We start from the raw sequence: 121740 nt of genomic DNA, 5'->3' as shown, positions 1-121740 counted from the left end.
TGTCTTCTTTTACAATAGCTCTGTTCCACGAGCTACTCGTAGTAACTTTGAGTAACACTGTGTATACAGAAGCGCATTCCACCAGTAAATTTTCGAGTTGAAACTGAAAAATGCTGCACATACTTAAAGGCTCAGTTAGACGGTAGGTAACGTAAGAAATTAATTTAAAGCGAAATGCACAACCAACCAAACCTGCGTAATTGATAAGAGCGAAATAAACAAAAACGGTGTACTTTGTTTATTTCGTTCCTATCAAATACGAAGGTTTGGTTGGTTGTGCATTTCGCTTTGAATTAATTTCTTACGTTATCTACCGTCTAACTAAGCCTTTACTCGTACATTTTATTTCAAGTAAAAATTGTGTTGATGTAAAAATCAGCTGTTTTGGTTTGAATTTAAATTTTTGTATTGTTTATTTGCGCAGCACTAGTGTTCTCAATAGACTATACACAAAGCTGTTCCATGAAAATCTGTGTAAAGAGCGTAATATGGCACTTTATTTGTGTTACGCTCTCAGTTTGTACTTCACTTGTTTCTTAAGGCTCAGTTAGACAATACGTAACGTAATAAATTAATTCAATGCGAAATACACAACCAACTAAACCTGCGTAGTTGATAGGAACGAAATAAACACAGTTCACAGTTTTTAGTTATTTCGTTCTCATAGGAACACACAAGTTTGAGTGGTTGCGCACTTCGCTTTGAATTAATTTCTTGCGTTACCCACCGTCGAAAGGCTCAGTTAGACTGTAGGTAACGTAAGAAATTAATTCAAAGCGAAATGCACAACTAACTAAACATGCGTATTTGATTGATTGTGCATTTCGCTTTGAATTAATTTCTTGCTTTAATTTTTGAGTCGTTACTTCGAAAATGTTTAAATGCGGTTATTTTTATTTTTAAAATATACTAACTTTTATTTCGAAAGTTTTTTTGTGTATCTCTACACGTGTTTCGGCAAATTCGCTTTTGCCTTCATCAGGAGAATTCCTAATATTAGGAATTCAAAGTAAACTTTCATAATATTTATATTACTTGGCATCTACGCTAATTAGACTTTGATAAATTTGTTTAATTTGGAATACAAGTACAAATTATTTTCAAACATTTTGTGCACACATAAAGTTATAGACGTTAGGGTTTTCAAAAAACTTGCCAACGTTTAACCAGTGTATACGAAGTGTTAAATTAGGTCTGTTTCACGAGCTACTTAAGTTGTAAAACTCAAGTAAAGGCTAAGTTAGACGGTGGGTAACGCAAGAAATTAAATGCGGTTATTTTTGTTTTTTAAAATATACTAACTTTTATTTCGAAAGTTTTTTTGTGTATTTCTACACGTGTTTCGGCAAATTCGCTTTTGCCTTCATCAGGAGAATTCCTTGAAAACAAATTTATCAAAATCTAATTAGCGTAGATGCCAAGTAATATAAATATTATGAAAGTTTACTTTGAAAACTATAAGAGTCTATAATCTTGCAAAGTTTAACTAGTGTAAACGCTGTTAAATGTGATCGTAACACTTTTTTTAATATTGTATCAACTAAAAATGCAAAATATTAAATTTATTATTATTTAAAATTTATTATTATTTTAAATAGATTCAATAAATATACTAATTTATTTCGTTTTATGCTCATATATTTTGTATATTACCATATTATTGCATTACAATTATACGCACATTTATTTTATATTTAATTTAAATAATTTTTAATTTTAGAAATAAATTTTTAATTTAAATATTAGCGTGAAATTATTCTGACGGCAAATTTTTTACAATATTTTTTTTTGTGTATGTTTTGATTTTTATTATGGTTTTTTATTTTTGAATATTATTTTTTTTTTTAGAAAAAAAAACTATTTAATCAATTTTAAGATGTTTAAATTTTTTAAAAAAATACGGTTTTTTTTAAATTTTTTTTTTTTTTTGTTATTTGGATTTGTGATTTTTATATTTTATTTTCATATATATTTGAAAAGAAGCACTTGCAAGACATAAATATTATTTTATTACATATATTTATTTATATTTATATTTTGTAAGCTGACTTATTGTTATGTGTTACAATTTGCATGTAACATTGTTACATGATTTGTTTAGGTAATGAGTTAGACTTTATTAAGGCACTAGTTACACGTTATTTTTAGCTATTGAATTTTGAATTTGTAAACTTAGGGAATGTTTCCGACTTTATATTGAAGCGACATATAGTATATAGAATTAACCTATGAAAAGTTTTAGGTTCGGAATCAATAGCTCACTGTCTGACAGTTTCGTTTCCCTCATTAACGTGTAACTACTGACTATATGCGTACATATATGTTTAAAAAATAGTTATTTTAAAAATATATATTCATATATATAAATATATGTATATATATATGTATATCTAAATCTTTTTTTGATTTTTATTATATACTTTATTTTTATACTATATATATTTAACTGAGTGTTTGTGAGTGTGATTATTTAAAGCTTAATTTAGCGTATTTTTTTGTTAATTTATCAGGATTTTAGCTTTTGCACATCTTAAGGGTAATTAGTTAATTTACTAAGACAGTAAAGCATTATTAGCAATACTAAACATACTTAAATTAAATGAATTATTACTTTAACTTAAAACTAATAAACTTTCTTATATATTTGCTTAATTTGCTTAATTAAATATTTTTTAATATTCCACAGAAATTTAGAAGTAGACAATTAATTACTGGCTCACGTATGAATTTATATATTTTATTTTAGAATTATGATCCAGCGTTTTAAGCAATAAATGCTCCAATTTAAATTTTAAAATAAATAATATAATAAAAAAAGTTTATTTTAAAATTATTCAACTATTTTCTAAGCATATTGGCGGAGCTCTATTACATTTTTAATTATTGTTTTAGAAATAAATTTTTCAACTTAGAACTTTATAAAAATATAGAAATTATTATATATAAAATTTAAAAAGCTGGTTTAAGTTATAGAAGTAACTATAGTTGCTAGAGAATTATTCATTGCAATTTGTTTGGTAGAGCAGTAATAATTGTGGCATAATTTTTCACAATAGATGGCGCTTCAAAATTTTAATATTTTAATGGCAGTATAGTTGTTCAGTAATATAAACTCCACATTAGAAAAAGTTTTTAAAATTAAAGACTATATCTTTCGTTCTGTTTATAATTTTTTTCTATTGTATTCAAGCTCTTCTCTAACTGTCTACTTCCGATATCGGTGGCTCTGTTAACAGTACTCATTAAAGCTACGAATGGTCTTTATTATATTAAATACTGCTCTGTTGGTGCCGGATTCATCTTAACTTGTGTGTGTATATTGGTTTTTATGTTAACTGAAGTGTGTGCATAGAATTTTTAAAAAAATTTTTTTTTAAATAGGATATAAAATTAAAAAAATAATAACACAAATTTTATTTAAAAAATTATTAAGATAATAATAATAAAGATATATGTTCACAAAAAAAAAACTAGTTTTTGGGCAACTATATAGATGATTTTTTGGTTTCATTTAACCAAAAAAACAGCATGATGTCCCAAAAAAATTATTTGATTATAAATATAAATTTTAGTAGTCATACATACTATATTTTCTTATTATTTTGCACAAAGCATGACAATATCCAACGCACGATTTTGTCCAACTTACTTCAGTAGTCCAATTCCGGAACCACTGCATATTATTGACAATAGTTGGTATCTTCTATATTCTATAGAAATTTACTACAATAAAAGTCAACAGACACTTCATTGAGTGATTGTGGTTTAATAGTGTGTTTGATATTAAGTTATAGTCAGTGGCTACAGTAACTGACAACCTTTACAGTAGGTTGGGTACTAAGTTATAGTCACTAGCTTCAGTATCTGCTAACTTTTACTATAGTCAATGATTTTTGTAGCTACTTTAATCAGCTTCTGCAGTTAAATCGTGCATTGGAATATAATTTATAATTTAATTCAAATATAATTTAACGAATTTAGAAATATTTAATTTAAGCGGTGACATAACAAATATTTTTGTTTATAAAACATTAAATTTTTTTATATAAATATTTTTATGTATGAACTTAGACAATTATCTTTATTAATTTTAGTTTTTAACAAAATAAAATAAAATTTATATAAATAGAAGATAATCAAATAAGCAACCCAAGTAATTGTTATATAAATTTAATAATTTTACTAAGCAGTTGTTAATTTATTATTTTATAATGTAAAAAAATAAAACTCATATATATATTTTAATAAACATCTCGAAGGATAGTATTATTTCAACTACATTAAATTAACAAAAAAATTATAAATATTCTGTAGCTATTTATTTATATAATAATTAAAAATAATAATAAATTATAAAATTTTAAACCAAACAGAATTTAAATATACTGTTTATGTTTATTAATTATTAAATCGTATTAAAAAATTAAAACTCTTATCATAGTGTTAAAATCATATTAAAATGTTAAATTGGTTTACTATAAATTAATTTAATAACTAAATACTAATTTATTTAGTGTGATTATTTGACAATAAACTAAATTAGTTGTCATAGGATTAAAATAATTTTTAAATAAAGTGAAGATTTATTTTTAATTTATTTTAATAATTTATTTAAATAAACTCAATAGCTGAAAATTTATTTATTAAATACAATTATTTTATAATAAACGTTTGGAAAATGTTTAGGATTAATAAAATAAATTCTTTAATAAGAATAATTATTTCTTAGGTCGTTAATTTTACACAAAAAAATTAAAAATGTTTTCTTAATTAAAAAATAACATTAATTTGTGTTAAATATTTAATTATATTTTTATTTCTATAAAAAATTATTTATATTACAAATATTATCGTCTACTTCGTTGACGATTTTCAGATTGTACAATCCAATCTAATGTAATATTTATTTAAAAAAAAACATTTTTAAGTTTTATGTGTTAAATTAACGATCTAAGCCCAGTAATAATTAAAAAAATGACAAAAAGTGAAATAAGAAATTAATTAATGGATTATACTAATATACAAAAATTTTAATCAAATTATTCAATTTTATTATTTAACTTAGCAGGGTTTGATAGCGGTTATTTAATAATTAAAAATGATCAGAATTAATAAAATAATTGAAAATTCCTTCAATTAAAATCGTTAAAATTTTAGTACATATAAACTAAAAGTGTGATAAGAAATCAGTTAATTGAATATTGTAAATACACAAAAAATTTAATTAAATTAATGAATTTAATTATTTCATTTAATAGAGTTTTAAATCCATTATTTAACAATAAAAAATTAATAAATAAAAACGCAACTATTTCAATTGAATTACTGTAAACCCAGTTAAATTAAGTAATAATGTTTTAGAATTAAATACGGCTATGTAAATTTAATAACTTTAAATCCGGTTAAATTAAGAAATAATAATAAATTTAAAAAATCAACATTTATATTTTTTATAATTAACATTTTCATAACATATTTTTAAATTAATTTATTGATGTGATATTAAACCAGTTAGTGAATTATTTTTAAATATATGTATCTTGAGTTTTCAATTAAAATTACTTATAATTAATTATATTAAAGTATTTCAAATTTCGAACTGGTATTTTTAAAGTTCGAAATTTAAAAAAAATACACATATAAGGAATTTTGTTTTGTCATCATTGACTTTTAAAATTGAATTTCATAATCGTAATTTTAATTTGTTTTGCATTTTTTTCTTTTAATATGAAAATATTTAATATTATGTAATTAAATTAATTTTTATTTCTTTTAAATGTTAACTTCAATAAATTTAAAAGTAGGCCAAAAGCTCATAATATTGTAAAAATAATTTTGTATATTTGCCTAAGTAAAATTCTTTATAAAATCGCACAATTAAAATGACATAAAAATTAATTAAAAATTTATTATAGGTTAACTAATAATTTTAGGCAGCACTTTTGTTTATTATATGAAATTAATTTTAATATTAATTTAAAAATCTTATCATAAAAATGATCAAATAATAAAATAGTTATTTAAAATAATATGTTTTAATAATAACAATATACTTTGCAATTTACTTGGAATTAGTGCAAAAAAAAAAAATAAAATAAAACATTTTCATTTTAGTTATAAAAATTAATTAAATAAATAAAAATATTAAATATAAATAAAAAGTTGAGATTTTATTTTAATGTGTACTATTTGGATTAATTTTGTCATGTTTGTATTATTTATCTGATCTTAGGGAACTATTTGCACCAACTTATATTGAATTACTTGATATTCAAGCATTTAGCTATATATAAAATAAATAATTTTCTAATAATATTTATGTAATTGTTTGCATAGAGAGTTAATTTACACACACACATCTTATAGATCTTCGGTTACATAAGTGAGTGAGTAGTGTAGTTCGTAGGTTGCTAGTTAATGCCTAACCTATAAATACAATATATTATATAATAAATTTTATCATATATAGACTTGCATTTTGATTTCATATTTTTTTTTGTGTTTTTTAATTTTATAATTGTAATGTATTGCTTACAAATTCTCTTTGTATATATATATATATGTTTATATATATATACATATATATGGGTATATATATATATATATACTGATATATTATGTATATGATGTCTTGAGAATGAATTCAATTGGGAAATTATGCAACTATATTGGAAACTACAAATAATTGGAACCAGTGCACTTGGGCCTCAACTGTATAAATTTAACTAATTATTTCTATTTAATAAAGTTTGGAAAATTCACTACATAAGTGTAAATCCATATATATCTATAAATGTTTCACTTTGTATGCTTTTATGTAAATGTATATGACTTGTGATATTGATATATGATGCATTTAATGTTTTATATTTAAAACTATGACTTTATTGTTTTTGGTATTAATGATATTAATGATACAATGATGTAGTGATTGATCTCATCATTTTTATATCATTTAAAGAATAGAAATTTTGTTAAGTAGTTTACGGCAGTTTTTAATTTAATATATATAAATTTTTAAAATTTTGTATATATAACATTTTATTTGTGAAAATTTTACACACATGGTCAATGAACACAAATCGCAAAGGAAGTTTATCACTGTACAAGTATTGAGTATATATCCTCATGCATTTAATACATTTTTAAATGATTTGTTTTAATTAATTTATTTTTTTTTTGTTTTTTGTCTTTATATTTAAAATTAATATTTAAACTTAATTTATTCGGGCGTATTTAATTAAGAGAGAGTTACTTTTTATCTTAGGTTGTGTCAATGTGATGTTTTAAAATTTTGATATATCGATTAAATAATAAAAAATAATACAAAAAGAGATTTAATCGTATATAAAAGAGTTTACGTAAAATTAAATTGAAAATAATTAAATAAATTTTATATAAAAAAAATTTTTGTACAATTAAAACTAATTGGAATGTAAACAAATTCGTAAAATACAAATTGCTACTAAACAGGGTGTGTCATTTAAAATTTAAAAGACACTTTTTTGCTAAAGAACTTGCACCATCACACAAAGTTACAAATCTTAAATATATAAATAATATATATATGTTTATGTATATTTAACTAGTTTAACACACCCTGTAGTTTGCAAATTAATTTACACATGAATATATAAAAGTTAAAATAATACAATTATGATAAAAAATTTAACGTAATTACAAACAAACATAAATTAAGTTAAAAGTATTAAGGCAAGGCAATTACTAATTAAATTCATATTTTGTATATAAGAAGAGAGAGTAGTAAGTGATTATTTTATAAATAGTTGAACATACAAAGATAGTATGTATATATTTATATATTCAATAAACGTTGTGATTGTGGCTGTGGCGATGGTTTTGGCGATAGCAATTGCGATGTGGTGGCTGTGGATTTTGTTTTATGAAATTGTAGTGGTCTTAAAATTTCGTTCAATTTTTACATAATTTGGTACTTTAGTATAGAAACTTTGCTATTGCTAACATAAATATGTTTGCTAACAGTATGTAGATGTTTTCTTGTATCTGATAGCTACCTCCGATACCTCCAACAACAACATCCTTTTCCTCAAGTAATGGATAATCTATAACATGTATAATTCCATTTGTGCATTCCACATCTGGTCGGTAAACGTTTATCTTTTTATAGTTCCAAATGATCACATAGCCTGTAAAAATTTAAATATATTTATAGTAAAATTCTTATTAAGAAAAATATTCTATCAGGTCTAAAATTTCTCTACTAAAACTATTGTGAAATTAAAAGATTTGTGAACACAAAATTTTGAATTGCTGTTCTTAAATAACTTAAATGATAGGTTTTAATGCTTATGATATATGTAGGTATATAAGTGTGATTTGTGATGAATTCGAATTTCAAACGAACGAATCACTCACCGGTCCATTCATGTGAAGCATATTCATCATGAAGATCTTAGCATAATGAAAATTAAAGCAAAAATAATATAATTTGTCAGTAATTTACATAAAACGTTTAACAGTTTGCACTATAAGTGACTGATAATAATTATTAATATTAATATTTTTCCTTTAAAACAATATTAAAGAATGACACAATTCGGATGAAGACATATATTTTGAAGAACTCGTTTCAAAACCCCATATGTCATTATAACTTTGTTTTTGAAACACAAGAAGTTTTTACTTACAGTCAACTTTAAAGAACTGAATATTGATTATGTACATTATAATAATAAAATAGTAATAAATAAATAATAAAATAATAATAAATAATGAAATAATAATTTTTTTTTTTTGTTTTTTTAAATTTATTTTCTTATATTGCGATCTGTCAATTCGGAATAGACAATAAACAATATTTAAAGTGACTAAATACTTAAAATTTTTGTGAGCTTGAAGGGACTGTGCTCAGTAGTACATCCGTCTGTTGGTAACATAATAATAAAAAAATAAAATAATAATAAAATAATATTATATAATAAAATAATATAAAAGATAAATAAAAATAAAATAAAAATAATAAATAATAATAAAATTATATTAAAAAGTTTTAAATTTTCATAAATGTAAGAGTTTTCAATAAAGTATTTAGAATAACATCGATTAACATGGGGTTATAGATTATAGAAGGATAAAATGATATTCTTCTGCAGTAAAAGCAGACACACCTAAACATCTGTTGTGTTACTGTTAAGGGCTAAGCATATGGTTGATCTATTCTTTAACACGCTCTATAATATCAACATAGTACACAATTAAATACTTGTGCTCGGTTGGTTGTAACGACTTTCTCCACTATTTTTTTTATTTTTAAAATTATAAAAAATATTGACTCAAAAAAGCATAATCGCTAACTGAAAAAACTTCTTTTCATATTATCTACCTATCTATAATAAAAATTTAAATTTATACCTAATATTAATATCAGTCACTTAATTACTGTACATGCTGTGATTTTTTATAACAAAATCAATTTTTACTACAATTTCCTATTTAATATTGAGCTAGTCATTCTCATGCAATCGGCAAACTGCTATTAAATATCTGACTATATACTTAAACTCAAATATTGTATTTAACACTTACGACCCGCTTCCTCTTCAACTTTAACTTTAAGAGAATCTCTAAATGTTGGCAGCACAATAGAATCACTCTCAGCGGTCATTGCAACTAAGTCTTTCATAGTAAATGCCCGATCCGCAATTACAAGGTGACGTTCCAATATGGACTTGGACTGTAAAAAGAAATATTTTTTTACCATAATTAAAAAAATAAAAATAAATAACTGTATATATAAAGTCTTACATGATAAGCAAAATCTTTCATAAATAGTTTCTTATGTGCAGATGGTAAATCGATTTCAGTCTTCTGCCAGCCCTTATCACGTGGCACGAAGTAAGTAAATCTGCGCTGAGTATTGTTCAACTGTTCGTTAAAGTTTGAAAACTGGCCGAGCTTAAAGGTATCACTACAAAATTAGAAGGGATATAGAAAATCATTTATTTTAAATATAAAGAAAAAAAATAATTCAATTTAAAATTTATTGGTGTTTTTCGAATTCGAATTTTTCGAATGCGTTAGGAATTAAACATATTTTTTTCGAACATTGTTCGAACATTGTTCGAACATTTTCGAATGACTCGCTCTGTTAAAGTTATGTGCTCCAGCATATTCGAACAATTAAATGATCGTAACTTCAAACAGTTTGAAAATCATTGGTAGCTTTGATTAATATACATAAAACGAATGACTGTAAGTGCCTACCTCAACATTGGATCACTTTCGATTTTACCAAACACAGTGGTATAGGGTACTCCCAGCACTTTGTCTATGATATGAACATAGCCATTGGTTTGTGTTACATCGGCTTGCACTAAAGTAGCATTAACTCCACCGCCTTCAACAGTTATCGTTTGATTTGAGCCCTCACCGTTTATGTTGAAATACAAAAATGTTTTGTTGTCTACAGTAGGTACTTGTGCAATCTAAACATAAATAATTAATAATAAATATTGTATATAATTATGGTTCATGGTAGTATGAGTACAAACCATATTTTGATTCTTTTGGCGTATCTTCTCCACATTCAAACGTTCTTTAATGATGTGCATATTTATAATTTGTCGCATTTTCTCACGATTCCTGAGAAAAAAATAAAAAATACTTTTTTAAAATATAATATATTTAATTTTAAAAGTATTTAATTAATAATTTAATTTACTGATATCAAAAAAAAAACTTGTATTCTTGTGGAGTAACGTTAGCATGATTTTCTCAGTATTACGTTCCTAGATTAGGTTCTACACATAAGAAAGAATATATAAATCATGCAACAAATAATGCCTCTACAAACGGAATAGTATTGAAATTTAACAACTAAAAAATAAAAATATAATTAATTAATTCAATTATTCTACAGCTGGTTTATGATTTCGTTCTAATATAAATACAGCAAGAAAATTTGTTAATAAAACTTTCGCAGCAAAGTAACAAAACTCCAGAAAAATGTGCGAACATAAAAGTCAAGTACGGCTTTGGGTCAGTTGATTAAAGTGCGCTGACTCTGAGCTTCAAATTTGACAGCACCCGAGTTCGATTCCTGTTACTTGCGGTCTCAAAAAATTATTTACGAATAATTAAATACAAGATCATGATGGGTATTTATGATCAGCCAAAAATTCAATTAATTAAAATAATATAAAAATAAATTTTTGTTGTTGTATTTCACCACTGTTCGAAAAAAACTCTTTAAAAAAACAATATTAAAAAAAATATTTAATTACCTTATAATATTGTTAAGAGAGGATGCGTTCCAGGCATCATTGCTAGGTGCTAGTATTGTAACTTCTCCCATATTATTAATATCATCCAAAACCTCACCGCCGATGTCCATGATGACCTCATAGAATTTGCGTAAAGCACCATTTTCGTTGTCCTAATCGAAAATCGAGAATATTTCATCAAAAAAATGATAATTATAAAAAACAATCAAAAAGCTTATAAGCATAAGAACAAAACCTCAAAACGAGCATAAAATAATTATAATAATTTTAATAATAAAATATTTTTATGCAAATTTTTTACATTTGTGCATACACAGCGAAACATAAAAGTGTGGCGAAATGAGGACGAAATGTACTTTCCGAATTATTGCCAAATAAAAAATGTTAAGTTAGTTTTTGTTTTTTTTGGTGAGGTGATGTTTGTTCTAGAAGTGGTGGACGCGTCTATGATCAAATGTTTTGCGTGATTATGTTTGTTTGTTGCTGTTTCATAGGCTGCCCTTAATAAAATATAAGTTCATAATTTTGCTATCTAGTGAGTCCAATTATTTTAAAAAGCCGCATTTAAGCCCGGTTTAAGTTCGGTTAATTATAATAATCGGTAAATATATATGTATCCCAAAAAATAATATTTCTAATTTGATGCAATAGTATGTACGTATATACTTATATAAAATATAGTAATTTGTGATTATTAATCAATTATCAATCAAGCAAGAAGTAACATTATAGGTATGTCGTGAAAGATACTTACGTCCATTAACTAAAATTTTTGTTGTCGAGTGTTTAACAAATGCGAATTTCAAATGTTAGAAACAGCAAAGTCGTTAAATTCCATCGAGAAGAGTTTTTGTTGCCATGTTAAAAATAATCAATGGAAAATGTTTTAGTGTCGAACATTTTCTATTTTAGGTTAAGATATCGTTATATTGTATTTGGATTAAAATTTATGTGAATGATAGCCAATATGGTTCAAATCTATTTGTACTTTCATTTTATACAAAGAGTAATGAATGCAGAATTTTAGTTTATTTATTCTTTTAAGGTACAAGCTCTTCTCAAAGTTAACTTTATGCCTTCAACAAAAGCGAGGAATGTGAAAAGAAACTATTTAATGAGGAAATGGATTAATGTTAGTATCTATGAGAAAACTAATCACTACTGCAGAAAGGGTGCAAAACCTAACCATTTTCTTATTATTTAAACGGCAATAATGGTCTCAAAAGTTACGATATGAAAATAGTTAATAAAAAATAAATTAAATTAGTTTGATTCATAGGGTCTATAACCTCTCGAGGTCTAAAACCGATCTACATTAAACTTTATTTAACTTGGTCTATGACCTTTCTAGGTCTAAAACCTATCTAGGTTTTAAGTTAAAGCATAGAGTCATTCTTAAGTAAAGGATAGATCAGTTTTATAATAAAGTAGTTGAAGCGGTTCTTTTGTAAAAGCAAAGTGGCTTTTTTAACAAAAGACATTAAGCCTTTCTTAGGTAATATACATAAAGTTTTCTATTAGTAAAGAAATATGCCTTTTCGCAATAAATGTGTATAGTTGACTTCAAGACTTTCTTAAGGAAACATATTTAGCATTTCTTAACAAAACACTTTTACCTTATTTTAAATAAAGTCATAGAGCCTTTCTTAAGAAAAAGGATAGAGCCTTGCTTATTTCATGACGTTCAGTCGTTCTTGAGGCATAGAGACTTTCTCGCTATATTCCTAAGGCATAGAGACACTTAAAAGTTTTTCTTAAGTGAAGTCATGGAGCCTTTCTTAAGTATAGAGTATAGAGCAGGTCTTCAGTGAGGGTATATAGCCTTTCCTAAATGATGACATAAATCGTTTCTAAAGTAAAAGTATATAATCTTTCTTAAGTAAATGCATATAGCCTTTCTTAACTAATGGCATACAGCCTTTTATAGGTAAAGGCTTAGAAACAATGTTGAGTGAAAATATAAATTTATTAAAGTAAAAGCACTACTATAATTGTTTATGTTTTAAATATTATATATATATATATATATATATAGATATTGCTACTATTTATTTTTTTTATTACCGGTTGTAAAGTACATATATAACATATATAAGATAATCTGTATATATATGGATGTAGTATATATATAGATATATTGCTACTATTTATTTTTTTTATTACTGGTTGTAAAGTACATATATAAAATAATCTGTATGGATGTAGTATATATATTGTGTAGAAATTATGTGGAATTATTAGTTAAAACATTAAAAAATCAAAAATAAATTCTATTTATTTGTCCCTCTTAAAGTAGACCTATCTTCCATATATTTTCGTTGGCTTATCGAGGTATAGTTGTTATCACCTTCAGCGAATTTTCTTTTATGGTCGTAACTGACCCAAAATGTCATTATCAAGGTGGTGATTTTTATTTGAGGTACAAAAAATGTATTGGCGCTACGTCACGCCTCTTGTAACAAAGAATTGCCACTACTTCTACTACTACATCACTACATGCAGAACGCTTTGTGGCATTTCTCAATTACCACAACGCGTTCTCAATCGGATATGAGTTTTCTCAATTTTTCATAAAGCTGTACTCTTATTTCAATAAGAGTTTAGTACAGAATGTACAAATTTTATACATATCAGTTAAGAATTAAATATAGTTGCCATATAATCTGCCAATTCGGTTCAATGTTTTTATTTGATTCGCTTTTGTCTAAAAACAAATTTTTAAACTTAATAAAACCAATGTAATAAAATTGGAGTTTATTAATTTAGATCTAGATATAGTTAGCATAGAAACTGGCGATTTAGGAATATGTTTTTCTTAGAAAAAGTTTCGTTTGAAAACAACTTAGTGCAACCTGTGCAATAAATATGGATCTGGTTGATTTAGATCTAGATTTCAATAGTTCATATACATATAAACCGCCGATTTAAATATGCTTCTCTTGAAAAATTTTTCAATTGTTCAATGTATTTCCTTTTTATTTAGAATTTAGAGAATATTCCTGGTAAGAGTGGTAGCGATCTGTTCAGATGCGGATATAGTTGCCTTACAAACTTATATCTCTGATTCATTTCATTGTATATTATGTGCCCTTCCATCCAAAAGCTCTTTCAACAAGAACAAAAAATTTATAGTAGCTCTTATAAATATTATTATATATTATATTATAAACATGTTATTACATATTATATTATATGTATATATTATTATAAAATGTGGTCTTTATTAATATTACTTTATATTGCATTATAAACAAGTTATTTAATATTATTATATATTATATTATAAACATGTTATTACATATTATATTATATGTATATGGTATATTATTATAAAATGAGATCTTTATTAATATTTCTATATACTGTATTATAAAAAAGTTGTTATATGTAATATTATATATAACATCAGATCTTTATTAATATTATTATATATTATTTAATATAAACATGTTGTTACATATCATATTATACAAATATTATCATAAAATGAGCAAAGCCAACGTTTTTTTACATTATGTATACAATTTTAATATGTTTAATAATAGATATCTAGATCTAGGATGGATTTAGTTTTTATCTCTTTGAGTTTTTTGTGAGGAATATGACAGTACCGATACAAATCATCGGTAATTAAGGGAAGTGGAAGAATATCTGCTAACTTATCATTGCAATTAACCATTAATTAATCATTTAGTAAATTTTAAGTTTAATGCATTATCCTCAGAATTATTTTTAAAAGTTTATTTAAAAAAATTAACTTCATGTTAAATTTGATATGTTGTCTTCGAAAAGTGAAATACATTTTTCATGCGCATTTTTTAGAGTTGAAATAAGTTTTTATTAATTTATAATTAAATGATGCTAATAAGCTATATTATTTTCATATTTCATGCAAATTTTTTCGACGATAAATAAAAAGGTACGGGTAGACGGGTAGTGGTGGCATGAGTAGATCGAATAGAAGAAATGAAATTTTTACTTTTATTTGGGAAGGATATGCCTAAGACGGTGGTCTGAACATGCTTTGAGAGTTCGATTTTATTAGCTAGAAAAAGTATTTTAAGTGAAATTTTGAATGTAGAAAGTGTGTAAATATTTGTTGTCATATATTTTAATTACCTTAAACGACTACATAATTTATACAAAAATTATAGTTGTTGAAAAGTCCAGTTCGCATTCGTACAAAACATTTATGAAAAATTACATAAAGAGAATTATGTCAATCATTAAATCGCAACAATGATTTATGTATGAAAAGCAATATATGATATGAATATGAGCTAATGTTTATCTAATGAATTAATCCAAAAAACTATAATTAAGCAAAATTGATAGGCAAATTAAAAAAATTGTGGCCAATTGAAGCCGAATTCGGTTTGTCCAATATTTGATTGATCTGTGTAACGTACTAAAGTGAAAAAAAATATTTTCAATAAAATATAATTAATTATAAAAATAATAGATAATGTGTTCGTTTACCCACTTTGTGCCAAGTACAAATTTTAGGTTTCCCCAAAACATAAAACGGAACTCAAATTATTTTTGCATAATTTTTGAAAAACGTCAGAATAATTGTTAAACTTTTTATGTGCTGTATGCGATGCAGTTTTTCAAGGCGCACAGTTCAAAGCCTTTGGACTTATATAGATAATTTAATTTGGAATTTTCTATAATTTTGAAAATACGAGTATTTTGCATGTAATTCGAATAGGTTGACTCGAATTGGTTGTTTAACGAATTATTCTCTAAGTGCAGATTGTTTGCCATTGGCTTGAACTGTTTCAAATGAGAACTATGATTTTAAAAAAGAACATTCAACTTTTAACAATTACAACGTTTAATTGTTTAATTAATACTTACATTACACCCAAAATTTTTTTAAAATAAAATTTATATTTTAAAATTTATTTTAAAATAAAACTTTGCTTTTGATTTTACATTGAACTGAATTTAATAATATCAACGATTTTTGAATTCAGCTCAAGTTAAAATCAGTCTTCGGGTTTTTATTTAATTTAATTTTTTTTTGTCTTCTAACTTCTGTTACATGTGGAATTTTTTATTTGTGGAAAAGCAATTATTTTTAGAAAATTAAACAATAAAATTAATGCTAAACAATAATAGTAAAATTGGTGCTGGGTTATATATATTTTTGTATATTAGATAATTCCTGCTTTGACCATATGAGAATACTTTTGCAAGTTAATGATTCTGAGCTACGCAAAATGCTTCAATAAATTCAGATAGAGTCAAAGCATTTCTCCTTTAGTCTTTAGTGTCTATGTGTAAACCATAACCGCTTTGTATTTACATAAAAATAATAGTTAATTATTAAAATTAATATATATTTAATTATACATTTATTTAATAAAATAAAAATATATTTATACGCCCTGCCTTGAAGTAAAGGGATTTACTATGAGATATAGCAAAAGATTAAAACTTTAACTTTAATAAAGGACTCGATATAAAACATATATATACTCGATATATTACCAATAACTAATAAAGTTTTCTATTTATACAAGTTTCAGTTCATATCTATAAATCCTGAAACAAAAATATCTGCACTTCAGTACTTAATTATTAAGAAATTATAATATTTTAAGCTTATAATTATTAGACTTGTCAGCTAAATTGTAATAAATTAATCAAAAATTTTTGTATATGTTGTTCCTCTATTACTATTCGAACCCTTCTAGTTTTCTTTTCGTCATTAGAGGCATTACATTCGACAAAAGAAATCTAACTTATAATATTTTAATTTTAAAATAAAGTTTGTATAATTAAAATATTTATATATTAGAAGTAATACTTAGTTCACTTTTTTAATTCTTTATAATTAATAAAATGCTAAAGTGAAAAATAAAATAATATGTTATGGATTAATATTTATATATTAATTTAATATTCATAGATTTTATTTTAAAATAATTTTTATATATTAATTAAATAAAAATATAAACAATTGTTATAATTTTACTAACTTAATTGATTCTTATATTTTTGAATACTAAAATGAAACTTAAAATAATATTAAAATGTAATTTATTTTCAAAAAAATAATTCATTTACAGTGAAAACTCCTATAATGGACAATACTCTTGATTATTTAATCTATTATGCACCTGAGTTTGATATACTATTGTTATAAAACTACGATACTTTTTAGAAGCAGAATTTTGAAAAAATATACTACCTTTTATATATCTATATTCCGAAGAAAATGTTTAATGTTATATAATAACGTAATAGTTTTCTCTAGTACAGAAGTCATGCCTATGAATTTTCCTATAGACATATGTTGACTTATTAAAGGTATTTAATAATTAATTTATTTTAAATCATATTAAAAAAATAAAGGGAAAAATTAATTGAATATATATTGAATTTGTTTAATATTATTAAAAATAATCTATAAACAAAAATTGGCGTTCTTTTCGCCAACAACCAGCAGAGTTCGTCGATTGAATTAAATTAATTAAAGTATAAATATAAAATATATTATTAAAATTAACACACTGAAGATGATCTGCGAGGTACATTAAAATATTTGTTTAAAATTATTTATAATTAAAATAAAAACAAATCAATACATATAAAAAAAATTTTTCACATTACTTTTCAATAAAAAAAAAAATTTATTTTCAGCCTGGTAAAAGAAATTATATATAAAAAAATATTAAAATAAATTCCAAATATAAATAAATTTTACATTATTTTTTTTTTCAAACTTAAAAAAAAAAAATAAAGAGAAAATACGTATAAAATACTACTTAAGCGTCTCTTATTCCAAATAATAAAAAAAATATACATAAAATACTTATAAAAAATATATCATATAATATTTATATTGTAAATCAACATAGCATATATGAAATAAAAATAAAAGACAAAAGCTATTTACATAAAAATTTGTTTAATTAATTTCTAAAAAAAATTGCGAGCACAAAAGCTTATAAAACTTAGAAGCTTACACATCACCTTAACATTTCTAGCCCAACAATATTAAAGTTACTTAATAGAATAAAAAATAAAAATGTGAAATTTAAATCCTGAATTTTATATATATATTATTTTAACATATATATATATACATTAATAATTTAAAATTTTTTTTTTAAATTTTACTTTAAAGCGGCGGCTTATTTATTCTACAGCATTTGAACTAAATATGATTTATAAAATATTGCATAAAAAATTAATTAGTGTAATTGTTTTAGTATATATTGTGCTTCAGAAAAAATAAAAAGAAATAAAAAAAATTATAAAATAAACTTTAAATATTGTTGGTGTAAACGCTGCACACATGTTTCATTCTGTGACTAAATTAGTTAACTTGTTTGCTCTCTAAATAACTATATATCGGATTTAAACAATATTCTTTACCTGTAAGAACTGAGCTACGGTAGTGTCAATAACCATAAGTGGACGATGTATCAAATGTACAACGCCATTCCGTACTGGTATATTAGCTTTCACTATTTCAGCCAAAACAACACCGGAAGCATGTTTTCCATCACCGATTATTGTATTCGATTTAGCATAAACTAGAATTAATATATAAATTTTATAAAAACTGTTAAGTAAATTATATATAACATATTCTGTGTAAAAAATATCCAGACTCGTTCAATATACAAAAAAAAATAAACAATTTCAATCAACAAATTTATTTTATCGCCTTTAAGTTAGATCTAATCAGGTGCAATATAACTACAACAGAGGATCAACTACAGGTTCCAAGAACGGTCAGGTCTATGACCAAGTCAATACCCCCTAAAGGGATTTTACAAGCGAGTTACAACAACAACAACATCAACTATATTATTGAATATATTTATCAATTCCCCATACACTTTTAGTAAGCTGACTCAAGTATCACCCTCAATTCCCTCCATTAAATCTTTTATAGCCGCAAAAGACTTTACATGTGATTCTCGGAATTTTTATTTTAGCTTTAATAACCTAAAAAAGGCACCGAACTATTCTATATATAGTATAGTGCTTGGGTGTTGTTAATAGAAAAGAAGTTGTGTTGGATAGGAAAAAGATGAAAGTGGGGGTGTTTGCCAATTGAAACTAGTCTGCACCAAAGTGAAGGAAATTAATACAGATTTTTTTTTGTATAACTACACATCGTCTTTTATTCCTACAAATTTTAGGTAAAGGCATGTTAAGAACATTGTTAGATGGCAGTTAACTTTCGTTTATTTCAAACCTAACTGATATTGGCTCCGTAATAAGTATAATAGTGTCAATGTGTTCATATACAAAGAAAGTATATATTTACACACTTCCCACCCCTTTCGAAATCCATTATTGATCACAAATAATCCGCTACTCTTTCACACCCTATTTTTTTAATCATATCCTAACCCATGTATGGGTATTTGTAATTCCTTTCATGTTATATTAGATATGTTGTTGTTGTAAATAGTGGAGATCTGGTGGCACTTGGTGGTGTTCGAAGTTGACAAGTGGCTCCGGGACGTAGAACTGTCCGCTGTTCGACCTTTATGTGTTGTGTAGATATCTCCTGCGAAACAACAACAACATCTCAACACACTGAGAAACTGATCACGTACAAATTGTTATTGTATTATTATAGTATTACTAAAAACTTATATAAAACCAATTTGCAGTGGTATTGTTACTTTTTACGGTTACTTTTTACACAGAATGTACTAAAGTATAGTGTACCTTTGCCATTGGATTCATAAAAACTGACGGTTACTTTAAGATTATCCTCAAAAGCGGCAGTGGTTTGTGGAGTTTCCATTTGGGCAGCAGATGTAAAAATCACATTATTAAGTATGACATGTCCATCGATAACCTTATTATCCACTAAACTGCTACGTGTGGTTTGCTGTAAATTTAGATATTCAGTATTATTAAAATATAATATGCTCTATGCTCTTATTAAGAGCGTTGTCTTTACCCAATGTATTGTAGATAAATACATTGTAAATAAAGCAAGGAAATAATAATAATATTAAAATATGACACATCTTGAAGGTGATTACCTTAAATCCTTCATCGACAGGTATTAGAAAAGTGTGATAACCTGGTGATTGATATAAGCTTTCCTTACGCATAACAGTGACTTGAGAACGATAGGTTCTATAATTAAATAAAAATTGTATGTAAGAAATTAATTATTTATAACAATAAGGTATTATGCGTATACCTTAAACGATTCTCTCCAATGTTCAGCAAATCGGCTTGTTGCAAAAATTGAAAAGCATCCGGATTGATGATATCTGTTTTGGTTGTTGATAGCGTAGTCAATGGTACCAAGACCTCATCAATTACATGCATAACCTAGAATTAAGAAAATTTTGTAGATCAGATTCGTTTTGAAAGAAAAAAGTAAATTAATGATTAAAGACCACCTCTTAAGAGGTTGCATTTTGTTCAATACTAACCTGACGTTTTCCGGCTGCATTTGAGAGCACCACACTCAAGGAAGGAATTATGCGTGCATTATTGATATAAACATCACCATTACGATTTTTTGTAACGTACAATGGAGGATTACCGTCCATATCTGTAATAATTGTCTTACTCAGCTGGTCCTGACTCATGGCGACCGTTGCTAAAATAATTTAATTAAAAATATTTAATTTTAGGATTAAAATGAAAGCAGCTTATGGCACATATGGACTGTAGTTGGGAGGGACATATGTTAAATTTTTTTTATTTTTATTTAATTAGTTTCATATCTTACCTATATGATATAACACATGTGTGTTGCCATGATGCCTTTGAAATGCTTCATTTGTGGGCACGAATAAAGTGCAAGAACGTAACGATAATGTATAGTTTGCCACTACATTTTGCTCCAATAAACTGTAAAACTGTAATGAAGAGGGAAATAATATAATTAGTATTACACATTACGAATATATTTGCAAGCAATTTTTCAATACATAAAAATGCTGCGAAATAAATTATTAAATTCGAATAAAATTTTTTTTAATAAATATGAATGAAATTAATTCATTTAAATAAAGTGTATTTATTGTTTATTATGAAAAATAAAAAAATTAATTTTTTTTGCCAAAATAATTGCTTTCATATATATATACTATATATATATAACAAAAAAAGGTCACGTCTGTTGAAACAATGATCAGCGTATCTCCTTTATTCGGAACGTTACGTTAATTAGCACATATTTTTGAGATACAAGTATTTGTCATATTTTCATATTTTTATTTAAACTCAAATGGTTGATTCATTTTTGTAGGACAATATTCACATATGTATAAATATCTACTACTCGTATATAATACGATAAAAATAAATTATTAAATAGTAACATATGTCAAAAATTGCTTGGCTTATGAAAGAATTTTCATAATCTACTTCACAATCAGACAGAATGCTAGTATCTCTGGTACCCCACGTAAATGCATTGCTTACTAAGCACTTAAATGATTTCGTTTGAGGGATGCGACAAATGAAAGATAAGTGAATTTTATGCCAAAATGGACTACTGCATATTGCCCTTTTGGAAAAGCAGCTTACTTAAAAAAAAAAAAAGAAGTACATATTTTTCATGGAACTATTCAATTTCAATAAGAGAAAGAAGAACAAATTCTTGATAAAATTTAAATGAAATAAATTCATGAAAATATATAGTATTTTATGTAACCCCTTTCCGTTTTTCTGGTTATGCATAATCCTAAGATTAAATACCATAAGATTTTGTAAAGTTTTCTGATTATCAGAATTTAATTTTCCATAACTAAGTGATAATTCCTTAAAAGGAGTATAAAAAAATTTTTAAATATAAAATTATCTTTTCAATTTCGCTGATTAAATAAAGATTTATGTGGTTAGATAAGCGAAACATAGAAGACCACCTTCCACAGATCAAACGAATTAACTTCTACTACGATTCTGGTCCAAGTTAAAATACACATTTATCTAGATGTGGTGAATTTAATAAAAGAAGGATTTTAATATACGATAAAAACGTTTTCAGTAGTTTTTTAGTATATAATTTGTTGCTATACAGTGGAAATGGAATGAAATAGACAGTGGAATACAAAAGACTATCCCACTATACCTATGTGAATGAAATACTCTTTCGAGTCAAAAAGGAATATATACCAATAGGTAAGTCACGTAGGTATATAACAAAACTATGCTTTGAATCCACAAGAGAATAGTTAAACCAATTCTACTATATGGAACCGAAATTTGTCGAAAAGCTGACAAGAAACTTAAAAAAATTACAGTGATATATGTAAAATGCTTAATCGAAAAACTAGGTGGGATAGAATAAGAAACGGTTATAATAATTTTAATTGCGGCAAATGTGATTGTCTTTTTTTGATTTTTATTAGATAGCTGCTGAAAATGGAAATAGATGTAAATACTCCAAGTACTGGTTCAATAAGGTCATAAGAAACGTCAAGTCTCAGCACATAAGAACTGTGTGGTCGATTAGTAGTTTAGGTAAGCTTATTATTAATAATCAATTAGATTGATCAACTGACGTAGATCCAACGGGAAATAAGTTGAAATTATTTAAGAAAATATTGGTTGTTATATATAAGACACTGGAATACAGGATGACAAGAAGCCACAGTGACCTTGTGAGCCGAAATTCTTTTAAATAGTGTTAACGGCGCTCGCAGTAAAAACACGAACATCTGTTATATTCTTGTTTAGGCTTATCCATATCCAGGTTTAAAGTTTATGGGCGCTCTATTCTTCAATTTTCTCAGCGATAACTTGCATTCATCAATGCGTCCAATTGATTCAGATATGCACAGCCTTCTACCAAAAATTACGAAGAATGTGAAATCAAAATAGTTTTAAAAAGCTAATTGAGTATTCGATATTCCTACTACTTTACCTACTTATATGAACCCAACGGTTCTACCTTAAAACGGGACCTTAATTTCTTGTTAGTTAGGAAATTATTTTCTACCCAAAGAAATGGCACAAAGTGTTTAATCTTGACACTGAAAACTTCCATAAAAAAGTAAATTAAGTAAGGAAACTAAAGACATAAAAAGCTCATTTTGATTCTAGCTAGTGTTGGGAAGCTGCAAAAGAATTGTTTGAGTATATCTTTTTCCTTTTTAGCCGTATAAATTCTACAATATTTATAACAGCGATTTCTAAATCTTTTCATGAGCGTGTCTGTTTAGTCAGGATCTTGATGTCAGCTTTTATTTCACTAAATAAGTTGGGCTAGGTTATACTGGCGATCCTTAGGGCATTCACATAGGCCTATTGGCCAATTGTGTTACCGTATATAGAGGAAAACTCAGGTTTTAAAACTAAATAGAACCTTTGACAAAGATCAAAGTTATTTAGTGGCAGGTCTTCTAATTGAACAAGATCCTCAAGGGGTTCCTAAAGTGTTGAATCACCGCCGTGCATGTGCTGGGCAAAGACAGAGCAGATAAGAGGAACTCTAATCTTTCACCCAGCTGCGACAGGTATGAGTGAAGGGTACATTCAATCTTCTAGCATGGTGCCCTAGTAGTTCATTAAATAAGTTCCTTTTCTCCTATCAGTCAGTAAGAAATCGAATTCAAGAGAAATAAAAACAAAAATAAGCAAGGAAAACGACAAACAGTTACCGATAGAGAAAAGTGTTTGTAGAATATTTCTAAAAGCACTGGTCTTATGCTTATAAATAATATGTCTACTATTCCTTCTGATAATAAATGTAAAAACTATTTAAGAGCAATAAGAATACAAAGTTGAAGAAGGGAGTCGATGAATGAAAACCGAATGGAGAGAAGTGATTGGAAAAGCATTCTAACAAAGAAGATGCCTATGGATGGCTATTGCCATCCTTTTAAAAAAGGAAAAACATTAGATTATAGGTTGTCTTTTTTTATATTTCAAGTTATTTTAGTGTATGACAACATTAACTGTCGATTACGGTATTATATTAGTAAGACTTTGATTTAGTCAATAGATAAATATATTTAATTATTTTTATTCTATGCATATAAACTGCATATAAATTTATTTTTATTGTGTTTGTTTTAATTCTATATCAATACAGTATAAAAGAAATCAAGCTATGTATTTATGTATGTTTAGAAAGTATTTTAATTAGTTTACAGTACATTGAGTCACTATTTACTATGGAGGAAACCATTGTAAGCGTACGCCACTGCCTTTGACACAAAAAATTTGCAAAGAGGGTTGAGGTGTTATGAAACTAGTAAGAAACTAAAATGTTTCATTTATTGAATAAATAAAAAGTGGCTTTTAAGAATCACCAACAAATATGCAAATTGCTATAGTAACAGACAACAAAAGAACATAGAAACAACAGCTATCAGCTACCAGCTACCAACTACCAACTAATAGCTAACAGCCAAGAACCAAGTATTTCATATTCTGTTCGATTTTTGAGTTTATTGAACTAAAAATTACATAATGCAGAAATAAGAGCAAACAATTTTTACACAGTTTTGCTTTCAACGAATGTTTTGAATGAATTCCAGTCGTACTTGCACCAACAAAACTTTCGACTGAATCACACCCAATACTGAGTACAGTACAAACAAAAATCGTTAATTATATAAATTGATATGTATTAAGCATTTATCAGGACGTTTTATCTTGGTCGACACATGTGCGATGCATTATAAAGTGCAACCGAAAGTTGTCCTTTACTATAAGTCCATGTATTTCATTTTTTTCCGACCCACCCTAACCCACACACACCTGTATTTATTTACTTTTCTTACGACTGTCAATAAAAACGTTCGAAATTGCACCCCCGTTTTTGCTATCAATGGTCTTGGATCACATAAACTGTACTTTTTTACCTAAATTGCATTGTTTTTTTGTATCAATTAAGCAAACCATTGAATGGACTCTGTCTCCGAATCCGAGTAAGGGTAATTTTATTCGTATGATAGGGGCTACGTACGGACGGATATGCGCCCGGTAACAATGAGTCATGCCAACTCGCATTAGATAATAAAACTAGTGAAACCACAAATTGGTATGATTATTTTTAGAAAATCAAGAAACGTTAAAATAGAAGAGAAAGTTGTCAGGACATTGTTTGTGCCAAGTCACGAGACAGATTTGCTGTGAAATGCATTCAGTTTTTATTACATTGATGTGTTAAGTTAATATAAGCAATAATCTTCTTTATTTACATTTTGATATCATTTATTTATAAACTTTTCATTGCTATTAAAGAAGATTACTATATACAGGGTGTTGTTTTAAAATAAAACAGCTAAAACTTTTTTTTAGATTTATTTAAGGCATATATGTGCAAATTTGAACACCGTTTTTCTTGTAGACAACTGGATCTCTATTAATAACAATACAGGGTCATGTTTTCATAGGTTGTTTTTAAATATAACGGCACCGAAACAGTTGAGATCACTGTGCAACAAAAAAGAAGTTTCATTTTCTTTTTTCCGATCCTACAACCTTTAATTTGAGGCTACTAGGTTCAAATCTATTCTTCTACACTCTGAGTCTTTGTCAATAACTGGTACTTTTCAAATATTTTAAGGGATTCAAAATAAAACAAATAATTTATTTAATTTAAGAGTTAAGAAATGCATGTCTTTTTGCTATAAATAAAATAGATAAGAATCTTTAACTTACCATAATTCTTCTTTTTCCCTCTCGAAAAGAGAGAGTGTCAAAAAAACTATGTGAAGAATTTTTTTTCTTCTGAGAGAAGAAGAATAATTTGAAAGGAATTTGTCTAATATAAAATGTTTATTTTTTTTAAGAAGTTTATTGAATATACGTAATTTGTCTCTTGGAATAAAAAATTTTCTGTCAATCCTTTGACATATCAAATTTTGAGGCCTTGCTTGCTATTGCCAGATATCAGGATGTCTTTGAAAAGAACAGTCTACAAATTTGAGATAATTAGTCTTAAAATAATCTACAATAAAAGCGTTAAGAAATAAAAAAAGATTTGGTATCATACTGTGTAATTAATCTGAAATCTTACACTATCTTTTTAAGACATAATTTTGGCAAGGTTTAAAATAATATTTAGTGAAAAATGTTTATAATGCAGCACACTGTTCGGACATATGTTTTTGCAAGATGATTCACCAAAATTAGTTCTTATGCTATCAGCATATATAAATAAAGAACTAAAGCCGGTCTATCAACTACCAATGCACCCTCCAAAAAGCACAGTTTAATGGTACGTTCTATGGTTCTGTGACATTATTGGATCAAACTTATTAGAAATTAAGAAAATGATAATGCATTGAATGAATTTTGTTATATTATAGGAGAAATTATCGATGGTATTAAGATAGAGCTGTGTGATTTATCGCTGGTAAATTACGAGTATTTGTCCACGTATTTGATCAATAAAGCAAATCAAAAACAACTCCGAGATGTAAGATGTAGCCATAAATATTTAAAAAATTTGAGAAAAATTTAAGTTCCAGATAGTCGTTTTTGAAACGTTTCAGTAATCCAAACCATTTTTGGTTATAACTGCTATAAAATTGTCTCTCGAATGAAAAAGTATTTGACCCATTTGTTAAAATTGTTTTAATTTTTTTCGATTTAAAATTTTACAGCTCTCAAAATATAGAGTATATATATATATATCTCAATATATATAGAGTATAGTACATAGTAATATTGAGTAATTTATAGCTATAGCAATATTTCTTCTTCTAGGACGTTCTGATGAAGCATTTATTGTTGAAGAAAATATATTATAATCGTTATTTTATTAATAAAATGGAAAGTCAGCCATTTAAAGGATCACTTAATTATAATTATACTACTTATTGCATTATATGTATATATAGTATTAAATATTATTAATGTGTAATAATTTCTTTTCTAAGTCTGATAACAAAAATTTGTTTTCTTCGGACAATGCATCCATTTCATCGTCTTCATCAGTATGGTTTTTCAAAAATTCTCTCTGCGATGCTTCATTGAGTATCTCAAAAAATTGAATTCACTATATATAATACTTAATATAATATAAATACCTATGTACACACGTTAATTTTATTATCATTTTTATTACTAATTAGTAAAAATGTTAGTTTAAATTTTAAAAATAACCGTTTCAATAAATCAGCATTATATATTATATAATCTATATATACTTTAAAAAAATCCATTTAATAAAAAAATAATATCAAATAATTTCAGAATTAATATTTAATATTTAAAAAAAACAATCAAAAAAGAAACTTCTAGAGATAACAAATTTTGTTGTTAAAATTAAATATATAATAAATTAACATAAAAATTATTCACAATATTTTCGATATATTGACGTAATAACCTAAATAGGAACCATTATCTTTAAAAACTGAGACATTTTTCTAAAACATATAAAATTAATAATGAGAATGTAGTTTTATATAAAAGATATTAAAACGATGAATTTTCGTTAATCTAGGTTAAGTTTGTTAGGTTGAAGTGACAACATTGTGCACCAAAACACACTTCAGCAGAAATAATGGCCCATTAGGATATCATGGAACCGACAGTTGAACTTCTAGCTAATTTAATAAATAATTAAATACCTCATCTTTTTTCATACTTAAAAATCTTGTATAAATTAAAATTAAATAAAAAAAATATAGACTTTAAAATCGTTTGATTTATTTGGACAGTAGTGTTGCCTTATATTAATTTACAGATGAAAGATTATATATAATTTTTTTAATGTGTATTCTTCCTTTATAGTGTAGCAAGACCCTCACAATTTCTTTCCATATCCAATCTTTTGGCTTCATCGTAATTTTCAACTGTACCCAACTAGTGATCACTCGTTCGAATCCATATTGCTGTGCTTTTGTGAATTTCTTTAACGCGTTTTTATTATTTATACATATAACGTTAGTATGTTCGGTGGGAATGGATAGATATAATATATATATTTTATAGTTTTGTCTCTTGTACTATTATATTTTTAACAAAATTAGGTATTTTATTGATTTTAATAGAAGCGATGATGAGTTGTACATAGTTTGTAATGGCAAATTAGTCTAAAGCATATAGGGAATAAAATTTTAAGAATTTTAACACAAATAATTTTAGTGATGTTAAAAAGCACTAATGTGCTCATGGAAATACATTAATATATTCGATCATATATAAAGGACTTTAAACACTTAAATGGTTTGACCTCTTATTGCCATTAATGTTAATATAATTCATTGGATTTAGTTAGTATTTGTGAAGCGTCATTTAAATCGCCGTTAATATACTAGTTGCCCCATTTATGTGTCCAACTGTACTTATTTTAGATAAAAACTATAATAGACTATTATTACAGTTATAACCATAATTTAAATAGAAAAATCGAATGGACTTTTAACGCCGATATTGAAAGCACCAAACTATTATTTATGTTAAAGTTAACTTTGGTGTACAAGTCTATCATGTTATCGCTAGATGTTGGGACTACTCTTTGGAGGGTAAAAACTATTAAGCCTGATGTCAGAAAAACCAAGCTATTATTTATGTTACAGTTATTCCTGGTGTACTAGGTTGCCATACTAACCCAACTTAACCTACAGCTTGATGGCGTGAATACTGTCTGAACCAGTGGTTCCCAACCGGTGGTCCGTGAGATGGTTAAAAATGGTCTGTGAATCACAGGTGTGGATACATAGCTTGTAGTTTGTTTATTGACACCTCACTTATTAGAAACTAAGCATAAAAAATGTCCTAGTATTTATATACCTATTAGCCTATATAATATACCAATACACATATACTATATACTATATTAATTTCAAATTAAAAAAAAGATTTTGGGAATATGATTCTTATTCTACAAGGTACAAAAATGGAGAGTTTGGCTATTCCTTAAACAGAGAAATTAGCAAATCGCTATACATTTGCTAAAAGTAGTGTATGTTTTCAAATTTTTTTCCATTTATAAAGTTAAAATTATGTAAAAATAACATACACCTCTCAATTTCACTGTTTACACCTTCGATTTTGCACGAACGCATAAAATTTAAACAAAATATTTTGTTTAATCAAATGTTCGTATGAGAAAGACAAGACGTCGCGCGAATAGTTTTAAGCAACTGTAACCACTCACTTAGGATTACATACATTTGCTTTGTTCGTGCGAACACGCAAGACAAAATTCGTATGCAATGTAACCGCAGTCTTAGCTACTTAACTGCAATAAATGCAACGAATACGATATATGACTGCTAATGACTTTTAATAAGTCTATAATTTCAAGCTCTAATTTTAAATTTTTTAAATAAACATATTGTTGTTTTTATATATTTATTATTTTTTATGAAATAAACTTGCAAGGAACTAAGTATAAAAATAATATAAATAATACTTGAGCATTGAAAGTTTGTGCAGCCTTGACTTCTTATGGAAAAACTCGATTAGTCATCGCTTCTTATTTGACAGGCACGACTTCTAAGCCTGGCACTTGCAGTCCAAAAAAATTATATACGGACTACAAACTAATTAAAAAAAATTCGAATATCCTAAGACCAGTGATGATGAGCACTTGGCAATACTCGAAACATCGTCGTATGGTAAGCCAAATTTCAATAAATTAACTAAATTTTTGTTCTTGTCTTTTCTTTACTATTCCAATCCGCTTAACTTTTTAATAGTTTCTTTTCGTCATAAAGGCGCATCACTCTCGGCAAGAAAAAATTAACATTTAAATAAATTTTTTTTGTAAAAGAAAATATTTATAGCATTAAAGATACTGTGCTATAAAAGAGATATTTTCATAATTGCATTTATAATATGGTGCAATTTTGATAGCCATTGTCTATGAAATTCTTACAATCATAAAACAGGTATATAATTCCAATATAGATAATAGTTTAGTTGAGTATTGGTCATATAATTGGGAAAGGTTAATATAAAATCACTTATGAAAGTCAATTAAAACTTTTATACTCGTATTTAGCCGCCAATAAAAATCGTCTGGAAATTATTTTTGAACTGGAAACAAAACTAATTTTGAATATTAAAACAAAATCAATATTTTAAGTGTATCTATCCATTTGGCTGAGAACGTTCCTAAGTGCAAAAGTTGTTTACCGTTTTTAATTATTGTTGACACGTACGACTTCAGTTGGCTGTTGGCTGAAATTGAAGTGGAAACGCAGCCGGTCAGACTGGTGCCATGTGCCTTAAAACAGTGCATAAAAAAGTTTTCGTCAAACAATAAAAGTGTCCATTTCGTGGACTTGACATAAGCTGCCGAATGCATTGGTTGGAATGCTAAGGGTGGTTGGCTTTAAAAATTATTTTTACCGCATATTAACCACATTGGTCTGTCAAATTGGTACGCAGCAATACCTTTTATATGGAAATTGTTACTTATTTTAAATTAACTTAATTGCACCCCACAATATATAAATATGAACTGAAAGTATATATTTTTCAAATAAAAATGAAAAAAAAATTCTCACATTTCAACTGAAAACTGTACATACAAAAGTGTATATACAAACTAACGATAACGAGAAACGATATCTTACCCTAACAGGTATGACACGCCTGAGAGATGAAGCCTGAAAGAAAAGAGGCGATAAAACACGGTTTTTAAATATGGGAGTACCCAAAGAGAACCAAATAACCATATTTCAAATATACTTGATATATGAACATGTATTTATGTATATATGGTATGCGTTTCTGTTTGTTTAATGGACTTTGTGCAGCTACGATAGTTATAATCTAATTACTTTAATTACAAGTATCTATGAGGCAAATATTAATTATAAAATCAACTTAAAAAAATTAAAAATATGAAGCCAAATAGCAATGTTTCAAAAATAAAAGATTAGAATTTTAAATAAAATGATTTTGAGAGAAACGTCACTGCAAATATTTAATAAGATATTTTACAACAATATTAATCATTTAAGTTCTTCCAAATATTACTACTTACTAAACATGTAAATTCTAAGTAAGAACAATTTTTTAAAAAAAATTCTGATAAATAAATTAATGGAAGATTAGTAGGATTAGATAGGTAGGAGGTCTACTTATAGCGTTTTCGATTGGTATATCTGAGGTAGTTTTTTCAATCGAGATGCTGTTTTAATGCACTATTATTACAATTTTCATTTTCGATTGGTAAATCTGGGGTAAAATTTATAACACTTGAGTATAATTTATAACACTATAGATATATTGCCAGAGAAGTAAGTTTGCCCTGAAATTGGCAGATGTTTTACATGACTTGGAACGCAAAGTGTGATTTAATTCGACAAATGTATGTGTGAGAAATATAAATGTGTACTAACGCGAGTATGTTTTAATATGTTCTAACACTACTACACTACTACTGTTCGATTAGGTAACAAAATTTGACAGATCGGGAGTAAATCTAAATACAATCAAAATTTACCAATTGAAAACGTCATTATATTATGATCAGAACTCATATTTCTTTAACATTATCATGAATGCCATAGATATTAAGGGAAGTAATTGTCACTTTCATTTCACTTTCATTTTTTAATATTATTAATAATATTTCAAAAAACAATCCTGAAAATTATTAGCTGTATTTTATATTATTAATTTTATTATTCAATGGCCGACTTTAATTCTTTCTAAAAAAATGAAGGACAATTATCGCACTATGCTTAAATTTTTATATATAAAATTCTTAACTAGTTTAAGTTCAAGGAAACTCTGCACTATAGTGTATAACAATAGAAAGATGGCTGGCTAGCTTAGTTATTGAAGTTCATTCTAAACAGTCGAAAACGGTATCCTTTCCTTAGTAGCCATTAAAAACGTGCATTAAATAAGTTTGGAGGGTAACTAATTGTTGAATACAAATCAGCGAATTTGCTGAGGTTGTGGACAATCGCACAACCATTAGCACTGCTAAAGCAAATTAAGAGATATCATTATAATCTGAAGACTGGAGACGAATCCAAACAACGAATATTTTGAAGACCAACAACAAATCAGGAGCATTCTACATAAAGCATATCTCAATGTGGGCTGTTAAACTTTTTGAATTCACCCTGAACGTACGCTAATTTTTAGCACTTTTCGGATGTTCTTTACCTTGTCTACTCCAATAATACTGCACAACAATAATATTTTAAATATTAAATATTCAATTATTTTTTATTAAGCTATGGTATGAGTAGTTCGTAATAACTCTTCTCTTACTCCAATAAAAGTACGAAGCATATTCGATTGAAAATAAAATATTATTTCTGTATTTAAAATTATTTTGATTTTGTTATTTATGTATGTGCATTCATTAAACCCATTTCCTGATGTTTGTACTTCTTTCAATCTATTGGACAATTAGACCAATAGATGCTTCAAAATATCATTGATGAAGGATATTTGGAGGTATCCGAAACAGTTGATCAACCCGAAAACTTAATTAGAATCAAAGCATTTTTTATATTTGAAAATTTGATTTAATCTCAGCACTGCAAACTCGCTTAATTTATTATTATTCTTTAATAAAAAGAAAATAACAGAAATAAGTAAATGTAAAAACATATGCAGGCACCAAAATTATTCAACGAAGTTTTTTTACATAAAATTTGGTTAATTTGGTTAAGTAAATATGTATTATATCATAGATGTTGTGGGGACCTTTCCATTAATCATCTATTTAAAATGATATATTAGCTTTTTTGTAATAGTTTTTTTAAAGCGATCCAAGCGAATTAATTTATTACAATTTGTTTGCAATATAACGACATTGTAGTATATTTATAATTCACAAGTAGTTTAATTTTATATTTCTATAAATACAGCCACACTTCTGTTACGCAATTGATTAGTTTAATATAAAAAATATGTAGGAAGCGTAACAGTTATCATCGAAATAATTGATGTCATCTAAGTGTTACAATTTGCAGTTTAAAATAAAGCTCAAAAAATAATTAAATTTGCTTTATATTATATTCATTAAAAATAATTATCGTGTGCCTTTTTATTTTAAAACGCACAAATATGTAAATTTTATTATTGCTTTTTAATATATGATAGAATACTGATTTATAAACGATGCCAACATTAATGGTATAAAATCTATTTCCTAAATTGAAAAATTAGTTTAATGCGAAATGTAAATATATTGGTTTAACTATAATCACGGTTGCCACTTGAAAATTTTTTTCTGTACCAAAATTGGTTTAAAAAGGTACCATTTCTGTAAAAAAAGGTCCAAAATTTTTTTGGACCTTTTTGCTTTCTCGTTCTGTGTTTTTCATAGTGTTATAAATGAACAAAATATAAAATAATGCAAAGTTGCATTTATAAAAAAAATTAATTGGAAATATCCACAATAAAGTTGGGTCGTCAAAACTGTACCTTTTTTTGAACATGAGTACCAAACGAAAAAAAAAAAAAAAAAGTACCAATTTTGGTACTAAAGTACCATAAGTGGCAACCGTGACTATAATCAGAAAGTATAAATAAATTCAGTATAGGTAATTAACTACTATATGGACGAGCTATTCGCATTCATATGCTAAGTTATAGAAAATTACCTCAAAAAGACCCAGTAGTATAAAGCCACTTAATATACTAATTTTAATCGCAAGTACATTTTATACTTGTTGACTCTCGGTACCATAATATCGATAACCCTAGAGTAAACCCTATCTTAAAATTATTGTAATGTTAAGCATGTAAAGTATATTCCAATGAGTAATTGTGGTTTAGTATTTAACCACAGAATATAATACATGTGCTAGTATTATTTCTAAGAATATATTTTATTGCCATAACTAAATGGAGAAAGGAATAGATGAGTAGCTCCATCTGTTCTTGGAATACTTTACTAAATTTTATTTTAGAAATGTCGGTTTAAATATTAAATATTATTAATGTCGTATACTCTTTAGACAAATTTATAAAATTTGACATCTAAAATCTCTATACTTACCATATATTACTAACAAATAATCAAGAAAAATTATTCCATTATTTATAAAATTTATTCAGCGAGGTTTCGAGAAGTAGTGAACTACAACAACAAAAATTCTTTTTATATTATTTTAATTAATTGAATTTTTGGCTCACCATACAGCTGTTTCGAGTATTGTCAAATACCAAAAAAGTTTATCATTCAGTGCCAATCAGAACTGTACGTTTGATGATCCATTAATTCGACAAAATATTTGCTACAAAATCACAGTCGACTGCTATTTAGTTTTGGGCTTATATGCATAGAGACATGATTTAACTAGGGGAATTTATAGATCTCTTTTCACCAATCGACTTCAGTATTTTTTTGAGCTTTCGTGAAACTACGCGGAAACCAACAAGAATAAAATATTATTTATGATTTATGTATTCTTTTTCCACTAATGTGTAAGGGTGCCTAAATTTCATATTATTTAGAATATCTTACATATCTCACAGCATCAATGTTTTTAGTGTAATTGATTTTAAATTACGAACTTTGTTATAAAATCGATTCATAGTCGTTACCAACAGGATTCCTTGCCTAAATTTAATTGGTGAATTATTTTCTTAATAACCCATATCGAACATTTCTGCGATCGGACTTCTGAGTCTGATTGCACATGTCTGAAATGTAAACCAAATGACAGGTCGCGGCGGTAGAGAAAATTATAATGACGCTTTGCACCTAAGAAAGAAAATGGGCGTCGGAACTTATAAGATTTAAACATAAATAAACAATATATAAAAATTATATTTATAATATTTACTAATAAATATATATTATTATTATAATATAAAATAAAACATTTAACGCTAAAACACTCAGATAACGGCCTCTTGACGAAAAATTCAAGGGTGATTTCAGGAGAGTAAACCATCTGGATGAGAGGATCTTTTAAAGGACTTAAGTTTTTTTATTGACTAAGGCTTTAGATGCTTATGTAACCTATTCGAAAAAATAGAATTTTCTCTCTTAAACACACTCTTTCAAATTTTCTCTCTATTTGAATCACTCTTTCTAAATTTTTCTCCTTCTTTCAAATACAACCTCTCACGCTCTCTCTCTTTCTCTCTCTCTCTTTCTCTCTCTCACACACCACACACTCTCTTTTTTCACTTTACTGCATATGGGTTTGCAGTAAAATTATATTGTGTATCTCGTTTCTTAATTATATCTTAATAATTTTCTAAAAGAACAGAGTGCGAAGAAAAAATTTTTCACGATAAATTATTTAGATATCGTCAATTGTCTTATACAACTTAATTAAGTGTTGTTATATTGTTCTAATAATTTATTTCTTTAATCATTTGAAATAAGAAAACCGTAGAAATTGAGAGATAGTTGGTTATATTCGAACATTAAATTGAAATGAATTAATTTAATTTTATAGATGATAGATAGATATTTGTTTATTAAAGAGTGTGCAATTTATTTGTGCTTTAGCAGCCTTCTGCATCAAGCTTAGTTTTTTTTTTTTTTTTTTTTTTGGTGTCGGACCTGGGGGAAAAATCTTCAAAAGATACCCGCCCGATAAAGATACCATTTGCATGCCCGATTCATGCACGACTCAAATTGAGTCATACATGCCTACGGACTAAAAAGTCCCCTACATTCTCAACTCAAAATCCTGAAAATCCCTGCAGTACGACCAATTAAGGTATTCCTTCACAGGGCAGGTTAGAAGAGCACTTAGCGTGCATTCACTCCGATTGTGTACTAAGTATTTCGTCCGCTCTAACAGTATTTATTGTTCTAGAGATTATGCTCTTGTAAAAGCTCCATTCTTCGATGCTTGCCAACATCTACATTACCATAGTAGAAGGGCTGGATTCCCCAATTAGTGTCTCTAGATTTTGTCTAGTATCTACGAATCTTATACAGTCTCTAATTATGTGGTCAGGACTCTCAATTTTATCTGGACAGGACTGGCAGTACGGGTTACTTGCTAGCCTAAACCGGTATAAGTATTCACGGAAGCAGCCATGCCCCGTAAGAAACTGAGTTAATTGAAATCCCAAGTCTCCAGATCCTCGGTTAATCCAAACTCTTATATTTGGAATTAACGAATGCGTCCATCTTGATTTTTGGGAATGGTCCCACCTATGTTGCCATTCATTAAGGTATTTGTCTCTTATATCTAGATAAGACTCTGCCAGAGATTGCCCAGTTTCAGTCGTTCGCCGACGAGAGCGCTGTAAGAAATTGTCTCTGGCCAAGAACGCTTCAAGGTCTATTGGCATGCGTCCAGCCAATACTCCCGCAGCATCGTCCGATACTGTACGGTAAGCACGGCAGATGCGTAGGTTTGACAATCTATGTGCACTTTTCATTACACGTGAATACGACTTAATGGTTGTAGCATGTGCCCACACCGGAGCAGCATAAAGCATCACCGACTTGGAGACTGATGCTAAAAGAACTCTAGCGGTGTCCTTGGGACCTCCTATGTTTGGCATTAATCGAGATAATGCGTTGCAGACACGTGATGCTTTATCTCCCGATTGTTTTAGGTGAGTTTTGAAACTCAACCTACTATCTAAGGTTACACCAAGATATGTAAGTTGGGGGCTAGATTGTATATCTACTCCACCCACTTTAATTGAGAGTTGTTCAATCTTTTTCCTACTTGTGATTAATAGCACCTCAGTTTTATGTTCAGCAAGCTCTAATCCGCTGTATTGCAGCCACGATTTAGCTGCCGCAATAGTAGCGCTGCAATTCCTAGCCACTTCGTCTAGAGTTTTTGCAACCACTACTATTGCAATATCATCTGCATACCCAACTACGTGCACTCCGTCCGGCTTTTCAATTCGAAGGATACCATCGTACATGATATTCCAAAGAATTGGCCCTAGAACTGATCCCTGGGGGACCCCTCCCGTAATCCTATATATTTTGGGTCCGGATTCTGTATCATATAAGAGTACTCTGTCTTTAAAATATGATGTTATAATTTTCAAAAGATATTCTGGGACTCTCATTTTCATCAGTGCATTTAAGATGCTACTCCACTCAGCAGTGTTGAAAGCATTTTTAACGTCTAAGGTCACTACCGCGCAGTACTTTTTAGTACCACCTAGCCACCTTACGCCCTTAGTAGCTTCCTTTGCAATGTTGCATACATGTAGTACAGCATCAACAGTACAGCGTTTAGGTCTAAAGCCAAATTGGTTATTTGATAGACCCTGACTTGCCTCTGTGAATTTTTCTAATCTAGAACTTATAATTCTTTCAAGGACCTTACCTGCAGTGTCTAATAAGCATAAAGGTCTATAAGATGATGGCAGTTCTGGGGACTTATTACCTTTAGGAATAAGCACCAATCTTTGCTTTTTCCAACACGAAGGGAAGATTCCTTCCTGTAGGCAGCTGTTGTAAACATCCGTAAATATAGAAGCTTGTTTTTGTATTGCCTTCTTCTGTACAGTATTGGGGATTCCATCCAAACCAGGAGATTTATTGGGCTTAACTCTGGAAGAAGCGGCTATGACTTCAGAATTTGTAACCGGAGGTATCTCATTTAAATCGGTGTTTATCGGTATTAAAATTCTAAGTTCTCCCTTTTTTGGGAACAAATGTTTCACGATATTCGCCATTATTTTAGGACATGAAGGTACCGAGCCTCTTAACCTCTTAAATTTACGCATTACTATTTTGTAGCCATCGCCCCAGACATTTTGGTCTACATCATTGATCAGAGTTTGAAAAGCTTGATTCTTACTCCTAATAATTGCCTTTTTAAGTTTAGATCTGTTCTCTCGGAATTTTTGTAGAAGCCTTTCCGCATCTACTCCCGATCTGTGACGTTGGAATTGCCTACGGGAGGCAAAGCACTGAGATCTTAGTAAAGCTATTTCTTCCGTCCACCAATAGTTTGATGGGCGCCCATTACCTCTGCCTTTTCTTGGCATTGATGCATCACAGACGTTGCATAATTCCTTCATAAGGTGATTTGATTTTTCAAAAGCATCCCCGACTCCGAAACTCATGTTTTCGGTCATGAATTCCATTATCTCTGTGTCAAGATACTTAGTTTTCCAGCCTATTTGCTGTGCTTTTCTCTGCGATTTTTTCAAAACAAACTTCTCTTTTAGCGATAAGGAAAAAAGAATTGCATGATGGTCGCATCAAGCTTAGTAAAATATAATATTTGTATCTTTAAGTGACTTGCACACTTCATGATCGTACGATAGATTTCTGAATTTCTAAATTTAAAAGTTTATTTGTACTCGTAATTTATTTGACTGATAAGTATATGTTTGCTTTTTTAATTATTTTATTTAAAATTTTAATTAATGTGTCGAAAGCAACAACTTCCTTGCAGTATTGGAGGTTCGCTATCTGCCACATGAAATTTTTGAGACTCGAGAATAAAAACTGCAAGCATGAAAAAAGCTTTATTAATTTAAACGAGCATAAAAAGTCTAATTTCCAATTAACGATTCTTGAGCGATTGAAGTGTGCACATCTGTGTACCATTCGTACTCATAGGCTACGAGTATCTAAGAGTTTAATGAGAATTCAGTTTATGTAAGTGTGATAAACGCCCTCGCAACTGCAAGTGGGTAAAATGTTAATGAACACAGTCGTGATGATAATGATGCCTTGCCGGCTTTTTACAATGTACGCTACAGCGGTTCCATTAAGGTCAACGTCACTTTGTGATGGTTTAAATCTTAATTAAGTTTAATTGAAATACTCGTAGATGATAGAACCTCAAGTTGACGTGTCACAACGTACAAGTACATATGTTATATACGAGTATATATACAAAAAAAACATGAAATCAAGTAAAAATCTTACTAAATTCCATCGACCCACAAATGCGCATTGTCAACAAGTCCATAATGTTGTTGCTGTTGTTGTAGTTGATTTGTGAGCATAAAACTTTTATTTTATAAAATTTTCTTTATAATGAATTGAAATTTTTAATGAAATCCACGAGAAAATTTATGCAAAGCCACTGCATTGATGCACTGATGGCTTAACATTGCGAACTGATGGAAGTTCAGTCTCTAAAGTAGAAATGTACGAAGGAAAAGGTTAAGCCAGAGATACTAGGAAGAAGCATAAGCAGGAAGTCAGGTCAATCTTGTTAAATTGAAAAGGTCAATTATTAAATAAATCCAAGAGAGCAAGTATTACTTGAGCTACATAGCTGCTTGCTCAACTTTTAAGTTCATATTGACAATGACAATTATCATGTTCATAATTAAGTTATTACTTGTGTAGGATTGTACTATATTGTTTGTTTAAATATTTTTATTAATATTTTTTTAAGATTCTAAATGTCTATTTGTTACTTAAGAAATTACGAAATGACAGAGTAATTGAGAGAGATAGTTTTTTAGAAGCAATAAACGAGAACAATTAATAATTTATTATTAAAATAATACTTAGATATGTGGACTACTATGTTTGGGTATATGAGTATATGGTAACTTATAATAATAATAAAAATATTATTAACAATAGAAATAGCTATTGTTATAGCTATTAAATAATAACAAATAATATTTATGAATAGAACGTTTTTTTAATAGTAATTACAAAAAAATGTTTAAATAAATTTAAATATTTATTGTTTTATTATAAAATATATGCTATATCTTACTAATAACTGCTATTTTTTGATAACAAACTGATATTTTCCCCAGAAAGATTTTTTTGTCACTTTATTCAGTGCAATCACCAACAGATATGAGAAGGCGTTAGGTTTAACATTAACATCCTAATAGGGAAACATTCTTAGGAAAATCTATGATGGCGATGAGTATCGATTTAGATGGAACAGTGAGCTATATGTTCTATACCGCACGGTCGTGCGAATGGAAGAAAGTGCTCCAGCTAAAAAGGTGTTTGATTCGGTACTCGCAGGTAAAATATGAGGTAGAGGACGTCTGCATCATCGGTGGAAGGACCAGGTGACCAACGATTTGGGGGTGACCCGTATTATAAACTGGTGACTGCAGGTCACTGACCGGGCCGACTGGCAGAGGCTTCTCGAACACAGCTATATCCTTTGCAATTGTTAGTTTAATCACAAAATTTGTTCGCCTAAGACAGAAATTCGTTAAGGTGGTCACAACTCATGAGTTATACCAGCACATTACTTACTTAGTTACTTAGAAATATAATGACGATGAAGAAATATAAATAAATCTATATACACGCCCAAAGACGTGTGTAAAATTTTGATAAATGATGCTTATGAAGCTGAAACTTAATAGCTTAAGCAGTAAAGCTGTTATAAAACGAATTAAAGCCAATACTATTTACTAGCACTAAACGCATTTTGAAAGAAATGTTCAACGGGTCATTTTTCGAAAAAAAACTGATCATATGATACTAGCATTGATCAAATGATCTAAGCATTTACAATTTAATCTAGATAAAATTAGATTTAGAAATAGTCCTTTCTAGATGGAACCGCATTCTTTATTCCCTATAAGTATTTGCAGAAATAAGAAAGGACTAACCGCAGAGAAAAACAGCAATGCAAGGTCTCACATGTTCGCTCGAAAAACTGACACTCAAAAACTCAAATTAAATGGCCATCCTTCGTGCAAAGAAAATTTCGATTGCACATCGTTCTGTTCCTATATAATCATACTTTTTATCTAGTAATTTTTTTGTTTTCCGCACATCAAAGACGATTTTTGTAAGCTGAATAAGCAGATTATAATTGAAGTATCGGAAAAGCTTTAAACGAACTTGAAAAGATTAGTGCTAACTGAAATAAAAATGTACGGAATATAAAGGAGCAAATTTAGAAATTTTGAAGGATTAATTACTGTGACCTCTGTATTCTTTAAAACTATTTTACACCCAATAATTAAAATAAAATTTCAACAATCGTATTGCAAAAATAAAGCTTGTTTGAATGTCCATTATGTGTGTTATTTAAGATATTCATAAAATAAATATAAACAAATCTTGTGTTAGAAATAATGAATAATGAATAGCATAACCGAAAGAATGCCAAAATTCTAATAGAAGAACACAACATATCGGTCGATATGTCCGTAGAATAACAAATAAATCAAAATCTTTTTTGCAAAATTCGACTTTATTCATTAACATAGTCTCCTTTAATACTAATGCAATTCATTCTAGTAATTCTGTAATATTAAGATACCTCTATTGTAAAATGATTCATCTTTGACCTTGAAATAAGCCTCAGTTATGGTGATTTATTACATTCCCGAATTTAATATTTTTCTAACTTTTTAAAATATCACGTATTAGAGTTTAGAATTGAGCTTTAAGTTAATTATATTGTCATTCTATGAGCTTTTTAGATGATTATGAATATGACTAATATATTATGGGTGTGTGTATAGATTTTTATAACTAAATAATTTTAAAAATCAGATAATGCATTCAAAATGAGTTATTTGTAATTAAATAAATAATTTTAAAGCCAGCAAAATAATTAGTTGGTTACCCAATTACTTAACCAAATGATAATTATCAAATGACAAAATAAATAAATTAAATAATTAAAATAAAGATTTGTAATTATTAATTTTATCAAACAATGATTTTCGTAGAAATTTTTAATATAATTTGTTTAAAACAGCTTTCCAACAAGTTCATTTTATTTATAAATTAAAAAAATTTCATTCATCTGTAACTTTTCATAAATTAATAATTCTGTTAAGAATACAAGTCATCAATAAAATTTCATTCTAACAGGCTTTAGTCATCAATCGAACGAAATTTCTTTATTATATTTTAATACATTTAAATTACTCATAACTTAATTAAAACTTCATAGATTGATTTTATGAATCAGGGTTTGATAATATATTTCCGGTATTCATCAGAAGTTAAGTCTGGTACTGTGTTTTTTCGCGCGAAAAATACACTATTAACTGATTTTATGAATCAGGATTTAATATATTTCCGGTATTATTCAGAAGGTAAGTCTACTTCCTGTGTTTTTTACACTGTGTTTTTTCTTTTACTCTGGAACAACAAGACAACAGACCACAAAATGAAAGAACAAATAACATTAAGAATATGTTCATCCCATATAAATATGAGATATATCTAAAATATTTCGATTATAATTTTATTTTCATTTTCAAGACTCGAGTTTGTAAAAAAAGGTGTCGTTTTCTTATAAAAACTATTATTATTTTTTCGACAAAGTTCTTAAAAAATTTTTCGTATACTATATTACAGTATTATGCCTGAGAGAAAAATGATTAAAATGATAAGAATTTATTTTGACTGTGATGTTAAGTATAATGCGAAACCTATTTCAAACTATCATATTTATTATCTATAATATTACAAGCAACTCGTATTTAAAAATATCATGCTAAAATAGCACATAAGAATAAATTCTAGCAAAATTCCCCAAAAAAAAAAAGAATTATACATTATATATAGCTATACATAATAATATGAGTAAAATTATGAAAAATATTATACATAAAAATTGAAATTGAGTTTCTCATAAGTCAGAAATACTACTTTCCTTATACATTCTTTGTTGTTATATAGAGTTATAGATAAAAAAAAAGTAGAAAGAGGGAAGGAACAGTTTTGCCCAAATCTGGCGAAGTCATCATAAAAAACATAAAAATAGAATAATCTCGAAAAAATTGGACATGAGCTACTTCACATATTTTGGTTAATTTATTTCATATTTCTTAACATTGTAGCTTAGATCTGCACGTACAATATTTATGAATAATTTAATAACTCTGACGTGCTCAAAAATAATAATAATAGAATCATAACATCTAGTGCAACTGCTTTCACTTTAACATTTAACATAAGACTTTATGAAACAATATAACTTACTGGGAGTGCTGCGAACTTCAACATAATTATTAGATTAGATTATTTAGTATTGTACTGAGAAAACGTTAACCTACAAAACTAGAATATTTTACATTTATTTCATTTTAATAAATCAGTTCGTTAAAATTAAAATAAGGAATAAACTCACGATATGTTAATAACAGCTGCATTATTGGTTTCACAGAGCTGTAACAGGTGTTTAACAGATAATGATAATGAACGTATATTAAATTATCGTAAATAAATATTAATTACATTTTTTGAAGTGCTGCTTAATAATAATTTTGCAAAAATTAATAACCATGAAAATTTTAAAATATATTTTTGTTTTAAAGCTATATAAGGTAAAAATTTTCAATAATTATTAGTTATTTTTATTTATGCTAGGATGTAAAGTTATCAATTAGAAGACTAGAATGTTTAGTAGCAGTAGGTTTTATGATGCATTGCAATAATTTACTAAAAGTAAATTTAAAATAGTTTTTTGTAAACTAAATTAAATGCTTTTAAATTATTATTCTTATTATTTTTGTTATTATTATTTAATTTATTTTAATGTGAACAAGCTTTAAAATTATATTAATTAATAATGCAATTAATAATATTAATTAATAATGCAATGAGCCGGTCATTGTGAACATTGTAATAACTTAATATTATTTTTGTTAGGTATTTATGATAATAATTTATAAGGTAATAAATAAAACAATTTTAGCCGAAATATAATAAAACCAAAACCAATACATTAATTGATTTCGATTTTTCTTTTATGTAGAATTTAACTTAAAGACATTCAAAAAAATTATTATATATAGATACTCGTCCTATAAACACTTCTTCATTTTTCAATAACATAAATTAATTAATTTTCTTTCACGTAGTACATAGTTTTATAATAATTATATTGATTTAATATGATGAAGAATTGAGGATGGATTTGAAAGAATAGTGACGAGCTGTCGGAATGCACATAAAACCGCCGGAAAGGATGATTGACTATTAGTAAACTTTGTACCAATCAATATAATACCTATACATTCAGCTGATATCACTGAAACTAATGTTCGGTCATAAGTTTTAACAAATAAATTATATACATTTAGTATATCATTTATATATACAAAAGTATTAAAATTATTTAAATATATTTTACATAAATATGTACATAAATAAGTACAAAAATATATCCATAATAAAATTGTATATATAATTGTATATATATATATAAAAACACATATTTAAATATTTATTTATATATGTTATATTTATATATGTTATATTTATATATGTTATATAAATATATTTTATTTATATATCCTTAACTATATTATATACATTTATGGTATATATACTTTATATTAAAATATATATTTAAAAATTTTTAAGTTAATTTAAATATGTGTACTTGTACTTAAAAGTAGTTAATATAATGTAAAGAACACCTTGATAGAAGTTTTTACTAATACTGTCATAAAAATCTTCATATATCAAACATTTATAAAAATACTGTACAAAAAATTAAATTTCGTAGTAAGAGCCGTAATACGAATGTAAGAGGTTTTTATGGTATATATTCCTCATTAGTCTAAAGTGATGCTATATTTGTTGATATTTAGGATGGGTTATTTAACATACGTATACAGTTTGTTATTGCTCACGTCTGCACAATGGGCCATTATTTGAGGATAAGTAGATTTGGATACAAATCTAACCTAGCCTAATTTTTTGCTGACATCTATCAATCTATGTTCCAGTAAACTGGAAGTCGTGTTCAGATTTTTACAATTCAGAAAATAGTTCTCGACGACATAGTTATTTAGAATAGAATAAAAATAACAACAAATGTTTTGTGCTCATTATTGACGTTAATTAATTTGCAACTGAAGAAACAGTTTTCCATAATACTTTTTTAGAATATAATTTAAAATAGCAGATTTTTGAGTTTTCAGTGGTTCGGAATACTGCGAGACTAATATAATTTTTGTGCTTACGACTGATCCTAATCAAATAGAACACACCCTCCGTCTTTCGAATAAAATGTGGGAAAAGTACGTACATTGCATATATATAATAATTAGTATTTGATGTTAAAGACTATTTTTAATACACATATAGTTTAAATATTATTCTTTACACCGATCAAATTTAATTGCAATTTACTGTCACAATTTACAACTGTTATTACTTGTATCTATCAATCTATGTTGCAATATACTAAAATATATATTTAGATTTTTACAATTGGGGAAACATTTTTGGACTATATATTTTTAGAATACATTAGAATCTAGAAAAATACTAGATTTTTGGTTTCCAGTGTAGCGGAACACTGTAATTATAATAGATTTTAGGTGTTAGCAATTAATTCTCAGCTCATTTACTGAACAGAAAATCCTCAACCCTTCGAATAAAAATCAGAATGTATTTCAGTAAGAATATTTTAACAGCAGGTGCTGAGAGAAACTCCCGGCTTTTTATTCTTCAACAGATCCAACTTTCATACTTTAAAGGAGTAACAGTTTTCTGTTACACCAAACAGACCTGTTAATATTCTGTTATGATACTAACGCACGTTAAAATGTCTATATTTAAACTTAATAATAAGCGCATTTACTTAACTTATTTTAAAAAAAGCTATTGTATTTAATATTATGTATTTGCAATGTTAATATTTAGAGAACTGTTTTTTATTCCACAATTACTGTATGGACTTTTTGTTTATAAAAATTTTAAAGTTAAATATTTTGTTTTTAAATTATTTAAAGATATGACGTTATCATTGCAATATTTTTGTGATGACAGATGTTTTATAAATTTTTAGTATTGAGGACTCAATTTTTAATATTCTAAGCCATTTTGAATTTAGTCTAGATTATTTTATAAAAAAATATAAAATTTCTAATCTTCAATTTACAATTTTTTTTTAAACAATTTTTGGTTGAATAAATTCAAAAGACTTCGGCGATTCCAATTATCATTTCAAGTACTCGTATTCAAAGGAATTTACATAACCAAACCTCACTTAATTGTAGTTCATGGTAAAGTATCTTATTTCTTGTGTTGTTGTTTTTGTTCTTTTTTTGTTTTGTTTTGTGTGTTATTGTTGTGTTGAAGAAATGCAAACAGTTCGATGTTCATTTAAGGAACGGCATAATTACTTGAGCGCAGCTTACATTCCCTCACCTACAACAATAACAACAACAACAACGTCGACGACAACAACAAACAAATGCGTTGACAACATCGTGCCAGTTTTCATGAATATTTCTTCCATGAATCCGTTAAATACTTATGGCATTATTACTCTCTTGCCATGTATCAATGTATCTATACGCATACAGTGTATGGTGGATAGTGTATATTGTACAGGTACTTTGAAATTTAATAGCTTAACCAGTTGTGAACATATTCGAAAGGGTCCCGTCCCGTTTATGATTTCGTTCATTTCGTTCGTCACTTCTACTGCTTTTATTATTGTACGTGACTTTTACTTTGCGGATTTCCAGCCAGGCAAATGCATTTGTCACTCAATTCGTTGTGAAACGTGTGGAAATGTTAGAAATTTTGGCATTACTTGCTAAACAGACTAGAACGGTTTTGTTAATTTAAGCCCATAAAAAACAAAAAAAAAAAAAAATATGTAGTAGAAATGTAGAGAAAAAAACAAAAACAAAAACAACACCAGCAATAGCAACTGTAATAGAAAAGTTACATGTAACATAATGGCCGAGGTGTAAAAGTTAAAACAACAAAACCAGTAACAACAACAACAAACAAATAAACCTAAATAAATAAAATGTTATGGTAGCTTGAACAAAAGCAGTGCCTTTGTATGTGCGCATCTCGGTAGCGAGTCAACAAACAGAACAAAAACCAAGACCAAGACCAAAACTGAAACCGAAGCAGTGGTGGAGGCAAAGGCAGAAATAGAAAAGCGCTACAAACATTGGCCAACAAGGTGAGCGCGGAAGAAAGGTGTAGCGGTGTAGTGGTGTAGCGACGTAGCTGCTGATTTGCATAATTTTTATTCAACATTTGAATAAAAAATAAAGTTTTCGTATAGAGTTGTTATTGTTGTTGTTGTTTTTTCACGTATGAGAACAGCGAGTGTGTGCATCAAAGCCGCATGAGTCAGCGAGTGTCGTAGGGTCGCCATATAAGCGGAAAGTGTGTGCTGCTGCTACTGAGCTTTGCTTAACTTTACTTTGCTTTGCTTTGTTTGAAGTTCACAGTTGTGAAAACTGTGAAAAGTTTTTGTATAGAATTTTTTTTTTTTTTTTGCTAAAAACTAAATATAAAATCTTTTACTTTATTAATATTTTAAATATCGATTTTCTTCTTCAGTTTTAAAACGACGAGTAACGAGTATATGTCGAAAGGTCAAGGTTGGCAGCTGGCGTTATAAATGCCACAGCAAATCTGCTACCAAACAAGGCGTTGCAATTTGCTTGTTGCCACACAGCATTAGCAGTAGAGAAAACAAAAAAAAAACAAAAATATATATGCACATATAAAAAGTGCATTCATTCACTACGTCAATTGATGCCTTGCAGCTTGCAAGGATAATAATTCAAGGGCGATATGGAATATTTTTTTTGGTTGTGTCCTCTACTAAGAAATTGGGTCATAAAGTATGGCAAAGTGTCTACGTCAACAGAAAAGTAAAACAAAAATAAAAAAAAAATCGGTAGAAAATGGGATTAACAATAGGAATAATTGTTTTGACATAACTCGACTTACCTGTGATAGATCCGGATCATCTCTTAACTTTTCCAAAATGGTCGAGTGAGCAAGTGTTGGCAGCGCTATGCACAACACAAGAAGTGCCTGCAGCCGCGACACCACCGCCGCACTGGTGGTGCACTTATGAAAAAACATTTGCACAATGTTTTGTATACGCAAAAATAATAATACGAATATTTATTATGACTGAGAGGGGGAACTGTAGACTGTATGAAGCCGATGTATTAATATATTATTTTTCGTACACAATTTATGTATGTGACTAGTTTTGTGTGTCTTCAAACAAAGTGAGGGTCACCAATTTATCTGCAAAATATATTATACAATCAACAAAAATAAGAATCTAATCACAAAAAAAAACCAAAAAAAAAGAAAATCCAATTTCCATATTAAATGAGTTATTTTGTTTAAATGTGCAGTCTACCAAATTTATTATGGGGGTTGGACACCCTCTTATGTAAGCATACCGAGAGACTCTGACTCTAATAAAGTAGCAAGAAAAACCCCACTTAACTAATGGTAAGATTGGTTGGAAGTCAATAAGCCACCCTGCAGGGTATATCAATCCCTGCCACCGTTGAGCGAAATCAAAAGATATTAAATTAAATCGATACAAATTGCACAAATCACCCAAAACCAAAAACAATAGCAACAACAACAAAAAAGAACTTCCTTCCTGCAGCAGTGGGGCTTCAAGACGGTTACGAGGTTTGAAGGTTACACAGTGCAGTTATAAAAAATGTTCACTCGTTAGGTTTTTAACGTTTTTCGCCGTTATGTCACACGCACATAACACTTCCTGCGAGCCTTATTTAATCGTTTCTCTTCCATTAATTATTTAATTAAGCGCTTTACGTACACTGACTTAATTTAAGCCATAAATTGTTAGTGCAAATATTTGAAAAAAAAAATAATAAAATTACGCAACTTAATTCGACTTTAAAGTACCATAATAAATACCCGTTTATTAATTAATTTTTATAAATTAATTAAATTGTTTATTTTGATTTTTCATAACATAGAATTTGCAAAAATTTTGTCACAACAGCGATCAATAAATCAAATTTAAATCTATCCCATTCACAAACGTTTAGTACTGAAAAATCTATATTCCATACATATAAATATGTTTTGCAGTGTACTTAGGCATATATCTATATATATATATTTTATTCCAAAAACACACACCCTCAACGCACCAACGGAACAAGTTTACAATTCAACACAAACACGACGACGGTTCACAAACAACTGACTGAAACGAAAACCCGTCTCAACAGCTAAGAATTCAAAACAGCACACAAGAAGAACCAAACAACAATGTACCTGCATCTGTTGGATGCAAGACAACACAAAAAACGGTTACTCAGTCGAGATACTTGAGAGCGATTGATAGTTGGAAGAGAGGGAGAATGTATGGTGAGAAAATGAGTAAACAATTTGTCTGCAACTGTTTTTGTGATTATAAAAATGTTAAATTAGGCTACGTTTACACTTTAAATAAGAAAATAATTCTTACTCCGAATTTATTAACAGGTTCTTTTCTTATATTATATATCTTATATACACTAACAAGTAAGAAATAAGTTCTTGTATTTATGTAGATATATTGATTTTATTTATTCATTTTTATATATATTTTATTTTAACTGGAATTAAGGTCGGTTATTTAATACTTAAATTGTTAATAAGTAATAGTATTTTTTGTTAAAATATATAAAATTTTAATTATATTATTATAATTATATATAAATTATAATTAAATCTAGTTAAAATAAAAAAGGTCCAAAAATAATATTTATTATATAAAAATATATTTTATATATTCATTTTATTGTTGAAATAATACACAACTTTTTTACACTAATTTTAAAAAAAATATGTTTTATTATATAAAAATATATTTTATATATTCATTTTATTGCAATTTTGTTTTAAATTTTTTATTTTATTTCGTACGTTGTATGTTGTACATCTCTTTCAAGATTAAAAAATTCTAGTCATTTACAAAATATTTATACTTTTTATATGTGTTATTATTTAATTTTAATTAACAATTTTATTGTTTAAATAAAACATACCTTTTTAAATTATTTGTAAAAAATAAATAATTATTTGTAATATATAGTTATACTCTATAGTCGGCTATACTCTATAGTCATTTTCAAGGTACTATTATAATACAAATTTTTATAATATAGCAACATTTTATGTATACAAGAAATCTAAAATTAAAATATGTGTAAATAAATACATATAAATATACATATATAATATACATATAAATAATTTATATATTTAATATAATTACAATCAAACTATACAGGAATTATATATATTTCTTTTTTTTATTTTTTTCCGTAAAGCATGCCACATAGTCATAATGTGAAAAAGCTCAGTATGAGAGTTGAACTCACCCACTAAAACAACCTCTTAGGAATGCAAAATGAACAAATTTCGGCCATTGGACCGTCAAGACAGTAATCATAGAAAACGCAGACATTCGAATATTTAGACAACAAATATATTTAAGCCAAAACTGAAAACAAAGGAGGGTAGGAAGGAAGTATGTTCTTGCTAGATAGTAAAATCTATTTATCTTGTTCTTGATTTATTAAAAGATTTTTTTTATACTTGAGGGCAGTTTTGTACATCCGTTTTATAATTGAATTTTATGTTATTTCTGGATTTCTGCATTCTAAAAATTTGAATTTGAGACACAAACTTCAAAAAAATTTTCTTAATGTTTAAATGCAAAAACATTAATGATAAATTGAATAAAACTAAAGGCGGTGAAGATTGTCTGTAATAGTTATTTTTTTTTCTGCGATTGTTGAAAATATTAATAAAATTCGGTAAAATAATACTAAAGGAGTGAGGTATATCTCACTTAGCACAAGGTTAATCTTTCGGCAGTATGAAATGACATTCTTATTTAATGGAGAGGAGTGTATCAACAAACAAACAACATATTTTTCAAGTATTTCATATTATACTATAAAATTGTTTTATATATATGATTTAATATTATAAAAAGTATATATAAAAATATCTAATTGAGTCGCTGCGTTATATCTGTTATAAAAAATATAACAAATTCACTGAACTGCAAGTGTGGCAACATTCTTATTCTGATTACTCAATTAATCATTTTGGTAACCACAAATACCTACTGCGTCACTATAGTTTCAATACAAAACAACACAACAAACAAATTTTTTCACTTTGGAAATAAAAACAAACTAAATAATGTCGAGTAATTTTAAATATACTGTTAATCGAACAATACGCCCATATATAAAATATATACCACAGTTGACAAAACCTGTGCTGCGTGTGCTGATACAAGTGTCTGTCCATTACATAGAGGAAAGAAAATGCACACCCGAAGTACTTGATCTGGCGTTGAATAAACTAACTCATTCCGGCAACAAAATACCTGAAAACTTTTGTGAACTCTTTGCTGCAGTATTACAGATAATGCAAATATTTTTGCGTACACCTAAAGGACACATCAAAGAGCATGAGTTACGTGACTGTCTGAAAGAACTGAAATTCACGGAAGAATGTGTGGACGATCTAAGTAAAGTGCTGCATAACCATCGTACCTCGTTGACTAAAAATTTTGCTGTAGCTAAACTGTCACGGTCCACTGCTAAGAATCTTCAATGGCGTATTAATATTTCATTGCATGAAGGGTTTGTAATTTATAATTCATATTAAAATGGTATAAAATTAATTTCTAAATCATTGTAGCATAATTCAGAGTAATGCTCCAACAATTATACTGCATTTCCAGTTGCCAGATGGAAAGTATCGTACATTGGAACTTCCTCTCGCCATGTTCCATCGGTTACGTTACAATGTTGCATTGCTATTAAGTGAAATGCAGGCTCTAGAAAATCGTGCTGTTATGAAAAAATTTTAAATTTTTGTCTATGCGTTCCAGTGCAGCATTGAATGCAGGCACAAAAACTTACTGATGTTGTCTATAATATTTTCTTGTTATTGATTGTTGGCTTCTGTGGCTTATTCGATTATAAATGTACTCAATACGGCTTAAGTGTACTATTATATTAATTAGTATCAAGTTGGTTGTTAATGTTTAGACTGTTTTACAGCATTAATGTTCGTATTTAATAAAGTATTTATGTATTTGTGTAATAATGTATTTATGTATATTTAATCAAAACAAATTTATAGAGGACAAGTAAAATGTAGTGATGTGATATATTAAAGTTATTGCTTAAATTATTTTATTTCATTTTGGTGTGAAGCAGACGCATAAATTTTGTATTTATAATTAATTTATTGTTTAAAACTTTCCAAAATACATAAACACAAAATTTTAAAAACAGAACTAATTACATCTATAAAAAGTACTAATTAACTCTATAACTCCTTTAATTTTATTTCATAAAATTTACTTTGATTATTAGGTTTCACCACACTTTTGCGTTATTTCGATTTAAATTTTGTTTAACATTTTTTCTTTGGTTTTAAAAATTCAGTGATTTGAGACATGATCACATCATTGCAGGTAATGCTTTTGTCCATCAGTTTGCCTCAACCGTTGAGCTGCTTGCTCTGGTGTTAAGTCACGCTGTGGCTCATTTAGTAACTCAAACCCAACCATAAATTTGCGTACTGTAGCCGATCGCAATAAAGGTGGATAGTATAAGGCATGCAATGTCCAATGAGAATTATCTTTTTGTTCTTCATCAGCAGTAGGTGCACCATGAAAACCCATCGAATAGGGAAACGAACACTTAAATAAGTTATCATATTTAGTCGTGATTTCTTTCATAGTGCGTGCTAAATTTTCTCTTTGGGATGCTGTTAAATCGTTAAGTCGTTTGTTTTGATTGCGACTTATTATCATAGTTTCAAATGGCCAAGCAGCCCAGTAAGGCACAACAACTAACCAATCTGGGTTCTCTATAACCACTCTTTCATTCTTTTCCAATTCACGTTTAGCATAATCATCTAAAAGTGGTCGTCCATGTTGTTCATAGTAACTTCTTAGTTTTTCATGCTTCATAAGCGGTTCGGAAGGCATAAATGAACATGCCCAAATTTGACAATGCGGATGAGGGTTTGAACAACCCATTGAGGCACCTTTATTTTCAAATATTTGCACCCACTTATATTGCATGCATAGTTCATTATATTGTGTAATCCATCTAAAAAGAGTTAATTAGTATAATTTAGTTTTTTGTGCAACTCTACTATAAATTCTATTTACTCATTAATGACGTTTTTAATATCACCAACATTCATTTGTGGCAAAGTTAAATTCGATTTCGGATGAAAACAGAGCACACGGCAAGTACCACGTGCAGGTGCTACTTGAAAAAGTGGATCAGCAACTGGTTGCGGTTCTGGTACATTTTCCAATAGTGCTGGAAAATCATTTGTAAAAACAAATGTACTGGTATAATTAGGATTTTGCTGAAAGTAATAAAATTCACATAAAACTAAAAGAATTGCAAAAACTAATTATATATACAATTCCATTCGGACGAGTCACACCGGGACACAGTGGATTGGTGGGATCAAAGTCTGGTAAATCATATTTTTGTGGCGTTTCCTCTTGTCCTGCCCAAGGACGTAACATGCGATGTGGACATACTAATATCCATTGTCCAGTCAAAGGATTAAGCCTCCGGTGCGAATGTTCTGCAAGTGGTTTTAATAATTGATGAAAATAAAATTATATATAATTCCTATTCCGAACCTGTTGGTATGAACTGCATTTTAATAGTTTGCTAATCTCACTAACTGACGAATGTAGTCCGCGGTGACCTCAAAAATTTAACGCATGCAACGATCATTGTAATCATTAAATTGCAAGTGTTTGCTTTCTTATCAGTGCAAGCAAATAACAATCAGTTGCTTAGTGTTGTAGAAGAAAAGAGTAACCGACATAAAGTAATTGCTTTTTATAGAGTCAGGTATGCATATTATTGTTATTGTCTCGAATATTCTCATTCTTATACTTTTGCATACAAATTACAGATACATATATGACAGATAACATATGATTGTACAGCACATTACTTTCTTCATTGAAAAATTGTATTTTAAAAAGTTATTAGCTGGTATCCATTAATTAATAGAATTTTAAAATAATAAGACTTTTACATATTTTCATTTGTTAAATTTTTAAACGTCGTCATTAAAATACTACATTAAACGATTAACCCACCATCTTTCTTCCAATCAGAGATAAATATATGGCATACAATATTCAAACTTTATAAAAATTATAATTTAACAAATTTTATAAATGTTGTGAATTGTATATATTGCACTAAATACAATATTGGTCTTTAACTAACTAGAAAATCAAAATATATTAAAGAAGAAATATGAATACTTACTACAGAATATTCCTTTTATTCCTTACTTCCTATGATGATATTAAAATGAAAGTGCTCCGCGAGAAATATTCTTTATTACAGTGGGAGGCGATTTCACATTAGTATCCTATTTCATCCTACGTTCATTCAGAAACATTTTACATTCAAAAATATCCTCAACACGATGTAATAAAATAATTGTCCACATTAAAATTGAAAACTAAAAGTGTGGCTATGAGCACAACAATGTTAGAAAGGAAACAATGGCAATAAAAAACAATGCCAGTACTAGTTAACAGCACCAAAAACAACTTACATTAGCTAATAGTATTATAATGTTAAAAAAACTAATGCAATGTGGTTTATAAAAATAAGCCAGTACTAGTCAACAGATTCAAATAATTGCTAACATTAGCTTCCAGCACAACTATATTGAATAGAAAACAATACTAGTACTAGTTAACAGCACCAAAAATAAATAACATTAATTAACAGCATAACAATGTTGAATAAAACAATACAAATACGAGTTAACCAATAATTGTTAACTTAAGCTAACAGTAGAACAATATCAATAACAAACAGTGCTAATGTTATTTAACAGCCCCAAAAATTGTTCACAAGACAACGAATATTAGAAATTCTCCTGATGAAGGCAGAAGTGAATTTATTGTAGTACGTATAGAAATATAAATAAAATTAACGCTCGAAAAATCTAATATTCTTTAAAAAAAAACAAAGCCGACTTTAAGACAACTATGTTACATAGACAATACCAATGTCAGTTAACTTCACAACATGTGGCAACTAAACTAATGACGTTTTCGATTGGTAAATCTGAAATCGATCTGTATTTACTCTCAATCTGTTAAATTTTTTGCCCAATCGATTGTTTTTAGAGTAATCGAACATTTTTGTGATTGCGTAGGCCTTTATATTTTTCACAAAAACATATATATGTCGAATTAAATCAGACTTTACCTGCCAAATCATGTAAAATAGCTGTTAATTGCAGAGTAATGTTACTATTTTGACAAAATATCTAGAGTATATAACACTTTAATCAAAAGTAATATATATTTTGTTCGAGATTTGCCAGTCGAAACTAAAAATTGCACTAAAAGTGAATATCGATTGAATAAGTTACCCAAGATTTGTCAATCGAAAACGGCATAAGATAATTTCTCATACGACTAAAAGCCTCTGTATACACATTTGCAATATTAAAATATCATAAAAGGGGTATTCACTGTGTCTTGCAAACTCATTGCAAGATGCACAATATAGGAATGCAAGAGTGTGAAAACACCTCTGTTGCAGTATAGCAACATCATAATGAAACAGCTGTTTTTGCAGTATACCACATCCACATGAGAAGCAACAGATGTCAAAACAATTGTTTTTTTCTTTTTTATTTCGTTGCAAGCATACATGCATGGGTTAAAGAATAGCAAGATGGCAAGCTCGTGCAACCTCGCAATTAGTTTACAGGACAGAGTGTGAATACCCTTAATATAATGTGATGTTAAATAACTCATAACAGATTTTTCAAATAATTTGTATTACATATTTATATACATTTTTATTTTTGTGATTTATCAGTCATTCTTTTATTTTTATATTTTTTTCATATTTGTTTTGTTTATAATAAATTATACATAATTATAAAACCTAACACAAACAAAGCATTTAACAATCACTGCCGCTACATACATATTTGCTTTATATGGTAGTATTAGTATTATATATATTTATATATAAACTATGTATGTATATATTTATTATTGTATTATGCATTTCTTAATAATTTTAATCTCTATATATTTATATATTTATTTTTATATATATATATATTTATTTTTATATTTATTTTTAATTAATAACAATATTATTGGTTTAAGTTTTTAAGCCTATATATATTAAAGTAGTACTGATTTTAATGTTGAAAATGTTCAATATTTATCAATTTTAACTAACATAAATTTAAATATAGTACATAATAATTCATTTTTGTTTTTTGCTTGTTTTTGTTTTTGTTTTTGTTTAAAATAGATCAATACATTATTCTTTCGAAATGTTTTCAAGAAGTGCATATATATATATGTATGTACGTATATATAAATGTATTTTGTATTTAAAGATTCAAAGACCAAAAATAACGATTAAATGCAAAAAGTTCCTTGTGCAGCATTAACATTGTGGGTATCGAATATAAATATTATTTGAAATTTCTCCTAATCATAATTATTATAAGAATTTAAATATAAATTTTTGTTGTTCTGTTAATACATATATTTGATTTCTTTCTTTCTGCTTATTTATTTTATTACAATAGATTTTAATTGATAAAAAAAATAATACAAATTACAGCATTAATAATTAAAAGTAGATTGTAGATTGTGTAGAGCTTACAAGAGAAAAAATTCGGTGTAAAAGTACATTACAGTGCAAAAAAACTTTATATATAAAAGATCAATTTTATAATAAGTTATATGTATATTTTTATATATATGTATATATATAGATGTATATTCAAAATGATATTGATTGACTGAACAAATAGAAAATTTATTAAAGTTTTCTTTTTTTATTTTTGTGAAAAGTTAAACAGTTTAATTTTAATTAAAATAGTTAAATAAATTTTATTTAAAATTTTGAGTTAAATTTAATAGCATAGAAAATAAAATGGTATTACCATCTTAAATATATTGAAGAATAAAATTAGAAAATAAAATGGTGAGAATAGTTTAAGGAGAAATATTTTATTAAGTTTGTTATTAAAAAAAATCACAAAGTTCACTTTAATTAAAAAAATAATGATAATTTTATTCGGAATTGTTGTTGAGTTTAAAAGCTTAAAACAGAATAATTTTGCCATCTTAAATAAATAAAATATTAGATGAGGAAAAAATACAAAAATTCTTATTCATTTATTAAGCTATTAAAAAAATCAAAAAGTTCTGTTTTATTAAAAAAGAAATAATTTTTTGTTGAGTTAACAATAAAAGCATAAAAAATAAAATAGTGTTCCCATATTAGAAAAATTCGAAAATAAATTAAGTAATAAATAAAAATCTTTAAAGTATTTTAATAGATTAAAATAAAAAATAAAAAGTTTATTTTTAATTAAAAAAATAAATAAATTTAATTTTAAATTTATTTAAAATAAAAAACAGCATAGAAAACTGAATGGTGTTAACAATTTAAATAAATTAAAGAATAGTTAAATGCATTGAAAACAAAATAATACTACAATATCAATTAGATTGAATATTATATATGTCGATTAGATTTTAAAAGTATTTAGTAGGTGTATTATAAAAAAAAATTAATAATAAAATTTAGTTTTGTATAAAATTCTGTTAATTTTAAAATCATAAAAGATAAAGTCTTTTAATGTGGTATTAAACAAATTGGAAAATTGTTACAATTTTGTTACTAAAAATTAAAAAAAAATATTTAACATTTTGCACACGCTTCTTTCTACTTTAACTTATAATATATATTAAATTTATAATAAGATTGGAAGGAATTTAAAAATATAAATTAAAAAATGTTTGTTCAGTGTGCTCTTGCGCATTTGATATGTTCAATTTTTATATATAAGTCTATAGAAATTAAAAAGTCATTTCAATACAAATATTATGAAAAAAGCAAATATTATATATATTTAATATAGTCACTTACTTAAATTTTGTATTGATATGACGGTAAAAATATGCACATACATGTATGGCATTTATATATGCACATAACTAGTCTTTCACATCAAATAAAGTGCATAATACATACACAAAAAATGATATTAGCAATATTTTTAAAAATAATACATTACATAAATATATATCAAAAACATTTTGATTTAGTCTTTGAGTTTTAACTCTCAGCTGCAATAAATTTATTCATTATTAAAAATATTTTATTGGCTTAAAAAAAAAATTCAATTATACAGAATAGCAGATAAAAATAAATATTTTTTATATATTGAAGACTATACAAATGTAGATACAAAAAAAACATTATTAATATAAATAAATTTATGTGCATTTTTTAAAAAGGACTCTTAATCAATAAACAAAATCAAAATTAATTAAGTTTAAATTGATACAAATTTTCAATAAAAAATAAATATTAAAAATAAACTTTGACAAGTTTGAATTTAATTAATTACTAATATAAATTTTTATTTCAATTTAATTTTAAATTATAAATACTTAAACAAAAAAATTAATTTTTAGGTTATGAAATTATTTATTAATTTAAAAACTATTTTGTATTATACAAATATAAATTTGTAAACAAAAATTAAAATAAATAATAGTTCGTCACTTAATATGCTTATAATTATAATTGAATCAAATAAATTGAATTAAAGTTATTATTACAATATAATAAAATATATATTAGCCATTAAAAATCATGTATAATTAATAATTATAAATAATTTATAATTAATAATTATAAGTTTATATCATAATTGGTCATTTTAAATATATATTTTAATAAGTAAATAAAAATAGTTTTATATTCGTAATTATGAATATAGTTCGTATTTATAAACAAATTATAAATTTAAAAATAAATATTTAAATTATGCAGTACGTAAAATACTTTAACAATTATTTTAAAAAATTTAATAAAATATTTATTATTTTATGACGAAACAATTTTTATGAAGTGTTTTTGCTTACAAATTAATTAATTAAATTAATTATAAATTTAAATATAATTATAAGAATAAACATTTCTTTTTGTTATAAATTATTTTAATAATAAATTATAATTAATCTACTCTTTTATAAATCATAATGAATAAATTTAAATCGAGTTTTTCATTTAAACAAATAATAATAAATATTTATTAAATAAGATTATAATGCACATATTTAAAGTTCACACAAATTTAATAACACAAGACAAAGACTAATATTAAAAATAATTAAAATTTGAAAATATGTTCGAATTTTAAGAAAGTAATATACAAGTAATTAAATAAACAAATAAATAAATAATAGGTGATAAAAGCATTATTAAAACTAATTTTATGCTAAAATTATATAGGATGTAAAGAAATAATTTTTTCAATTTTTACATTTCTTAATAAATTACCAATAAAAAATTATTTATATTAAGTTGTATATTAAATTTAAACTGTAACAGTACTTAAATTAAAAACAAGGGACTAATACAATACATTACAGCACCACATTTTATCTTTACACGTCACAGTCATTTATTACTGCAACCAACAAAATTTAATTATAATTAATTATTATCTATATTTAAATATATATTTTAATAATTTATTTGTATATATATATATATGGTTTTTTGTTATAATTAATATATTTTCTATTTAGTATTGTTTGCTTTGCTGTTTACCGTTTGACTATTTATAACAGAATTAAGGAATATAAGTTCACAGCTACAAATTAATTAATATTAAACGGAATGAGCGTACATTTATTTATAAGACAACTAATCTATACTTTTTTCAAAGAAATGATTAGTATTGAGAATATGTAAAAAAATAAGAAATTTTATTTTGCATTTAAATTTAAATTTTTTATGGAATATGTTAAATTTTACATTAAACTGTGTGAATTCTGTTATTAAAACAGTGAAATGTTAAACCCATTTTATGTTAACATATTCTCTAGTAATTACAGAAAACTAAACGTCTATTATGGCATTTTTAACTAAATCTAATAATAACTAAATATTGAACTAAATTATTTCTAGTACTATATGTGTAAAATCTGTAATTTCTAAAAATTAATGCAATGTATAGGAAAGTTAAAGTTAGTATTCTAGTTTACAGGATAAATGTTAAACAAACGGCAAACGGGTTCATTAAAGCTTAAGCTAAACTTTTATTGTATATATAACTTGTTTTTTTTTTTTGTAAATATTATTAACATTTAACTTATATTCGAATACAATAAATATTTATATATCTATATATATTATTTATAGTTGCTGTAAATAGTTTTACATTGTAGTACATAAGAGTTGGATGCAGTATACATATGCATACATACTAATTTTTATATATATTTATAAATTACTTTGTTAACAGGATTGGAACAAAATGAAAAATTGTAAGCAGCAAGTCAACAAATTTCATTGATTAGAAATTTCACTACTTCACGCCTAATTTATGTGTTTAAAAAATAAATTGTTTATATGTATTTACTTTATGTTAAGTAGTAGGTCAAATTCTCTTAATTCAGCTCCATTAAGGAATAACACTATTTTATTGAATTTCGTGAGACTTACTCTATTTTTCCTAAATTTGCGTTTACTTTAAAATAAAGCATAATAAATGTTTAAAATAGTTTAGGGAATTCGAGCTTTAAGCAAGTTTTAAAAACCATGTTACTGAATATGTTAGTTAACAGTTTTTAGTAAGGCAGCTAATTTTGTTAACAGTGCTTTAATAGAGATATTTTAATAAACACATTTTTTAAGAAATCATTGTTCTGGTAGAACAGTGCAGCACTCTATTAGCTACGGTTATTATTTATGTTAAAAAAAGCATTGAACTGTGCTAAATTATAACAGTTGATTTGCAAATCAGTTTTATTACATTAATTTAAGTGTTATTATTTAAATTTACTAATTAAATTTAATTTACTAAAAAAATAAATTCACTAATTTATTACGATATTATCCACCTAACATACTTTCGTTATTACTCTTAACTCTCAATTCAACATACAACTTCACAAAGAAACTGTTAACTTGCCGCTATTTATTATCAAGTTTCTCAAAATAATAATATTAAACAATGAATTTTACTGGTATTAGTTTGTACATTAAATATTTGTTATAATAATTTATATAATTTTATTATTTTTTTATTGTATTTGTTTTTGTTTTTTTAAATAAAACTATTTGTCTATATCTGTTATTTGTCCTAAAATGTAACTCGAGTATTTGCATATCCTTTACTTTTAATTATTGCTAATTTGACTTATTTGTTTAAGAGTACATAGTACATGACCTATATATAGCGGTCAAATCTACAATTTACACATACCACTCCTTGACATCTTTTGAATCTCGTTTCTTTGGCTTTGGTTGCACTAAACCAGCCATTTGTGGTCGACCATCTACGTTCCCAACAGCCATACTAGTACCCATACCACCATAGCCCATGTTACCCATCATGCTACCGTTACCACCACTACTACCCATATTATGCCCATTGGTCAGTGATTGTTGAGATGACTGCTGATGATGACTCTGACGTGGATAGGAACCTTTTGAACCAGTAGAACCCAGCAATGCTGCATTTGGATTGTGTGAACCGTATGCAGTAGCTTTTTCACTCTCTGGTTTGTAACCACGATCACCATAAGATTTCAACCAGAACACCAGTATGAAAACTAATACGACTGCTATTAAAATACCAGCTACAATTCCAATAATCATGGCAGTACGTTCTTCTTCAATCGAGTTAATGCGACCACCTTTACCCTTTGGCCGATAATTATTATTGCCATATGGTGGTTGAGGTGGCGGTATGGCTGGATAATACGGTGGCACACCAGATTCTGGTTCATATGGTGGTATAGCTGGCGGTAGTGGGCGTTCATCCGGTGTCAAAGTGTGTTCACCATTATAAATATTTAAATTTTCATCTTCACCATGCTTGTCACCGTTTCCACCACTGAAAACATGTACTATATCGTAAGTGGTCGTATCATGCTCTGTGACAGTAGAACGTATTTCTGGTGGTGGTGTTGCTTGTGTGGTTGTAGTTGTTGTAGTTGTGGTTGTTGTTATACGTTGAGTGGTTGTTGTGGGTGGGGAAAATTGTGTTGTTGTTTGACGTGGCGAATATATGGTGCCGCTAGTTGTGGTAGCTATCTCTCGTGGTGTGTTTGTTTGCAACTCTGTTTTGGCAACAGCAGTGCTAGTGGTGTGTTGTTGCTCTGTAGTAACAGCAACTTCAGTACGTCTTGATGAACCATCAGTAGTTGATATAATTTCATTATTGGTTTCTGAAATACCATAACAAAGTAATTAGTGATTGAGTTGATAATAAAAAAGAATTCCTATAGCAAAAAAGGAATTTTCATTCATGATTATAACGTAATACAAAACATTTGAGTGATTGAAAGTTCATTAATTAATAAGAAATCAATATAGAATAATAGAATAATTGATATTATCACATTTAATATTTTTAAAATTTTTTATTTAATTAATTTTATTGAATTTTGTACGTGAACACAAATTAACGAATACACAATAAACTGTACAATACCTGTGAAGGTAATTAGTTTTTTAATAAAAATAAATCAAAAATTAACATAAAAACATTAACATTATATATTGTAGTATTTACATTGCATATTTTTGTTATTAGATATATAATATTTGATATATTGTACTTTATTCTTATTACACACAATAATCGAGGAACACACATACACATCGGTGCTAGCAAAATATATATATGTACATTGAGTTCTAAACTATTCAATTTCGATTCATATCAGAGTCTTAGTCTCTTTTCTACATTGTATTTGCTGCTGCCTGTAGTTCTTTCTCTCTCTCTCTCTCTCTCTTTCTTTCTTTCTTTTTCTCTCTTTTTGTAACACTGTGGATTTCTACAAATTCATTATATGGAACATAAGTTTCCATTGCGCGAGCACAGTCAGAAATATGAAGAGTTCATTTTCTGAAAGAGATAATGGCAACATAATACAAACTGGTTTAGAAGTGGCCATGGGCGTGGACATGTTTATGATTACGAAGGTTGTTTCAATGTAATGTGGTGAATACACAAGTTAAAGTATCGACTTAGCCATAGGCAGGTTTTAATAATAAAAACGCAAGGACAACCTGCTCTAAATTCAACTATGAATAGCAAACGCAAGATGTAATATATTATATATAATAGATATTTGGCATATAAAAAAGCTGGGAAAGTATAAAAAATAAATTTTTATTTTAATGTACAACAACTAAAAATGAGGAACAGTTTATTATAGATACTGACTGTAACAGGTATGCTTGTAGTAATAAGTGTATATAATAATAAAATTCAACTATATTACGGAAATATTATATATGGCTGATATATTGAAATAGAAGAACTGAATACTATTTATTTTAAATTGCCTTATTATATGCGTGATAAATACGTAACTCCAAGTGGAGTAGGAGCCATTAAAATTAAACTGATATGTTCGTATTTATAGATAATACTCTGATAATGAAAAACTATGAGCACAGGCTCTTGAAGAACCATAGTAATGTGACTTGAAATAGGTATACTATCATGCTAGTTAGAGGATGGAACCTCAGATAGGAATATATGTGTATGTAGTTATATGAAATCAGAGAGCTACTATGTATATTTTTTGCAAAAAAATATATTTTAATTTTTGTATTAGGGAAAATGAATCTTGAAGAAATTTGATTAATGCTTACATACATTGTGACCGAAAAGTTTCCGGAATAAATTAAATAAAACGCAAAATTCTTAATCTTCATCAATATTTATTTTATCTCCTTCAAAATATGCTCCATTAGAAGCGATACACAAATGCCAACGTTTCTTCCAATCATCAAAAAATTTTTTATAGGCGCTTTCCGGTATGGCTTTGAGTTCCCTCTGCGAATTCTGTTTTACGTCTTCTATGGATTCAAAACGCGTTCCTCTGAGTGGTAATTTGAGGTTGGGAAACAGGAAAAAGTCACACGGTGCAAGATCAGGTGAATACGGTGGCTGTTCGATGGTATTTATTGAATGTTTGGCCTTAAAATCGTTGATAATGTTGAACAAATTGAGGTGAATCGGAACAAGCCGGGCGTTGACACGTCGCATACACAAATTGTCCACCAAAATCAAACGAGCCATCTCACGACCGATGCCTAGCTCTCGTGCTATCTCTCTAACACTCACATGAGGATTTTTGAACACGATTTCCTTTGCCTTTTCAATGTTTTCGTCGGTGGTAGAGGTCGAAGGTCGTCCAGAACGCGGCATGTCTTCGACGGTCGTACGACAGTCCTGAAAGGCTTTGTACCACTCATAAACTTGAGTTTTCGATAAAACTGATTCCCCATAAGCCTTTTGTAGCATTCGCAACGATTCTGCACACGAAATTTCGTTCGAAAAACAAAATTTGATGCAAACTCTTTGTTCAATATTTTTTTCCATTGTTTTTTTCGCAACGCACTACTGAGGTGAACTGGTTTCAACAGCTGCCGTAAACGAACTGCCTGACAGATCGCGCTCATTTTTGGCATAGTAATTAAGGACAGTGCTGCCAAACTACATAAACTTAAAATATCGAAAAATATACAGCGCGCGAATTTTAAATGAGAATTTCCGAAAATCTTTCGGTCACAATGTATGTAAAGTATATATAATCAAAAATATGACTAATTGTCTATACTTCTACATTTTTTTCATATATTTAGCATATATAGAACCTCAACCACTCAGCTTTTATTTAAAACAAATTTAAATAAATTATTAAAAAAAACATTGTAAAATATCGAAAAAAAAAATAAATATATATTCATAAAATAAAAAAAATCTATTAAAATTTTTTTAAATATATATATATATCAGCTAATAATTTAAAAAAGAATTTACTAAAAATACAAACCAATTGTTATGAGTGACGTGCCAATGAAATGACAACACTGACGTTTTGAAAATTATTAGTTTTCGAACTTACCTATTATCTTCGCTGTACTGGTGGATGTAAATTGTTCAGTTGTCTCACCGTAGTCTCCAGATCCATGTACACAATCCTCGTCATCACAAGCCCGCTCGGTGCCATTATTATTCTTATCAGTACTGACATTTTGTGAGGTTGTAGTCTGTTTGGTAGGTGGCACATAAACTGGAGTTATCAGATCATCACCACTGCCCGATTCAAATGGTGGTGTACATTCATCTTCATCATCGCCACGACAACCAGAACCGGCTCCAGAGAATATAAGATCATCTATGGCACCCGGATAACCACTGGCAGGTGTCTGTATTTTTTCAAGAAAATATAAAATGCTTAAGAATCTTTGCTATATATGCATATGTGCTGATTATTTATGAATATATATATTGTATGTATGTAAGAGTATTAATGTTTATGTATTGTGCATGCAGTATACAGTAAAAAAATATGTGCTTTAATTAAAAGAGTGCATACAAATTAAAAAAAATTTCATTTCGAGATAATATATAAAAATATATAGTATATTATATATGGTAGATGTGCCACAGTTGTTAACGAAATTCAAATTGTGTTATCCACCTTTATGCATTAAAATACTTTAATAAATAAAACAAATATACAATAAATTAATTTAATTATAGTGATTAAAGAAATGTGTTAGAAAGTGCGTTAAAATAGTCAATAAGCAAGTTAGTATTATTTATTGGATCAGTTCTCAAACAATTATTGTCAAAAATATATTTTATTATATCTCTTTAGTATAAAAGTATTTATTTTTAATTTATTTCGATATTCACGATTTTTTAATTTTTAAAATGTTATATATAATTGAAAATAGTATTTATTGAGAACTAATATTTTTATTAAAAATCATATATATATACAAATAGGAAGAAAAAAATGCGCAAGTACACTTATTTACAAATTTTACTATCGAAAATGTTTAAATTTATGATTTAATTTTAAATTTATATGAACCATACTTAATAAGAACTAGGCAAACTATATATGATTTAATATATCCTTTATTGATATTATATTCTAAGACTCACGACGACCATTAACGGCGAACAACTATTCAAACTATATTAAATTTAAAATATTCTTCACATATAATATATTTAGGGACCTTGACGATTAATTAGGTTCCGACAAATAGGCCACTTTTAATTTAAATTAGACAAACTACACTATATTTAATATATATTCTATAGATTATGTAGTCAAAAATCGGGCTGTTTGATAAGATACCAACAAATAGGCCATACTTAATTAAATTTGAATAAACTATATTAAATTTAATGTATTCTTTATAGATATTGTAGTCAGAAACCCAGTCGATTGATTAGGTTTCGATGAATTGGCCACATTTAATTAAAATTAGATAAAATACATTGATGCCCTATGCTCCACTGGGAGTTAATGGAACAAAGAAGAAGAGAAGAAGAAAATAAACTACATTAAATTTAATATATTTTTTATAGATAATATTTCTAGAAATCTTCGAAGATTAAATAGGTTCCAACTAATAAGTCATTACACAATCTATAATATTTTAATAAATTCTTTATAGATTTTATAGTTAGAAAACCCGACTATTGATTAGGTTCTGATAAATAGGTCACATTTAATTAAAGCCACATAGTTAAACTACATTAGATTTAATATATTTTATACATAATATATAATCAGAGACTCCAACGTTTAATCAAATTCCGACAAATAGGCTATTGTCAAATAGAATAAAAGAAGCTAAATCAGATTATATATATTTTATAGAAAAAAAAAATAAATATTTTATATAGAAATTTAATATTTTATATAGAAAATATATTTGGGGATCCCGATGCTAAACTACGTTTTGACACATAGATCTTGCGCTGATATTTTGTAGTACACCAGCTACTCCCTCTTCAATAAATACAGTATGATTAGTCAGTTCTGAGACTGATTTATCTCGTTACCTCTACAAGGATGTTGTTATAATATAATATTTTCTATTTACTATTTGATTGCATTTCAATAAGTCGGGATTTTAATACAAACTGTCAACAATTGTTAATAAAAGCCTCTATATTGTTTTTTTTAATTGACAATGGAGGCTACAACCACATCATATGGTGTTTTATCTTTTGCGAAAATAATTGAGAATAATTCTTTAGAACCTATACATAAGATAAGTATTGCATTTGGTTGATGTGGATCATAAGCAAGACTATATAACGATTTCAAAACAAGATTTGGGGATATTGATGTATAATAAATACATGATTTATTACTGAAAACGAATTATTAATCCCTTATAAAAAGAATAGTTAATCCAAGGGACTCTATTGAGTAAACTAGCATTGAGGAAGAGAAAGATAGTAAAGTTAAAAAGAAAGTTTTGATGCATGAGGTATCATATGGATTACCATTACACAGTACACAAAAGTAAAACGTCCCCATATGGAGAAAATAGTGCTCTTTTTACGACAACGTAAGGGTATATAAAACTGAAGCCACCACGAAAAAATGTCATCAATTTTACAGCGAATTGCTTCCCCATCACTTGGTTTCTATTTTTAACTCCAAGTGATATTTTTTTATTTCCAAATCGGAATAAATCGTTAAATGAAAATATGTTTATTAGCAGAAAGCGTCTAATAAAAAAACAAATTATTATTTAGACGGCTTGAAAAAGTTAGAGTTATTGGATCAAAAGCATTAACTGGAAAGAAGACTATATTGAAAAACAAAATGAAGCCAATTTATAAAATACGTCTTGCAAGGTTGTTTTTAATTGATGCAATTTGACTTTAATAGATTATATATCAATAATGTTTTCATATCAAAATCTTATATTTTAAATATTCTCTATATCTAAGAGCGCTAAATATAAAATATTTTCAAGCATGTAAGAGATTAGATATCTAAAGATATCTAAAACTATATTTCATTATATCATAGAAATACTTCAATACGCGCGAATTCAGATTTTAGAGCAGAGCCAGCCCTAAACAATAATTAATATAGTTTACCTCCTTCTGAGAACTTTAAGGGCGTAGGACAATAGTTGTCTCCGAGTAAATGTATTTGCATTAAAACACAGCTTTTAAACTTAACATAACATAACCTTATCTAACTATTCCAGGAACTGTCATTCTGGAAGAAAATGCAGATTAATTTAATAAAATTTCAGTTTCTTACTGATATAAATAGATATATGCTTTTTCTTATGTCTAATCTATTTGTAATTATAAGAAGGACAAAAATCTAAGCTTTAAGCATGGTTCATAATATGCAAATAAATTTTTTTTAAATATTGATTTTTGAAACTTTTACGATGAAGATACTTGAAAATTGAAGAGATTTCAAATTATTTTAAAATAAATTCCCTAACCTGCTGCATTCTTTGCAGATCATTTCTATCTAATACTCCAGTTACCAATTGAACATCTCCTCGTATAGTTATATGTGGATCTCTCTCCACAGCCAGGTCCAATATGCGTAACTTGTTCACCGATAAACCGGCTATAACACCAGCAAAAGGACGATCAATACGATTACGACCAGTTCGACTAAACTTTCCACCGACTTGTATATTTGCCATTGTATTAAATACAGTTGATTGATGACCTATTGATAACACAATATAAATTTGAGATTCTATTTAATATCATAGCAATACAATCTTTCTCTTACCCTGTGGACTTAATGTTTGCACATTATAATCATCTAATTGTAATGTGCCATTACCACCCACTCTTGTAAAGCGTACCACATGATATGTGTTGTCATTTACTTTCGTACCAATTTCACCCAGCGGTAAGTCCCGAGTACCTATATTATAAACCATAAATATATTGCCTTCAACTATTTCCAATTCCATATAGTCTTGAGTTGTGGCGCTTTCGATGCGTAACAATACAGCATCAGATTTTGTGGTGATAAAACCCAAGGCTAGGTTATCCTCTTCTGTATCAGCTTGCGTATTTTCAGGGAATGTGTACTGTATGATGCCTTTATTGTTGCCAAACTCATAAGCAATGGATTCTGTTATAAAATAAAATAAATATTTCATATATATAACAAATTATAATGTAAATACCATATATAAAGTAGTAGTATTGAATTAAAACATGTTACTCCAAAAAAAATTCTTTATATAATTACCATCATAACAAGTAGGACCAGTGTAGGAAGTCATATCACATTCGCACGCATAAGCATTCCACTGTTGTACACAGACACCCCTATTTGCGCAAGCATTCTGACTACACTTTGTAGGCCCTTCACAACCAGTCACCACCAATGAACTTGGTACTACGGCATCACTAGTCAGCGATGGTGAGGTATCGCCTAAATCGAGAGAAGCTAAACAACCCTCAAAACCGGAACGTGAGGATATCGAAGCCGGTAGTTTTGCATACATATCCTTAAAAACACCACCTATATAAAGTATGCCGGCAAGTTCCAAATGCATGCTATTGCCAGTTAATGTTACGATTTCAAACGAATCATCTACAGTGAGCGTATGGGTTTTAGGACCTGGTCTGCTTATGCTTACTTGATGCCAACGATTGTCGTTCATATGTATACGGGACTTATCACGCATTGTGATTGGCCCATCGCCCAAATCGAACGTGTAATGTATGTGACCATTTACGAGTTCAATTGAGACAAAGTCATTACGTCGTCCACCGTTAAATAGCAACAAACCATTGGGTTCAACAGTTTTAAAACGAAAGTCTACCGATATGCTTGAATATGCTTTTAGCATTGGTAGACCAACGTACGAATGCTTGGACCTAAATGTTGCTGCATGGTAAGGATTTCCCGGTGGTGAGTTTACAAAACGTGCGGTCAATTTAAATGTAGCGCTTGGCAATGCTGATAATTCTGGACCAAGGTTCTTCACAATGTCTATATATCTATTTCATATGTAAATTGGTTTGTTATACATTGTAATATTTTTTATTTATTAATTATATGATAAAAAGCAAACCTTTCTCCATTGAAAGTGAAACCTTGCATTTGACCAACGAAATTGGGCATTGTAGAGGTCATTTGAATTTCTTCTTCAGCATGAAATAGACCACCCAAATGTATTGAACGTATATCCATGGTACTATGTCGACCCAGTATTGTCTCAGCTAATGAAATATATTTACTAGATAAAACTCAAAATCGAATTCACTACATAAACCTAATGGAACTAAATATATTGTAAATATATATATATATATATATAAATATATATATGTAATGGCAACGAGTATATGTTTATTTTTAGGTATATAAAGGTACGTTTTAGTTATATTTTTATGCATTATACGTAAGAACCGTTTATATATTGGCTCGATTATATATTAAGTGAAAAGTCGATTTTAATTACAAGAAGCACGTATAGTTCACAAAATTATATGTAAAGCATATATATTTATAGTTATGTAAAGAGTATCGCATACGTTTAGTTAAGTTAAGTAGACACAAAACTATTTTTATTTTAAATAAAATATAATTAAATAAATGATTTGTGTGTTTAAGTACTTGCAGCTTGTAATTCTAATATACGTGGTGCAGATTTGATTATTAGCAAATTAGATTTGATTATTATTTATTGTTGTGTGAAAAATAATAGAAAACTAAGTGTTCACTAAGCCGTTTAGATTTTTATTTCTATTTTATTAAGTTATTTAAAAAAAAAAGTGAAGTACGAAGAATTATGGTTTAAAAGAGTTTTTAATATTAAACCGAGTTGATTTCTTCTTTATTAGGGAAATTTGCTACCAAAAAAGTGGGTTTTTTGGTGAAGGGTGCAAAGGAAATATCTAGTAAGGTGCAGTAAATGAAATATAGTTAAAAAGATTTATTAAAAAAAAAACATTTTGTTATGCCTATAGATGCATGTTTTCTTTATTAAAATATAGAATATGTATCAATTATGGATCATTAATAAAATATTAATTCATAACATCACTTTGTGCAAGGATGTGTAAGCAAAAATCAGGCTATGAAGTCATAAGTGTAGGTCTTCACTATTAGGATTCCTGTTTATTTAACAGGATAAAGATCGAGCTATAAATTTTTGGTAGGCGGGTTCTCACTATTAAAATTTGTTTAGATTTTAGCATTGAAAGTAAAAATAAGGATATGAGTATCACTGACTGGTCAAGGTCTTTCCTATCAACATTATTTTAGATCTTGTAACTACCTAAAATAAACAGATCTATATAAACCACTGTAAGTATTCCTGTTAATCATGTAAGTATAGTAAAAAATTTTCAAATTTGTAGAAGTAAGCTGGATCTTTACTGTGATCTGTGATCCATAGATCTTGACATTGAAGTCAAAAAATGATTCTGAAAAATCAGAAGAATAAGAGTATCACTGACTGAGCTAGGTGCTTGCTGTAGAGCATGTATACCATATATATATAACTGTCAGATTACAAATTAAAATGTATTGAGATTAATTCAATACTGTTAATATAAATTGCAAGTCCTTGAACTGTAAATACAAAATTCTAACATGAACTCATATGTTTCTAGGTTAAATTTTTATTTTTAAGTGTTCTATAGATTTGGTTACTGTATGCAGGGCAAGTTTAAGTTTCTGTTCTTTAGATGTTTGTTTAGGAAGAGCGATACAACTATTTTCAGAATATTGATATGATATCAGGGTATTAGATATGATCTAATTTTTTATCAGTCATAACTTGAAAGAAAACAAAAAGCTTACAACGCGAGCTAAAAAATGTGTTAAATGTTAAATTGTTAAAAATTCAATTTAATTTAACTTACTTAAATTATTTGAATAAACAATTTCAAAGGACTAAAGTTTTTACCGAATATAATTTTCTTTCAATTATAACCTATTTAAGCTACTTGGAAGATCTATCTTCAAAATATTGATTGAAGTTTTTATCGGATATAATTTTATTGGAATTTTAATCAGTGATTGGATGTACCATCAATGACTTAAAGAAAAAACTTATAAAACTTATAATGTAAGTTAAGTTAAGAAATGTGAAAGATTCATTAAGTTATACACGTCCATTTTATTGACTGAATTGACTAACATTGACTGCATTTAACCTAATTAAGCTACTAGGATAAAATAAATTCAGACTATTGATGGAAGTTTTTATCGGATATAATTCAATTTCAATTTTAACCAACTTAAGGTACTTGTATAAACTATTTTCGGGACATTGACTACTAAATTTTGTCATCGAATTAATTCCATTTTAATTTTAACTGACTTAAGACATTTAGTTAATTTGTTTCCAGGATATTGATTGAAGTGTTCATTGTATATAATTCCTTTTTAGTTTAAACCAGTCTAAGCTGTTTAAAGCTGATATTGATTAAAGTGTTCATTGTATATAATTTCTTTTCAGTTTGTTTGGATACATTGTTTTTAGAATAGTAATTTAAACTTTATCGGGTACACTTTTATTTATCACTCTGCATCTCAGTTAATATGATAATTCTTCTTGATTTCATTGTCATGTTAATATTAATTACTTTCAGTTACAGTGTTTTACTTCCTCAAGACATAGACTCTCCTACTTAGGGTCGCACTTTTTTAATTCATTAGGAGAGCTAAATTCGATTTGCCTAGCTCGTGTCTATGACTTTGTGACTAGTACTAAATGGTTATAGTGACAGGTATCAAATTCTTGACGGTATTACAATAGACCTCATGGTGTAAGTGCGTCGAACGGTCGGAGTAACCTAACCTAATGTTGATTACGTGTAAAGTTTCTATAAGACAACATTTTATATATTCTATTCGGTTTCACTATATTACTTTTATCACATTTATATCATAGAAATAAGTTTATTTTCTTTTTGTTTTAAAATAAACGGCAGTAACAAATAATTTTCTTATATACTCTTCAGTAACTAGAATTTATATTATTAAAAAAAACTCAAAAAAATTTCTAGCTTATATAGTTATTTGTGTTATATTTTTTTTTTTTTTGTTTCTGATAAGTGCGCTAAGTTATAATAACAAACCACTGCAATTAAGTTTGAAAAGTGCATTAAATTAAGTTTAAAATATAATGAATAATAATTAATTGAAATAAATGTTAAAAAAAAAGATTATTCAAAAATATGCCAGTTGGTCACCTACTTTTCTGCCTAAGCATATAAATCCTTTTCCATACTCTTTGAAATTTTACTACCACCACAATTAAACAACTTTACACAGAAACCCAATTTACACTCAAAAAGTTTACCACAAAAAAAGTAGGAAACTACTGAATATTTAAAATAAATGTGCAGCAGAGTAGCATAAATTCTACTTAATGGTAAAGTATAAAAGTAGTAAAAGTAAAATTATAAAAAAAAAATAAAAATATTTAACAGAAGTTTAACAGTAATTGAAAGTTGAACAAAAAAAAACGTTTGTGTTTACAGGCTCAGTTGATGCATTTGAAAAGACTAAGTAGACTGGTTATTATAGTAGCGAAATGATGGTTATGATGATGATAATGGCGATGACATGGTAAGCGTACAAATTTCTTATCACAAGGCAAACATAAGAGTACCACTCCATATGTGTGCCAATTTAAATGAATTATAGTATATATACGACTATATATATATATATATGCAGATTGTATTATATAAAACACGGTTAGCTTGTATATACGTTTCTAGTATATATGAAACATGCATTAAGAATTTTGTGCACATGCAAAACTTTTTAGGTGAGTTCAATGCCCAAGAAATAAAATTGTATTTTGAATATTCAATTTATGTTAATGTATTTTTTTTTTCTATTTTTTTTTCATATGTCAACAAAACGGAAAAGTGCTCCAAATGTCCAAAGTTTGTAAGAAAAATAATCGAGCAAGTGTCTTGCAACTTTCCTTCAAACTGGTGTGTGTATTTGTGCAAAAAAGTACTTAAATGGAAAAGTTGCCTTGGACATTTGTAACGATTGGTGGTGGGGAAATTACCTTATATTGGATTAAATACGTACACTTACACATAATCTACACATAAGTTGGTTTTATATATTTTTTAATTTTTTAATTTTTTTTTGTTTTTTGTTTGTTTAATTTTTGTTATTAGTATTAGTTTTCAATTTACATACTTTACTTAACACAAACTAAATATTTAATGGTGCAAAATTACAGCCCTGGCGTTTCCAACATTTCTTTGCTGCCATTTAATTAATCATTGGTTAATTATGAATGGGTTAAGCAAAAAAATGTATACACCGTTCTTGCGTGTCGATTTTTTCTTTATAAGACAATTAAGTTAATAATTTATTTATTCACAAAATTGTTCGAAATTACTTCGCATATTGTCTATTGTCTATGTGTGGCCTAGAAACAAATTAGAAAAGAATTAATTTATATATTGATTGCTTTTTTTTTTCTTAACTAATGAACCGAAATTGTATAGTAAAGGATTTTGAATAAAAATCCCGTTAAGGAATCGTAGCAAACATTTGTTAAATAATATTAATTTCCCCTTTGATTTATATTTTTATTAATTTGTTTGCTGAATTTTTGAAAATATCAGAATGTTTTTTCTTATATGAGAAAAAGTCATTATATACTGCAAATTGTCTTGAAATTATAAATTAAGTTTCATATTAAAATATATAATTTATATACATATATTTTTATATATGCAACTATCAAAAACACTTTACAACTTAGAAAACTCCTTATTTTTATGCCTGTAAATACAGTAAAAAAATATATTTACTTATTTACAATAATATAAAAAATAAATTCAATAAAAAAATTCCGAAAAAAGTTAAGTCAAACTAACAAACAAAAAAAAAGATAATATTAATATTACATAAATTAAAAAAAAAAATAGCTATCTACCAAAAACTTAACTCCAAGTAAGAATTGAAACTACACAGGGTGAAGACTGAACTTTACGAAGCATTGAGAATCTTTTCAAATTGTGTTCTGTTGGCTTAAGATACTACTACAGTGTTTGCTGGCTTTTATTAATTACTAAAATTAAGTAAAAAATTAAAAAAAATCTAAAGTGACTTTTGTAATTTTATTATATGTAAAAATATACTTTTGACTTCTAACATATTTATAATTCATTTTTTTAAGATATATAATTTGAAATAAAAAGTTATAATAAGACCTATTAGGTGTTTTTTCAAAAATATGTAAATAAGATTGAAATTTTATTTTAAAAATTAACTTGTTTTTAAATTAAGATTAAAATTTTAATAAAAGTGAACAACGTAAGTGATATCATAAGTATTAACTAGTTTGCTTTAAAAGCGCGTTTCAATATTTTCAAATAGACCGGTTCAAAGTTCTTTCACTTGCAGTCCAAAAATTATGTAGCCACAATTGCCTAACGATGGGTATATATACCCATATATGGAACTTGAAATATGATGTGACCGGATTAGTGTTGCCATATATATGAGTAACAACACCAACTAGTGATAAAAACGGCGGATACTTCTTATAAGGCATATGACATTTTGTAAATAATTTTTTTCATTTAAAAATAAATTACTATTTACTTAATATACCATTATTGATTTTAGTGGAAATAAATTTCTATAATGTCAGTTGAATTAAAAACTAAAAGCAATTAATATGAGTAAGGAACTACTACAAGATCTTTTAATTTCATTTATTTTAAGAAGAAAGGTACATGAAGTGGTAGGATGTTTGACTTCTCCTCACTCAATTACCTAAAAAAGATATTTTTATTCCACATTCTTCGTGACTTTGGGGAGTTGATCTAGCATTACAAAGCCACCCAAACGAATTGACGAAGTTAGAAATATTTGGCCGATTTATATGTTCAATATATATATGGTGGAATGAGTTATAGGACACCCATAAGCTAAATCCTGAAGCTAGACAATTTTAGACAGTTACACAATAGATATTTCGGTGTCTTTTCCTTCAACGCTGACATGAGTTTGTTGCGGCAGACCTATCTAAGTCTTTGTCGTCTTATAGGCCAGTTAAGGGTCAACGATGCTTAAAACAGGTTAAATGGGTTATCTTAGACTAGAACGGTGATTTTATGGTTCAACTTAGGAGTATTTTCCATGATATTACCGTTAAAATAGTTACTGCTTATAAATATATAAACAACTTTTCATGGTAGATAGCATTTAAATAATAATGTTATTTTCACCAACAATATTTTAATAAGTAAAAAATATATAAAAAAAAAATATAGCACATATGTTAAAAATATATATAAAAAAATATAAAAAACTTTTATGAAAATATATATAAAAAAATATTTAAAATAACATGAAAAAAAAAAATAAAAACTACCAAAAGAAATATTTGAAAATATATATAAAAACTGCATAAATAATTTATAAAAAATATATATAAAAAAATTAAAAAAAAATATACCAGAACTATATATAAAAAAGTATAAAAAACTTTTTAAAAAAATTATTTAAAATAATGCATAAAAAATACATTAGGACATACATAAAAATATAAATAAAAAATATATTACAAAATACATAAAAAAAATAAAAAGAAATGTATAGAAAATATATAAAAACTATATAATAAAATATATAAAAATATTTAAAAATATGTAAAAATATATACAAAAATATATGTAAAAAAATATATAAAAATATACATACAAAATACATAAAAAAAATTTAAAACGGTGTATATAAAAACTATATAATAAAATATATAAAAAATATATAAAAATAATGAAAAATATTTAAAAATATATAAAAATATATATAAAAATATATTCAAAGAAATATATAAAAAATATATTAAAAAATATTATATATTTATTTTGCTAAAATCAAAAAAATTTATTAAAAATTAAAAATTATTAAATATTTGTGTACAAAAACATGAATACAAATAGTAACTTTTACAAGTGTAAGTTCGAAACTTCTTAAGTACGAAGCTGACGACTTAATAATAGATTTTCTTATTTTTATTTTTTAATTAAAAAAAGTTGACGCAAATCAAAACACAACATCAAGATTTTTAAAGTTTAATCTTACAAAGTAAAAAAGAAAATATATTTATGTTTTTAGTTTTTTTTTTTTTTGTAGGGGAAACAAACCATATACAAAATATACAGAAATAAATTTGGAATGAAATAAAGTATCTGAAATACATTTGCTGAATTAATATGTATGAGAGTTTTGGATTGATTGATTGATTTTTATAGTACAAGACGAAACAAACGTTAAGAGGAAGTACAAGTACAAAAAAAGGTTAATGAGTTTTCATAAAACAAAACCAAGTGGATTAATGCACCAACAAATAATGAATGAGTGGTGGTGGGTTGGCGGGGTGTGGTGGTATTTAGAAAGTCATAACTAACCAATTTAGTATAAAATTTTTAAACTTCACGCTACTTAGTTTTTCAAAAACATAATTAAAATGAATTCGATTCAAACTCAAAAGCAAAACACTTAAATCATTCATTAATTTCGTTTCAAAATGATTCATTTAATCAAACAAAATGACTGCACTTTTGATGAGAAATGCATTCTTATATGAAACATATATTCAAGTTTATGTATGCTAATATCCTAGAAGCCTAGTCATGAAATATTTGTTATCCTTACAAAATAATCTTCTCAAACTTAATTGGTTTGGTATTATTTACACTGAGTCTTTTATACTTGAACATACGGACATCACAAAGCGAAACAAAGCCCGATTTACAGATGCTTCTAAGAAATCGGTTAAAATTACTATAAAATGAGTATTTTTCTTGCAATTATTTTGGTTTTATGTTCTTTTTTTTTTGTAAGTTTAAAAAAACGACACGGCACGACACGTAGTAGGGCAATAGAAGTGCTGTTGATACATACATAACATACCCCTGACAGGGGGAGCCCCGTCAACTTGTAGCCGTAGATTTGATGCCCTACGCGAGAAGCGTATTGTGTGCCAGTTATTATCATTCAATACTGATTGGCCAGCGAGAAGGTTCTATAAGATAGGCGTTAGCATATTTGTTCACAAAAGCATTCATGTAAACGTTACTTTACCTTTTCTCGATCACTTAGCCGTACACTGGCACGTATACGTCCAGCAACTAGTGCAATCTCTAGACGATCTGGTGAATTTGATTCAGCGCTTGTTAATAAAAGTAAACCTGATGGACGCGATGTCTTGAATCGTAAAATTAATTCCTCTGTCTGGGTCTTGGTGCCCTGTCCGTTGCCTAGCCAAGCTGTCATATGCTGACTACCATTGAAAGCCAAAGTCGCTGATTCACGTCCACACGTTGGGCCACCATAAAGTGTGGCTGAGCAATCGCATATTGGTCGATTCCAACCTTCAATGCAGGTACCACCGTTTAGACATGGATTTCCGGTGCAAACATTTGCTTGAACATGACACGATGGTTTAACGGAAGCTTGAAAAAATTGAAAAAATTTTATATTTTATATCTAAATGTTTAATAAACATTTAGGTTGAAAACTGCTATAGATCAGCGATGACAAATATAGGATGGTTATGAAAACTTTTATAGCACGGGTGTTATTGTGTTTCACATAACAAATCCAGTGGATATATGTACTCAAAAAGAAAGATGGGGAAAATGGTATATGTGAGACACTTTTATTATTATTTATTAAAGTCCAGAAAGAACTGCGACATTATCAGATCTATTGTAGTTAGATCTGCAAAACCCTTACCCCTGTATATTAGGTTCAGTTTTTGATTTTAGCACTGTTAGAATTTGGTTTTTTAAATTTTATATGAAGCCATAACAACACCACCTAAGTAGTGAAGTACTTTGCTATCAAGGACTGGTTATTCACTAATAATGTACTTCGAGCTCTAGATATATATTTAAAAAACGACAGACATTAATGTCAGAGAGCTCCAACTTAATAAAATCATACCGTGGTGAAACGGTTTAAAACGGTTTACTCAAACATAATTAAGCAAATCATTTTTTTTAATATTCGATAGCCAAAAAAACAAAACAAACTAATTTTAATAGGTCCACGAGTTTTCAAAAGGGTTTGCTATCATTGCCCTAAACTTTTGCTGTTATTAAGAAAAAAATTTTCTTTCTGATTTATCACATATAAAAGAATGGAAACTAAAAAAATTCAGAAAAGACTTACCAGAATCCTGTAAACGTGCGAAAGCTGCAATATCAATAGCTTTACCACTTAGCACTAAATCTCTTAAACAACCAACAAATCCTTGTCTTAATGTTGCAGTCCAAATTGCTGATGGCCAAGCTACACTGTTATAAGCTGGACCTGTACCACCTACATACATATGGCCATCCAATTCGAGTATAGTGCCATCACCTGGTGTACGGAAATCATTCCACACACCATCCACACTAACTTTGGCATCGCGACCATTGCGTCTGAGTATTAAATCATGCCAATCGCCATCATCTACACGTCGACGTGAAGCGCGTACTTTAGCTGCACCAGAACCCAAGTCCAGATGTATATATATGTGTCCATTTAACAATTCAATAGCAAAAAGTACAGCCTATGAAAAACAAAATTTTTTGAATTATATTTTGTAAATGGATAATAATATATTTATGACTCACGTTTTTAGCTCTGGGTTGTTTCGAGCCAGTGGCCATGATTATCAAACCATTTGGTTCTTTTGTTCGGAATTTAAAGGATATAGAACTCTGCTTTCCAGTTTCCCAAGGTGGTAGAACCTTTATATAAAATAAATAAAAAGGTGAATCTTTAATAACAACTTAAATATACATAAAAAATACAAATAGTTTTGTTTTGAAAAGCAAAAATATTATTATTATATTCTTTTTAATACAATAATACGGTATTAATAATATTTAAATATACTTTTTAATTAATGCAAAAAAAATATAATTTCAAAAAATAATATAAATACGATATATAAAAATTAACGTATATATAAATAATATATTTTTTTTTAAAAATAATTAATTCACGGGCTAATTGGTCAGTTATTAAATATAGATATTTTTAAAAAAAAAAAAAATTTATTATATAGTTTTATGTGATTTTTATTGTTCAATATTTCGACTATAATCTATAGTCATCATCGGGGAACTATAAAAAAATTTCTTTTGGTCATTAAAACATTTAATTATAAATAATATATAAACATAATATAAAAAATAAAAAATAAAATTGAATAATAAGTTAATTAGACTTACTAAATGAGATTCCCTGGTTGTGAATGTGACTGGATCTTGTGGATCACCGATTGGACATTGATATTCGACATTACCAGCCACTTGTATTAATTTCGAACCACTTTTAGCTAAATCGATTAGATTAAGTAACAGCGTATCCGCAGAGAATTCAACCTTAATAAAAAATAATTTTATATAATAAATTCTATTTTTATATAAAAACTAAAACTATAACATTTGCACTTACTTTACGTAAACAACCCACAAAGTTATTATGGACTCGTGCTCCCAGTAATGCTCTCGGATTGACCGCACCGCCCACATAAACTCTTGAAGATGAGAGCATTGTAAATTTGCCGGCTATATGAGAATGATCTGTATAAACGTCATCTACTACGGTTACCAACTAAAATCACATATATTATTATAAGAAACATTTTTACAGAATTTATATATTTATCTCCGCTTACACGACAAAAACTAGTTATGGATGATATCTCCTGTATTCTACGATGTACCGTTACTTTATGCCACTGATGATCATCAAAGCGTACTTTTGATGGTTTTATATGCATTTCTTGTTTGCCATTGGCTAAGCCCATTGTAAGCGATACTCCACCATCCCGTAGTGCCAAATTTAGATAGTCTGTACCATGACCTGAATATTCATTAATATTATATTTTTAACTAAAAAATTGATAAACATAACATAATTGATCTTGCCTGTATAAAATAATAGACCATTTGGTTGTCTAGTCCTAAAGTATAGCGTTATAGCATCTTGTGCACTAACAATGGGTTCAGCGCCAGTTTGACCAAGATCATATGAAAGGAACTGTGTACCGCGAAATGTAGCTTCAGATGGTGCCTTTTCTGTAATTATACATATGCGTTTGATTTAATACATATAAGTACTGATTATTTTAATTCTTAAACCTTTTTCACAATATTGACCATCATACTCCAAATTTCTACATTCACATATAGGGCCGGAATCGGTTGATATGCATATGCCACCATGTTGACAAGGATCATGACGTTCACAAGCATCTGTGGTATTACTACCTCTGGGACCCTAAAAAAATAATTTAAAATATTAAATTTATGGCCCTAACTAAAAAAAGTTTAGAAAAATTAATAAAATTATTTAAAAATAAATAAGAAAAACTATAAACATATAAAATAAATATTTCATCAAAATTAATAAATGTATAAATAAAATAAATATATTAATTAGAATAATTAAATAAATAAAAAAAAAAACAAATAAGCGAAGAACTAATATCATCAAATAAATTATTTTATATAAGAGTAATATAATAAACTATATTTGACGAGACAAAATAAACTGAATAAAATTTAAATATGAATTAATATATATTATTTAATAAAAAGTTGTGAAAGGAGGTTATAAATAAATAATATATAGATAATAAATGACAACATAAATAAAAAAAAATGAATTAACAAGTAAATAATATATAGATAATAAATTACAACATACTTAAAATAAATAAAATATAAGCAAACTTATGAATTAAATTAATAAATAAATAATTAGGTAATGAAGAATGTTACTTAGATAAATTAAATGAAGTAAATAAATAAACGTAACTATATCTTAATTACTATTTACAACATAAACAACATATATTTAAATAAATAGTTAAAGAATAAAAATAACAATAAGGTTATATATATCAATTTAAATAGTAAATAAGTGCTATCACTATATATCACTAATATCACATATCACTTAAAACATATCTAAATTGTTATATTATATATATAATATATAGAAATTAATTAAAAAAATTAAGTAGTATAACTAAAAAAATACATTACTACAAGTAATATTAATTTGTAAACAAATAAAATAAATAAATTATTAAATATGAAAAATGAATAAAACTATATAAACAAATTGAAAAAAATAAACAAATGTTGTGATACAACTAAACAAAATAAACAACTGTATAAATATATAAATTAATATAGAAAATAATTGTAATATATTGTAATATAACTACAAAAAATAAATATCTATATAAATTTATTAATTAATATAGAACAAAAAATAAAGTTTTTAAAAAATGAACGATTAAAAATGTATAAAGCTGTCTAAATTAATCGAAAAAAAATTAAGTACAAACAAAATTTAATTTAAATTAATTTGTTTATAATAAGTAATTTGTATTATTAAACAAGTAACATAAATAAATTATTGAAGATACAGAAATTTATAATTAAAAAATACATAAATAAAGTAATATGAATGAATAAACAATAACATGAATATATTTTATTTATCAATAAAAAAAAGAAAAAGATAAGAAAAACATAATTTAAAAAAAATTAACTGTAAAGTTATATTTATTAATTAACAAATAATAATTGAATATGTAAATAAAAAACGGAAGTGAATAAAGCAATCTAAATAAATTGAAAATAAAATTTAATCACATAATTAAAAAAAATCTGTAACAAAAGTTATATTTATTAATTAACAAGTAACATTTATACGTATATGCATACATAAATAAATGAAAGAAAAAAATAAAGGATGAATTAAAAAAAAGTTAATAAACATAGTAACACAACTAAAAAAATAACTAATGCGAATCAATATATTAATTGACAAATAAGTAAAAAAACAAATACCTTATATAAATAAGTAACTAAATAAATAAATAAATTAAAATGAACGAAGTTCTTTCAATTAGTTGAAAAGAATATATATGCAGTAACGTACCTTTAATAGAACATCAAAAGAAAATTTATTGAACTATATGAATTTTAACAAATAAATAAAAATAAATGGTTAACACAAACAATATTATTGTTTAAAACAATTAAAAATATTGTAAACATATATTAGAGATATATCTACATACTCTCGACACTTTTTCATTCAGTTTGTTTTCCCCATGGTCGCATGGTCCATCGCCACACTAAATTAAAAATTTATTACAATTGGTTATTTTTAACTCTCCACAGTTGAAGGATATTCGGATAATACCTTTATATCTCGTGGTTGTTTCATTTCTTGCCTGCGATTCAAACCGCCTGGCTGATCTGCGTAGACCAAATTTCTTATAGCGCCACGAAATCTTGGCTCAAATATGACACTCGGCAGTGCCAAGAGTGCCAACTTTGTGCTGTACCTTTAAAATTTAAAGGATAATGATATCAAAATGTGCAGTCAGTCAAATCGTTAATCACAGTTTGCATTTACTTACCAGTTTGGCATACCGCCAACGTAAATATCTGAGTTGGTAGCAAATTTGCCAAATTGAAATTCTTTGCCCTTCGTACTTCGACTTTGTGTGACACCATCTACGGCTAAGGAGGTTTGTTCATCATTACGAAGCACCTAAAAATAAAGGACATAACATAAATATTTAACAATTTTTTAAATATCAAAATGGAAATATAATTTTATAAGTTATTTAGTCTAAATATATATATATATGTATATATATATATATATAAATACATTAATACATAATTAGTTGTAAAAAGACAGTCCGACAATATAAATTGGAAAACAAATTTTTTATAAATATAGTGAGTATAAACAAATTTATATGTTGATATTAATAATTACATATGTATATTTAATTTTTCTAATCCGGAAATGAAATAATAATGGGTCACTCAAACACTGCGACAGTCTGAAAGTAATATACGCAGATATACTCTCCGATGAACAACATGGTGGAGAACTATTGGCAAAGAGATGAAAATAGCTGGGTATACTTAAAGTCAAATCTGCTAAGCTCTGACAACATATAGATCTTGGAGGCTCTATGCATATTCAAGAGTTCAGGAAGTCAGTTAGTAATAGTAATTAATATCTAAACTATTTGCAAATCTCAGTTATAGGTTATCATTCTTCTTACTATCACTGATAAATAGGGAAGTTAAAAATAAAATTTTTTAATTATAAAATATTTTAAATTACGGTTTAAAATGAGATTTAATGGAATTGGTAACAGCTAGCATCTTTACTTTTACATCTCGATACGCCTGATTTGATCAACACTGGGAAAAACTGGCACTCTACAGATATCGGTGGAGTAGTTTTTTTAATTTTAGTCTATAATTTTTTTTTAATAATACTAACAACAAATGCAATTAATATGATCACATCATAGTTTTCTAAAAAGAATTCATAAACATCTCTTTTGATACCATACGATATACTTTTTTAATTGTTTGCTATTTAATCTTTAATTTAGATTAATGTATTTCTACATCAATTTTCTAACAAGTTACTAGAAGGTGTCTAGGAACAGTATAAATTAGATCTTAATACTCAATCAAAATACTCGAAGTTATAGAAGTTATAAAACAATGCACTATTTATAAACTAAATAAAGGAATTATAAAAATGGCAACTTATTTGAATCATAGTAAAAATGACTATATAATCTATATATTTTTTAATCCGTACGAAAAGATGTACTGATTTAGTTATATAAGTCAAACTTAAGAACTCACGTCCATCTTAATTTTTCAAATTCTACTTTAAAAATTTGGGAAGTTATTAAATTAAACCAAACAGAAACATTTTTTTTCTTCTTCTATAGAGAAGCAATTTATTTCAAACAGCGTAGTGTGAAGCCTCTTAAATATGGAAAGTGCTGATCCAAGCTGACAGCTGAAGGAATTACTGAACTTGCCATAGTAGAGGAATTTACAGGTTTCTATGTTGAGACTATAGTGGAAACTTTTTAGTCCGCAGGTATATATGACACAAGCAGTTGCTATCAAAAATAGAAGAAAGACTTATATGATGATCCATATCATGCATATCTGTTATGTAATCTCTTGACAAACAATTTTTATTCAGCCCAGATAAGGTTTAAGACTATTGTCATATGTTACGATATCATTTGATTGAATTTCCAGATCTGTTTCATTTCAACGTTCGGCAGATAAAGACAATTGTGAAATATCAGGGACTGTTAATGATTTTAAGAACTGTATTAATATTTTTGACAACATGATAATAGTTCAATATAGATCTGTTTCATTTCAATGATGGAAAGAAGGAGATATGGTAGTTGCGGTATACCAGTGAAGAAGGATAATTGAATAATTCTAAAAGTTCTATGAATATGTTTCATAGAATCGAAAATGGTTTTAGAATTAATGCTTGCCAGGTATAGATTCTTAATACGAAGGAAATTAGTTAAATATTGATTTTTTAAAAATTATGAAGTATATTTAGAAGTTATAAACAAAAAATATATAGTACTTATATTACTTAACTCAATAACTACTTTGACTTATTACAGAAAACTATTATTTGCAGTTAATGAAAACATATCAAGAACTTAAAGTATGCCGATTAATTCTTATATTATATTACTTATATAATATTAATATTCTAAAAATATATAGTATTATACCTGTTTTTTTTTTTTGTAAAACTAGCAAGGAATTTAATTAATTTTATATATGTTTTTATATTTTTTTTATTGTATTTCAGTATTTATGAGGACATCATAGGCAAACTAATCGTTAGTATTTCTTGCAACTAGTTCCAGTGCTGATAAACTAGTATGTAAGTTTATGCATTTATAATTTTTGTTATAAAAAATAATAAATTTCGTGTTTTAGTGTTTTTTGCTAGAAATGTGCATTAAGTAGTTACTTTTTAAATTGTATTTCATTGAAACATACAAATCTCACTTAATTGCTTTAGCAACTGATGTAGAAGGATTTTCTAAAATCACAACTGCATGACTGTACAAAATATTATTTATGCAGTACTAATTTTCTTTTGTGACAAACAAGAATATTTTAAATTTATAAATTATTTTTTTATTTTCTGTTTTTCATTGTATTAATTTGAAATATGGCAGTACAGTCGTTAGCTGTAATTTATTCATAAATATTTAAATATGCACAACATGCAATTACCTGCACTTTATGCCAATGTCCATCGTGTAGTTCTCTGCCAACCGTGATAATTTGAGCACCACCACCAAGATTATATCGCAAGCGTAGGGCTCCTTCTACCAATTTCAGCTCGAAGAAGTCATAAGTGCCACCATCGTCTGTGTACAGCACCAAGCCATTTGGCTGTTCAGTCTTAAATTCAAGCTCCAAAGAACCATTGAGACCCGTATACCACTTTCGGAACTGGGCAAAAGAGTTTTGTGAACCATCCAGCTGAAAGGCATCACAACACGAGGGCGCTAAAGCTAAGGTCAGCGCTAATATCAAGGCAACTGCATGCACATGATATGAACTTAAAGACTCAAAACATTTTTGTCGTGTTGTTGTTGTTGTTGTTGTTGCTGTTGCTGTGGTCGCGCGTGAACTTGAATGCTTTATCTTTGATTTTTTGTAATTATTCTTATCATTGTTGTTGTTGTTGCCATTGTTGTTCTTGTGCATTTGCATTTGTTGTTGCATAGCGTTCGTAAGATTTATTGCACGCGTGTTACCGTGTAATTTATGTGACCGGGTTGCCATTTTTTATTTTACCGGATGTGCATAGTATGCATATGATTAAATATTTATGTGCACCTTTTTCTCGTGCTCGTACGATTTTCGATTTCTTATTTTGTTCAGAATTTTCTTTTTTGTTTGATTTTTTTTTTTTGAATATAAAGCGCACATATGCAAGCGAACTGTTTTGTTTTTGTATTTACTGAAACATGTGCTCAATATTCACATCGTCATTATTTTTATGTTTTGTTTTTATGTGTTTTCTTTTTTTTTGTTTCTTTCAATTTTTGTTAGTTTACGTGCTCTTTCCAGTGATGGAGCTTTTGATTTTATTATTTATTTTCTTTTTTATTTATTTTTTTTACAGTATAGATATGCTGCTTATCCGGATACTACATCCAACTACTATGAAATATTTACGGATTTATCCGCGCGTGTAACTTTCATTGAACTTTCCTTTGTAAATGTAAGAGCTTTTAACTTTACCAAAAAGTCTAAAGGAATGAAGTTGGTTGCGATGTTAGAAATTGCTAAGGTGTTCTGTGAGAGTGTTTGTGTGTGTGTGTGTGCATTGGTATGCTAACGGACGGTCAAAAAGCAGTAACGATAATTTTTCACAATTAAATTCAGTTTTTAAATTATTTAATTTTTCAACAAAAGTTTATAAATTTTGTTAGAATTTTGTTTTTTTTTTGTTTATCTCGAGGCTAAGTATTTTTTAACGTCAGTAACATGTCACTTTTGCTTAGTTTATTCTATTTGCATGCAGCACGAAACTTAGTGGAGGGAGCTTGCACGAAAGCTCTATGACTCCCCTTCCACTTCAATGCCAAAGTACCCATGAAGGTGCTCACGTACATGTACATACTAAAAATTGAAAAATTTTCAGCCGAACTCAATTATATGCAATAAAATTTTATTTTTAAGTATTTGAAATAAATAAATCATAATAGTTTTCTTTTCAAGTAATAGTTACACTTGTTTTACACATTAATTACTTTTTTGTTAATTAAAATTTATTAAATAGTTTCCAAATAGTTTTATTTAATTTTCATCAAGGATTTACTGGTTTCAAGTCTAAACTAAAATGAAGTTTTTATTTTTAACTTTTTTATATGTTGAAAAATGATTATTAATGTTTAACATTTTCTATTATTTTATTTAAAATGTTTTGAAACTGAAGGACACATTTCTAACTAAAATTTTCACACACAACAAATTTTCACATCACGACAGTTCTATTATTTTTTAATATCGATCCGCACTGCATCCACAACGAAACTGAACTGCAATTTTTACCCTATTCCTTCGTAGAGTTTCCAATGGATAACTACTGCAGAGCTTTTTTAAGTTATAGACCAAATTAAAAAAGCGCTTCAATAAGCTTTGAACGTTACCATTTGAAATGGCAACGTGTGAATATGTGCACACATTCGTGTGTAGGTATGTGTTGGTACATTATGAATATTTAAAATATTAGCAACCCACAAACACAAATACCAACACACGTGCTGTAGTAACGGATGGAGTCGCAACCCCATCCTTAAAAAAAGGTTCATAACCTGCATCACTCAGCCGATAAGTATCACGTTATGGAATGCATACAATCACACGCATACACATACTAGCAGCATTCACGCACGCAAGCATTTGCATACATAATGACTAAATAAGCTAAAGAAATTCCTTTACATGCACAAGGGCCATAAAATTAAAATTAATGATTTATTATCGAAATATTAAAATTATTTTAAATTAATTAAGGTTAGCAATTAAGAATGATTCTAAAGTTAATTAACGTTATTAATATTATGAAAATCATTCAAGAAAATTCAAATACACTGAAATATTTTTAACGATTTTTTCAAATTATTTTTTAAGTTAAATTTTATTTTCTCACTTTATTTTTAAGCATTAGTTTCACTTATAAACAACACAAAGTTAATTTTTTGTTTAAAAAAAGTTATTTTCAATTTTTTACACAACATTGTGCAGCAAATCTTTTTGTTAATGAAATTTTACGTTTGTATGCCTCACACTTAAAATATTTCTAAATGTCAAAATTCTGCGAACTCTGCACTGCGCAAGAATCAAACATTTTACTGCGCCAATATTGCTTTCCTTGATGCTACAAGGCAGTCAGTTATCGACTAACGATATTTATCGAAATTGACAGCAAAGTGCTGTGATTTTTTGAATAAAAGTTATAACGACTATTAATGCAATTTGGAATAAAATATTATTATTAGTTGAGTTTTAGTGTGTTTGCTAAATAAATTTGTTGTTGACAAATTCGTTACTTTATTTAATATTTTTTTAATATTTTTTTTGCTTTTCTTTTGGATACATATTAGAAGAAAAAATTTTCTTTATTTCATTTAACCGACGTTTTGTTATTTATTTACTTAATACGTATTATCACATACCTTTTATTTATGACTAAAAAAGTAAGGACTCTTGTATATATAGTATATGTTATGTTATATATATATACTTGCAATTATTCAGTGAACTTGTTAACTGTATGAGATTTATAAGCTTCAACAATATATGACAAGTTTAATAATGAGCTTCGATGTTTTTTTAACATCGATTTTTAAGTTAAAATAAAAATTAATTGAATTTAAAAAATATGCAATAAAATTTCATGTTGTTAAAACGGTTTTAGTAAAATCAAAATATGTTTTATTTTTTAAAAGTTATTTGGGCGGATAAGTGCTTGTCGAAATGTTAATGTTGATGAGTAAATCTTCGTCAAAATAGTTATGATCTCATATATTGTGTGCATATACTTATATATATATGTATTCTGTTAATAGTAACTGTGAAAAGTATTAAATAAACAATAATTATTTTTATTTAATATTTTTGTGTTCAATAGTGTTAACATTTTATATAAGTGAAAAGTCGTCAACCAATGTTTGTCCAAATCAGCATTAAGCCTATATTCATATGAATGACGTTTTGTTACAAAAACAATTATCTTAATTGCACATTTACCATATACATATTTTTATCACGGAAACTTAACAATAAACAAATATTTACATAAGCACAATATATTTCTAACAAGTAATTTTATTTAATATGAGCAAACATTTCCATAAGAAGTAAAACGTATGTTAAACTTTTTTCACTTAACATAGCGTTTGCCTGTAATAAATTTAACATTACTTCTATTACAGTTAACATACTGCAAACTTATACAAAATAACTTACACCAAACAGAAAATATATGATAACTTAAAAAACACAAATAATGGTAGCATTTTCTTTTTGTACTTATACAAGAGTAAAAGCATGCACGTAAAAGTGCTTTTTGTTGTAAGTTTCGTTGTTGATTGAGCGTACCCAACGAAATAAAGCAAAGGACAAATAATAAAGACGAACAAACGATTCTTTCCACAAACAACAATAACAACCCAATGAGAACAAGACAAACTAGAGACAATTTGTCTGTGTTGTACAATAAACTAAATGAAATGTAGAACATTGCGGCACAAAAAGCGTACACAAAGTCTATGAGCTTACATTGAGCATGCAACAATGACATAAATAGCTTTAAAGTGACGTTGAATGCCAACCTAACGAACTGTTAAGTTGTGCGTGCGTACATCTGTTAAACCAAACTTAAATATTGGTAAAGGTTTCTTGTACTCTGTTAAGAGCAGCGTTTAAAGAATATGAATGTGAGTGAAATGAGAGTATATGCGCATAGATGTTTGTATGCTTGTTTGTATGAGGAGTCAATAAATAATTTGTCTCAACTGAGACTCGTTGTTATTATTCATCATCAGTGACAGTATTTGGTTACAATTTATTTGAAGGTGTTATCACTCATTTCACTTAAAGTTCCCCTGAGACAATGGTGTTGGTAGTATTTGTGGTAAAATATCGTTATTAAGTAAAATTCACTGAAGTGTAATAGCCTAGCAAAGACAGTGAGTTAAGCATATGGTATGTTTCAAGCTTATGTTGGTTGCCCTTATTGTACATGTTGTTATCTATCCTTATGTATATGTGTATGTATGTATGAATTTATTACTATTAAATGAGTTTACCTTTTAAAAGAAGATATTATTTCAAAGGATTGTTATGTTTATTGGAAGAGATTTTCTTAAGAAAATGAACATCTGTGTTCATTTAGGCAATAGTACATCTAATTCATTAAAGGTTATTCTATAATTATAAAAGCAAGCTTAGATTTGAAAATAACAGTAAATAAACGATTTAAGATCAAGTTGTAGTCAGATTTTTACATATGACAATAACATTATAATTTTTTTTTTTAATAAAGTATAAAACAAACCACCTCATTAAACCCACTAAAACCACGATGTTTGACAGTTAGTCCTCTTGGAATCATCGATTTGTTATCATTATAAGGCTGTTCAGATCAGCCTTGTTGTTGTTGTTGTAGCCGGCAAAAATCTAAAAAGCTGATTATACGAAATGAATTAGATAGCATTGTAAATAGGTTAGAATGTGTATAAGTAATGGTGGTGTGAAAGGAGTGGGAGTTTATTAGAAATAAAAATGAATTAGGCGGAGGCCTATTGAGGGCTTTGTTGCAGTGCAAACTTCCTCGGGGAAGGTTTTACTTCTTATTCAAGGATACTGCATCTATATTGAAGACTGTTACTCCACATTTATATTCGACTTCACTGATGTTAGCACCGAGGTTTCAAAAACGGTGGCCTCACAGCCTATAGTAGAGTTTGACGGGCAAGTGTCGTTCAGCACTCCCAAATGGAGTTAAACTGTCAGGTATGTTTTTGTTTTGTCGTCATTTAGAACATTGAATAAATTGATTATCCTATATGTTTATTAATCTTATTGGGAGCGTTCTGGTCTAGTTATGCGATCTATGATAGCGCTTTCCAGTCTTCTTTTTTGAAATGTCTAAAGATTTGAGTTGCAAACGTTTTAACTTTACAATAAATAGTTGGTAAATCCTTTCCTTTTTGTTTTCATTAAAGTTTTGTTTTATGTATTGGGTCTCAAGTACATTTGCAACTACTTGAACTCATGTGTAATGCTGCTAAGAGATGGTAGTTTTCTTTGAAACGGTCACTATTACTGCAGAAATACATTATAATATAAAACATTGACATTGTTGAAACCAACTAAATTCATAACATATTTTAATTTTAAAAATAATGGTAATCAACAACAATAACTTTAAAAATTTCTCAATAAAAAACTCTAATCAATTTATTTCAATTATTTTAAGTAAATACAATCTTCAAAATTATTTCAAACTGAACTCTTATTATATTTCTTCCAGGACTATGACTTCACAAAACATTCAGTAACTCTAACAAGAGAAATTTGTACTCTAGAAGCACAAAATAAAATGATTTAATATTCATAAGGATTTATGAACATAATTTTGTTATGATATGTTAAGATTATACAAATTTTCATTCAAATCAACCAGTTTTGTCTGTCATCCATTCATCAACTGTGGGTTAATATGAAAAGCAATTCATAAGACGTTTCTAGCAATTATGGGTGAGTAATACCCACATTTGTTGTTTATTTATGCATCGCCAGGAGCAGCAACAGGATAACTGCTTTTTAATTAAATCAGTTGAAAAACTCTTGTACCACCTTCGTGTTTGGAAGAATGAAGGTGTTAAGAGCAACTGTTCCAGCCACTTACCTTGTGCAAATACGTAGCCGTAGCCATATACGTAGCAGTATCCTTGAGAGAGCTTATATCCTACGTATATCCTGCGTATATGTGTAAATAAATTTTAATTGTACATGCATGTCGGGTAAACAATTTAATTGTGATTGAACAATATTGTTGACATTGTTATTGTTTTTATTGCCCTACTGCCCTATAGTGTTGTTGTAATTGTTGATTCTGTGTTATAAGGTCCTGGCAAACTTGTGTGGCAATTAAATTGTAGTTTATGACATTGCATGTACGTAATAGTAGAAGTGTGGCCATGTTTACATCTTTACGGGATCACAACTCATCGCTTGTGGTCAGTGTGGAATTCACTGGAACATGTTGTGTTTTGTTCATATCTTTAATCTTATTTACTGACATGGTTTCGGGGACATTTACATTATTGCATATACAATAAAAGTTTTAAAAATGTTTAGTTTTATGATTGACATAAACAAATGATACATTTTATTGCTGCAATATTTGTTATGTCAGTATTGACGCTAAAACTAATCAACTTTTATTGGATAAATAAAAGCATTTTAAAAAAAAAAATTTCAAATGCAATCAGTTTGAAATTCAAAATAAACCGTTTTGAATTAAATTGCATTATATTTCATTTAAAGATAATGTATATATATAAATATTTATATTAAAAAATATATGTAATATTTTTCTTATAATTTTAATTTTGTTTAGTATTAACGTACTATTAATCGTACAAGTCTTTAGAAATTCGTAACCTTTAACTTTACTTAGTAGAATAGTGACATTGTAGTAAACAATATTTTTGACAATAATTTCAGAAAATTCACCAAAAAAGATGGAAAAAATTCTGGGCATCGTAATCCAAAACCAGTCCAAACGAATTATTAGCACAACTACTCGTAAAAGCAATAAAAAGAGAGCGATAAGCTTTTCTTTAAGGCAGGAAAAAAAATTAAACTTTTCATGAAAGTTCAGATTGAGCTCCGCATTGAATGCTGAGGAAGTATATGAATTATAATTAACATTATATATGAGAGTAATTGGAATTCTAAAACTATTTTGCAAACATTATTCTATATATTCTTAAGAACTTCGCAGACATTTCAAAAAATTTAAGTCTTCTATATACGATACTTAATCGCCGGCTGAAAGAACGTCAGCTAAATCAGTAGTTACTCATTTAAAACAAAGACGAGGCTGTCCTAATCTGCAGTAGAAGAACCAGTTGGTAATTATTTCAAAAGAACTCGATGGTACCAGCAAGTGACAGCTAGTTGCTAATAAGTAAGTAATACTTAAACCTAGAATTTACTTTGTATATATTTTTATTATTCGAAGATTCACATTCAATAAGAAAAGAGGTTTAACATATTATACTGTGGAATTTCTGATAGAATTGCTGTTAGACTTGTTTGTTTTAATTTTTTTTAAAATATGATTTTATTTTAAACTTAATTTTGAAAAATTCCGACATGTCTATATATTATTTTTTTATTTAATTTTTTTATTTATATTTTTTATCATTTTTTTAAAAAGGTTTTTCGAACTATAATGAATTGCAACGACGACATTTTACTTCTTTTTATATTTAACTGTATTTTGAGCTGACCATACAGCTCTATCGAGTATTGCCAAATACTCATCATCAGTGGTCTTGGAACTATTTCCTGTATTTAATTATTCGTAAATATATTTTGATACTGCAACTACCAAGAATGAAACTCGTCTTCCACCAAATTTATTTAATTATAATTAATTTAATTATTTATAATTAATTTATTTATTATTATATTTATATTTATTTAATTTATTTTTTATTTATTTATTTTATTTTTTATTTATTTATTTTATTTGTTTTTTTTATTTATTTATTCTTTTTATTTATTTTTATTAAGTTTTATTTATTTTTTATTTTCAAACTAATCTTTACCAAATTCCGACATGTTGTATATAAAGCATGTATTTTTTTATTTTTTTTATACATTTTTTTATTTGTTATTTATATTTTTTATTTTTTTAGTAAAATACAACATATTTTCATTCAGACACGTACAAAAAATACAAAAACTTTTTCTGACAAGAAACATGTGTGTACAATGTAGGTACATATAACTTTTTAAACAATTCTTAACAAATAATATTTTTACAAGAAATTTAACTTAAAAAGTATCAATAAACTTTATTAGAAAAAATTTAAGTTTTATATTTTTGAAAAACTTTTGTTTGTAGCTTTTACCACTTTTCGAGTCCCACTGTGCATTTTCTTCGACTTCCTTCGCACGAAACTCAAACAAACCGAAGAGAATTGCTGACTTTCAGGCGCGCTTATGTTTACAAATCGGCAACGGTGACGAAGTGAAACGACAACAGTAAATGTGCTACGATTACAATGCCAACAACAACAACAACAACACTACAACAACAACAACAACAACAACAACATAACAGCAATAAAAGTTAGAATGTTAACATTAACATTAACAATAACAAATATGACAGAGTAGAGTAAAGTTCATTATATTTTTATGCTGTTATGCTTAGTAACTTCGAATGGCATTACATATCTTGTAGTAAAACAGTTCTCACACATTTATTTAATATTTGTTATTTATTTGTTTGTTTGTTACGTAGTACAATAACAACTATATTAGAAAAAAACAAAAACAATAATAACTACACCAAACACAACTGTAGATTCAATGTCTCTCTTGACATTAACATCAGTCAACAACAGGGAAAACAAAAACAAAAATAGAAGCATTAACAGTATGTATTGTACATATATACATATATATGTGAAAAATATATTAAAAAATAAAAAGGAATATTGAAAATGCCAACAACAACAACAACCACCAATATAAAAACAACAACATTAAAAACAACAGCACAAACAACAAATGGAGCAAGCATAAAACAGATACACACTCACTTGATTATATATATATGTCAATACACACATTAACATCTACACTCACAGCTGTGGCACATCAACGGAGAAGCTCTGGCGCCTACAAATAGATAACAAACTTTAGCATTCTCAAGCATACCACGCAACAGTGAAGACACAGGACGCGCTTTCTATTCTCATTAGAATATAACGAAATACTCGAAAAAAATAACATAAAATTAGTTTTGGTTTCTTTTTTTTTAAATAAAATAATGAAATTTTTTGAAAATAAAAAATTTAAATATTAAAAAAACAAAAAAATAAAATTTTTCAAAATAAATTTTTATAATAAAATATTGAAAACATTTAAAATTACTTAGTCAAGTGATAATATGTTGTGGTGTACACTTTAACCAACTGAAAAAGTTTGAAGCATACTTTTCGGCGTGTAACTTCGATACTGAGTTACACTTTTCGTATGAAACTTGTTCGTGACTCGCTTCAATTTGTTGAAGTTTTCACTTTATTTGTGTGTTGGTGTTGGCACAGTTGCCTGTTATCCTTTGCAGCGGTCGCATGTACTCGTTATGCTTCGTTTCGGTTTCATTTCTGAATTGTTATACACTGACTCGTCCTTTTTGTATAAAAATTGTCATATTTTAAATATGAAATATTTTAAAATGTGAAAGTAAATAAAAATTGAAAGTTAATACTGTAAGTGAGAATTTGTTTAATGAGAAAAGTAATAATGTCAGTAGCAGTTACTGCAACAACAGTTTTATTAATACTTTAAGTAACAATAGAAATTGTAACATCTTGTATCTTGCCATTTAATCCTAGCGGGAGTAACTGACTGCATTCTAATAAAACTGCGTTCCAACAAGAAATGACATCAAAATATTAAGAAACTGTAGCAAAGTGTAGTAAAGTGGAGTGAAGTGGAGTGAAGTGGAGTGAAGTGAAGTCTTAACACTATTACAATTTAGCTGCGGGCATTGCTCTATTAATGGTGTTGGCATTGTAGTTGTTGTTAGCAATCTACCTGCTGGCAGTTGTGTGCTCATAACGTGCTTAAGTTGTGTTCCTTCGTCCTGTCTGACTTTTTGTCATAAAATTTTCGTTTTCGTTTTAACAAATTTTGTTGAGATACATTTTGTACTTAAAGTACAATTTGTACGTATCGTTGACAATATGCGCTTGCTACCGAATCTCAAAGGACATTAAGGCAACGACGGTATAACAGCAACGGTATAATAGTAGCGACAAGCTGAGCAACAACGCTTCTTCTTCTGCTTCTTCAACGTAACATAATATCATCAACAGCATTGAGTGGTGCTTTTTCAACGTTTTATGTGTATTTATGGTTGGATTATTGAATTTTCATTACACGTACCTGTACCTGTACCTGTGCCATGAAGTGAGTATCTATTGACAATGTCCACACGAAATGTAACATGAGTACAATAATTTTGTTGGCTATAGAATTTTTCGTTTTCTTACTAAACAATAAAACCACAATTTTATTGCTTTTTAATAGTTTCTTTTTTACGATTATATTCTTCGGTTTGTATGGGGAGTATATAAAAGCAGTGTATTTGCTTGTCTGAATGTGTAAAAGTACGCCTCGAGCATCATATCCTTTTTTACATTATTGCGAAGGTTTTCACTTAGTAAAACAGACTTAAACAGATTGTACGGGCGTACGTGTGTTTGTGTAGATCTGATGACTACGCTTTCAATAGTAGGCATGTGAGTTTATGTATATATGTCAGGTTTATAAATAGCATCAGCAAATCAGCTCATATCCTTGAATTATATTTTAAAACATAATAAAATATTCATTAGGTTCATTCAATTTAATATTTTCGTATTTACATTTTACATTAGCAGTGCTTCATGTTGGCATTGGTAAGATTTCAAAAAGTTAAACACGAAATACAAGTTAAATTTGAATATTTTTGAAATTTATATACATTTAAATATATATCTGTATATGTATATATATAAATCTATATATAAATAACAAATTGTGGGTGTAGTCAGTATCTTTTATAAAGGTTGTAAATTTTTTGGTGTACAGTTAACTTTAAATTAATCTTAATGTCTTACTAGACGTATGAGTGATAGTATTTTCCTTTGAAATTTGATAAATAGCTGTTAATAAAAAGCAAATTTTTTTCTTTAGAATAATAAAGCTTTTAGCATTAATCAAATTACTAAAAATAAATAATTAAGAAATATAAAAAGGAGCTATAAAAATGATTGCTTTTGGTTTATTAATTAACCAACATGAAGACTATTAATAATTTTACCCTCATAAAATGACTAAATGGACTATATTTAGCACAGCTTTTGAATGAAAAATGTTGTATATTTTAATTTTAACTATTTTATTTTATTAAAAAAATTTTAAATAAAATATGCAAATATAACATATTACACATGATTCAAATGTTATACCTTTTATTGAAATTTAAGATTTTAATATATTTTAAATATTTAAATATAATATATAGCACAGCTTTTTATTAAAAAATCTGTTCTATTTTAGTTTTTATTATATTATTCTATTCTAATAATTAATTAATGTTTTTTACCATTACTTTTCAATAAAATTAAATTTATCAGGCTAACTTATTAAAACTAACTTACTTTTTCTAATTCAAAATTAAAATTTTAAAAGTAAAATTTTTGTTTATAATTTAAAAAAATTTAAATTTAAATTTTAATACAAATATTTCGGATAATTGTACACAATCTGTGCACAGAAGTTGATCTACAAAATAGTCCAAAATATTTGTATAAAAATATTTTTTTAAAATATAAATGAAACTTTAACGACAACTTAGTAATTTATACTTGTAAATAATTTAGTTCTTAAATAACTGACCTTAAGTCCGATTAAATTATATTTAATTTTATTTTATTAAATATTTTTTTTATATTAAACTAATCGTGCTAATATTAGACATTAAAAATAGTTTTAAACTTATATTTTATATTGAAATTTGAGATGTTTATTAATTTTAAAACTTTTAATCAAATATTTATAAAGAGGTTTTTTTTCGAACAGTAGTGAACTACAACAACAAAAATTCATTTTTATATTATTTTAATTAATTGAATTTTTGGATAACCATACAACTGTTTCGAGTATTGCCAAATACCCATCATCAGAGGTCTTGGATATAACTCTTGTATTTAATTATTTATAAATAATTATTTTTGAGACCGCAAGTAACTGGAATCGAACTCGGGTCCTGTCAAATTTGAAGCTCAGAGTCAGCTCACTTTAACCAACTGCTCCAAAGCCGTACTTGACTTTTTATGTTCGCTAATTTTTCTTGAGTTTTGTTATTTTGCTATAAAAATTTTATTAACAAATTTTCTTGCAGTGTTTATATTAGAACGAAATCATAAACCAGCTGTAGAATAATTGAATTAATTAATTATATTTTTATTTTTTAATTGTTAAATTTCAATACTATTCCGTTTGTAGAGGCATTATTTGTTGCATGATTTATATATTCTTTCTTATGCATAGAACCTAATCTAGGAACGTAATGCTGAGAAAGTCATGCTAATATCACTTTACTAGTCGCACTGCCGAGACCAATATTTTGTGAATATAAGTTGTAATTTAACGTCAAATTTTTCAGACGGAAGTGAATATTATATTTTTTTTAATAGAAACTTATTATATTTCATAAAGCGGTTGTTTTAGAATAGTAGTGAACTACAACAACAAAACTTCGTTTTCATATTATTTTAAATATATATCGTAGTTATTATAAATAATTTCAGTTCTTAAATAACTGAGCTTAAATCCAGTTAAATTAATTCTTATTTTATTTTATTAAATATTTTTTAGATAAAGCTAGCTTACATTACACATTCAAAACAATTCTAAGCTTATTTAATTTTTATTAAAATATTCATTATTTTCATATTAATAATAATTTTAATTGTAAAATTCATTCTAAAAAGATTTTTTCATTCTTGAGAAAAATGTAACTAATTTATTATTGAAACAAATCCTTTGAAATTAAAATTTTCTTAATTTAATTTAAGATTTTTATTAAAATATTTATTATTTTCATATTAATAATAATTTTAATTGTAAAATTCATTCTAAAAAGATTTTTTCATTCTTGAGAAAAATGTAACTAATTTATTATTGAAACAAATCCTTTGAAATGAAAATTTTCTTAATTTAATTTAACAAAACTTGTTAAAATTCTTTATAATATTATCTATCTAAGCCTTCAGTCATTGTTAAGCCCTAAATCTGCTAAATGAGAAAATATGAAAACTCAACAGCAAAGTTTTCAATTTGAACATTTTGAGAAAAACAATATAAATTTTCTAAAAGCCAAAATAATTGCCAATTAGTGTTCATTTCCCATCGACATTTTCCTGCAGAAGCTAACGAAGTTATTTGGTTCTTTTTAAAAACTTTTCTGGTTGAAAATGATAATATTTTTGATTTTGGATAATTTAATATAATATACATAAATAATATATAAAAATACATAAAATAAAGTTTTTATAGGTTTTAAATGAAATTATTTTACTGATTTTACTTCGTAAGTTTAATAAAAATTGTTTCTGTATTTTAAATAAATTTTTATTCAAGTTATTTTTGGCTAAAATAGAATTCTCTTGATATATAATATAGAATAGAAAATAATTGAACTATTTTAACTAGGCTTTTAACCAGGCTTTTGCACACACTGCCACTTTTTCACTAATGCATAAAAATGTTTATTTGAAGAAAAAATTCGTATTTTCATTAGAACATGAAAATCTGGTCAAAGTCTAGCCAGTATATAACCTCAATTACTGAATAAGAAACATTTATTTAAAGATATTCTGACTTATATAGATGTTTTATCCTGTATATGTTTTGAGGCTTTTATAAGATACAAATTATTTTCATATTTTTATTATAATATAATGCTCTTTTACCCCAGAATTTTGTTCTGATTCCAAAAAAAATATATTAAGTATATTCATTATTTTCCATTCAGAGACGATATTTTACTATATCAAACATTGTAGTATTTCCAATATTACACAGAGGTAGTCAATCTTATCTCAATATTTTTCTTCTGTTTCAGACCAGAAATTATAACAAGTAATCTTACTCATATTTAGAAGGAGATAACAATGCTTCCATAGTAAACAGATGCTGTTTGTTGAGGTACTAACTCAGATCATCTTTTGGTGAACATTTTTTTTTATAATAACTTTTATTATTTAACTAATAATTATTAATAATATTAAGCACTCTTAACCCAGAAATCTTGCTCTAATCCAAAACAAAAAAGTATAACTAGCAATTTCAACATTTTCCAGGTAGAGACGACATTCTGTCATATTAGGCCTTATAGTTTTTCTTATATTAGATGAACACAGAAATTTAAGCTTAATATTCTCTTTCAGTTTTAGAGCAAAAAATAAAACATCTTATTCTCATCCATGCAGAAATAATATATTTTCATAATAGATAGATCCATCTCGTTAAGACACCAACTCAAGTTTTCTTTTGGCGAATGGATTCTAGTAAAGGTTGTTTTTAAAATTTGTTTCTTAAAAATAATTATACCAGACTGGAATCATGTACAGCATCAGTACAAATTTGTTTACTTACGATGTAATTTGATACAGTAAGTTCGAGAATAGCAATTCAAATTAGTACAGAAAATTTTAAAGTGGTTATCCATGTATTATGTATTATATCTAGCATTTCATCTCGATAAGAGCCAAATCTGTCTTTACAATATTTCTGTATTTACCACACTTCAATTTTAGTTTTGTATTCCAAATACTTATCATTTATAAAATAAAAATACCAGTGTTATTATAATGATTAAATGAGAAAGTAATGGTCTTAGAGATTATGTCCAAAATATCACATTATCATTATCATAATATTGCACTTATCCAAAATATGTCTCCATGCTTCCCTGTTTTCCACATTTTCATTTAAATTTATGTTCCCACTGCTTATCATCTATACAATCAAAACCGGGTGTTATAACAAAGATTAAATTAGGAAGTAATTAACATATTGGTTCCCACTACGAAGCAATTTATGAAATTAAGATAAACAAGAGTAAATACATTAAGACCGAAAAGTTTTCGGAAATTCTCATTTAAAATTCGCGCGCTGTATATTTTTCGATATTTTAAGTTTATGTAGTTTTGCAGCACTGTGGTTAATTACTATGCCAAAAATGAGCGCGATCTGTCAGACAGTTCGTTTTCGGCAGCTGTTGAAACCAGTTCACCTCAGTAGTGCGTTGCGGAAAAAACAATGGAAAAAAATATTGAACAAAGAGTTTGCATCAAATTTTGTGTTTCGAACGAAATTTCGTGTGCAGAATCGTTGCGAATGCTACAAAAGGCTTATGGGGAATCAGTTTTATCGAAAACTCAAGTTTATGAGTGGTACAAAGCCTTTCAGGACGGTCGTACGACCGTCGAAGACATTTCGCAACGCACTACTGAGGTGAACTGGTTTCAACAGCTGCCGTAAACGAACTGTCTGACAGATCGCGCTCATTTTTGGCATAGTAATTAAGGACAGTGCTGCCAAACTACATAAACTTAAAATATCGAAAAATATACAGCGCGCGAATTTTAAATGAGAATTTCCGAAAACTTTTCAGTCTTAATGTATATTAATCTATTTCATTAAACATAAAAAATGTATCTTATATTAATTGCAATTTAATGTAAAAAATATATAAAATTAAGCAATAGACTGCATTATTCATTAGAAATCTGTTTGAATTATATGCTGTCAAGCACACATGCTCCTTTTCTAAAATCTAATGTAATTTTCTAACACATAACATGTAACTTACATAAAAGTTATCACACTTTTCCGGAACAATTAATGTGCACCTCATTAGAGATAATATTGTAGTGTCACATAATTATGGTATTTGAGTCAATTAGATAATGAGGCGACACCCAACATATTCTATTGTAAATATTTTTATCGATTAATTTGTCTTGTTTTCTATTTGAAAATCAAAATCTACTTTGATTAAAACTTTGCTATTGCTGATAAAATACTAGGTTATGATAAGGGATTAGTGTTTAGTGAAGGTCATTTACATAGTAAATATGGTAAGAGTATTTAATATTGAATATTGACAATTAGGGTAATTATTTCACATACGCGATTATGTACTACTAAAAGTCATTCATCAAATTTTATGCTCACATTAATCGGTTTCTCTATAGATTAATGTTAGTTAAAGAAGGGAGCCTAAACAGCCAAGTAAATAATATTACTGTTGTAACAGTTGTGCAAATAATGTGGGGAAAGAATGATCAGAAAATAAAACTGACCTTGATAATATAGTCAATAGATAACAAAAGCACTGTTTTAAAAATATTGCAAGTATATAACTCTCCTATCCTGATTATTCTATTCTATTAAAACGAGTTATACTAAATATATAATTAAGTAAATAAATTAATTAAATATTAAATTAATTAAAAATATTAAATTGGCAGGACCCGAGTTCGATTCCTGGTACTTGGAGTTTCAAAAATAATTATTTACGAATAATTAAATACAAGAATTATTTCCAAGACCACTGGGTATTTGGCAATACTCGAAACAGATGTATGGTCAGCCAAAAATTCAATTAATTAAAATAATATAAAAAATAAAATTTTTGTTGTTGTATTTCACTTCTGTTCGAAAAAACCTCTTTATGAAATATAACAAGTTTGCTATTAAAAATAATAGTCACTTTCGTCTGGAAAATTTGACGTTAAATTACAACTTAATTAAATACTGTAATCTGCTATACCTAAATTACATACATTTCAAAATCTATTTTAATTTTAACACAACAGATCTAGAAAAATCTTAGTGGTCTGTTTCTCTAAGAGCTTATGTCTCTATGTTATCTGTCTTATTTTCTATATTTTAATATATACGGTATAGTGATTTTGTAAATATAGCTTTGCATTGAATAGTTATTTTTGTATATTTATCCATCCTTTTTTCTCTACTTTATTATATACGAATATTTGTTTTTGTTCTTGTAACTCCTTAACTTAAAAACTTTTATTTATATAGTTTTTCTCATTAGAAGAAGATACATTTCTGAAGATTATTTAAAGCCGCAGTTCTATATATCTGGGATTATTTAAGAATACCTCTAAAAATCTTTGATGACTATATTGAAATGTCCAATAAAATATTATATTAAACACATTATAATTTATTTTTTTAAATAAATTTATTTAAATTGTTTTATTTCAATCCGCATATAGCAACAACTGATTCACATTTTATAAGATGAAGTTTTATATTCTTTTTATTTTATTTCATTTAATTTTCTTCTAACTTACGTTATTTGATTTTATTTCATATTTATTATCGAAACTTATTTGACCATTTTTTTATTATTATTTATTAACTGACAATTTGTTTAGTTCTGTTAAATTTAGGATATGTTTTAATAAGCTGGAAAACTATTAATATAAATTGCCAATATCTATGCAGACATAATAAAATCATTTTGCTTTTTCATACTAATCAAAAATATAGATTTTCGATTAGCGAAAAATCTTTAAATCTAAATAGCCAACATGTAAACAAATATCATTAGATGAATTTGTTTCGTCATGTTACTCAAGAATACATATTGCTAAAAAATTACTTAGCTATTTACTCATATATATCATATCATAATATACCATATAGCGCATCCTATCACTGTATTATAATATGGCATACTCTAATACAGAATAGGCGAACCTATAGCACATATTAAAAACTCTATCTTAAAATGTTATAGTTATTATAATACAACAGTGGCGTAGTTAAATATGACTCTCTTTTGGCACTCCATTCTACATTAAAATATTTGGTACGTGTAGAAAAAGATCTACCATCACTGGTCTAGTCTGTCCTCGGCTATCATTAGTCTTTTACAACACTTTATACATACTTTATACATTATTTGCTTAAAGCTATGAACTAATGTCGTCGCTTTACTTAGTGATTGTCTACTAATTTTATCCTTCTATTCTTGTAACGAGTTTGATATCATAATTAGTAAATATTAACGTTATGCCTAAGTGCAGTTAAAAGGTTACATCTATTATTTGTTGTCTATATTTTAAGGTTTGGTTAAGATATGCGCATAAATTCAGCCAGTCTATTCCATTAAGGATACTGTGCATTTCCGTTTGGCTTAAGGTCGTTTTCCCCAAATACTTGTATCTTATTTTCTTTCAAATGGCGTGGATTGTGATAAAGAGCTATTTTAAAGAAAAATGAAATATAGTTTATACATTTTGATGTAACAGGAATGAAAGTATTTTTCAAAATTTTTGATAAGAAATAAACTAAATTTATTAAACAAGTAATAAAGTAACATAAAGTGGCATAAAATTATTAACCGCTGTAGTAATTTTTTTCTAAAAAATTCAAGTTATCACAACTTTCCAAATAAAAGGCAAAAATATATAACAGGAATTTGAGTTTAGAATTTTAAGTAATTTATGCGATTAATATATTATTTTGTTTAATCCACACCCCACAAGATACTTAAAATTTCTACAATAGTTTTTCCAGCTGTTTCTGTTACTCGCTATTGACCGTCACTTTCTAAATTTTTTGCCAGTCTCCTTTCGAATCCTTTCTCTCTAAATTATATGTATTACTATATTACTAAGTACCTTCTATGCTGCCATATCAGGCTGTTATGTATGAGGTGTTGTTTTATGGTTTCCAAAAGTGTGTGATTCTATCGAACTGTATGTGTCTAAATTTATACATGTCTGGTTTGTTATTCTCCAAAACTCCTCATTATTTATATGCTATAAGTTACTATTCTAGGCCACCATAAATTCAAATTGTTCCCCAGACATTTAATTCTTATGTCCTATATATTTTTTCATGAACTTAACATAAATAGTAATGTCAACAATCATATATATATAAAAGTCTGCAATAATAAAATATTCCATAAAAATATAAAAAATTTATATTTCCATTTTGAGTGCTTGAAAGTCACAACTTAATGCATAAAAGGTCAGCCTTTCATAAAATTATTTCAATACAATAAAATATTTTCTTTCATTTTCCATAATAATATTTTGCATTTAGGATGTCTTTTTCATTGAATGAAAACTTGAAAAATTCAAATTTTAGAGCACATCTGTTGTGAATCTGACTGAAACTTTTAAGATTTACTGACAAAAATGTCAATATATTGAATATAATTTATATCCTTTTGAACTTTTGTAGAATATAAAAGAAATGCATATATGTATAATATTTAATCAAATATTTAGTTAAAAACGGTTTCGGCTGTCAAAGTAGTAAAAATTTTAATCAATTGACCAAAGATGAAATATATGAAATTATAAAAAAAGTTAATATTTACTTTTTCTTTAAATGTAACAATTTTATATGCAAATAAAGGTGAAGTTTTTAACAAATATAAATAAATTTATTTATTTACTTTTGAATAAAATATGATTTATTTTACATTAAAAATGTCACTCATACGCCCCCAGTACCACTAAACGCAGTTTTAATTTATGTAAACAATTTTCATTCTATTTGCATACCAATTAATGTAAGTTTACATTTAAGCATTTGGTAATATTATTTGTTTTTAGTTTGAATTATGCATTCTGTATTACATACATAATTTTATATTTTCATTAATATTAATATATAAGTATATATAAATTATTTATTATACCAATTTTACTTGCATATACCTTTGTAAAATTGTTATTATTCTAATACATAAGCATTTTATGACAAAAGAAATTTCTTTCTTTTGCATTATTTTGTTAATTTCTAAATGAAAAACCTTAATGTTTTACATAAAAATAGATAAAACCTCAATGACAAAAATTTCTACTTACAACATTGACCTCAATAAATTGAGAAACAACCGAAGCGAATCATTTTTAACCAACTCAACTTGTAATTCAACTTGAAACTAAATTTTTAAAACTTTTCAAGTAGATTTTGTGATAAATTTTAAATCTAAGTTAATAAATTTTTAATTCTAGTTTGTATCTGTGCTGCATTTAAGTTTGCTTGAAAAAATTCCTTTACTTTTATAAATAATTATTTTTATAATAATTGCCATTAAAGTGTTTGTATGTTTGCGCATTTATAAATAGTTTTAAATTAATCTTGAAACCCACAAAGTACCTGTATGCATGTTAGCTTTTAACGTGCATTAGCTGTAAATAGCTAATGGCTTTCGAAATACAAAGTTAGTAGTCTAACATGTTCAAGTGCCTCGTATCTATACCCAGTAATACATGAACTGCTATTTTCAGTACTGTTTTTTATTGTTCTGCTCAAAGCACAAAAAGGCACTCGCAACGTTTACGTTAACCTTGTACCTGTACCAGCTCCCTGATGTGCTATGAAAACATTACAGTTTGCCTTAATTCAATATTTTTTCAATAATAATGACTTAGTAATAATAGTAATAAAATATAAATTGTAGCGGAAATGCTAACCCTTTTGTTGTTAGATTTCTTTTATTGACATTTTTATCCATCTTCATCTTTTGTTGTTAGTAATTTTTATTTTATTTACATTGAGCTACACTTTTTGACTGGTAGCATTAGTTATGAAATGACTACTTAAGGAGGGTAATTTTTGAATTATGAAGGTACTAATTAATATTTAATATTATTAAAGTATTGAAATAATTAATATTTTTGATATTAAACTATTATTTTATTATTTTTTCAAATCGTTTAAAAAAGTGATAGTACAAAATTAAAATTTAATATTGATTTAAGACTTTTTAAAAATGTATATAGCAAAGTAAGTGTAGATATATAATGTAAAATAATATTCTGGTAAGAATTTCAAGGATTTTTTAAATGTATTTCAAAGAACTTTAGTGCATCTAAATAAATAGATCTCTTCAGTCGAGTTTAATAGTTTTAATTTATAAATCAAAATTTATGAGCTTAAAAAATCTTTATTTAAGGAATTCAGCCTACTTTTTGAGAATATTGACAACGATAGGAATATTTGTCATTGTAAAATGTTATAAACTTCTATTCATACTACTACAACAGAATTAAAAAATAAGTAATTATAGATTCTTTTTATCCATGATATAGTAGGCACCAACAAAAAAGGGTCATTTTGACTATGTCGGCATATAGTATATATGGAATATGATTGTTAGGTCGAGAAACGCAAAACTTTGTTTTAGGTAATACATGTAAGCAAAATAAATCAACCTCTAGATTTAAAGTTTTTTTATTATTAAATATTCTTATATTTAAATCCCTCCCTTCGCTAAATATATGTAAATTGAAAAATAACACTATGACAGAATGACATCAACTGAATTATAGTATAATATTGTATACGATCCCTTAACAGTTTACTCTACATAAATCTATTTTAAATATATCCATGTGAACCGTCTATGAATTAAAATTGTACCCAAATATTTTTCCATAAAAAAGGTCTGAATTAAAATACCAATTATTTTTTTAAAAATCCCACCAAAAAATCGAAGTAAAAATTAAATTTCTATCAGCACTCAAAAAAATAATTTGGTTAATTTAATCAGATTTTTACTAAATCACAGATGTTGGTTCATCTGTGCTTGTCATTCATCCATTGTTGTCATCAACCTCACTGTTATTATTGTTACCTTTCGCAAATTTGAATGTATTGTTTTGCACAGTAGAGCATGATACAGAGGTCCCACACTGAACGGATTTTCACAACTATTCCAGTGCAAATGCATCGTAAGCAGGTACACATCTTTGCAGTTCATTATAAGAATAAGTGAAAAACAAATTTTTCAATAAACGCTTGCATCGATCAATAACATATTATATCTCCTACCGAGAATACTCTTCGGAGATAGAGGTTTAAATGTATTGCTTAAGGTATGGCTGTCATGACGACTTAAATCGATTGGATAGCTTCCTGTACTATTTTGGAGTATAACTGGCAACAAAATGGTTTATATTTGTAATACCGACCAGAGGTGACATTTAGTACCACGAAATTCAGATGCTCGTAAGTTACGTCTCCTGAATACTGGGTTGGTTCCGTAAATGAGTGTCAATCATACTCGCTACAATACTCAACGCAGGTGTAGTATTCAAAATCACTCAATCTTCAGTTACATTAATCGACCGGGTGGAGTGAGCCAAAAAACAGCAGAGTCTCTAATAGGCCTTGCTTCTCAACGAAGGGAAGTTATATTACTTCAATTAATACCCGTAGGACCAATGGGACGTATATCAACAAATTGTCGTTAATACATGTGTTGTATACACCATTGTGTTCACGGTAGGCAATCACATAAAATACTCTGTACATCATAGACAAATTGAGAAGAGATAAAAAGCAGAAGAACTGGCTAATAAACCCATACCTAACATAAATGATCCTAAATAATAAATTAGATGAAGTTTTTTTTGCGTGGCAAGTTATCGTTTGTCAAAAATTCACATGTTAATAAAAATTCACTACACCCACAAATAGCATTGAAGTGTTATTGTAAGTTCATAAACGTACAATCAATTAATAATAATAGAAAATTTAATTAAAAACTAACATAAAATGTTAAGGTTATCATCATTGAAACTATTAGAAGTGAATATAGTAGATATTTTATTAACATTGACGAAAGATTCAACTTTTTAATATATGTAAATTAAATAAATCAAACTAAGTTTATTATTATAAATTAATTAATTTTAATTTATTAAAATTAAATTAAATATTTAAATTGATTTTAATTTAATTTCAAAATTACGATTAAAAAGTTTAGTAATTAATTTTCTAAGATAAGGACGAATACTTGTTTTTGCTCTGGGATCAAAGATCATATCGGTTATAAGATAATTGATTTATTACTGTCAAACTAATTGTAAAACATTTAAATTGAAGATATGATATTTCGAAGATATTTCGTTTTCACATTTTACAATAAAAATTTAATTTTGATTGGTATATTTTCTGTGGCATATGCCATACAACAACCTTTAGTATATGTGCCTATACAAAACAAACTATTTATTTACATTTTTTATATATTTTGAACTTTTGAATAAATATTACTAAATATAAAATAAATGTATATAAATTCAACTAATATTATTACAAATTTAAAAATGAATAAATTTATATTTTAGTTGATTTTTAAAGTCAAATTATGACGAAAGAATCCATTTTCCTTAATTAAAACTATTGTTTTTATAGAGAGAAATTTTGAACAGTAGTGAATTACAACAACAAAATTTTTTGTTATATACTATTTATTTTGCATAATTATATATTCAATTAATCCATAAATAACAAAATTTTGTTATTTTAATTCAAAACTGTTCAAAACATCACTCTATTAATATAAGTTTATATTATACTTTATTTGACATAATGAAAAGCTCTGAAACATTTCTGAATAATAAAGTTTTAAAAGTTTTATTGAGTTTTTCTTCCATTGAATATAATTTTTTCTCTTTAATCAAAAAGCAATTTAAGTTTTACTGGTGTTTAATTCCCACTAATTGCATTTACAGTTTGCTAAGTACATAAATTATACTTAACTGCACAAGGAAAAATCGGCACGAAATAGTAAACCACAGGACTCCACTCTTTTGATTTAATCTAGATTTCTCTAACGACCAAAATTCCAAATCGAACTGTGAAAATTGTGAAAACTGCGAGAACTGTGAGAACTGTCATATTTACCAATAAAAATCTATAGTTTGATATTTTGCTGCTTGCACTTTTCCAACAATGTAGGCGTATTTTACTTCGCAAAGTACTTATCCTTGCTCACACTACGACATCCTGAATTACGTTGATTTTCTTCCTCACTATTTATTTTTCCTGTTCAGCGAACAACAACAGCAGAAACAGCAGAAACGGCAGAAACGGCAGCAGCGGTAGCTTTGACGGATGCGACATGTGGCATCAGGCATAAGGCATAAGGCACCAGGCAGCAGGCAGCAGTCAGTAAGTGGAAAAAATAAAGCAGATAGACGATGGGTTTAACTTTGCAGATCCTGTCACAGAAGTAATGGCAATGGCAGTGGCAGTTTAGCTTCATGCATGCATAATATTAGTGCATGTCAATTTATTCTGTTAGCATTTTCGCTTTCAATATCCAATTTTTTTTCCTATTCTCTGCTTTTTTGTCTACCTTTTATTAGACTTTTTTCCAGCACTTGGCACTGATTGAATACAAACACTTGAGCAAACACAATGTATCTGTATGTATACGCAAAACTGTGCAAAATCACAATGGCACTATACCATATAGACGAGTATATATATATATCGGTATATCCCTGTATATTCACACATAAGTGCCATATAATAGCGAGGTTTGACGTACACAGTATGCTGAGAAATGCTTATCCTTTTTGAATTTTATTATAGGACTTTTTTTTTCTCGTTGTCTACTATCTTTTATATTGAATTTTTTGTCCGAATTGAAGTATTTCACTATTCTGGTTCGGAATTTCACACTTGCTTGTTATGTCCCTGGGGAACTTTTGACTTTATTACATTTGGGTTTATTGACATATTATGAAGTATTTGGTAGTGCTCACAATTGTTCAGTGCTTTTGTTGTAATTGTTGTTTATACTGATATGCCTGGTATTTGTGGTGTTAAGGTTGTCATAATACCATAATACTTGTGCGCTTCACATCCTGCGTGTTTGTTACCACCATACAATACCTTAACATAAGTATTGTCCTTTGAATAATTATACTTTCAGACACACTAGCAATGTTTGTCGAACTAGCAATTTTCATGCACTAAGCTATGTTTTTCTTATGAACATTTTTATACATATACTCGTATGTCTTATACGTATACTCGTATGTCTTATACGTTTACTCGTGTATGTCCTTTATGCATTGACTATTGAGTTTATGGTTATTTTTGCACAAATTTTTATATTTTCATGAACATCACATTTGAGCTATTAAAAAGATTCAATGTCATATACAACAGTTTAGTTACATAAATTTCTACAACCATATAAGGTCTTAATCTTAGATAAGGGTTACATTTTACATGCTCCAGAAATGAGTAAATGTTTCAGTTTTTTCTTTTTTATATGGGTTTTTCTTCCACTGTGGATCCCAGTTTTATGTGCAGTGTGAACATAGCACGTTCACTTCGTTGGTGAATAGAGTGAATACGTAAAGGATTTTACTTTTAACTTTAGTTCGCTGTACTTTTTACAGCGTTGTAAAAAATAAATTAAAAAGATATTTAAAAATATTACATATAACATATTAGTGTTGTATTTTCGTGTAAGTGGCAGCTTGTACGAAATAAACTGAATGTCTGTTATAAAAATCTGATATAAAAATATTTATAAGCATATAAAAAAGATGTAACAAGAAAATTTGTTAATAAAAAATAATTGTTTAATAAAGAGAAAATGATGTGAATTAAGGCATAATCTCATACCTCTTAAATTATACACATAACTTAAAATGATTATTAAAGTTAAACATATTTGTAATTAACAAAACTTTCATCTTAACTGTAATCAACTATGACTATGATTAGTCAGTATTATGCTTTTATAGTATTACAAAAACTTTTCCTTTTAAAATATTTTATTTAACTCAAGATTAAGATTAAGATTAGGAGAAAGTTTCTTAAAATTGAAAATAAAAAATATTTGTATTTTAAATTGAATATGTGTACCGCATTATTTAATACCCAGAAAATAACTAAAAATATTAAATTAAGGATCTTATCATATTAAGCTGCGTTCTACAATAGATACTTCTTTATATATTCTGAAGGGCACATGAGGTACTCTCGTAAAACGCTCAAGGCAACAAAATTCAATTTTTTTATGCTACCTGTTACGAGTTCTGAATTATTAAAATTTTAAATTAAAATCAAGATGAGCACGATATGTACATTACGTATACGTAATGTATGACGTCTAACCTTTTTATGTGTGCCTCTACAGTTATCTTTTTACTACATATTTATTTTACTAGAAACTTTCTTACAGACAAAAACGTAAGCTTATTATTTGGACATATAACCGAAAATGGAAAATCGTAAATTTGGTAATGGGAGTCTACGTGTCCATTCACATATAGGGGTACACACACATATACGGGTACTCAATGTAAAGAACTTGAAGTTGAAACTGTTTGTGAGGGAAGAACTTTCATTTTAAAATCAATTAAAATAGTTTGTTTAAGTTGATAATGTGTACGAATAATTTTAAAAGTTTTACTTTTACTCCTGAACAAGGACATAATTTGTTTGTGAAGTAGAAATGTTTCAAATTTGAAGTTAGAACTAATAAAATTAAGTAATTTATTGAAGTTTATAATTTTTTGAACAGTAACTATTATTATAAGATAGTTAAAATAATTAAATAGGTACTTTCAATTCTGTACATAGATGAGATAGAATAAAAGAGAATAATAGAGTATTAGAAGTGATTATAGTTGCCTTGGACATGAACAGATTATGTTTCTAACAATGTAGTATTCAGAAGAATGCACTGTCATAGGGAATTACTAATAACCATAAAAAAAAGGAAAACATGTTATTTTAGGCATGTTAGGAGAGAGTTCTAAGTACGTGCTGGTCCAATAAATCATACAAAGCAAAATCGAAGAAAAACGGGGTTAAGAAATATTAGGCAATGGGCATAAATATAAAATGTTTGTAACCTTATACATGCGGCTAGAAAGAGGAAGGAGTAATCAGAAATAGTCAAACATTTATAGCTTTATATTTTCTATGTCATTAAAATAATAAATAATCTAATCTATTTTACAATTATATAAATATAGAAGAAAAATAAATAAAGAAGAAAAATGGTTGCCAGAAGAACAGAAGAGCAGAACATAACGAAGATTGTGGGTATTTTGTGCTGCAATTAACCCTTACCGAACAGTCAGCCTTTTGAATGAGAATCGAAACGTAATACCAAACAGTTGAAATGATTATTGCAGCACAGACGATCTTGAAATCTGTGCCCAAGTACTAATTATGGAGGAATATGTTTAATATTACTTACTTACTTACTGCTGTCCTTCTCTCCTAAGTGGAGTATAGAACTTCAACGATTCCTCTACATCTTATTATGTTGCCTGCTTTACTCGTGATTTGGTTCCAGGAGTACTTTAAGCTCCTTTAAGCTCCTTTTCTACTGTTTTTCGCCATGTCTTAGCTGGGGCTCCAGGCTGGTGGCTGCCTTGTAGAATCCAGCGTAGGGCTGGCTTTGTTATGCACGATGATGTTTTTCTGAACGTGTGGCCAATCCACTTCCATTTTCTTCTTTTGATTTCAGTGGTGGTTTGTGTTTGTTCCGTGCATTCCCAGAGATCAATACTAGATATGTGCTCCATATTTTCACCACCATACCATATTTAAAATTATTCCTATTTTTTACAGGGAACAATGCCTATATTTATATATAAAAGACTCACAATTAGTATATCTTAAAACAAAAATCATTTATTAACTCATTTAAATCTCAACTTTTGAACATTAACCATTTATTGTCATAATTACTGGTTCTTTCCATTGTCTAGGAAAAAACGGGACTCCAATTAAAGCTGAATAAAACTTTATTTTTCTCGCAGAGTGTTTTTAATGATCCATGAAATGTACTTTGAAAGATAGAAAAACATATTTAAACGATTGCAAAACAAATATCCAATTAACATATATAGTTGAAACTACTTTGGCGTGGATAAGATAAGAATAAACAGAGTAGTAGCTCCCAACGGAGCAGAGCTCTGCGTCCAGATTGATCTTTTGTGCTAATTGGCATGGATAATAATATTTAATTTGTTTAGACATAATAATATAAACTGTTGACAGTATCACTTTATTATATCTGCCATTTATATAAGTCGCAATCAACATGAGAATTGAATTCATATGTTATTTAACGCCAGTTCAAGATCTTTAACGAAAAAAATATAAAAAATTTTTCGAATAAAAATGTTTCTCGACAGGTGTTATAAGAATGCACGTCAACACTGACAGTATATATTAATAAAATAAGACCATGTTAATACTTCACTCCAAGCATTATGATCCATATTCGAGTAAAGCTGGGTAAAATCTTTATAACATGTAAAATACTTAAAACAAATATGTTAAGATATGATAAATGATAAGATGACTAATGTCATCCATTAGTGCAAATTGAAGATAATCTCTGACATCTTTCATAACCTCAAAAGATTGAAAGGGATTTCAACCTTTGGTACTGGTAACCTCAGAAACAACAATTAACAATTAATTAAATAGAAAAAATAATTCCAAGACCACTGACGATGGGTATTTGGTAATACTCGAAACAGCTGTATAGTGAGCCAAAAATTCAATTCATTTATATATTTAAAAAAATTGTTGTTGTTATTAACTACTTTTCGAACCTCTCTATTGAATACAATAGTTTCTACTGAGTAAAAAAGTCATTACCGTTATATCTGACACTAAAATTTAATATAATCTGATTTCATCATTTTCAAGACTGATACTTTGTTTTTTGAAAGAAGCAGTTTATCTGTAATGAGTAATATATGATTTCTGAGTAAAAATAAAAATTTGTTTTTATTTAAAACTATTCATATTGCCATATATTCGCATGACATTTTAATAAATTTCGAAGTTGAACCCAATGTACTAATGTGACTTCATGGTAATGTATGATTTCACAAAAGAAGTGCTAACATTGCACTTTTATGTTTCAATAAAAGAAAAATATTGAATTTTATTACTTCCTCGTTATTAAATTTTTATGGTTAAATAAATATGTTTATTTATGTCAACCAAACATTTTTCAACACATATTTGCTGACATCAGTGCTATATCACGATTAGAAAAATACAGAACAAATTCCAAATGTTATAACTTTTGATGTGCGTTCGTGTTACTTTCCATTCAGATACGCACATAACTCTATATTCTTTTTATATTGAATCCATTAAGTTATTCAAGTTTATGTATTCTATTGTAAAATGAATTGTATATTGACTAAGTCGAAACAGTTTTTTAGTCATAAAAAAAAAACTAACCAATACGTTTCAAAAGGCGTCTGAGAGTAGTTTTGGGAGCCTCGCTATAAGTAACGCACTGTATAACAAGGCTGACGCCAATATTTGTTTATAAGTGGATAATATATTCATGAGTTAAGATTGAACTATGTAAAACTAAGTAGAAGTATTTGTATACGCTGAACTTATTTGATGCATATATGGTATAGTTATTCCAGTAGAACTTTTAGTCGAAAGTAACACCCAAGTATTTTAGATTATACGCCCATCCTATGTGAAAGTTTCTAATATATATAGTAGTCGACACCTACTAAATGTTATGTTTACGTTATATTTTTATAAATTTAGAAAATTTGTTGTTCCTAGTTAATGTGTATTTCCTATTTTTGCAAATAAAATAGCAGGACGTCGATCTATTCCTGAATGGTATTTGTTATGTTACTGACTACCCTATTCGATCAAATTATATAGCTGTCATCAATGTAGATGAAATGTATGAAAATTTAATATTCATCTCAAGAACTACGCCTTATCGACATCGATTTTATCTATATCTAAATTCTCTAAATTATATCTATTATAAATTGAAATCAATCAAATTAAATCCAAAATTTGTACAATAAATTTAAAATATAAGAAAGCTATCAGAAGTATATGGAAAAACATTAAAAACACTAATTGATTTAAAAAAAATTAAAATCAAATTTTGCAATTTGAAATATGAAACTGAAAGTGTTTTGAAGAATCCTTAAGTTCTAAAAAGAAGGACGGAAATATTAATCAATAGTTCAACTAAACTCGATGACTGTTTAAATTTTTTATAAAAAAAATTCTTAATTATTTTTATCTTAAATTATATATACACTTAAAGATACAACATTTTTCCCTTTTGCACCATCACTTTAACTATTCTTCAGACTTCTAAATGAGTGAGAGTTCAATTAAAATCAATTGAATTCATATTATCACTTTCATTATTTATAGCTTCTGAAACAAGTATTTACAGGTACAAATAATGGCACGTTATGATACCACAGATCTGAAGAATGACACGATAGATCTGAAGAATCTGTTTAAAGGTAGATGTGCTAAACATCTAGGCCGTCAGCAGTGTACCTTTCTGAAGGTCCTTCCATTTAAATTACAGGGATCATCCGAATAAATCGGTGTACTGTTCTCTTTATTTTTTAAGGATGACAGCTCTGCCAGGCCAATTAAAAAATATAAATATGGTGAGTCTTCTCTGCTCTGCTTTAATTACTGAGTATAGATATTTACGTTTAATTGCCAGTTTAGCTGTTGCAAGAGGGATGTGGGTATGCGAGAGGGATGTGGGTTTATTTTCTCTCATTTAAGTCAAAGGAAACTAACCAGATGATTCTGTAAAATTGTGTTCCTAGTGTTTAAGGATAATTCAATTAAATGAAAATAATTAAATTAAATAGGAACTTGTGTACCCAGTGTTTAAGGATAATGTAATTAAATTAAATTAATAAAATTAATTAAAATAAATTGAATTAATTGAATTGAATTAAATTAAATTAAATTAAATTAATTAAATATAGTATATATATTTTGACATATATTTAATACTATTTACTTAAAATATTTCACTTAAATAGTTTCGAAATATATAAATATTTTTGTTACTGAGAAGCACAAAAAGCATTCTATATGATATCCGTAAGTAAATAAATTTCTAATGAAATACTGAAAGTAAACTTTATTAATAATGTATATAAAAACAAAATATAAGTAAAATATTGATGAAAGTAGATAAATAACTTAATATGCCTCTGCATTTCTTAGGCAAATCGATTATATCAATGACTTACAGACGATTTCGTTTTATTTCTATATGTAGTCACAAATGCCGCCAGGAAATGAGACCAAATAAAAATTCTCATCAAATACTTAAAGGCTTATGCAGGGGTACTAATGCAGGTACTGATGTGGGTAGACATGTATGTTCTAGTACAAACGAATTTAGGTTCGAATTTTAAATACATAAAGGTACGTTACACAGCTCATTAAATATGAACTATGAATGTCAAAGTCGAACGATATATCGAAAGTTATTTTCATGGCAGAAACTTATGAATGAATAGAAAACGATTCCTTCAATAATTTATATGATAATCGAAGGTAAAATCTGCTCAGATACACTCACACATTCATATACAAATACTGGATGTGTAGTTGGAAATTGGAATTTTCGATTCGTTTAATTTTCCTTTTTCGATTTGTTTTTTTTTTTCTTTTTTGTTTTTTTGTCTTTTTCCTTTGTCTTGGCCTGAGTCAATGGGAAACTTATTGAAAATACTTTTCGTGTCCTTTTTGGTTTTTTTTTTTTTTGTTTTTTTTTGATTTTTTTGGTGCTTTCATATTAAGTTTATTGCTTTTCGGTAAAAATGTTAAATGTTCCCTTTACTTGCCTTATTGGCAGTCTGGTAGTATGTTAGTATGTTAGTATTGGCAGCTCCTTGCAGGTTCTTCAGCTCGTAGCTCCTTTGTAGTTGCATGAAATTCGTGCTTACTTAAAACAACACTGATTTTACCTTTCGACCGGAAAATATGAAAAACGTGATTTCATGCTAATCGTGTGATAAAATTTTATTTGATCGTTGGTTATTATAGCTAAGAAGCGATTTAATGAAGAGGGAAAAATTATTGCAAATCATTTTTCCGTTTTCTATTTTATTTGTTTTTTATTCATCCACTTCTGAATTTTGCGACTTATCACCTTGTATGTGTGTCGGAAAAGTTTATCTTGATTATGTTTCAGTTTGACTAGAAATTAAGTTTTATACCTTCTTTTAGATGGGAAACTTCTTCAACTACCGGAAAGCTAAAAGCTACACAAAGAGTCAACAACAGAGCACACTATAAAAATTGTTTGCTTAATTTAGTGACATTTTATGACTGACAGCCTGACTGTGACTGATTCCAGGCAAACTTTTTCCACAATTTAGTGGAATCGCAGAAATTTGTTTCTCACTGTAATATTGCCTTAAGCATGGTAATTAATTAGCGCTAATGAGTTTTCTTTTTTTTTTTTGTTTTTTTTTTGATGCTTTTGAAGTGGAAAGAGTAGATACTACTCGTACATACTGCTTTCAACTTATTTCTAAAAAGTTTGCAATTTCTGTATTGTATAAAGTTGGTTTGCGTTTTTATTTTCATTAAGTCTTGATTAGAGTAAATACAGTACGCGTATTTGCCGTCAGTTTACTCAACCTAGGCAGTACCGCCTGCAACGAAAAGTCAGCTCAATGGAGGTTTTTCATAAAAAACAATGGCACATTTTTTCCGTCTGCATTTCTTTTATTTTCCACAGATTTTCATTTGAAAATCTTTTATTTGGGATGTTCACTTTCTCTTCTTGTGTGTTTTCCCTTTCAATTTTTAATGTTAAAGCAGCTGCTCATCGTGTGTGCTTTTGTTTTTAAATTGTCCTTGATAAGGATACTATTGTTCGCATCGTATCGTTAATTTGCCAAAGCGCTGGTGTACTTGCAATTGTTTGTCTTACCGTTTCTTTGTTATTGTTGTTGTTGTTGTTGGTTTTGTTGCTTTAAATGTTGCTGGCACTGTTGCTTTGTTACTTTTACTGTAACCGTGCTTGTTTTTACTGTAGCAGTTGCTGTTGCTGCTGCTATTGCTGGTATCCTTTTGCTGCTGGCTTCATTGTCGCCTTCCATTTTTTGCTATAATGCTCACATACAAATTGAATTATATTCACGTGCTACCACATGCATATCTCGTATCCTTACAAATAATTTATAATGTAAATTGTTGTATACAAACATGAAAACATTGTAGCAACCACAAAGAGCTCCGAGTTGAAGGCAATCCCAATTACAGTTGGTGTGGCAAGTGTAGCAGCCAGTGGAGTGGCTACACTGTAAATGGTTTGCTTCGAGTATGCCATTGAATTAAGGACATATTAATATAATTTACAGGGTAACATATAAGAGAGCATGAGAGAATGTAGCACATATATTGTTTTATTTTAAATGCAATTTTAAATGAAAATGTAGAATTAAAATTTTAATTCAAATGCATTTACAATTAGAATTTACAATCTATTAGAAAATACTCGTATAAGGAAAACTCACACTAGTGCAATAAATTTTTATAATAAGTAGTTTAAAGAACAAATAATTATTTATTCATTACCCAGAAATGCTTCATATGAGTCTATAGATAAAAGTCAATTAAATGAAATTGAATTTCAATGCAATTGAAGTACGCAATTGCAATCGAAATGGCAACATAAATGTTAAAGGTATCCTATCAAGAAGTATTCGATACGAACCGATTTTGATATAATAATAATGGAAAGGAATTTTAATTAGTGCACTTGCAGGCACTTTGATATGTATATTCATATAAATTAATATATTTTCAATAAAGAACATGAACTGTGTCATATATCTGATTTATATCAAGAAATGAAAAATGATTTCATTTATAATAACAATTATTTATTAATATTATTCACGCTTTCACTGAATATCAATAAATTGATTTCTTTCCTTTGTATGAATAATGAAAAATAAGATAAGTAAAAAAAGTTTATGTATCATAATTGATATATATGATACGAAGTAAGTATTAATGTTGCTGAAAAAGCCTAGCACTTGCAGTCCAAGCAAATTATATAGGAACTATAAACTAATAAAAAATTCGATAATTTCCTAAGACCACTGATGATGAGTACTTGGCAATATTCAAAATTTGGTCCGCCAAATTTCAATAAAATTTAAAGAGATTTTTTCGAACAGTATTAAACTACAACAACAAAAATTTTATTTTTTGTATTATTTTAATTAATTGAATTTTTGGCTGACCATACAGCTGTTTCGAGTATTGCCAAATACCCATCTTCAGTGGTCTTAAAAATTAAATAAATTTTTGTGTTTGTCCTTTCTTTCTTTTTTGGTATTCGAAACCCCTCTAAATATAAACGATACTATAATTTATGGATAGAACTGGACTTGGACAAAGATCCATAATCAATAAACGGAGCCTAACAAATCTTTAAGTCGCACTGTGTGATCTCTGAAGTTAATAATAATGACATAAACTTTCTTGTTCGTCAGTATAACATAAGATATATATTCCTTATAAAACCACTAAAAAATGTATAAGATACAATAAACCTTTAGATCGCAGTGCATTTTCTCGGAACTTAATAATAATAAATTAACTTTTTTGTCCATAAATATAAGATAAGCGTTACTAGCAAAAAAATGCAGAAGAAATATTGCAAATTAGAAGAAGATATGAGAAGATTTGATAGTCGCAGTATTCCTATAATATACTTTATATACTATAATTTATGAACAAAATTAAACTGAGAGAAAAAGCCTGAATCCATATATAGATTTAGTGTGAGAGTCCATACATCCTAGTGCGAAAACTCTAAACTTAATAACTATGATTTAACTTTTTTGTCCTTCAATATATAATTTATATTCGTAAGAGAAAATTAACAAAATATGTATATTATGATTAAATTTAAGCACTCAAAGTACAGAAGATATGATGGCTGCAATAATTGGATCCAAATGGAGCTGAAGTCATATTCTAATAACTATTTATGTTTAAGTAGTTGCGTCGAGCACATAAATGGACTATGATTAAAATATTATTGGGAGCTTATTAAGTTTTTAAAGATCCTTACATAGTTATTGGTTTAAGTAGTAGTATTGTACAACAAAGCTTACTTGAGTCCGATTAATGGCTTATTATAATAAGATAGAAGACGTACTGTTTGGATACCAGATCTTCTACGTGTATAGACTTGAAAAGACATTATTTCCTTAAGTTATAAGGAACCTGAAACATTTTGGACAATGTCTCTTTGATAAGGCACGACTGCCTAATTCAAGTACAAGGGAACCAATCAAAGTTTATAAACCTGAATATGGCTGTACTTTTATAGGACTTTAGCTTTGTAAGGTCCGACTTCTTCTGGTAAAAGAGCTACTTAAAAAGTATATCATGCTTCGGAAACATTTAGCGTAATATTCTTTTGATAAGGTACGTCTACTTCATTCAAGCATAAGGAAGCCAACCTAATAAGTCTATAAATTTTCATGATGAAATGCTTTAAATGGTAACCCAAATATAATTGCATACCTTCCTAACAGAGTTCTCCCTTTGACGTGGCTGGCTTATACGAAATTACTTTAATTTAGACAAACTTTCGTCCTTTTGGAATTATTACTAGATGTAAACGATTTAATATATATTTTGGGTTTAAATAGAAATCTAAAATATTTGTGCAAATATTGTGATAAAAATACAATAATAAAAATAATAATATTTCACTGAAAAGGTTTTTTTTTGGTAGTTCAATATAAATATTCTCTTTTAAAATCTTTAAACTTTTTTGAGCAATAAAATCATTGCATATCGCATTTTATCATACCGTGGGAAGCATTTCCAAAATATCTGAAGCCCATGTCACGCAGTTTGTTTTTGAAGTGGAAAAGCCAGAGGACGTCATTCGGTACCAGATTAAGACTACATAAAAGATAAACCTCAAAACTGTTGTTATCTTAGGGATTTGAATTAATTACTACACTATTATAGCAACTACTTTGTCTATATATACTCATATAATCCTCGTTACACATTTAAAGAAAAAAGTATTAACTTTTGAATATTCAATAAATTGTTATATATTTAAATTATTGA

General features: G+C 27.3%; 4 protein-coding genes across 12 annotated transcripts; 1 reads left to right on the top strand and 3 right to left on the bottom strand.

Moving 5' to 3' along the window:
* Window positions 1-6173: 6173 nt before the first annotated feature.
* On the bottom strand, window positions 6174-49064 carry LOC119675458 (fasciclin-1). 8 transcript variants are annotated; one of them, XM_038086667.1, is made up of 18 exons: window positions 48931-49064; window positions 47740-48048; window positions 20995-21124; window positions 20693-20862; window positions 20455-20588; window positions 20291-20387; window positions 19968-20133; window positions 18654-18814; window positions 15384-15392; window positions 12019-12027; window positions 11265-11416; window positions 10533-10623; window positions 10246-10466; window positions 9787-9949; window positions 9568-9715; window positions 8398-8433; window positions 8037-8168; window positions 6174-6426 (listed from the first exon to the last, which is right to left on the bottom strand). In XM_038086667.1, exons 2-18 carry the CDS (start codon window positions 47875-47877, stop codon window positions 6422-6424), a joined length of 1962 nt encoding a protein of 653 aa, XP_037942595.1. In that variant the 5' UTR covers window positions 47878-48048; window positions 48931-49064; the 3' UTR covers window positions 6174-6421. The 8 variants fall into 8 exon arrangements, with proteins under 8 accessions (XP_037942595.1, XP_037942587.1, XP_037942588.1 ...); XM_038086659.1 differs by lacking the exon at window positions 6174-6426 and having other exon boundaries at window positions 6998-8168; window positions 48931-49063; XM_038086660.1 differs by lacking the exon at window positions 6174-6426 and having other exon boundaries at window positions 6998-8168; window positions 48942-49063.
* Window positions 49065-50960: 1896 nt separating this feature from the next.
* Window positions 50961-52018, top strand: LOC119680242. The gene is made up of 2 exons (XM_038092960.1): window positions 50961-51440; window positions 51499-52018. Exons 1-2 carry the CDS (start codon window positions 50992-50994, stop codon window positions 51668-51670), a joined length of 621 nt encoding a protein of 206 aa, XP_037948888.1. The 5' UTR covers window positions 50961-50991; the 3' UTR covers window positions 51671-52018.
* A 25-nt stretch (window positions 52019-52043) lies between these two features.
* LOC119680241 (probable galactose-1-phosphate uridylyltransferase) lies at window positions 52044-53629 on the bottom strand. Its single transcript, XM_038092959.1, has 4 exons — window positions 53480-53629; window positions 53252-53421; window positions 52988-53193; window positions 52044-52925 (listed from the first exon to the last, which is right to left on the bottom strand). Exons 1-4 carry the CDS (start codon window positions 53496-53498, stop codon window positions 52274-52276), a joined length of 1047 nt encoding a protein of 348 aa, XP_037948887.1. The 5' UTR covers window positions 53499-53629; the 3' UTR covers window positions 52044-52273.
* Window positions 53630-61136: 7507 nt separating this feature from the next.
* LOC119679591 (neurexin-1) lies at window positions 61137-87481 on the bottom strand. 2 transcript variants are annotated; one of them, XM_038092039.1, is made up of 19 exons: window positions 85867-87481; window positions 83175-83308; window positions 82955-83099; window positions 82830-82886; window positions 80872-81010; window positions 80659-80808; window positions 80406-80593; window positions 80183-80341; window positions 79957-80109; window positions 79354-79470; window positions 78905-79289; window positions 77813-78183; window positions 77633-77753; window positions 69798-69945; window positions 68966-69723; window positions 68495-68845; window positions 68193-68428; window positions 64811-65114; window positions 61137-62113 (listed from the first exon to the last, which is right to left on the bottom strand). In XM_038092039.1, the coding sequence occupies exons 1-19, from the start codon at window positions 86422-86424 to the stop codon at window positions 61137-61139; spliced, it is 5451 nt and encodes a 1816-aa protein (XP_037947967.1). In that variant the 5' UTR covers window positions 86425-87481. The 2 variants fall into 2 exon arrangements, with proteins under 2 accessions (XP_037947967.1, XP_037947968.1); XM_038092040.1 differs by lacking the exon at window positions 61137-62113 and adding an exon at window positions 62462-62796.
* Window positions 87482-121740: the final 34259 nt, after the last annotated feature.

The sequence above is a fragment of the Teleopsis dalmanni genome, chromosome 2 (assembly GCF_002237135.1).
Source record: "Teleopsis dalmanni isolate 2A chromosome 2, ASM223713v2, whole genome shotgun sequence".
NCBI classification, from domain to species: domain Eukaryota; kingdom Metazoa; phylum Arthropoda; class Insecta; order Diptera; family Diopsidae; genus Teleopsis; species Teleopsis dalmanni.
This window is presented reverse-complemented; position numbering and strand designations above follow the sequence as displayed.

Coding starts and splice junctions, on each gene's coding strand:
- LOC119675458 (XM_038086659.1), bottom strand. CDS start 47,877: ATGTTTTTTCATAAGTGCACCACCAGTGCGGCGGTGGTGTCGCGGCTG. Junction 20,388..20,454: donor ATTGGAGAGAATCGTTTAAG/GTATACGCATAA, acceptor ATTTAATTATAG/AACCTATCGTTCTCAAGTCA. Junction 10,624..11,264: donor TCTCTTAACAATATTATAAG/GTAATTAAATAT, acceptor TTTTTTTCTCAG/GAATCGTGAGAAAATGCGAC.
- LOC119680242 (XM_038092960.1), top strand. CDS start 50,992: ATGTCGAGTAATTTTAAATATACTGTTAATCGAACAATACGCCCATAT. Junction 51,441..51,498: donor AATATTTCATTGCATGAAGG/GTTTGTAATTTA, acceptor AAATCATTGTAG/CATAATTCAGAGTAATGCTC.
- LOC119680241 (XM_038092959.1), bottom strand. Junction 53,194..53,251: donor TGACTCGTCCGAATGGAATT/GTATATATAATT, acceptor TATTACTTTCAG/CAAAATCCTAATTATACCAG. Junction 52,926..52,987: donor ATTAAAAACGTCATTAATGA/GTAAATAGAATT, acceptor AACTCTTTTTAG/ATGGATTACACAATATAATG.
- LOC119679591 (XM_038092039.1), bottom strand. CDS start 86,424: ATGGCAACCCGGTCACATAAATTACACGGTAACACGCGTGCAATAAAT. Junction 77,754..77,812: donor GGCTAAGTGATCGAGAAAAG/GTAAAGTAACGT, acceptor CCTATCTTATAG/AACCTTCTCGCTGGCCAATC. Junction 62,114..64,810: donor CAGTACAGCGAAGATAATAG/GTAAGTTCGAAA, acceptor ATGGTATTTCAG/AAACCAATAATGAAATTATA.